The sequence below is a fragment of the Strongylocentrotus purpuratus genome, unplaced genomic scaffold (genome assembly GCF_000002235.5).
Source record: "Strongylocentrotus purpuratus isolate Spur 01 unplaced genomic scaffold, Spur_5.0 spur5_scaffold_12, whole genome shotgun sequence".
NCBI classification, from domain to species: domain Eukaryota; kingdom Metazoa; phylum Echinodermata; class Echinoidea; order Camarodonta; family Strongylocentrotidae; genus Strongylocentrotus; species Strongylocentrotus purpuratus.
In genome coordinates, this window is record NW_022145597.1 from 553,825 (window position 1) to 698,003 (window position 144,179).

General features: G+C 36.7%; 6 protein-coding genes and 1 long non-coding RNA gene across 11 annotated transcripts in view; 2 read left to right on the plus strand and 5 right to left on the minus strand.

Moving 5' to 3' along the window:
• Positions 1-3,150: 3,150 nt before the first annotated feature.
• Positions 3,151-42,199, minus strand: LOC753648 (UDP-glucuronic acid decarboxylase 1). Its single transcript, XM_030981539.1, is given in 14 exon segments — positions 3,151-5,889; positions 6,870-6,973; positions 7,802-7,859; positions 8,457-8,517; positions 9,020-9,183; positions 11,798-11,919; positions 14,646-14,810; positions 18,969-19,034; positions 19,037-19,148; positions 20,145-20,205; positions 20,767-20,810; positions 28,387-28,438; positions 30,390-30,426; positions 41,766-42,199. Coding segments are annotated over 14 exon segments (1,434 nt in total). The 5' UTR covers positions 42,040-42,199; the 3' UTR covers positions 3,151-5,775.
• A 7,278-nt stretch (positions 42,200-49,477) lies between these two features.
• LOC578261 (armadillo repeat-containing protein 3) lies at positions 49,478-68,612 on the minus strand. 4 transcript variants are annotated; one of them, XM_030981540.1, is made up of 19 exons: positions 68,549-68,612; positions 67,220-67,283; positions 66,761-66,878; positions 65,950-66,075; positions 64,874-64,942; positions 63,919-64,120; positions 63,149-63,317; positions 62,374-62,557; positions 61,648-61,800; positions 60,868-61,153; positions 60,524-60,596; positions 59,732-59,868; positions 57,900-58,068; positions 56,978-57,078; positions 55,724-55,819; positions 54,808-55,020; positions 53,290-53,452; positions 52,455-52,550; positions 49,478-51,503 (listed from the first exon to the last, which is right to left on the minus strand). In XM_030981540.1, the coding sequence occupies exons 2-19, from the start codon at positions 67,265-67,267 to the stop codon at positions 51,393-51,395; spliced, it is 2,514 nt and encodes an 837-aa protein (XP_030837400.1). In that variant the 5' UTR covers positions 67,268-67,283; positions 68,549-68,612; the 3' UTR covers positions 49,478-51,392. The 4 variants fall into 4 exon arrangements, with proteins under 4 accessions (XP_030837400.1, XP_030837401.1, XP_030837402.1 ...); XM_030981541.1 differs by having other exon boundaries at positions 68,545-68,587; XM_030981542.1 differs by having other exon boundaries at positions 68,558-68,576.
• Positions 68,613-68,764: 152 nt separating this feature from the next.
• Positions 68,765-71,362, plus strand: LOC589209 (succinate dehydrogenase assembly factor 2, mitochondrial). 2 transcript variants are annotated; one of them, XM_788858.5, is made up of 4 exons: positions 68,765-68,876; positions 69,269-69,432; positions 70,023-70,132; positions 70,899-71,358. In XM_788858.5, exons 1-4 carry the CDS (start codon positions 68,805-68,807, stop codon positions 71,027-71,029), a joined length of 477 nt encoding a protein of 158 aa, XP_793951.1. In that variant the 5' UTR covers positions 68,765-68,804; the 3' UTR covers positions 71,030-71,358. The 2 variants fall into 2 exon arrangements, with proteins under 2 accessions (XP_793951.1, XP_011667538.1); XM_011669236.2 differs by having other exon boundaries at positions 68,777-68,880; positions 69,270-69,432; positions 70,899-71,362.
• Positions 71,363-74,839: 3,477 nt separating this feature from the next.
• Positions 74,840-82,195, minus strand: LOC589229 (dehydrogenase/reductase SDR family member 12). The gene is made up of 9 exons (XM_788879.5): positions 82,069-82,195; positions 80,796-80,969; positions 79,812-79,945; positions 79,245-79,327; positions 78,678-78,773; positions 78,077-78,220; positions 77,577-77,684; positions 76,302-76,530; positions 74,840-75,445 (listed from the first exon to the last, which is right to left on the minus strand). The coding sequence occupies exons 2-9, from the start codon at positions 80,927-80,929 to the stop codon at positions 75,330-75,332; spliced, it is 1,044 nt and encodes a 347-aa protein (XP_793972.3). The 5' UTR covers positions 80,930-80,969; positions 82,069-82,195; the 3' UTR covers positions 74,840-75,329.
• Positions 82,196-93,050: 10,855 nt separating this feature from the next.
• On the minus strand, positions 93,051-101,237 carry LOC577204 (divergent protein kinase domain 2A). The gene is made up of 7 exons (XM_030981545.1): positions 101,126-101,237; positions 100,157-100,334; positions 98,296-98,787; positions 97,487-97,627; positions 95,791-95,950; positions 94,912-95,058; positions 93,051-93,229 (listed from the first exon to the last, which is right to left on the minus strand). Exons 2-7 carry the CDS (start codon positions 100,313-100,315, stop codon positions 93,051-93,053), a joined length of 1,278 nt encoding a protein of 425 aa, XP_030837405.1. The 5' UTR covers positions 100,316-100,334; positions 101,126-101,237.
• A 13,776-nt stretch (positions 101,238-115,013) lies between these two features.
• LOC115922541 lies at positions 115,014-118,707 on the minus strand. The gene is made up of 2 exons (XR_004063472.1): positions 117,532-118,707; positions 115,014-115,529 (listed from the first exon to the last, which is right to left on the minus strand). It is a non-coding gene; the product is annotated as an uncharacterized LOC115922541 (long non-coding RNA).
• A 16,461-nt stretch (positions 118,708-135,168) lies between these two features.
• The window catches only part of LOC587910 (peripheral plasma membrane protein CASK), a gene marked incomplete at its 3' end in the record, with an annotated part of 55,426 nt that continues 46,415 nt past the window's right edge, over positions 135,169-144,179 (plus strand). The window contains exon 1 of the mRNA XM_030982506.1: positions 135,169-135,311. Coding sequence (XP_030838366.1) covers positions 135,169-135,311 — 143 coding nt within the window. The remainder of the gene's footprint in view (positions 135,312-144,179) is intronic.

The following is a 144,179-nucleotide window of genomic DNA, read 5'->3' on the forward strand; positions in this document are numbered from 1 at the left end:
CTCTCTTGCTTGTTCACCATTATCTTTCTATCTTTCTCTTTCCATCTCTCTTGCTTGTTCACCACTATCTTTCTATCTTTCTCTTTCCATCTCTCTTGCTTGTTCACCACTATCTTTCTATCTTTCTCTATCCATCTCTCTTGCTTGTTCACCACCATCTTTCTATCTTTCTCTATCCATCTCTCTTGCTTGTTCACCATTCTCTTTCTATCTTTCTCTTTCCATCTCTCTTGCTTGTTCACCATTCTCTTTCTATCTTTCTCTATCCATCTCTCTTGCTTGTTCACCACCATCTTTATATCTTTCTCTTTCCATCTCTCTTGCTTGTTCACCATTCTCTTTCTATCTTTCTCTTTCCATCTCTCTTGCTTGTTCACCACTATCTTTCTATCTTTCTCTTTCCATCTCTCTTGCTTGTTCACCACTATCTTTCTCTTTCCATCTCTCTTGCTTGTTCACCATATCTTTCTATCTTTCTCTTTCCATCTCTCTTGCTTGTTCACCACTATCTTTCTATCTTTCTCTATCCATCTCTCTTGCTTGTTCACCACTATCTTTCTATCTTTCTCTTTCCATCTCTCTTGCTTGTTCACCACTATCTTTCTATCTTTCTCTTTCCATCTCTCTTGCTTGTTCACCACTATCTTTCTATCTTTCTCTATCCATCTCTCTTGCTTGTTCACCACTATCTTTCTATCTTTCTCTTTCCATCTCTCTTGCTTGTTCACCACTATCTTTCTATCTTTCTCTTTCCATCTCTCTTGCTTGTTCACCACTATCTTTCTATCTTTCTCTATCCATCTCTCTTGCTTGTTCACCACTATCTTTCTATCTTTCTCTATCCATCTCTCTTGCTTGTTCACCACTATCTTTCTATCTTTCTCTTTCCATCTCTCTTGCTTGTTCACCATTCTCTTTCTATCTTTCTCTTTCCATCTCTCTTGCTTGTTCACCACTATCTTTCTATCTTTCTCTATCCATCTCTCTTGCTTGTTCACCATTCTCTTTCTATCTTTCTCTTTCCATCTCTCTTGCTTGTTCACCACTATCTTTCTATCTTTCTCTTTCCATCTCTCTTGCTTGTTCACCACTATCTTTCTATCTTTCTCTATCCATCTCTCTTGCTTGTTCACCATTCTCTTTCTATCTTTCTCTTTCCATCTCTCTTGCTTGTTCACCATTCTCTTTCCATCTCTCTTGCTTGTTCACCACTATCTTTCTATCTTTCTCTATCCATCTCTCTTGCTTGTTCACCATTCTCTTTCTATCTTTCTCGTTCCATCTCTCTTGCTTGTTCACCATTCTCTTTCCATCTCTCTTGCTTGTTCACCACTATCTTTCTATCTTTCTCTATCCATCTCTCTTGCTTGTTCACCACTCTCTTTCTATCTTTCTCTTTCCATCTCTCTTGCTTGTTCACCATTCTCTTTCTATCTTTCTCTTTCCATCTCTCTTGCTTGTTCACCACTATCTTTCTCTTTCCATCTCTCTTGCTTGTTCACCACTATCTTTCTATCTTTCTCTATCCATCTCTCTTGCTTGTTCACCATTATCTTTCTATCTTTCTCTTTCCATCTCTCTTGCTTGTTCACCACTATCTTTCTATCTTTCTCTATCCATCTCTCTTGCTTGTTCACCATTCTCTTTCTATCTTTCTCTTTCCATCTCTCTTGCTTGTTCACCACTATCTTTCTCTTTCCATCTCTCTTGCTTGTTCACCACTATCTTTCTATCTTTCTCTATCCATCTCTCTTGCTTGTTCACCATTATCTTTCTATCTTTCTCTTTCCATCTCTCTTGCTTGTTCACCACTATCTTTCTATCTTTCTCTTTCCATCTCTCTTGCTTGTTCACCACTATCTTTCTATCTTTCTCTATCCATCTCTCTTGCTTGTTCACCACCATCTTTCTATCTTTCTCTATCCATCTCTCTTGCTTGTTCACCATTCTCTTTCTATCTTTCTCTTTCCATCTCTCTTGCTTGTTCACCATTCTCTTTCTATCTTTCTCTTTCCATCTCTCTTGCTTGTTCACCATTCTCTTTCTATCTTTCTCTATCCATCTCTCTTGCTTGTTCACCACTATCTTTCTATCTTTCTCTTTCCATCTCTCTTGCTTGTTCACCACTATCTTTCTCTTTCCATCTCTCTTGCTTGTTCACCACTATCTTTCTATTTTTCTCTTTCCATCTCTCTTGCTTGTTCACCACTATCTTTCTATCTTTCTATTTTTCTCTTTCCATCTCTCTTGCTTGTTCACCACTATCTTTCTATCTTTCTATCTTTCTCTTTCCATCTCTCTTGCTTGTTCACCACTATCTTTCTATCTTTCTCTTTCCATCTCTCTTGCTTGTTCACCACTATCTTTCTATCTTTCTCTATCCATCTCTCTTGCTTGTTCACCACTATCTTTCTATCTTTCTCTATCCATCTCTCTTGCTTGTTCACCATTCTCTTTCTATCTTTTTCTATCCATCTCTCTTGCTTGTTCACCACCATCTTTCTATCTTTCTCTATCCATCTCTCTTGCTTGTTCACCACTATCTTTCTATCTTTCTCTTTCCATCTCTCTTGCTTGTTCACCACTATCTTTCTATCTTTCTCTATCCATCTCTCTTGCTTGTTCACCACTATCTTTCTATCTTTCTCTATCCATCTCTCTTGCTTGTTCACCACTATCTTTCTATCTTTCTCTATCCATCTCTCTTGCTTGTTCACCATTCTCTTTCTATCTTTCTCTATCCATCTCTCTTGCTTGTTCACCATTCTCTTTCTATCTTTCTCTTTCCATCTCTCTTGCTTGTTCACCATTCTCTTTCTATCTTTCTCTATCCATCTCTCTTGCTTGTTCACCATTCTCTTTCTATCTTTCTCTATCCATCTCTCTTGCTTGTTCACCATTCTCTTTCTATCTTTCTCTATCCATCTCTCTTGCTTGTTCACCATTCTCTTTCTATCTTTCTCTTTCCATCTCTCTTGCTTGTTCACCACTATCTTTCTATTTTTCTCTTTCCATCTCTCTTGCTTGTTCACCACTATCTTTCTATCTTTCTATTTTTCTCTTTCCATCTCTCTTGCTTGTTCACCACTATCTTTCTATCTTTCTCTTTTCTGCTTTATGGATTTGATAAGTGACACTGAGCACAAACAATAATTTTCTTCTTTTTTTAATTTCAGGATCTTTCTTCATTTATCAAATTTTGTACAATCAAGATTCAGCAATTCATGTATTACATTTTTAACAATTAAAAACAAAGAATGCATCAATGATGTGAAAAGTAAAAATGTAACCACATTATTTCTAGTGCAACACACCATGCTAGTGAGAATAAAAAAGCAAACATTCCCTGTTGTAAGGCACCACAAACCAATCCGATGCAATTGAAGATTGAATTTTGTGGAATAAGTCCCAATCCCCATACCTCCATCTTGCTTTATGTCTCGTTGGAAAGGAGTACAAATGATCTTCATAGATGAAGCCTTCCCCGACCCTCCCAACGTTTTTCTTCTTTGAGAATAAAGTGACTGAAAAAAAAATGATACTTTTATATATTAACTACACATGTAATTGTAGCTGCTTTACTGATGATGAAAACCATGTACATTTGAATATTAAATCCTCCACACAAAAATGAAGATAAATTGAAATTTCCTTGCAAATAAGGCAGAATCATAGAATATACAAAAAAATGCAAAATAAAAAAAATAACCATAAATAACTACAAATTAAGGGAACTAAAAATAGATATTTTTGCTTGAAAGAATGGGGATGTGGCACATTATTTCAAAACGTCGATCATTTCAGATTCCATTTTTTTCACATCACTTAAGACAATTTCTGAGTACATCCTTTTCACATATACATAATACAAAAGTAACAATAGATGAGAAACTATTTTTTAGCCAACTGGCTAGTAACTAAAATTAGAAATACACAAAATATCATCTATCCCTTTATAAGAGATATTTTAACAAAAGAAGTTTGAGATTTCAATAAAAAATAAATAAGTCGGCACATCATTTCAATAAAATAAGCATGCAAATAGGTTTGTCTGTGTGTGTGTTTATTGGAGGAGGGTGGGTACACAAACATCCTTCACGAGGTTATACCAAGAAAGATACTCGTCCTCTTCAAAATATCTAAAAAGGTGTCCAGTAATCTTCTTCATTTCATTACATTAAATGTTGCCCTACTATTCAAAAGCTGCTACAGATATGGCGCGGTAAACCATCACCAAAAAAAAGCCACTGTTTTTTTCCACATGTAAAATGAGTGGTAACTGCCCGCAACAAAGGACTTGCGCATATATTCACTGAGCTCTGTGCTGTGAGATACAGAAAGTGAAGCGCAATACGCTCTAATAACATCATGAAAAAACACCACAGTTTTGCTACATACATCATGTTTGAACAAGCCTTTACATATACGGTACTCATAACCAGTAGAGTGTTAAAGGGACTTGGTAACATTGTTCAGATAAGAGTACCACTTAAGTTGTACATGAACTATGGCAGGCCATTCATGCTACTAGTTCCTCTAAACATCCTGGCATTGTTTTCTCAAGGGATGTACCAATCATGGTCACAAATTGACAGCATTTACATTTTTTGATAGTTCATTATTGGAGGAAAATCTAAAGATCATAATTGAGAGACCAATGGTGAGACTAACCAGTGGCATGAATGACATGCCATAGTTCAGGTCCAACTTCAGTCCATCTTAGTCTTTGTGAAACAACCCCAACTCTATCAACCCTGATGATTTCAATTTTTTATTCTTTTTTGTGTCAACTTGATTGCACTTGACTAGTAATCCCAAGATGACTTGGCATGTAGCCAAGTCAGCAAAATGCACTGGGACATGATACTAAAAAGGGCACTCATGCACACTTGGCACTGAACATAGAAATACTACGGTTAAATGATACAAGTTCTTACATTAATTATCAGCTTGATATTTAAAAATAAAGTTGTTGAAATGGTAAGTACATACCACCTAATGTGGCTGAATAAATAGAGTTCAACGTAAATTTAAAAATTCACAAGCAAGTTTTTTTATAAGAAAATCCATTAAAGAGTTTATCTGAATTATAAAGAATATACAAGTTCTTACATTAATCATCAACTAGATATTTCAAAAATAAATCTAACATTTTACAAGCGGTTTAATAGTATAGCAAAGCGACTCATAATATTTTTAGGTCATCACTGTTGTTATGACTAACCCCGCCCTCCTCTTCTAATGCATTTAGATTATGAATGAAAGAAATATACCTACAGTCCCTGTTTGTTTCATATTCTGTACTTGAGTAAACTGATGCCGCAAAATACCTCAATCATACCGCCATCCCCATCCAAACCTGACGCCAGACGGACCAATTCTGAACCATCAATGATGATATAACTTTTTGCTCAGCTGGTAGTCAGTCTGGTGTTGGTCTTGTTACTATGACTGAGGTTTAACATACTTGGATTAAATGGAAACCAACATCCAAAATGGAGTCCTTTAAATAGATTCAGAGAATAGGTCTGCCACAGTTGAAAAAGCATTCCAGAGATGCTATGTACAAAGTAGGTCCATGGTTATGAGCCACAGGCTTGTTACCTTAATGGAACCAAGGGATATCACTACATATGTCTACCCTGTGGGTTAACCGATTTCAAAGCACATGCTTTCTCTTTGTTAAGTAATTTTGAGAGGTTAATCTGACAGAGCAACAGGAAAGGTGTAGGAGAGGGCCTTCCAGATGTTCATTACGTCTTGGTGATAACGCATTTACTCGCTTCCTGGTATTGGTATGTGTGCATTAGGATGGAACGTTCCCTTAGTGGCATTCAGCTCATTCCTGAAGTACTGTATTGTCTTCTCCAGTCCATCATCCAGCAGAATCTGGTCAAAATGAAAAGGACAACAAAAGAGTTTTTTACAGGATGACTTTAAAGACCGTCAATACTACTGGGCCAGAGGGGATTAGACCACACAGAGAGGACACTGACAGGTGGCTATCTCATTAACTCAGCTCTCAACTAACATAAGAAAAAGAGGATCATGGGGGACCAACAGGCACCAATTGGGGAAGTTTTCTATATAGAGGGAGCAAGTAGCTACAAGTAGGACAGTGGGGCTTTAAAACAGTTTATTGCTGATGTCCCTTTTAAGATGCTTTTCCCTAGTTAGTGTCCTTATATTGCACATTATCTGTTGTCCATCTCACTCTCCCTCTCCTCCCTCCCTATATACTCCTGGATGTAACCATTAATCATTATGATCATTGCCATTATGACCACTGCTGTACCAAAAGATAAGACCAACCAAAGAGTTGTTTGTAGGATGACTTTCAAATTGTTTATTGCTTCTTTACATTTAAAGATAAAATTGAGTTCTGGTAAAAAAAAAAAAATTAATTCTCACAGAATCAAACGAAACTAACACTGAATGTTCAAGAGTACAAATAAATGTCATTTGCCAAACAATTTTGGTAGAAGATGCATACTGGCTGAGTAATGAGCATAGAAAGATTAGGAAATCAAGGTTAGTAGCCCCCAACACCAATTGTGTAGTCCCATATACATCTTTATGTGTACAGTGCATGTTACTTTACCAAGACTTGGCCAAAATTATGTGTATCCCAATCAGTCATATCGGGAGGAGAGACCTGAGGGTTACAGTGATTAAGCTTACATTTCCCCTCCAAAGCACAGGTGATGCTAAATATCAAACAAATATTCCAAGCATTTAGTTCAAAAGTATAGTGGAAATAATTTATGTGAGGAGGGACTGGCACCAATTGAATGTTCATAAATAATTCATAGAAGGGATATAATAAATAATGATAATAATAAAAATATTGGAATAATTAGAGTGCTTACCTTTGGTTCCCAGTTTAATAATGTCCTCGCCTTGGTAATATCAGGTTTTCTCTTTTGAGGATCATCTTCAGCAGCTTGGACATGTGAGATTACACTACCTCCTCCTGCATGGGTAACAAAACAAATGTATACAAAACATAGAAGTCAGTAATAGTTACGATAATAATGAGAAGAAGAAGAAGAAGAAGAAAAAGTAGGAGAAAAAAGAGGAAGAAGGAGAGGGAGGGAGATTAGAAGAAGTAGAAGGAGGAGAAAAAGAGGAAGAAGAAGAAGAAAAAGAAGAAGAAGTATAAAAAGAAGCAGAAGTAGGATAGGAAGAAAAAGAGGAAGAAGGGGAAGGATAAGAAGAAGTAGAAGAGAAAGAAGGAGAGAAAGAGGAAGAAGACGAAGAAGAAAAAGAAGAAGGAGGAGAAGGAGAACAAGAACAAGAACAAGAACAAGAAAAACTGGACAAGAGAAATGACCAGGGTCATTCCATCATTCTTTGCACAAATCTTCCATCTGCTAAGAGTCAAAAGGGTACTCACTCATTTCCTGCCACTTTGGGACCAGTTTCTGAAACCTGTCACAGGTCTATTAAAGTTCATGGACTTCCCATAGAAACATGTGTGTTCATTCTTTAACAAGTTTCAATGCAATGACCAAGAAGTATAATTATGACAGTTTCAACAAAACGCTCCCTGGCTCTCAATAGCCAATAGGCCATTTTCGTACTGTAATCAAATTGAATGTACCAATATTTATTAAGTGCTTCATGACAAATTATTCTATTCACCTGTTACAAATAATTGTATTTCAATAGTCAGAATTTGAATTTCCTGCATTTCATGTTGTTGGGTAGGACAAGCCATAGTGTTTGTCCTAGGTAGCAACAAGACTATTGAAATACAATTATAACATTATTAAAATGGTCTATTCTTTTGAAATCTTACCTATTTTCTTTTTTATTATTTCAGCAAACTCAAGAATTGTATGCTCCTCAGGATTGCCCTGTAAATGAAATTAAAATAAATTAGATTCATCATAATCATTACTCATAATAATAATAATAATAATAATGATGATGATAATAATAATAATAATTGGATTCATATAGCGCCTGTTTTCAGATGTTTTTTCAAGGCATTACAGACAAAAATGGAAATGCAATAAAAAAATAAAAAAAATAAAAAATTCCAGGGAGGAGGGGGTCTGAATGACTTAACAGTTATTAGACTTTCTATAGTATTTCACAAACAAAAATGCAGTTGCTTTACACATGTGAAGCCCTATGGCACAATGAAATTCAGCAAAATAAATATTGAGAAGTTTGACAGAGAGTGCAGGGTCATGTGAACCTTGTGGGTATTCTTCCACAAAGATCAAGATGAAAACTTTTTTTGTGTCTTCTATAAACTATCATGGCTATTGAATGTTTCATGGGAGCATTCTCTTCAAGTTGACATTTCTTTTATTCAGTCACCCTAATCAGTCACCCTAGGGTACATCAAAATCAATGATCCCAAGAAGATATTTTGATACAAAGTTTTAGGCACCAAAAACTCAAACATATGAAAGAGATCCTATACTAAATACATGTATACTTACTATATTTACTGGTGATGAAACATTGCTATTCATGAGCGAAATAAGACCAGTCACAAGATCACTGCAAGAAGATAAAAGATAAGGGGGTGGAAATATTAAAGGTCAGGTTTTGTCAGATGTCTTTGAATTTACATTTGACAACTGAATTATTCATAGCCCTTGTAAATTTGATATTTTTAAGGTTTTTGGTATTTCAAGAAGGAAAGATGGACTGGTTGAATTAGAGCAAGAAACTTCATAAATAGGACAAGTTCAGTGATGGGATTTAATCATTTTGCAACAATTTACATAACGTTCTGGTTTCTAGTTTACGGTATTCCAATTTTCAGTTCAATCGCATTACAATCAGCTTAATGAATCATGTCTGATCAAAAAAACTTCTTTTTTTAACAACTTAATTTTTTCAAAAGAATCTTAACAGATGTTACACAGTTCTGTTACACAGTTTTGCTACCGTATTCAGTTCTCTAGAAAATGACCCCATCCAATGAAACTGAAAGAGAGCAACATGATCAACATGTCTGCATACACAATGGGAAGAGCACTAGCTTGATCATCATTACCTGACGTATTGGAAGGAGCGCGTTTGTAGTCCTTTTCCAAATATCGTGATTGGTTCATTTTGGAGAGCTTGTAGAATGAAGTTACTCACAACCCGCCCGTCGTTCATGTGCATGCGAGGTCCAAAGGTGTTGAAAATCCTGGCAACTCGGACTTCAACTTTATCCTGGGAAAAAATGAAGATTGGTTGGAATATCACAATTGTGAAGTTTACAGAGAATTAATGGAAACATTATTTAAAGAAGGAGATCCCTCTCTATCTTACTCACTCACTCAATCCTTCCTTTTCTCTCTCTCTCTCTCTCTCTCTCTCTCTTCCATCTCTCTATCTTTCTCCCTTCTTTTCTCTTTCATTATCTTGATAGACATGACACTTGCCTACCTGTTTTTCCAGTTTATCTGATCTACAATGTATGTCGCGCTGTAAATCATTCCATCTCCCTTTTAAAATTGCTTACATACTGTACCACTGAGGGCCTGGAGGCATCAATTTTGTCATCATTCAATAATATTTCATTCAACTGCTTTGGCCCAAGTTTAATTTCATTCATTGTATTATTACTCTATGCGTTGTATCATGAATTAACAAAGGGTAACACGTATCAGTGCATTAAACCTAAATACCAACTGTATTCCATTACTGGTATTATATCTCTCTATTTCATCCTATCTATACAAAATTCAAGCCTTCAAGGCAAGAGATACGGTACATTAAAAGGCTGAGGGTTTTTTAGAGAGACGATTGAGTTCTGAACTTCTGGTAAAGGTGAAAAATAATTTATAGGCTTTATGAACATCTTTTATGTAACTTTGGGAGAACATCATGTAGCTATTCAAAGGCCCTTGTATTCAAAATATGATGATCGAGAAACAGGTGAAAAGTTTGATCCAGACATTTGGGTGTAGTCTCATATACCCATTCAGTGTAAAGTGCATTAAGATTGAGTCAATAATCTTTTCATTTTAATGATTACAAAATCTCTCAGTATATACTGTACATCTATAAATCACTCCATAATCGACCATGCCTCACTGCTTCCAGCAAATTTCTTTTCACAATGCAATATCATGACCTGCACTCAACTTGATATTTTAAAGCCCTAGTAGAGATTTATATAAGGATGCTTTTTCATCGTACCTGTTATCAGTATGAAAATATCACTTTTTTTCTGTTCTCATTGCCGGTCATTTCACCAACTTATGATTTCAAATCATATAATTAATGAAGGCAAAGTAAAGGATGGTACTTTACTGCAGGGTTACATACATGTAGGTGTACTTAACGAAGCATACTGCACTTTACACAGTTTTGTGTATATTATTACACACACACAGTTCTCTATGCAAGCCTACTTGTTTTTATTCTCAATGGCCATTCATTGAGTACGGAAACAAAACAAGAAATGAGGGGGTAAACCACAACATATGTGAACAAACAACGATGCATCATACACTTCTGAAAGCATCTGGTATCAGGGAAATGAACATATGGCAGACACTGCATCTGTTTCGCACACGCATAGCACATGATTTCAGCCACTCTCTTGCCTTAATTCATCATAATTTTTTGATCTGATCATAAAAACCTATAAACCTGGTAAATCTAGAAACTGCATCGTGTGAGTCACAAGAAGGAAGCCCAGATTCTACCATAAACATTGTCGCAATCAGTACATGAAGAATTAGTCTAAGTTACTCATATTGAACCAGATTATTTCTTTAATTTGAACATTGATCAATAAACCTTGTAGAGCTGAACACTAAACAGTTTTCCTGATTCATGTCAAATTTTGCTCTACCTAAGTGTGGAATGTATTTGATGATAAATGTAAGGTTTGGTCTTCATTCCAAATGAATGCACTACTATGAAAGCCACTCCTACACACCATTCAACCTTAACTGGGCCAAGGTGACTTGCTTTCTGAAAAAGGGCAGTGCTCTGTCACATGAAATCACATTTGATGAACAATCTTTCAAATTCAAGATGTTATCACACCATTATATCATATTTCAGCAATTATACACGATTTTTCAGATATTGATGCTTGAGCTCGGGTTTGTATTGACTCACACTGTATACCTGTTTTGCGTATGCATAGCACATGGTTTCTGCAACGCCCTTGCGCTCATCACAGATTGAATATAAATCTGCTCATAAAAATGTATAACCTTGATAATGCTAATATCAATGTTCAATTTTAAAATAAAGTTTCTTCAAAGTATCAATGCACACTTTTGATACTTAATCCTGTATAGAACTAAGAGCACTATATCTGCTTTTCGTATACAACATGGTTTCAGCAACCTTCTTTTCCTCATCACAAATTTATAAATCTGATCGTGACAAAGTTATACACCTGATAATTCCAGTATCAATTCACACTTTTGAAACTTAATCCTTCATAGAACTATTAAAGGGATTGTTTAACAATGCATGGCCCTACGTGTTATCAGTGTCTGTGATATGGTGTAATATTGAAGCCCTACAAAAATTGCGCTTTAAAATGATCAAGAAGTGCCTCAAAAAAGTAAAAACCTTTGAGTGAACAGTTTTACCATACTCGTTGTCCCCAATAGACTGTAGTGTTATGAAAACCGTTTGGCAAACGCAAAATTTGATATCGATTTTCAATCTAAATATCTTGAAAACCAGACAGGCGATCGGCTTGTAAAACTCATGGGGTTCCTGACTGACCTAAAGGTTTATAATTATCATTGCAGCATGAGCTAAATCAAGGATTTAAGACAAAATTACTGGATCCCATTAAAGAGCACTCTACCTGTTTTTCGTATGCGTAGCACATGGTTTCAGCGACCCTCTTGCCCTCATCATAGCACGCCCTAGGACCGATGGGGTTCACATGACCCCAGTACTCCTCCTTCTGGGGGTGCTCCTCTGGATCTGGCAAACAATACATCGAAAGAACATTTACAAAATAACTATAGACAAATATGAGATGGGGGCCATTTCTTGAAGAAATTAAAACTTTGTAGTTAATCAACAAATAGAGAAAAAGATCTATATTAGTCAGATTGCTATCAAAGAAAATGTTTGAGATGATCATTATTTCTATAATTCTTGTATTTATTGGTATTTTCAATGTTACAGTTTGTATGTAACTGTACAGACTGGACAATTAAGTTACATATATAATGTGATACCCAAGTCACACAGCAGAGACCGACACCAGATTGACAATAGACTCAACAAAGTCATTTCATTTTACCAAATGGCCTAAAATTTGTTGCTTATATTGGTTCGATACAAATTGGTTTGGCAATGTGACAATGTAAAGCACTTTAATAGAAACATAGTATTATGCACTACCGTACAACAAATGTGAATATTATTATCATTATTGATAGAGATCCAGCTTTCAAAAGGTCCATGAAATAAATGACTTTGGACTGCTTGAGGTAAGAGTCAAAATCTTACTCCTCCTCCTCCTCCTCACCATCACAATATTATCATCATCATTTTAATCATCAACATCATCACCATCAATTTAATCATTATCATAATTTAATCATCAACATTATCACCAAAAGTATCACCATCAATGTTATCATTTAAATCATCACCATTATCACCATAGATATCATTATTATCATCATTTTAATAATCAACATTATCACCATAGATATCATTATCATGATAATCATCATTTTAATCATCATCATTATCGCCATAGATATCATTATCATCATTTTAATCATCAACATTATCACCATAGATATCATTTTAATCATCAACATTATCACCATAGATATTATTATCACCATAGATATCATTATCATCATTTTAATAATCATCATTATCACCATAAATATCATTATCATCATTTTAATCATCAACATTATCACCATAGATATCATTTTAATCATCAACATTATCACCATAGATATCATTTTAATCATCAACATTATCACCATAGATATCATTATCATCATTTTAATCATCAACATTATCACCATAGATATCATTTTAATCATCAACATTATCACCATAGATATCATTTTAATCATCAACATTATCACCATAGATATCATTTTAATCATCAACATTGTCACCATAGATATCATTATCATCATCATTTTAATCATCAACATTATCACCATAGATATCATTATCATCATCATTTTAATCATCAACATTATCACCAGATATCATTTTAATCATCAACATTATCACCATAGATATCATTATCATCATTTTAATCATCATCATTATCACCATAAATATCATTATCATCATTTTAATCATCAACATTATCACCATAGATATCATTTTAATCATCAACATTATCACCATAGATATCATTTTAATCATCAACATTATCACCATAGATATCATTATCATCATTTTAATCATCAACATTATCACCATAGATATCATTATCATCATCATTTTAATCATCAACATTATCACCATAGATATCATTATCATCATCATTTTAATCATCAACATTATCACCATAGATATCATTATCATCATCATTTTAATCATCAACATTATCACCATAGATATCATTATCATCATCATTTTAATCATCAACATTATCACCATAGATATCATTATCATCATCATTTTAATCATAATAATAATAATAATAGTGGCTACTTGTATAGCGCACAGGTCCACCTTTCGGTGCTCATGGCGCTTAGAAAAGAGTACATGTAACAGGCATAAGAAAGAGAAAACAATAAACCGAAAAACAAATTCGGAATTCTCCTAGACATAGTAAATTAAAATATTGCAATAATTACAACGAAAGAAACAAATAGGTTTTTAGTTGTAATTTGAATGTTTCTGTCGATGACAGTTGACGTAATTTTAGAGGGAGCTTATTCCACAGTTTTGGACCCATGGCTGAGAAAGCCCGTTCCCCCCAAGCATGTTTTATTCTGGGTGTATTAAGTAATAGTGTGTCTGATGAGGAGCGAAGACTTCGTGTGGGGTTGTATTTTGAAACAGAGTTGCTCAGGTATGCAGGGGAAGAAAGAGAGTAAACTGAATGATGTACAAGTAACATAATTTTAAAAATAATCCTTTTTTCAACTGGCAACCAATGGAGAGAACGGAGAATTGGTGATATGGAATCAGATTTCTTAGTGAATGTTAATAGGCGGGCTGCAGAATTTTGAAGTCGTTGCAGTTTTGTGACATCTTTTTTTGGAAGGTTACAGAACAATGAATTTGCAAAATCTAAACGAGAAGAAATTAAAGCATGAATTAAGATCTCAGCCGCAGGTTTAGATAAACACTTTCTTATGAAACTTAGATTACGTAATTGGTACCTTACATAATCATCAACATTATCACCATAGATATCATTATCATCATCATTTTAATCATCAACATTATCACCATAGATATCATTATCATCATCATTTTAATCATCAACATTATCACCATAGATATCATTATCATCATCATTTTAATCATCAACATTATCACCATAGATTTCATTATCATCATCATTTTAATCATCACCATTATCACCATCAATATCATCATTTTAATCATCAACATCATCACCGTCACCACAATCATCATCCTTATCCCCCTTAACTTCATCCCATCATCCTCATCTTAATTGAAACTCTCTGAGAGGAACTCAAACTTACCTCCATAGACTTCTGATGTTGATGCCAGTAAGAGCCTTGCTCGAACCCTCTTGGCTAGGCCCAGCATGTTGAGCGTTCCTAAGGAGCTGGTTTTGATTGTCTTGATAGGGTTATACATGTAGTGTGGTGGGGAGGCAGGGCAGGCCAAGTGGTACACTTGATCGACTGTATTCAGGAAAGTGGGAGAAAATACAAAATTCATTGGACTAGAAGAATACATCAAACAGAAAAAAATTAATAAAAAAAATTTGGGGGCTACTTTTCAAGCTTGCTTGCATGAAAATAACACTCTTTAATTCGTTTTGCATCGAACTCTATGCAAATTTTTGGGGCTCTTTTTTTACTTTCGGGGGCTCTTTTTGGGCATTTTGGGGGCTAATTCGCCCCGACGCCCCACCCCCATGTATTTTTTTTCCCCTGACACCAAACATTTTGAAAACATACAACAATTTGTTATCATCGTCGTTATCATCATTATAAATACATTTGCTAATGGGCAATAGATTTGGCAGATTCTAAATGTACTTATGCATTATGTTTTTACCATGGATACAAACTTATTTTTGGGGTGGACTTTCCCTTTAAAGATATAATCTTCATGAGAATTGATTGTAAAATCCAATCAGTCATAATGCATGTAAATGTACAACAAATGAATTGTAGCTATATACAAAATATATGTTCATGAGGTGATTGGTATACTTTGATATACAAAAAAACATTGATCTACAATTGCCACACTCAACCCAGGTGATGTAAATGGGTACCTGGCAAGAATTAATACCTTGAAATGCTAGAGCGCCGCAATAGCAGCAGTGCTAAAGCCAGGGTAATAATTGTAAGCGCCAGGAGTGTCAAGTCTGACAGACATGACCGCTATACAAGAACCCACTATTATTATTATTATTATTATTATTGTCCACATTTTTCTCATGATTTACTTAAGATCATTGGCTCAACAATCACTTATCATTATACCCAGGTCATTTCAAACATGACTCCAAAGGATACAAAGCAAATTCCTTGATGCAAGTCTAGCTACCATGTATCAGTGCTAACCAGCAATATATGGGGTTATACTTATACTGGTATGAACTGTCTAGTGTCAACACAAGGTCAATAGGCAGACACAACATCTTTTTTCACATCTTTTTTGTTTTACCCAGTTCTAACCTATTCATTATTTTCTATGGATATATTTTATTAATAAAGAAAGAATGAAAAATGGCAAAAACAACATTTTTGACCCGATTCAAGGTGTTCAATAATGCATGTAACACAGATAAAGGGCTATCCAGGAACGTAATAAATCATAAAAAATAATTTGTGGAATTTGCAAAGAAGAGCACTTTACTACTAGTTGGGAGCCTTTTTGTTGTCAGAAGACTGTGTGTAATAATGAATATCCTGCCCACACATAGTACCATACATGTATGCTCTGAATGTATGTAAATAAAAACCTATCTTTTCCAAACTATTTGCCATTGTTACATCAATCGACCCCACGTGAGAGAATAATGACATACCAAGTTTTCTTTTCATATCTTATTCCCTATCCTTCTCTCCTCTTCAATTCATCCTTGGAACACAATGCATACAAAACATCACTTATCATTAAACAGACCAAGGATGTATTCATAGGATTTTGTAAAGCCAGTATCAAGAACATCAAAAAGTACCACAAAAAACTTTTTTCTTCTTTTTTTGTGGGGATTTCTTTTAAAACAAATTTAATGTTTGTTCTTTGATTTTATTATCAAGGTTCACTATGAAAGATCCCATATTACATGTACCCTGTATGTAGTAAACAAACCCCTTTACCCTAAAATTCAATAAATTTGGGCTTTACCCAGGCTTTTAACAATCTGAGGCGCAATGGCTCACTGGTGTGAGCAGTGGTCTCATATCAGGAAAGTCTGAAACCATTCACATGTACACTGTATGTTGATGCACTAGTGCCCTTTGGTATGGCATAAATCCATCAGTCCCCTGGTTGCTTTCTCAGTTCTCACAAGCATTTTAATGCTTTTTTTTTTGCAATTAAGTAAACAAGCCATTATCAATATTAAACAGTTACATGCTTAAGGCAAATGTAGAGCAGAATCTTCCACTGAGGGCCTATGCATTTGTTCAAAATCCACTACTGAAATACTTCAAAAATCAGAGCCACACTATGCACTCTAGTCTATAGTATGTGTTTTGACACTAACACCTGTAGGAAAGCATACATTCATTTGCAACCTGCAACCAAAATTTCCCAGAATTTCCTGAACTGAACCATCATGTAATTATCTTGAACATCGTGTATGCACTCATGTAATCTTCATTTTCCATGGATCAAAACCCTGACCAGATTACTGCATTGTTTGGAGTGTGACAAAAGTTGGCTATGGCACTCCCCTGGTTGTTCCATTGGTCGAACAAGGCCCATAAATAGTTAAAATGCACCTTTTGGTTGGTGAGATGGTTGATGGTTTTAGTTCTGACTACTAAAAAGTTTGTTCAGATATGCCATGTTAAACCTGCTTTTTAAAAAAAAATCATTTAAACAGGAACATACTTCAGACTTTCAATGCTGGGATGGAAAAAAAACCTATGAACACAGTCCTATAAACACACTGTTGGTCAACAAGTTTGTTACAAACAAACACAAGTTGAGAGAAAACACAGTAATGAGTGAAGGTTAAATTCATCGGCTATCCGCATGAAGGTTGTAAGAGATCTACAGTGCGTCCTAGAAAAAACAAAACCGAGAATTATTGATGTTTTATCATAACTTAATCACAATTATAATTGATAAATGACACATATTTGTAAAGCTTAGATCCTCTTCTTGCATTTGATGCAACTCATATAATGCATATTTCACGCATGAGTGATTAAAATGAATTTGAAGAGAGGAAGCCAAAAAGTCATTTGGTTATGATAAAACATCGATAATTCTCGGTTTTGTTTTTTCTAGGACGCACTGTAGATCTCTAACAACCTTCATGCGGATAGCCGATGAATTTAACCTTCACTCATTACTGTGTTTTCTCTCAACTTGTGTTTGTTTGTAACAAACTTGTTGACCAACAGTGTGTTTATAGGACTGTGTTTATAGGTTTTTTTTCCATCCCAGCATTGAAAGTCTGAAGTACGTTTCTGTTTAAATGAATTTTTTTTATATGTATAGTCCATGGCAGTAACAACCTTCTTGCAGGCAGCTGAGGACATGGCCTCAGAGGAAAACAAGGTCAAGGTTCGCAACTGTTTGTAAAATTGATTGATTGACCCAACAAACTTTGCTCTACATCTCAATGAACCTGCAAGGGCAGGCAATCAAAATAAACACTCATGATGAGCTTTCTTTCTTTACCACTAATATGTTAAAGTTGAGTTCTGGTCATGCGGTTGCATTGTGAAAGAAATGATGTGGAGTCGATCAGAAAAGGTTGATCATGTAGCATATAAGTATTTGTGTGTACAGGTATTGCAAGGTTCTGGAATCATCAAAATGATAATAAATTTGGCCAAGTCTTGGTAAGTTACAAGCATTGTACACAGAAAGATGTATATGGGACTACACGAACATGTGGCGTAAAAATCTGTCCCGATTTTTACGATGTTACATGCCATATTTAGCATATGAAGGCATTTGAAGATCCATGCTTTTCAGGGAGCATGTTTTATCTGATGTTCTTCCACACTTGCATAATAACAATGATAATGCTCACAAATTTTTTTTCACCTCTTCCCAGAACTCAACCTTCTCTTTAAGGCTTTGTTTGATTTTCTTCTTCTGCACTAAATTTAATTTAATTCTATTTGGAAAGAAAGTGACTCAAAGTAATTCTGAATTGTAAATTGTGCAGCAGGTGGATTGTTTAGGTAAGGAAAATATAATCAAACTAACAATAGCTGACTGGAAAATATATTCACTGAAAATGTATGAAACGTTCTGTGCCAGGATGACAAACTGATTTTCTTATGATTTTTCGATGCTCGTTACTCAGGTAGTGTACACTTTCTACCAAAATCATTTAGCAGTTGGTTATCAGTACACGCTCACATTACCCAGCCCAATTATACATTTTTTGTACGACAAGACTTTCCGGTAGAGCATAACCCTGAGTTTGCGTTTGAAACGATGCTCAAACATGCATTTCACTATATTTATACAATCTTTCTTTATACCATGTTTAGACGAGATCAAAATTATTATTCATATTTATTGTATAGCTACAGTAAGCGTTTTTCGGTATACAGGTGTAGATATACGAATAATTTGGTAGTGTGCAAGGGAAGGGGAGGGGAGGGGAGAGGGGCGGAGGTCAATCTTACCTTCAATCATGAGAGAATTGACCACATCATGGTTGATCAGCTCAAAGTTAGGATGGCCAATCCATGCTCAATATTTCTTTTCCGACCTGTGAAGAAGTTATCCACCACCGTGATCTCATGACCTTGAAGCATCAGACGGTCAGCCAGATGAGAGCCAACGAAACCAGCTCCACCCGTAATCTAAGACAGGATAGTGAGTAGAATGAAAACTGTTTAGAGCTTGTGATCAAATATCAAGAGCTGTAGGCAATGTCAAAAATAGAACAATACAGGTTTTTTCAAATTCCTTTCATCCTACAATGTATATCATGTCATATATTTAGCTCAGCTTGTAGGAGATACCAGCGGATGTACATGTATGATGCTTGAGGGAGACTGGTGCCATTAATACAAGCAAGGCTGGTGGAAATATTATAAAATATTATGTTGAAGCTTTTAAAAAGTTATCTAGTGAATGATGGACACCTCAATTTTATCAGAAATATGAAAGCTTTATCTTGTTCATACTGACACAAGACCAATGACTGACCGAAAGAGGATTACATTACCACAAAGGGCTAAAAAATAAGGCATATCGGACAGTGTAGAATAGGTCTGAAGTCAGTGCATGGGGTAATCAAGGCATGAGGCAAGTCACACCAAACGTCTTTATTTTTTGTTGTCAATATTTAACATTCAGTATGAAAGAAGCCTCTAATATTCCAAGATTGTGCAAATTTGATTTGCACTGCAACAATACATGGCAACATTTGCTCTAAAAGGTCACTTCAAATAAAGAATGATTTTAGTCGCACCGAAGTTTACCAAGCATGGTAATACAGACATTTACAGAGTACAAATGCTTCTAAACAGACAAAATGCCGGAACATCCTAATTGTTTAATAGACACATTGAATAGAAAACATCCAATAAACTTGTGCAAACACTTTGATCAGGTTAGTCTGGCATTGGGGGAGTACAATGATCAGTTTGACATTCAAGTAGGTTGATAATATGAGTAGCAGGTCTTCTACGGAAATAATTTATGACCAAAGTTCAGATGCATTCATAGATGGGATTGGATCCTCCCCATTTTGCTACCCTTCATGTTCCCAAACATCAGCCCAAATCAAGTTTAAAATGTTGTAAATCATATTAAAGTAGGAGAAAGTTTTCTCCTTATGGGTTACAACTTACTAAAATTCTCATTCTTGTACTCTCTGGTAGATAGGCAACTTCTGGATATTTTCTTATTGTTCTGTAGGAAGAAAAAAAATGAAATTACAAAGTATTGTTTTTATTCAGAAATGAAGTAAAAGAATCAGAATACAACAGGAACTTAACAATTATTGAAGTGTGGTATCACAAAATATCACAATAGGTCAAAATCTATAACTGGTTATCAAAATTTTGCTGTAAAATCCACCTGTCATAGTCTTTTGACAGGTAAATAAAGCTTCACTTTATAGCTGTAATTAAATAATGGGTTTTTAAGACTTAAAACGAAATATAGTTATCAAAATCCCCCCATCTCCCCCCCCCCCCCAAAAAAAAAAAAAAAAAAAAATTGCCTGAGTTACTTCAACTGTTTCTCACTAGCTCAGAGTGTTTATGTCCAATAATCAACATTTCATTTCTGAAGTCATTCATTTTTAATTTCAGCATGAAAAGAATTACCAGCAAATTTGTATGTACAAAATGCGTAAATTGTACTTTTAATTACCAGTAACATTATTTGTTACATGCACTTTATCATAATACAAGTTCTATGTGTATTATACCATGCATACAAAAAGGAAGAAAAGGTGCTTTGACTTACTGTTTTTCTATGGCATCTAGTCTTTGTTCAAACGGCTGAATAGCCTGCATACATGTAGAAAGAAAGAAAGATGATATATATAACAGAGATATGTCAACAAGAAATTGGAATTCTGCAATATTCAAGTCATTGCAATACAATTAGGGAAAAAAATTATTATTATACAACATAATTCCTCCATGTATTCACTAAACTCATGTTATAAAATACGAAATGTAAAGCATTAGCATACTGCACTTTACATCACCATTTTCTTTCCTAATGGACCAGGCGCGGATCCAGGATTTTCCAATAGGGGGGGGGGCCGGAAATTCGAAATTCGCGCAGACCATTATTTAAACTTACCAATACTGACAAGGTCATATTAGAAGCACTGTACTTTAATAGTGTACTGGTACCTACAAGCGGGCACAATTATTTTGGAAGGGGACATGCTCACGTCACATCTCTTGTCCGATATCAACATTCCCCGTTTTCAAGTTATGCTCGGGCGCAATTTTATTGACATTTCCATCAGTGGGGGCTGAAGCCTCTTGCCCCAATATCTATTTCCTGGTTTAATAATTTGGCGAGTGAGCGGAAATTTGAGCTTATGTATGTTGTGAAAAGTGTTAATTGTGACCAAAATATACGAGATAAGATATAACAAATGCATATTGGTAATTTTTAAATTTTCGGGGAAAGAGAGGCTGCAACCCCATCCCGCATTAACTGCAGGTGTTTTGAAATCAAATCAGACTCCCAAAAAAGTATTAACCAAAAACGCACGAATCCTGTTTCAAAAATCAAAAAAATGTCAGCTCAGGGGTGATAGTGAGCACTAAAAAAAAATAGGTTTTTTTGTTTTCCCCTCAACCACGCCCCCCTTGAGCAAAAAAAAAAAAAGGCGATTCGCGGGGAAAAAACGGCATCTAACAACATTCCCCCCTTTCGAGTAAGAAAATTGGGAGAAAAAAATAGGGCAAAATAGGGAAGAATAGAGAAAATAAGGGGGAATCGGGAAAATCAGGATAAAAAGGGAAGAAAAAAAAATCTGGTAAAAAAAAACCGATTTAAATCGGTTTTTATCAGCCTGCAGCTTCAGAGGGGGGCACATCACCCTCAGACTCCCTCTAGGAGTATTAACCGAATCGCACGAATCCAGGTAAAAAAAAAATCAGCTTCAGAGCTAGAGAGGAACCCCCCCCCCCCCCACATACACACACACACACACAGACAACCCCTGTGCGCGCAAGCGTGAAATTAACGCTGGCGCTAATGCGTAAGCAGGGGCGGCAGAGCTATTTCCAATGTGGAAAGCACCAACAAAAAAGGGCACCTACAAAGCGAAATCTCAAAGCAAAAATATACATTTTTTTAGACATTGGTATATACAGGTGTACCCTTTCATTGTGATTCCATTACCAGGGACAATTTCAATATTTGTTTTTTTTTATATATCATACAAGATATTGCTTAAGCATCACACTTTCGGCTGGGTGTGATTGTCTGAATATTCATTTGCGAGCGAGCAAAGCGAGCGAGAAAAATGTAAGATCTGTGAGGTCGCAGAGTGAAAAATTACATCTTATAAAGAGGAAAAAACCAAATCATTATGGGGTTATAAGCATCACGGACGACTGAAAAAACATTTGTTTTAAAGTGACATACAACCTGTATCATCTATAAATGCGAGCGGGCAAGCGACCTTTAGGGGAAATTACTCTTAGTCGTTTTAAATTAGGTGCAAGACTAATGATGAGCAGGTTAGGGGCACGTGCCCCCCCCCCCCCCCCCCCCCCCCCCCCCCCCCCCCCCCGTGCCTACGTGCGAAAGGGATAAAGACACTTACATGTATTAGAAAAGAGAAGGAGCATGAGTCAAGGTACAAAGAGTAATTATCAAGGTTCAAACGGGGCACTTCTTACACCTGAAAGGAGGCACTCACCAGAAATGAGATAGGGCACTTATGGGTATGGGAAATGGGCATTTGTAGACGGAAAAGGGGCATCCATCAGAAATTGATTTATCAGAGGTGAAAAGGGGCATTTATGAAAAGGGGATAGGTCCCTTATTAGAAAGGAAAAGGGGCACGATTCAAAATAAAAGGGCAGTTAGCAAAGGTGAAAATGGGCACCCATCATAGATGAAAAGAGTACTTATCAGGAGGGGAAGGGGTACTTTTCAAAGTAAAACGAGCATCTCTCAGATTTGAATAGGGGCAATTATCGAAGGTGAAGAGTGCACTGAAGTGAAAAGAATTAACTTCTCATATATGAAAATGGTCATTTACCAGAGATGAAAAGGGACACTTTTTATTTCTTAAGGGCCTCATTTTTCTAAATAGCCCTTATCAGATAGGAAAGGGGGCACATGTGTTGATGAAATGTGCGCTTATCTGAGTTAAAAAGGGAAGGGGCACTTCTTTACAAAGTAAAAGTGGCCCTTTGGGGGGGGGGTAATTGAAGAGTGGGGCGAACTTTGCCCCCTACCCCTGCCACCTGGCCCATCATCTGAAAATCCAAAATGATGTTGTAGGGGCCGGGCGCGGCTTTATCATGAGTGCTTTTATGTGAACCTCTTTTTTATAAATATATTATGCTGGATTCCGACCCAGATTGCACACTCTAAAATGATAGTATGACCATCCCAATACGCTTGTAGTTCACGTATGCACCCCTTCCTCCTAATCCGTCGTTACCGTCACTGCCATTTACATATGGCTGGCCGGCATATTTTTTATTTATACGCTAGCGAGGGGAATTTCTCAATTAATTCCAAAGAAACCGCTCGCGAAAAGTCTAGCCTAGATCGGAGAGCTCGCTAGTGCTATACGCTAGTGTGAATTTACATCCAGGAGAAAGTTTGCTTAAAACACTTGAACGGTTATGGAAACTGTTTGTGTTTCTAATCTCCAAATATATTATTCTGCATCAAATATAAAACATTGATTTCTACTGTGATATGTAAAAGCACGAACTTACGTTAATACATACACATATTTTTTTTTGTAACCAAGAAGGTGCACCATGGTAATACATTTTAACAAACATATCAACATGTTACCTAGACAACTCATCACCATAGCCATTGTAAAACCATATATTAATGATACATGTAAAATATAGATTGAAGCAATTCTCGTCAGTTGGCTGTATCCTGAGTGTGATTTATAAAATGGATTTTGAGTAACATTTGCATCTACCTGTAGTTGAAGAATAGATACAACATCAATTAAGTTGGAGTTCAATTGGAAGGAAGTAACGAGGAATATTAAAGCAAGGGAGACTGGGAGATGAGGAATGCAGACAGTTAGAAATTGAGAGATTACTCGCAAGTAGCCTTGCATTAATGAATCCTTTATATAATGTTGTCTTGAGAGAAGTAGACGATTTTTTTTTAAATTGGAGATTAGTGCAAGTATTAGATATATTGGAAATAGAATTAATGAGAAAGTTATTTTTTCAAAATCAATACATGGGGGGGGGGGCACCATCAAAATAGGGCACTTTCTGGAATATAAGGTGCACCTACAAAGGGAAACATCAAAATGTAAATCTACCATATTAAGACATTGATAGACGTACGCGTTACGCATGTCACACACACAAAAATGAGAAGAAAAGAAAGAATAATGTTTTTAAAAAAGAAGATAGAGGAAAAGGAGAGAGACCGAGAGAGGGAGAGAGAGAAAGAAAGAAAGAAAAAAGGAAGAACATGAACACTTAGGCCTACATATTACATTTCCGACTGAGTTGGCTCGACATGTGCTTAAGTAGTCTGCGGACGAAAGTACAACAATACGAAAACAGAAGTTATATGAAATTGTCTTTAAGAGAGAAAGAGAGGTTAAATTCTAAAATGAAATGAAAGGGGCTATGTGACTCTCAAGGAGGAAATTACAATTTCTATCGCTCATGACGACTATTTGGAATTTCCTAAAAAAATTTAAAGTTCAAGAACTTCAAGAGCTCCGCCTCATGCAAGACTCCTGGCAACAGCAAATTATTTACACAATTTCTTGCTGTCTGCTGCCTCGAGATCACTGGAGCGAAGAAAGGTAACATATAGCAAGAATCCCTATTCAGTGAAGGATTTATCCCTTTTATTATTAAAGACTCCCAACAAAGGCTCTCCCCCTGCAAAATTGGAGAGAGTTTTATGTAGTTTAAGCTTCTAACAACCACGCCCGTGGACCTTTTATTATTTACACAAAGGTAAAAGTGTATAGCAAAATCCCTATTCAGTGAAGGATTCATCCTTTTTATGCAGATGCTTCTTCTACCATTCTTGACCAGAAGTGTGTTTCAAACTCAATGATATGGGCATCATCCCATTGAATGTTGTGTCCAGTGTTACGGGTTTGTTTTGCTACTTGCTGCCTAATCTGAGGGCTCTGTTGTGCTCTTTAAAAAGAGGACACAATAGGGGCAGCGCAATTTAAATATCAAGGAATGTATTAGAGTTTATTTCTAAAATGAAATGAAAGGGATATTTGACTTTCAAGAGCAATAAAAACTCTAATCCATCCCTTGGAATTTAAATTGCACTGCCCCATTCAGTGTGCCATTTTCAAAGAGCACAAAAAGGCTTCAGATTGAAGATTCCATCTCATAAAATTGTCTATAAGAGAGAAAGAGAGTTTATTTCGAGAGAAAAAATGAAATGAAAGGGCTATTTGACAAGAGCCCTTTCATTTCATTTTAGAAATAACCTCTCTTCCTTTCTTATAGATAATTTTCTCTCTTGAAAGTCAATAACCCTTTCATTTCATTTTAGAAATAACCTCTTTTTTTCTCCTAAAGACAATTTCTCTCTTGAAAAGGCTCTGCCAGGCCCCTCAAGCTCTGCCATGTTGTATGGATCCATTAGAAAGCAAAATAAGCCCACTCAATAATTAATATATATTAAAATGTCATAGCGATTCATCCAAATAAGAAATACACGTAAGAGGCATTTTGAAAGTTTTAAGAAAATTCCTTCAAATTCCAGGATATTGGATGTTATTTTTCAGGAAACTCTATTTAAACGAGTTGAAGCACTGGCGTTTCTGTTTTTTTAAAACTGTAACAATTCTCCTTGGATCAGATATAGACTAAGAACAAGCCTCATTATCTTCAGTATACAAGTGTCATTTCGGACCTTACAGCTTTCATAGAAATCGCTTCTGGACCGTCAAAGAAAAAGTTTGAGAACCCCTGGTCTACGCATTATACACATTAAGGCTGCGACAGGTAGTCGAATGCTCGAGTACCCGCACGGTTGACAACTACTCGGGTACGATTTCTTGTACCCGAATATTCGGCCGCAAAAAAAAAAAAAAATTTTAAAATTTTAAAAAAATAAATAAAAATGTCCAGGCCCACGCTTACCCATGCCAGGGAGAGCGGCGTCCGCTGGCATGGTACAGTCGGTAAAAATGTTTCCCAACTCAAGCACTGTCAAACTCACCTTTCAGAAACTGGGACCAAATGTCCAGATTTCTGTTTGGACTTGGAGGAAAATGGATTATTCTCCAATCTTTGGTTTTTAAAACAGCATTGTTTACTGTTATTATTCTTATTAAATCGGCACCTTCAACTGCAACTCAAAGTAAAGTTGCATGCGTTTTCAGCGAGGGACCTGAGAAACTGCTGAGTGGTATGGTAGTGGCAAAAAATTTAAAAAAATCCAAAAATTAAAAAATTCAAAAAAAATCAAAAAAATTCAAAAAAAATTCAAAAAAATTATAAAAAAATTATAAAAAAACATGGCGTCCGAATATTCGAGTATTCGCCTGTGAACCTGGGAGTGTACTCGGGTACCTCATTACACTGTTTTGCACAGCCCTAATACACATCAGGACCAACTTGACAACTTGACAAAAATTTGAGGGGGGTTCGACCCCCCCCCCCCCCCCCTGCGTACGTGCCTGCATGTGCATCCCTTCCTCCTTATTCCCTTATCCATCGTTACCGTCACTACCATTTTAGTAGGGCCAGCCCCCTCCTTTTAACGACTCCCAAGCCATCAAGAATGACCCCATAATTTATAGATTACCATTCTGCCGTTCTTTGGGGGGCCGGGCGCGGCCTTTTCGGAAGTGTTTCTACACTAACCTTTTCATGCACTACGGCTTAACATAAACAAGCATGCTAAGATTGAAAAGAAGCATAATTTCGACTCAGTTTCGCATAACCTAAAAATAAGAATACGGCCAGTCACCCCTCCCCCCCCCCTCCCCTCAATGCATCCGCCTTTACGCACCCCCCCCCCCTCTTCCCCTTGTCTTTCCCTTATTCGTCGTTACTGTCACTAATGTTTAGTGCCATTTCGTTGTCTTTCTTTCTCCCCGGCTCCTCTCTTCTTTTTCTTTCCTCTTTTTTGAACTCTCTCTCTTTTCTTTACTTTTTTGTTCTCTTTTCTTTTATCTTCTCCTTTTTTTCTCCCCCCCCTTTTTTTTTTTCTTCTTCTTTTTTCCTTCTCGTTTCGGCCCACCCCTGGATCCGCCACTGTGGTTTACTGCCACATATTTGAACAAGGCTTGAATCCTAATGGGGGCCACTCAAATTTTACGGTGCCACTAGCAAATTAAAGATCTTTTCCTCCACTGAAGTCCAAATAGGAGTATCTGAGTAACTCTTCCTTTCTCAGTTTCCAAGTGCATGAAATCAGACAAGGTCTATTTCACTGATTGTTTGCCATTGTGATCAAGGGGACCTACATAAATATTTGCCCTTCAAGCTATTTGTAACCAAGAGTGTGTGTGTGGAAAGATCTTCAAACTGTGGACTTCAATTAAAGGTCATTGTATACTGAAGCACTTGAATGAAAAAAAACACTTTGCTCAAAAAGGAAGGGTAGGGGTGAAATCTTTGTCTACGTATCACCCCACTCTTGCTATTTTGACATGGATCAATCAGTTATAAACTTTAAAGGGCAACCAAAACCCTTCAGTTGTATGAAGGCAGAAAAATAAATAAATGAACAGAACAGCAAAAGTTTAAAACAAATAGGTTCATCAATGAGAAAGTTATGAATGTTTGAAACGTGAAATCACCAAGTCTATAGTTGTGAAACTCAAAGTGGCAGTATGGTCGGAGGATCATGACCTAGTCTCGGATAACTCTCCCGGTTTGTCATGTACAAAAATATCTGTAATTTCTGTTTTTCTGTAAGTGGCCTTTCCCTACATGTTATATATCAAATATCACATCAATTTCACTGTCAATATCACATATATTCACTTTCAAATTGAGAATTTCCCTTGTGCCATTATATTTTAACCTCAGCTTGCAGCCTTGGTGTAATATAACAATACTCAGGGAAATTCTTAATTGTTGATTCACATATTTTGCTATTTTGAGCGGTGGAACATCAAATAACAATATCAACATTATTATATTTGGTTGCTGATAAAGAATAATATATTGTCCATGTGGCCTTGTTATGCCAATTGGATTATTCTACATTTCCATAAAAATGTCATTCAGATGACATATTGCACAATTTTTATTCCTTGAAATCACCAATTATTCATGCACTTTTTTCACCTTTTTGTGCCACAATATTTTCGCTTATGCTACAGTGTTTAGAACCGATGAACTACAATGAAGTCTTAAATGTATTATACCGGTAATGTTTTTATCAGATTTCACTGACCTTTCTAACTGCACTTTCCACATCCATATCAGCTGCACCAAGTTTAAATAATCTGTACATCAAATAAAAACAATAGAGGTAAATTGCAGGAATTAGACAAGCATTGTAACAAAGATCCATTTACGTTTTTTTACAATAAAATCAAACCAACTTCCAAGCCTTCCTTTATTGACAATTGAAGTAATAAGTTCATATGTATCATATCTGTTTGATATATTTTAAGTTATTTTGTCCCCTATGTTACCAAAGACATGTACAATTTACTTTAATCTTATCATTGCATTAGATTAATAGCCCTACTAGAGATGAGATCAGACTAAAACACGAATATTGATGAAAGAATACAAAATTGTGGTTTTCTGCGTAGAACAGTAAACCCAAATATGGCATTCTTTCATCAATATTCATCTTCAAACACATTTGTTTTGAAAATCCTTGCCGAAGTGTATGTTAAATAACAACCCCTTTCACACCATTGCACAATTGGAGTTAACTTTTGCCCCCCCCCCCCCAAAAAAAAAAAAAAAAAAATTGGGTAAACTTTGGGCTCCCAACGCTTTAAGAAACCTTTGCCAAATCTGTATAAACGTTCCTCATGAAAAATCTACTTGTAATTAGGGTAAAAGAGATGATTGAAATGAAATATGTAGTTCCATTTACAGACAAAGCAATAGCATTGAGGTGGCCTTAAAGAAGAATGGAACCCCCCAAAAAGCTCATAATCTTATTCAAAATTGTTAGCCAGTCAAATATATCTTGAAATTACTAGCAAGCAAAACAATCTCTCTAAAGTAAACAGTTTCCTTGCTATCCATTTCTCCCACAGAAGCTGCCATTTTGAGAAAAAAAAACAGTGATGTACACTGTAGTATGAACAGGGTCATTAACACATTCCTACATGTACAGTATGTATAGAAAACATGTTAGAATGCTCTTTCCCTTGTAATGTGAACAGGGTTATTTACATATTCCTACATGTACAGTATGTATAGAAAACATGTTAGAATGCTCTTTCCCTTGTAATGTGAACAGGGTTATTTACATATTCCTACATGTACAGTATGTATAGAAAACATGTTAGAATGCTCTTTCCCTTGTAATATGAACAGGGTCATTAACACATTCCTACATGTACAGTATGTATAGAAAACATGTTAGAATGCTCTTTCCCTTGTAATATGAACAGGGTCATTAACACATTCCTACATGTACAGTATGTATAGAAAACATGTTAGAATGCTCTTCCCCTTGTAATATGAACAGGGTTATATACATATTCCATACCTGCCAACATTTGAAAATAAGAAATCGCATTTGCAGCAGCAGCCTAGCTGGCAATACGCGGTAAATCTGTACCAAAAAGCGAATAAAATTCGCTGCTCGATCATGCAGCCCATTCATACAGGGGAGATTGTGAGCACTAAAAAAAAAGATTTTTGGTTTTCCCCTCTACCATGCCCCCCCCCCCCCCCTTGAGTAAAATAAAAAGAGGATTCGCGGGGGGGAAATGGCATCTAACAACATTCCCCCCTTTCGAGTACGAAAATTGGGGGAAAAAATAAGGCAAAATAGGGGAGAATAGAGAAAATATGGGGGAAATCAGGATAAAATAGGGAAGGAAAAAAATCTTAATCTTTAATCTTTAATCGGGAAGAAGAAGAAGAAAAAATCAGGAAAAAATTTGGATTTTTTTTTTTTTTAAATCGGGAAACCAATTTAAATCGGGTTTTTATCAGGCCTGCATTCAACGCACACAATACATGAACTCTCACATCGAGGCACAGGTTAAAACAAGCTTAATTTGGCTTTGGCGCAAAAAAAAAATAAATGAAATTGTGAAAAAGCAGAGTATTCCAGATTTTCGGGTCCTAGAAATCAAGAAAAACGTAATATCCTGGATTTGTTTGTAAGGGTTGGCAGGTATGATATTTGTATGTAAAGAAAATGCCCTTTCCCTTTTAATATGAACAGGGCCAGTAGAAAATTGAGCTACGTGTACTTACGCTTCGTTCTCTTCTCTATGACCTTGACCCCAGACACCTGTACAAGTGAAATAAAAGACAATTGAAAAAATTGTTATTGGCTGGCTAATTGGCTATATGCCAAAATCAAATGTGTGGCAAGTAAATACAATTTCTAATAACAAACAGAGGACACAGTGGCGCATTGCAAAAACCCATTACAAACTCAAATTCTGCCAATATCCATAAGAACATCAATAATTGTTCAACAAGCATATAAGTAGGATACATGTACATATATAACAATAAATAAATGTAACATTTATAAGGATAATCGAATGATTAACTCACATGTAACTCAATTGCCCACTATGCACGTGCACCACTTGTGACTTCTCTGCAGTAATGTCTTCTCCAGTAATGTGAAAGCTGTCACCTCCTACAACCAAACCCATACCCAGGTCATTGTCCAGCGTGCACTCAAGCCATTGCAAGAGAGGCCTGAGTGCATACTGAACAATAGCCTGCACCAAACCCAGGTCTAGCCACAGGAGGCAACAAATCTCACATTACTACATATATATTATTATGTACATACATAATACATATGAATCATTGGGGACATAAACTCTTACATGTACTGTACATGTCTAGAAGCCATACAAGCATGATGTATTAAAAACAACTTTACATGTATTACTAGAATACTATACTAACATCATGCAATGCTTACAAACACTTACAAAAGCAGGAAATATGTCCCAATTGACATACAATGTAGACAGCAAAGGGAAAAGTTCACAAGGCTTCAGCTAACCAAAGACCAAGGAGAACTTCACACTGAAGGTAAGTTTAAAAACACCCACATTGACAATTACAATGTACATGTATGTGATACCAGCAGTTATACAGGTAGGTGGGTGTGGCTTCTTAGAATTCATTCAACCCAACTTTTACTATTCACAGGGACAGTGTGTAAATAAAACTAAACAAATTATTGTCCGTTTCATACTTGACTAAATCTGACCCAAGACCTGTAGACTCTAGACCCTCCTGGATTTCAAGGGGTAAGAGAGCTTGGAGAAGGAGGGGTGATGCATGGGTTGCACCCTTCTTCTGTGTACCCAGCAGCTGTGAAAGGGGGTAAGTCTGGTCCTATTGTTATCCACTATTTAATTATATCAGGTGAAAAGAAGAGGAACTCCACCCTTAAGTACATCCTAGTCTATTCCTCAGCCCAACCAGGCCAGGGAGCTGCATACAACAGTATAGAAAGATCTAGGTTCATCGACACAGTAGGCCTGTCTTCATCAAGTCGAGTTTGCCAAATAACCTGCTGTTTTCAGACTCGGATACTATCCCAAAGCTCAAAATTGCGTTTTCACCAGGCCGATACGCTCATCACAAACTACATGTAGCTCGGCCGGGCGCAAATTAGCCTGCTATCTACCAAATAACAGGACATCTTGGAAACAAGACCAAGATTTCTCGGGATATTTTCTTGACAAAATATCCCTCTAATTGCAACTGCGGGCTGATGAAGACGTAAATTAACTGGTTAATTTGCAATCGGGATAGTTAAAATAGCAGGTTATTTGGTAAACTTAAGCCAATGATGACAGGCCTACTATAAACTCAACAATAGGCTTGTGGTTTTAAACATTGAGGGTAAATGTGTGTGTAGTTTTAAAGGAGAATGTGGATGTGCTTGTGGTTTTGGAACTTTGGAATCAAATTAAAGATGAAAGTAAATCAAGTCCAGGATGCTTTGTTGATTTGGTGAATTTATTTTTCATTATTCATTTTTTAGTTTTTTTTCCTTTTTTTGGTCCATGGCTAGGGCTCTGGATAAGACTGTTTATACAAGCAATATATTTCTGCAGCTTAGACATGTTTTATTTTGTTCTTGGCTCATTATCATGATTTTTTTTCTTCCATCTTTTGTATTCCCCCTTATATTTTTTTTTTTTTTTTTTTAAGGGGGGGGGGGGTTATCATAGAGTGTTCTATGACTGTAATGACTAAAACTTAACAAATGCTATCAATGTGCTCTCAGCCAATCAAATGTCACATTTTCAGTAAATGGGGCCAGTCACCACGAAATGAGTCCAGTGTAGCATTAGGCTCAATCGTAGTAATAGCGATGTATAGTGTGTATGTACTGAAAATTGACCCACCTACCACATTTAAGATTTTTCCAAAAATCGACTTATTATTTCTTTGTTTGTTGAAAGTTTCATTGAAATTGAATGATGGGAAGTGTGTTGTTGCTATGTTGTTGTTGACCAGACTATAATATGTTACGCATCATTAACTTTACACCTAATTATCTAAAAACTGGGTAATCCCATTGTTATAAAGTCCAATTAGGTTTTTGTTCATATTTAGGTGGTCTGTTATCAACAGACCACCTATTGATTTCGTCAGAATTTTCTTTCTTCTTTATTATTATTATTTCTTTATTTTTATTTATTTCTTCACTTTTTTGTGTGTCGGATAACGTAAGATTGGTTATGTCAATTTCTTTTAATTTTGGCATAGGCATAAGTCATTGTAATGAGACGTGACAGGAACATTTTCAAGGTCATTAGGTTATCGTGACGTCATCCAGGCGCCATTTTGTGAAATCACGTTATCCATCATATCTTCATGATGCATCAGCAAAGGTCATTCATATTCATATCACATATACTTAAGGTCAAGGGTCAACAGGTCATGAAATCAAAGGTCACATAAAGGTCATGACGCGCGCGTATGTGCGCGTCAAAATTTAAAATTGCTCAATATCACTAAACTATTAAACGAGAGTACGAATCAGGTCATTTTAAGCATTTCAAAATTTTCCGTCCGTAAGTGTCCCCCGCGCGCGGTGTGCGCGCTCACAGCGCGCGGAAAAGGTCAAATTCAAAATGTTTACATGATTTGGATTCCTCTTAACGTAATTGACAATTTACATTAATTTCAGTCACTCTTCATATTTCATAAGGCCGTGAGCGTGCGTCAAAGTTCAAAATCCGCGCGTACTGCTATGGGCGATATAATGCAAATTTGATCAAAAACATGCCATTTTAAAAATCGAAATAGCTCTTCAGATAGTCCATTGACCCCCAATTTTTATATCATGGTTGGAGAAAGCGTGAGTTGGAGATATGATTTCATACCACCCTGACTCGTACAAAGTGAAATAAAGTCATCATATTGGCATCTAAACTCAAACAAATGTATTTTGTTGATGACGTCATTTTTGTCTTTGTTTATTTGAGATTATCTCACTTATCGGTGATCGATCTTCTCCCAGATTTTAATATCTTGTAGCTGAGATAATTCTCTATCAGAAATATGTCACTTATTTTTCATTTAGATGACGTCATCATAGTGAAATATTCGATTAAAGGCGACAATGCATAATTTGTCATATTTGCGTGTTATGTCTATTAAAGGGAGGTTACTTTTTTCTAAACATGAATCTGCTTTTCAATGTGTTTTGACCAGTGTCTCGGTTATTATTCAACAGTTTTCTCCCAAATTTTAGTATGTTGTAGCTGAGACTATTTGCTATCTAAATATTTCCTCATTTTTTCAATCAGATGTCATGATCATGCTCATGCTCATCATCATCATCATCATCATCAATGTCACCATCATCATCATCATCATGGTCTGAAGATGATCATCTTCAACATCATCATGATCATGATCATTATCATCATCATCATTAACATCATCGTTTTTATCATCATATAACATTATCATTATCATCATCATCATCACCTTTACTATCATGAACATCATCATGATCATCATTGTTTACATGTCTATATAACTTCTCCCATTCTCAAATCTATCATAAGACTTAGACAGACCACCTTATTCGTCTTCGTGACGAATTAATTCTGGATATAATTTTAATGTGTGACCCCTTAATTTAAAGCTTACTTAATGTAGATTCATATAATACTTAAAAACAGGAATAAAATTTTTGACCAACTGGACTCATTTCGTGGTGACAGGCCCCAAATGATAATAGTTGTTGAAACTTATTATTGAGTACAAGTTTTATGAAACAGGGCCCTGTTCTATTTCTTATCAATATGACGATTCCAAAACCTTCTAATACTTCGGGTTGAGTCTGCTTTCTTTGCAGTATACACCTTAAAACCAACCTATCCCATTTCCCTTTCGAAGGTTTCTTCAAGTTAAACGCATGACGAGTACTCACGTTAAACTTAGCATACATTGCTCAGGTTTCAGGGGTGATAGTGAGCACTAAAAAAAAAAAGTTTTTTTGTTTTCCCCTCAACCACGCCCCCCTTGAGTAAAAAAAAAGAAGAGGATTCGCAGGGAAAAAATGGCATCTAACAACATTCCCCCCTTTCGAGTAAGAAAATTGGGGGGAAAATAGGGAAGAATAGAGAAAATAAGGGGGAAATCAGGAAAGTCAGGATAAAATAGGAAAGAAAAAAAAAAATCTGGTAAAAAATATTTTAAATTTTTTTTTTTTTTAATCTTATTTTTTTATTTTTTTTTTTTAAATCAGGAAGAAAAAAAAAGATCGGGAAAAAATCTAAGAGTACTGCATACCTGCCAGCATTTGAAAATAAGAATTAGGAATTGTTAGCACAGTATGCCTTCGAAAATAAGAAATCACACTTGCATCGACTGTGTAACTGGCGATACGTGGCAAATCTATACAAAAAAAAACGAATACAAATTCACTACATGATCATGCAGCAATTTAAAGCATGCAATACATGAACTCCCAAATCGTGGCATATGATAAAACAAGCTTAATTAGGCTTTAGCACCCCCCCCCCCCCCCCCCCCCAAAAAAAAAAAAAAAAAAAAATTGGATTATTCCGAATTTTCAGGTCCTAAAACTCCAGAAAATCTGTATATTCCGGATTATTCGGAAGGGTTGGCAGGTATGGTACTGTACATGTACTACAGATGCACTACTACTACTACTACTACTAATGATAATTGAATTATGCCTTGTTTCCCTAGGATTATTACTGTTCTACCCAAGCATCCTGCAATCAGATTGTTACCCCAGCTTAAAAAGGAAACCAAAACCTTCATACTAAGTTACTTTTATTGTAAAGTTTAAGATATTTGAAAAATATCAGTGAAAATTTGAACAAAATCGGGCAAGGAATAAGGAAGTTAGAGCATTTTGAAATGACTAGTCACTAGAGGGCGGTATTCAATTTGATGACATCATCTGTGAACAACTCTCCATGCCTTTTGTACATAAAATTTCACAATTTTTTTGTTTTCTTCGTATTTATTTGTGTTCTTGATCCGACTTCATAACATGTGAAGTAGAATATCATTTTGCATTCTATATCTTGCTTTCAGGGGAGTACATTACCTCAATCACAAGAAAGAAGGAAAAACATGAAATTTGATGTACAAAAGGCATGGAGAGTTGTCCACAGATGATGTCATCAAATTGAATACCGCCCTCTAGTGACTAGTCATTTCATAAAGCTCTTACTTCCTTATTCCTTGCCCGATTTTGTTCAAATTTTCACTGATATTTTTCAAATATCTTAAACTTTACAATAAAAGTAACTTAGTATGAAGGTTTTGGTTTCCTTTAAAGAATAAATTATATAAATATAGAATGAAGTTATTTTCAAGTACTGATAAGTATATTTATATTTAATAGACTAACTGCAACATAAATTGTACGAACATACATTTAGTGAGCCAGTATCACTTTAATCAATGTACACACAATGATAACAAGAAAATAATTGATTTTTTTCTGGTTTGCTTTATTGTTCCTATATGTACCTGTACATACACTGTACAATGTATAAATTATAGATTAGTTATTCACGCCACATAATATCCTACTTTCTGACAGCATGTAGTTTCACACAAGCCCTATTCTCCTACATGTACATGTAGATAATTGGACCAGGAATCATTGAATGGTGTATGTAAACCTACATGTAATGTACAATGTATATTCTGCTGTCCCTTCTCAATGCTGATGAGGATCAAGACTTAAAGGAAACCAAAACCTTCATACTAAGTTACTTTTATTGTAAAGTTTAAGATATTTGAAAAATATCAGTGAAAATTTGAACAAAATCGGGCAAGGAATAAGGAAGTAAGAGCTTTTTGAAATTACTAGTCACTAGAGGGCGGTATTCAATTTGATGACATCATCTGTGGACAACTCTCCATGCCTTTTGTACATCAAATTTCATGTTTTTCCTTCTTTCTTGTGATTGAGATAATGAACTCCCCTGAAAGCAGAATGCAAAATGATATTCTACTTCACATTTTATGAAGTCGGATCAAGAACACAAATAAATACGAAGAAAACAAAAAAATTGTGAAATTTTATGTACAAAAGGCATGGAGAGTTGTTCACAGATGATGTCATCAAATTGAATACCGCCCTCTAGTGACTAGTCATTTTAAAAAGCTCTAACTTTCTTTAATTTTCTTATTCCTTGCCCGATTTTGTTCAAATTTTCACTGATTTTATTCAAATCTTTTAAACTTTACAATAAAAGTAACTTAGTATGAAGGTTTTGGTTTCCTTTAAAGCCACTCTGAAGTGTTGGGAGCCCAACAATTTTCATGGCAAAATTTTAAATTGTCACTTAACAAACAATTCTGCATGGATTTTCAAAATAAATGTGTTTGAAGACGAATATTGATGAAAGAATACATAATAAGGGTTTTCTGCGTACAGTGTACAACACTAAACCTAAATTTGGCGGCGCTACATGTACATGTAGTTCACAAGTATGCCCATACTCTGGCGCCAGCAGCTTATGCGGCTAGCTACCAGATTCACCTCATTACGGTCACTCACTTCACTCTACAGTCTCTACTCCATGAGGGAGGATTCCAGCCAGGCGCCATTTTGAAAAGCGGTCATTGAAAAGCAATGTAGATAAAAAATGCGCTGCACAAGGAAACATAAGTGTACAGTGCCAGGAATCAAACCTACAACCTTTGCATCTCCCACCACTCTACCTTCCATTCTTTGACCCCGTTCTCACTCACTTTGAAAGTGGTCTTAGTTAGACCGCTCCAGAGGAACGGGTCTTGAGGAACGGTTTGCGAGCATTCACACTCCGAGCAGTTTTTTATGGCTCAAACCGCTCCCCGAGTCAAAGTGGTCTTGTTGCTATGGCAGCTCAGGTCAGCAGGTCAATTTTTTCGCGCGCGGAATACAAACCGAATGTACCGTACTACATGTTTCGCACGGAACGTCACTAGCTCACTTCCGGTCAAAGTACGCTTCGTTCACATTGCCAATAGAACGGTCCAAACCGCTCTTAATAAGACCCGTTCCTGAAGACCACCTCCCGAGGTGGTCTAAGAGCGGTCCAGAAGTCCACTTCCTGGACCACTTTGACCGTTCTCACTCACCTAAGAACTGCTCCTGAGGAACGGGTCTTAGTTAGACCGCTCCAACGAAGTGAATGAGAACGGGGTCTTTGAGAGGGAACCAATCCCCAGAAAATATGTTTCTCTAAATATTTGAGGTTCCATACCCACACACAGGCCGTAGAATACCAAGACTTGCCATCAAAAGATACCCCTGGGGGTGCTTCACAAAGATCCTAACTCAAACTTAACTCTAAGTTAGACTTGCACATTATGGAGAGCCATTTGTAGCCTTGAAATAAAATATATTCAAAGGCATAAATTCAAGTATTTTAGACTTTTTATCGATTCCACATCAAGAACATGAAATATCCTTGATAATAGGAAATATGAATGATTTGAATCACCTTTTCATGCCTTTTCAAATAACTTTTACATTAAATTTTACGAATTATTTTCATAAATGCAAATGGCTTTCCATAATTGTTAAGTCCAACTTAGAGATAAGTTCAACTTAGGATCTTTGTGAAACACCCCCTGGTCATTATGAGTTCTCAATTCAAAACCCTAACTGTGGGCTCATTAATGCATTCACACTAAAAAAGAGAAATGAATTGAGAACCCCTATGAAAGGAGCTAGTGTGAAACCCAAAATATATCAGCTTCAACATTATTAAAAGAGTTTTAAAAAAAATATATTACCCCCCCCCCCCCCTCCCCAAAAAAAAAAAAAGGTTTTTTAAAAAAATTGTCAGTAGTACAATGTTGTACACTCAAATGTACTCAAACATGGCCTGAAAATACTGAGATTCTATGCAGGCCTTCATATACACCTATGCAGGCGTATGGTACATGTAATTTTTTATCTCAAAACACATTGAGCAAGAAAAGTCCTCACAAGACTTTCTACAAAGAGTTCAAACGGTTTGTGTTTCTGTGTTTGTTAAAGTACTTGTAAAGTTGTAATGTACATGGTCTTTATTGTATTAGCTAATTCATCTTATTTGTTAATTCTATTTACTTTCCTTTAGTGGGGTACATGTAGTTTAAAACCATCCTGAACGGACTCAGCCCATCCCTTTTTAAAATAAAATCCTCTCCTTCACCCCTTTTCTTCAAAAACAAATACAAGGGAGTTCAATTGTCCATGGGAGAATACCAGGATACTATCAATAAAAGAGTACAACTCACAGGAGGGGGGGGGGGGGAGGGGGGTAGGGGTTCCATGACTTTCATTAACTTCCATGCCAATAAAGAGCTACGGTAAGTACATCGTAGCCTCATCATCATTACCATCATGAAGAGGACCTAAATGTAAGTCACCTGAAGGCCTTGTACACTATCACTTGGCTCAAGCTCTCAAAATAAACCCAAAGTGAGTTCTCTTCAGACTACCCAAATTAAATAACACAAAATAACAAAATATAGCAGAAGATAAGACACTCTATTTAGTTTTAAATCCTGTGCAGATCATTTGACCCGCTGACCTTTGCTACCCCAGCAACAGGAGCGATCTAGCTTGTTCGTGCTATACCACAGCAATAGGGACTTTTATATTCGCACGAAGACAATGGGGATTGCTACGGTCGACGTCCTTTTAATGCACTGCCTTGAATGGACGTCACATGTTTCAGTCCACGCAAATCTAAAAGTCCCTAACAAGAGCAGTCTAGCTCGTGAGTGTGAACATAAACGAAGCGTACCTCTGGAACGATCCTAGATCGATCTAGGAAGTGAATGAGAACGGGGTCTATATACATGTATGAGAGAATCTTGGAGCCCTTAAAGGGTCAACCAATACAAACCCATCCTAATCTAAATCTGTCATAATCCCTTTATTGTATTTATTTTAAGTATACCATACAGTTCTTACAACACCTTCCTGCACGCTTTACAGGTTTTGAGAGGAAGAAAAATTTGAACTCAATTGTTCCTACATGTAGGAACTCTTATTTCACCCAACACAGTACAAGACTAATACTACAATGTACAGTGTAGACCCCGTACATTTCACTTTTATACAATTATCATAAAACGATAGTATTTAAATAGTAGTACTAGTAGTAGTATAAAGCTCACTAAATGTTTCTAAGTAAACAAATTAACCTACACATCAGTACTGTTTTCTATTGCTACTACAGGTATGCACAACTGTATCCTTTCTGCTCCACTGGGTAGCATTCAAGAAAGTCGCCTTTCTTTCTGCTCATGTGTTTATTTGTAATTCATTAAACCCAACACTGTTCACAGGTTGAACGATAGTGCTGTAGCCGAACCGCCGAACCGAACGGAAGTTCGCCGAACATGGCACTTCCGAACCGAACCGAACACAAAGTCCTGATTCGGATGTTCGGCAGAAAAATGTCTACGTTTTTGCAAGCTAATAAACTTTATATTTACTTTTTTCCCATTTTCCGCCTTTCTGATTTATGCCTATCCAGTGGTGGGCGCGACTTCACTGGCGCCATTTAAATCCCAAATCCTGACCACGCGGTGGCAAGCCATAAAGCCATAAACACGAATACATGTGCGTGATCAAAACGTGATTAAAGTTCAGCTCAAACCCATTCAACAACAAAAATTATATTTTAATTGTAACAATATCGTACAAATTTTACAATATAAATAATGGAATAAATATATATCATAGTATGTTTTTTATTTATTTAGGAAAAATAGAGATTTTATATTTTTCCTATTAAAAATAAAAACTTAAAAAACAGTTATTAACGAGCCTGATTTGCTATTCAAGATGGCAGCTTTCTTGACTCTAGCATTAGACAACAACCGTCTCAGAAAATCTTTCAAAAATATCATTTATTGACAAATTGAAAACATGATTCTTTTCAAATTGAAAATAAAACATGATTCAAGACGGAAATAAGAATGTAAAGTAGTATCTTTTCTTCACAAATATTTACGAGCAGTTTTTTAATGTGAAATTCGTGCTGGTCGGAAGCAGGGTTTTTCATCAGGATTGGGCAGAAGTCCTCCGTGCTGGTCGGGCCTGGCCAGCCAGTCGGCCGGCCCAGTGCTGACCGCCGTGGCTATAACACTGCTTGCTATTACAGTGTATATTACCGAACCCCGACCCGAACCAAGTTCGGACGAACAAATCATTTACAATAAATGACATAACATTAAAAAAAAGGAGAAACTGTGGAATAACTTGACGAGAAGAAAAAGAAAAACATTTCAAGAACCAAGGCATTAAAACGATAGGTTTTGTATTAATTTGTAGGCACTAAAATATAAATATTCAATGTATTATATGAGTTTGTAATGATTTAACAGCCTCATGACACAAAAAAGCATTTACAATAAATGACATAACACATAAAACATTCAAGAACCAAGGCATTAAAACGATAGGTTTATTGCACGAGCTACGAGTTCGTAATCACAGTTTTTCCTTCATAATCATTTTGCCTTGCTCGTAGACTAGAAGAAATGAGATTTAGATGACGTCATACGCAACCCGGCTGCAAGATTTTCTTCATGGATGTCGATCTTGACCCATAATTTCCTGAAAAGGGACCATTAAACGGATTCAAGTAGTCAAGTTGGTAAGTGGAACCGAAGTTGTTAAGCATGTAGCTAATTTTGGACTATAGAGTCTAAATGCATCGGATAGACTATGCATCCGGTAAAATATCAAAATTACTAATTAGGGATTAAGTTTGGCCAAGTTTTGTGTAATGTTTCTTTACACAAATGCGTGAACACTCAAGCGTATAGGGCTGTTCTGTCTTTAAAGAGAGAGCCGACCCTACCCAAATCAGAGGCTAACGAACGAAAGAGACAGAAAAATTCGGTCTAGTCTATACCCAAATCAGACAGAAAGTTCGGTCTAGGCCTAGACAATAGTTAGATGATTAGAGGTCTATATTCCAGTAAATAAGTAAACAAAGAAGACAACGTGTCTCATTTACCAAAATAATAGTCTACTTCCTTAATAATAATTAACTTTTCTACACAGACTAGAGGTCTACCAACGTTGAGTTGATAATGCATTGATATGATTTTTAAGCCATTGTTAAATTTTAAAAATGAGCTTACCGAGAATGATGCACAGCAGACCGACAATCACAAAGATCACCCTAAAACGTTTCCAAATAGTCATGACTGATGCCCAGTTCATTATTGGTCTTCTTCTAAACCACAAATTAGTCCTTGTCTTGCCGCCGTGTGAATATGGAGGCGATTCAGAAAGGCCTTTGCCTGATTTGGAAGTGCCCAACTGATCGTGTGAACTATGCGGCCTAGTCCCATGCGAGTGACGTGTTGAGCTGCCAGACCCCCGTGAGTCGTCAGGAGCGGTGGTGCCGGGCATGCCAAGGGGCTTTGTAGCTCACCTAAGGAACGGCAAACAGGGATAACCGGTCATACGTCATCTAATCAATTCAGCAAACAATCGTGTCGTTCAAAGTCCATTTTAGATATCCTTTTACCTCCATCTTTTAGAAGCAACCTATTACTGAATCAATTCTACATGTATTTGATTATGTGCTTCGTCGGAGTAGGAGTAGAAGTCGGCCACCACCACATAGTTAATGCACACGTAGAATGGGTACGCTCCAATTACGCCCACGGTGCACGCACGGTACGGCCACGGCCACATGCATAGCACAGCTGTCGATTGTCGGCTACAGCCGGTACATGGCTCGTCACATCAAATTCAAACATTGCGTGCGCGTTCTCACTTACGAACGTATACGCAAATAATGATGTCGTGTCGTAGGTCGCTAGCCACACAAAACACGGGCTGATATGAGGGTCGCTATTCATAATATGAAATGAGGGTCGCTATTCATAATAGGAGTAGAGGGTCGCTATTCATTGTACATGGTATTACATTTAATTAATAATCATTATTGCCAATTTTTATATTGCATTGAGGTGCCGTGTAGATGTTTTACTTAAAATTGCACACTTGTTTATTATATGTATTTTATAATAATTTATAATATAACAAATTTAATACCAATTGAATTTGACTGGATATATATAGATCTATATATATATATTTTTTTTTTTTTTTTTTTTTTTTTTTAATACGGATAATGCATTATACCACCACTCAATTTGGGTTTACTGTCTCTCTAGCTCTTTCTTTCAAAATCTTTCTCAATTTTAATTGTTGGACAATACGTTGATGTCAGTTGATATATGATTATTGGTCCTGTGAAGTGCTATGTACCTTTTAATTATGTTTAAATGTGATTGCTCTTGAGTGTTTTTGTTTTTCTTCTTTTCATGTTTATGTATTTAAAGTGTCAATTTATACAGTTTTATTGTACAAAGTATATATACAAACTATATTGTGAACCATTTATATGCCTACCTTTTTTACTGTATGAAATCCAACTTATGGTTGCAATAAATGAATGATTTAATAATTATAATACAAAATGAGTGTCGCTATCCTTTTCATCCCTGGTGCATACCTCATCTTTAAAGGTGTAAGAAGTGCCCCATTTTCACCTCTGATAATTAACATTATCTTTTTCTTTTCTAATAAAACATTATTAGTGTCTTAACCCTTTCCATAAGTGTCCCCTTTTCATCTCATCATCAAACGTGCCCCTAGTTTCAAGAGACTAAGAGCGATTTCCCCCAATGCTCGCTCGAAACGCTCGCTCGTAGTTATAGGTGTTGAAATTATGTAACTTATCAAAGGTCTTTTCAGTCTTCCGTTATGAGAATGTGCTTATAACTCCATCAGGATTAGGTTTTTCCTCTTTATAAGGTGTCATTTTTCGCGCTGCGACCTCACAAATCTTAAAGATTTTCCTCGCTCGCTTTGCTCCCTCGCAAATAAATTTTCAGACCATCACACCCAACTGCAAAGTTTGATGCTTAAGCAATACGGAAACGAATATTGAAATCATCCCCAATAATGTGATCACAATATAAGGGTATATACCCATGTCTAAAAAATTGTATATTCTCGCTTTGAGCTTTCTCCTTGAAGGTGCCCTTTTTTTCTCCAGAAAGTGCCCTTTTTGTCGGTCGCTAGGCCGCCTCTGGGCAAAACGTTATGTTTAATTGATGTACAGATAAAATAACTCGAACTACGTGATAGAGTACATTTTCCTCTTTCTGTAGCTGCTTTTTTATTCCTCTGTTTGAACTTTTAACACAACCGTCATTTCGTGAAAACACAAATTACGTAGAACGCTTTGATTTTGTTTTCACGAAGTGACGGCTCGTATATAGCCGAGCGCGTATATGGGATTTTTATTGTGTGAAGCAATTTCATGATAATCAACAATGGCAGTAGTGAAGTATGGTACATGTCAGGCGCGGATCCCGGATTTTCCAATAAGGGGGGGGGGGGGGGGGGGGGGGGGGGCGGAAATTTGAAAATTGCGCAGACCGTTTTTCAACTCAACATACCAATACTGACAAGGTCATATTAGAAGCACCATACCGGTAATTTTGTTTGACATTTTCATCGGTGGGGGGGGGGGGGGGCTGAAGCATCTTGCCCGAAAAGGTAATTTTCTGGATTCACAATTTGGCTAGTGAGCGAAGAGAGCGAGCAAAAATTTGAGGATAATATGTATTTTGTGAAAGTGTTATTTATCACCAAAATATACGAAAAAATTCATATTCGGGCAGCTCGCTGTTCCCCTCCCCCCCCCCCCCCCCCCCATTACGCGCGAAGCGCAGAAGCTTTAATGTTTCATGAAATTATTAGAGAAAGAAGAGGATTCGTTGTACCATTCTCGACTCCTAATCCTTGTCTGAATTTAGTTCCTCCCCCCCCCCCTGCTCTCCCCCCCCCTCCCGCGTGAAGCGCGGACGTTTTGACTTTTCATTAATTGATATTAGAAAAGAAAAAAGATTTGTTGTACCATTCTCGACTCTTATTCCTTGTCTGAATTCAGTTTTCCCCCTCCCGCGCGAAGCGCTGAAGTATTGACCTTTCATAGTTTAATGAAATTATTAGAGAAAGAAGATAATTCGTTGTTCCATTCTCGACCCTCAATCCTTCTCTGAATTCAGATTCCCCCCTCCAGCGCAAAGCGCAGAAGCTTAACGTTTCATTAAATTATTAGACAAAGAAGACGATTCGTTGTACCGTTCTCGATTCTTAATCATTGTGTGAATTCAGTTTCCATACCCCCCCCCCTCCCGCGCGAATCGCGGAAGCTTTGACGTTTCATTAAATCATTAGAGAAAGAGTACCGTTCTCGACTCTTAATCCTTGTCTGAATTGAGTTCCTCCCCCCCCCCCCCTCTCTCTCTCTCTCGCGCGTAGCGCAGAAGCTTTGACGATTCATTGAATTATTAGAGAAAGAAGATGATTTTTGTACCATTCTCGACTCTTATTCCTTGTCTGAATTCAGTTTTCCCCCTCCCGCGCGAAGCGCGGAAGCTTTGACCTTTCATAGTTTAATGAAATTATTAGAGAAAGAAGATAATGCGTTGTACCGTTCTCGATTCCTAATCATTGTCTGAATTCAGTTTCTATACCCCCTCCCGCGCAAAGCGCGGAAGCTTTGACGTTTCATTAAATCCTTAAAGAAAGAGTACCGTTCTCGACTCTTAATCCTTGTCTGAATTGAGTTCCCCCCCCTCTCTTGCGTGAAGCGCAAAAGCTTAACGTTTCATTAAATTATTAGAGAAAGAAGACGATTCGTTGTACCGTTCTCGGTTGTTAATCATTGTCTGAATTCAGTTTTCTCCCTCCGCGCGAAGCGCGGAAGCTTTGACGTTTCATTGAATTATTAGAGAAAAAAGATGATTCGTTGTCCCATTCTCGATTCTTGATCCTTGTTTGAATTCATTTTCCTCCTTCCGCGCGAGGCGCGGAAGCTTTGACCTTTCATAGTTTAATGAAATTATTAGAGAAAGAAGATAATTCGTTGTTCCATTCCGACTCTTAATCCTTCTCTGAATTAAGTTTCCCCCTCCAGCGCAAAGCGCAGAAGCTTAACGTTTCATTAAATTATTAAAGAAAGAAGATGATTTGTTGTACCGTATTAGACTTGTCAAAAAATGTTTCTTTGTCTGCTCCTTTTTTCGTCCTATGTCCTCTTACTGCCCCTACCGCCCCTAGCTGCGCATGCTTTAAAGGGGAAAATGAAACAATCATGATTGTGAGAGCATACAATAATTATTAGGTCAGTAGAAATGAAAGGGGAAAAAAAGATCTATTTATACACCAACCATGAAATAATCGCGACCGGGAGCGTCATATCTTAGTTTTGTGTTATCGGGCGAGGGCCGGGGCGTAGCGACCAAGCGAGATTTTGCAATGTAGAATGCTGAAATTATGCATTCTAGAAAATCCTTTAGTCCAACATGTACGTTCTTTCCGCTACATGTATATTTCTTTCTAGCTATATATCTAAATTCCCGGGGGGACGTGTCCCTCTATCGGGCCCAGGATCGCCGCCGCTGTCCATTATCACTACCAACATGAGTTCAAATATAAGCACAAGCAAGTTGGTATGAGCTGAATCCAAATGAAGGGCAAAATAAGAGTTGTGAAGCGGCCCTACCGTTAATTTAAAATTTGACTCTTTATAGAGTCTATTTGAAAGACATCCAAAATATTGTGCCCTTTTCAATTTTTATCAAAAAGCAGGGGCTGTTTGTAACGTTTAACTTTGAGTCCGTGGCTCGAGATTTTATGCAGCCGGCCCGGCCCCCTCTATTCAATAACGTTTCCCAAGCCTTCTGGAATGACCCCAAATCTCCCGATTACAGTTTTTCCCTTATTCGTCGTTACTGTTACTTAGCGCCGTTTCCTTGTCTTTCCCCCTTTCTCACCCGACTTTTCTCTTCCCCTTCCCACCCCCCCCCCCCCCACCCACTCAGTGTTATCTAGCTAGGGTACGCGCATCATGACTATGTTCCCTCTCTTAGTTTGAAAGCACCCCTTTATCTTCGGTGTGTAAAGTCAGTGCGGGCCGGACTTGTGTGTATTACAGGCCGGACTTTGTTGTGTGAAAAGTAACCCTTTATCGGAAATTTGAGGAACACAAAATCGGTCCCTCCGACCCCGGAGTGGGAGTGAGGTTGGGGGGGGGGGGTATATCTTCTTCTTTTTTTCTTTCTCTCTCTCTTCTTTCTTTTCTCTTCTCTTTTCTTTTCTCTTCTCCTTTCTTTTCTCTTCTTCTTTTTTTTTTCTTCTCTTCTCCTTTCTTTTTTTCTCTTTTTTTTTGCGCCGCCAATGGGGGGGGGGGGGGGGGGGGGGGCCGCGGCCGTTTCCCCCCTGGATCCGCCACTGCATGTGGAAAGATCTTTTGCAATACGTCTAGAGGATAAACTCATGACAATTGACAATTTGTCATGAATCATTGTTTTTAAGCTTACCATTATAATTATGCATCTGGCTCGAATTTTGCTTAGGTATTTGGTAATGGATGATTTACATGGTAAACATGAACTTGTGTCCTATTCATTCAAGTCTAATGGTCTAATGTTTTCTGACTGTTTTCAAGACAATATCTTTCTTGTCGATCATAGTCCTATGTAGCTTGATATCTCATGGATCTTGAGGGAAAAGCATTCCAAGCAACGATTTCTGAATTGTAGCGACAATCGTTCGCCTTTGCTGCTCTTCAATAATACAATGACAAGCAGTATTAATTAATTTTCAAGGACTCATGATAAATTCGTTCATACTTGATAATCCTGATTATAACCGACTTGTTTTAGTCATTGACATTACTTTTGAAATTATTTTGTATTATTCGTTTTTTAAATATCATATTCCTTTCTTTTGTTGATGTTTTGTTTCTATTTATCAAGCTTTTCCCTTTCATAAATAAGGCAACATTGGGGTTTAATGTATATACAGTTGTGTTTTGATATGTTTGCCTTTGTATCAGGGCTCAAATTAATTTTTTGTCCACGGGGGCTCTTCCCAAAAAAAAAAGAGCCCCCGTGAGCCTTCTCACGGCGAGGCGATTTTTTGTTGTTGCTATTTTGAACCCCCGTTAGTGATGATTTCCTGGCATCTACTGACATCTAATACTGTGTAGGTCTGGACACATGATTTTGGACACATGATTTTGTATGTTTGTTTGTTGATTTTTGTTTGTTTTCTAGCATGCTTCAACAAAGTTTTGTGTGTTTTTTTTTTTTTACTAATCATAATTATGTTACGTCAGGATATTATTTCAATCAGTGTGAATTTGAATTAGATTTTTCTTTTTTAGATAACAAATTAATAGATTAAAGGAACACCGAATTTCCCCCATCATTGGTAATTTCTTGCCATAACTTTAATTGCCCGTTGCATGATTGGATGTTTTGCCCCCCCCCCCCCCTCAACCAAGGTCCATACATCGAGATTACTAAATACAATTCTAAGAAAGAAAGGAAGAAAGAAAGACTCGTTAAAAAAGAATGATAACATTCTTCAACTTTGCCGATTATTTTTTTTGTTTTTTAACTCACAAATCCATAAAAGGGAAAGAAAAAAAATCTTCATCTTCAAATCGAAGATTTTTTTTTTCTCACTTTGCTACCAATTACAAACAGCTCTCAAAATTCTTAGAAAGAAAATAAGGGAGGGGGAAGAAACGAAGTAAGTACAAAATCTCTTTGCCGACAGGCACTTTAATTGCTGACAATTGAGGCTTATAATTACGGACTTTAAAGAAAGCCTGAAAGGTCCCGGGAAAGGTAGAAAGAATGAAAGGGGAAAAAAATCTTCAACTGTACATGTATATGTCGACAAGGCTCATCAAATTCCTTCCCGTGAATATGCAAACACATGCAAGGCTGATTCACATCCCATCGCACACTATATAGATTATATCAATAAAGTGCCACACCTTCGAGCCCATAACATTTGATCTTTCAGCTATAAATGACATCTTTTTCATTGAACAAAAGATTGTCAAAAACTGCACCCGTCGAGTTGACCTCCAACCCCGAACCCCGTCAAATAGTTTCCTAAATCACGTTAATTATCATTTCACCCCATCTAGCCTAAGTACCAAAAATTAAATCAAAACGAAATATAACTGTATCACAGAACTGTATCAAATTTCCCCTAAAAACCCGACCAATTCAAGACTAAAATTTGTCAGGAGTAAGAAACTGGTGTATATATGGACAGAATTAAGTGACAGAATTTCGTAACTAGGCCACTTTCCACTTTTTAAACAAGTGATATATTGCTTGCTAACAATGTTCACGTTCATGTTCATCTTTCATTAATAAATTAACTACACGAAGTTTTCCTCGTATTCTTTTGTTATTATCATTATATTTTATTATTATTATCCTTATTATATAAAGCCAACTGACTGTAGATCGCATGGTTCACGATTAGCGTCCCACCACCATACTAATGTCCTTTGGCAAGACATCAATCTATATTTGCTGCTCTCCACCCAGGTAAATCATGGGTAACCGGTACGAAAAGAAAAATGCTTTAGCGCCTAAAGCTCACCTACAGCACTTTATAAATGGACCTATTATTATTTCATTATTACTATTATGATAATCATTATCATTATTATTATTATTATTATTACCATAATAACCATTACTACGATTGGTATTATTATTATTATCATGATCTAAATTATCATTAACAAGTTCATTATTATCAACATAATCACCACTTTTTTCAATTAGTGTTATTATTAAAATCTGCCAATCAACAAATATTTAAACACAAAACACATCCTAACATAAAGAGGGTGCAGGGCCCGAGCAAAGTTAACTATAATGGCTATAAACAAATTCTTGGTACGAAACACTTAAAATGTTACCATGAAAACACATGAACAGGTGTATTAACTATCGTACAATATACTTTATTATTTGTCAAGGTGCATACATATATACAAATATAGAAATATTATAATAACATCTCTTTGGAGATAAAAGAAATCTGATTCAGCTTCAATCAAACAAAAGTGCCTAAAAGAATATCACAGCTAAATTAAGGTGATCTAGCATAGAGCACTTCATATTTCTGTATCTTAAAAACACAAAGGAAAGTGAGAGTACTCTTTCTTTTTTCACCCAACTACCTTTTCATCCCACTTGCCATTAATTAACACATAATATCAAAAAAATTTGCCATGACATTTTCCAAAGGTGGTTTACTGCATAATGTGTGAATGAAGCTTAAGAAGTTAAAGTTGCAAAGCTGCTCAAGCATGGGTATATAGAGGGCAGCCCACGGACATACGCACTAGTGTCCCTTTGTTATGTAGTGATTGCAAAGTTGCCTACTTCAGGAATGACTTTACACCCACGCATGAACATCTTTAAGTAAAGATCATTTTCACACACAATAGAAGGCATATTATTCTTTACTTACAAGAAAACAAACATTTCAAGGGAGCAAATTGTTGATACAGTGTGTGGCTGGAATAACTTTTGATAAAGGAGAGGAAAATAACAAAAGGTTTATTTGATTTTCTTATTCTTGATGAAAAAACATGAATATAACCAATGAAGACAGACTGAATGCTTGCTATATTTTGCAAACACAAAATGAATTCAAACCGGTCATTAAAGCATCGGACGGATGGGTTTTGTAAAATGCGAGTATGTAAGGCATAAACTGTTTCACAAGTACATTAAAAATTGCATAACATGAAATAGAGGACGGACAAATGTTAGTCTGCATGAAGTATTCTATATGCCAATTAAAACATAGCATAGTCTGCATATATATTATCATAGATACTTAGAAAAATTGTGTAGAAGACAGATAAGAGTTAGAAAGACAATGTCTGTTTAGCACAGATTGGTAATATACATGGTTTACAATGTTGGGTAGGTATTCACTGTACATGTACCGGGTAGTAATTGAAATAAATGATGACGTTGATGATCATCCTAACACAGCATATCATATACAGTATATCCAGAATATTTCCAGAATTTTGAGCCATATAATATTAAGATTTATACACTTCAACAGTAAATTCAGTTTTACTTACAGGTATATTGTATGAACTAATTGTCTAGTTTTACTCTTTTTTAAATATATGAACATACATTTTATATGTATATATATGAACATACTGAAGAACAAATAACCTAAACTCGTTCATCATCATTAGAGGCAGTTTCAATCACCCAATGTTTGAGATTGCTTTTTTAAATTAGAGGACATGGTCTTTTCTTCTTATTCAAAGTGGGCTTGGGTATTGTGAAGTTCAATTTCATGGAACAACATACATGTATCACAATTAGAGCATAAACGCATAAATCTTATAGGATGGTGAACCATGCATGAAGGCTTTTGATGTTTACTTTATCGTTTCAAATACATGTATAACAGTAATTGAGTGCATTAGTTGAGTGTGAATGCATCAGTTTCCCAGGGTGATAGACAAGGTAAAAAATTTAGAAAGAAGGCCTAAGACGTTTACATTATAGTTTCAATCATTCTGCATCATTGAAGTCTGAACACATCGGTCTTCTATAATTGTGGACCATGAATGAATCCCTTTGACCTTTACTTTATCGTTTCAAATGTTTTGATAACCAACTATATCATTTGAGCGTGAATGCATCAGTCTCAGGTTGATAAACCAAAACAGGATTAAAATAAAAGTCCTTTGCCGTTTGCATTATCGTTTTCAAATCTTCTGGTAATTAGCTGCATCATTGGAGTCTGAACACATCAGTCTCAGGTTGATAAACCAAAACAGGATTAAAATAAAGTCCTTTGACGTGTGCATTATCATTTCAAATCTTCTGGTAATTAACTGCATCATTAGAGTCTGAACGCATCAGTCTTCCCGGTTGATGGACAAGATCAACGATGTAGGCCTTAGGAGGAAACTTGGGGTTCTCTTGCTGTGGGCAAAAAGGAGGAAAAAAAACAGTCAAATAAAAATAAACAGCCCAATAAAAATAAACAGCCCAATAAAAATAATAATGATATTGATATTCCATTCTTGTATGGCGCGTATCACATTATAACACCCCTATGCACTTCCAAAGAGCTTTAGAATTACCCCGGCTTCAGGAGGGCGTTTCATCAACATTTGTTCGCCGACAACTGTCAGCGCTGAATAAATTTGACCAGTCAGAGGCCTTTAAAACAGTCGGTGACAATAAAATTGTGGGTGAAAATTATATTAGTCGGTGAAAACCACCTACTAATTGTTTCATGAAACACCCCCATGGTCAGGCAGCTGTTATCAGTGCACAGTGCATTTCAAGGAATAATCTTACCATGCACCCATTTACTTCACCTGGGTCGAGTGTGGCAAATGTAGATTAAGGTCTTGCCAAAGGACGTTAGAGCTGTGGCAGGGATTTCAAACCCCGTACCTTGTGGTTCACAGTCCAAAAACATAATCATTGGACCACAACACCTCTACAATATATACAGCATATGTTCATTCATTCGTTCGCTTATTCATTTCCTTTTCATAAAAACACAGCAAAAGCAAATAAACATACTGAGGCAGGGAATGTTCTGTTTATACGATAACTTCAAATGAAATAGGAGCACAAAAGGAAAAGCCCATAGTGGCCTTGTTTAAAAAAAGTTCCCTTGAATATTATAATTTATATTACTGAGTATATATTAGTTAAAGATATCACATTGGATAGTGATACACACAATATAAAGACAAACAATTACAAAAAATGTGTGAAATGATGTTAACTTGGAGGGGGCAAAACAGTTTGGAAGGTAAATTCAACGGTACTCAGAATACAAGGTCAGTTTCATTTGTTTTTTAAACATTGAACTGTTTTTATATAATGTGAACAAGCCTTTAATATCATGTAACTTACCGAGTCCTCTTCATCTGTGAGCATAACCTCATTCCATGCTCTGTTATAATTGCCTCTCACTAACGAGCATGACACACCAATCCGATCAGCAAGGGCCTGCATAAAGACAAAAACACAAGATAGAAATCAGAAACTCAGTATAGAAACTCAATATCTACTTTTCTAAATCTTCCTTAGGAGCTCCTATGCTCTTCCATCTCTCTCTCTCACTCTCTTTCTCTCACACTCTCTTCCATCCCCCCCCCCCCTCTCTCTCTCTCCTTCTCACTCTCTCTCTCTCCCTCACTCTCCCTCTCTCTCTCACACACACTTTCTCTCTCTATCTCTCTCGCTCACCCTCTCTCTCCTTCTCACTCTCACTCTCTCTCTATCTCCTTCTTACTCTCCCTCTCTCTATCTCTTTCTCTCTGTCTCTCTCTTTCTCTCTATCTTTCTCTCTCTCTCTCATGCTCTCTCTCTCACTCTCTCATTCTCTGTCTCTTTCATAATACTTCTCTCCTTCTCATCATATTTTTACACCAGCTTTTAATCTGCTTCTATTTTTAGTCAGCACCTCCTTCCATCCAACATCTTTCAAAACTAAATTGATATTTCCAAGAGTTGAAATCATTGTTACAAACAAGAATGATCTAAAGCAGAGTATCATGTTTTGTTGATAAAGTGATTATAAAGAAATATGGATATCCATTTCTTACAACAAAGTCATTCTAACAATCAATCTGACTTTACTAGACAACAGGTGGAAAAAGTAGCCATTGTGATGTGAGCCAAGAGCAAGAGCTTTTCAAAGCTGGTTGAAATCTTGATAGCACTATTAGTTTCCTTTGTTACTCACCTTAAAGAGCAGAGCCCTATGGCAGTGGATCCCCCTATCGATCCTACCAATAGGGATGATGTTACTCTTTAGTTCATATTTGAGTTGACTCAGACTCAGTTCATAGCTGAAGTTTGCCATCTCACCCTTCTCGATAGGACCACCCATCTTATTGCTGACATATCTGGGAAAGTACAGAAAGGAGATAAGGTTGTCTTTTATGTCTTTATGCACTGCCCTACTGTACAACTCTAGACAAGGAGGTACCAATGGTAGCTTTATCAGCAAAACTTAGGGGCACAAGACTTTCTGAACTGCGCAAGACATAATAGTTGGTGATGTCAGTGAATTAAAAGTTCTTATTTGACATATATCTGAATGAAAGTTTAGGTAATATAAAGTCTAATCAGGGCAATACATGTATTAACCTGCACCTTGCCCTATCAATGTGGTTTTACTTCTATGTGACTTTCAAATAGTACAAGGTTTTCCATTCAGACGCATCCATGCCAGCTAGTACCAGTACACTTCAAGTTTCAAGTTTTATTTATCTTTCTTTCATAACACACTTTACAAATATGACATGAATATAACAAGTTTACAGAATATGGCGTTACAAAAGAAAGATGAGTTGACCTTGGTTGAAAGCAAGGCTTGTGGATTTAAGGTCCCTCATGAGTAGCTTATGAATATGTCCTAAAAGAACAAAACTCGTCAGATAAGAATAATGCATACATTTAAGTGCTGACAAACTAAACTAACAACTGATAAAATATAAACATAAATAAGTATAATAAAATCTACTGACTACTAAATAAATGGCTATAAACAAGAGAAACAGGAAAATACAACGAGCAACAGGACTGAAACACAGACAAAAACAAAAAAAGATGAATAGATGTGAGAGATGGGAGTAGAATTATGCTGACCTATATAGTAATTAATTTTCTTAAATATTGATCACAACTATAAATCTAGACGATATCGACTCAAATATAGTAACTTCAGTTTGCGCTTAAATACATAAATACTGACTGATTGCGCTATTCTTGGTTCAATCAAGCATCAAGCCTTTTAGGGTACTATATTGATAAATCTCAATTGCAATCTGAGCCTGAAAATAATGAAACCATGTTCCTTAAGTTCTGCTATCATTTGGGGCTACTGGGAGGTTCTATGAGTAAAGCTGAATTATCCATATTATGAAATGCAGCTAGGCTCCTTGTAATGTAGTTGTTTCACTTGCAGCATAATAAACATATATTTTGGTATGAGCAATGAGTATGCACATAAATCTTGACAAACAGAATGAACATGTAGTGTGGAAATAACAAGTATTAAATAATTCCTATGAATATATACCTCAGACCCAAAAAATTCGACAGATTTTCATTGATGCATTATACGAGTCTATCTCTGAAGCGCTTAGAGACATCAGAGATGTACAGGGCGCTATATAAAAGCGGAATTTTATTATTATTATTATTCTGTTGCTTATAGGAGGAGGAAAGAGTAGCATTACCAGATGAATATACTCACTGTGCGATTGTGATGACTTGTTCCCTGGTGGTAGGTAGACAGCTGACATCATTCAACATATCACTCATATAACTCTCAAAGATAGGATCAGCTGGAGCTTCATACTGGGGTGGCTGCTGGGATAGTAATGCTTGCTGCTCTGCTAATCTCTCAGCTTCTAGTCTCTCACGAAGCTCTCTCTCCTCACGCTCCTTCTTGCTCTCTCTCTTCGCTCTGAAACAAAGAGAAGTTAGGATCGTTAGCGTAAAGATTAATACTCAAATCCCTAGGGCAGGGCTCAGCATTAAAGGGGGTTCACGGCCAAAAGCAAATGACCCTCTCAAAACTTGTTCAAGATTTTGATCTGATATTAGACTTTAAAAAATTATTAAATAATTCAAATATATTCACAACCAGGTACCATGGTTAATAGTACATTTAATTAAGCTGGACTGCATGCACTTCTTATAGCCAACAATGCCTAAGCGATACCCGTTAATCCCCCATAGTCCCTTATTGAGAGCTGATTTAATGAGATAACCACCTGCCACTGACCACACAGGGAGGTCTAATACCTCCTGGCCAAACTAGTGCAGATAGGCTTTAACCTTTATTGATGTCAATTTACTGACTAATGACTTTAATTATCTGAATTTTCATTTTTACAAATGAATAAACAAATTCAACTATATTCACAATCATATTTAAGGTTGATAATTATAGCAATAATAATAATTGTAATAATAATAATTGTAATAATAATAATTTTAATAACGATAAAAATATTAATAATGATAATAATAACCACAATAATAATAACAATAATGATAATATGTCCATTCATATAATGCAGCTACTTTGTACATATGCTCTATAATGCCTGAAACAAAGTATATTACTACCCGAGCTAGTGCAGCTGAGCTGCCGTGATACATACCCTTTGACAGATGACTTTGATGATCTGATATTTGACTTGGATTCCTGTTTGACGTCTAGTTCTGATGGGATGGTAGGTGCAGGAGTGACAGGTGGGCTAGACAGACAGACAGACAGAAAAACAAATGCTCAGTGAGTGAGTGTAGCATGCACTAATATATATATATATATATATATATATATATAATGTGATGTGATATACATACTGTCTGTTGAGAGCCAGAAGATTTGCGCATGGGAAGATGGAGGGAATTCATTCAAATTGTAAAACCATCGAGACGAATACTGGTATCGTGCTCATGAAATTTATGTAATCAGTATTCATTTATGCACCGACAGTATATTTATCTGATACACAGGTGGAAGTATTCTTCTCAAGAGGCGAACAAAAGGTATTCATGAAGCACCTCCATCACTTTGGCAGTGATTATTCTAAAATGCACAAGTGGGAGGTATTGAGTAAAAGAGGGGTTTTTTGTGGTCATGCATTCCAAAGCTATTCACGAACTGGTTTATTAACTGGTTTATTAATTTAGATGTTTGGGTTCTCAGCAGAAGATATGGGATATATATGCATGTGTTTGTGTGTGTAAGATACAAACATGAATATATGTATATTCTACGATTTGATTTTGGTAAATAGAGGCATTCTTGAGTAATAGCTATTACCAGAATCTACTAACACACATCTGATATATAAACAGTAATGATAAAACACAGTTCTCATAAAAAATAATATACACCTACATGGTACATTGTCATATGTATGTGCAAGTAATGCTGTATTCTTCTGGATACTTCTCAACATTCCAGTGCTTTCGGTATCATGATTTACAAACCAGAATATACTAAATCTACTATTTATATAGCTACTTTTACTCATTTTGAATGGACCTTAACTTTCTTTCCTTACAGCTGATCAGTATAGTATACATGAATGTCCATGCTTAACCTATCAACAAAATATCAAAATTATAAGCCTTTTCTTGTTTGTCTTCTCTAAACTATGAGTGTAGCAATGATTTAATTGCTTTTCAAATTCATAAGAGACTACAACTTTACTATAAAGTATCACAAACATGTATGTGCTATATACCATTTCAGATTTTTTTAAATCACATAAAGCATGCAATATATTTCACTTGTGACTGACAAATATGTAATACATCATGACATATATAGCTAATTTATAAATGTTTGTATATTTTCTTGATATTATAGATTGCTAGAGGCAGGAAACATGCAGTCCGTATACCTCTTAGATGCTCCACAGTTGACAAGGAGGATTGGTTTCTTCTGGTTCACTTCTTGTTCACTCAGCTCCTCTAACGTGGCAAACTTGGATTCTGGACGGATCTGGGGACGAGATCAACCAATCAATCATCTGTTAACTTATTTATTTACTATTTATTTATGAATTTAATTCTGATATTCAGACAGGGTGACTCATTAGCACCAATAATGGTGGTCTTCCATGAGGCCCTGCTAAACATAATAATAATAATAATAATAATTTACTTATCATCAGTCAATGAGATACAAAGCCCCTACACAATCCTCGTCCATTATCTAAGGCTATTATTAAAACAGCAACATCTACAGGTCTGCACTTTTACTACAACTAGTAATCACTGGTCACTACAGGACTTGTTCAACACCAATTTGACTATAGCCAGCATTAAAGCATTAGGGGGGGGGGGGGGAGATGGTTCAAATGAGCAACAAGTCGGCATTTGCTTGCCAGATGGCTTATAAGGATAAAAAGACAAGAAATTATTTTAAGCCAAGTTGTTAAAGCCTCTGTAAAGTGTTGGGAGCCCCCAAAATTTGATTTCAAATTTCACCTTAATTGTATAGTGACGTGAAAGAGGGTGAGTATTGATGAAAGAATACAAAACTGAGGTTTTCTGCGTACAACACGAAACACAAATATGGTATTCTGTCATCATTATTTCGTCTTCAAACGTGTTTGAAAATCCTTGCAAAAGTGTGTGTGAAATGACTTTTTTAAAATGATTTTTTGCCATATTATGTTTGACAAATTTTGGGCTCTCAACACTTTAGAGGGGCTTTAAACAATACACCAGAGGATAGAGCATTCTAGAGCTTCTGCTTTACATCAAATATTGAAACCCTCTATAAATTGTGATGAGATTTAAAAACAAATGCTTGTTTACCTTGCCAGCATCATAGAAGCCATCGCAGATGATATCATTAGGACCCAGGAAACCCATCAGACTGTACTTTGCTGGTAGCATGCTATCCAGTAGTCTCTCAAGGGCCACGTCACTGAAGCCATTCTTTCTAGTCGTAGACTGTTGGATCTCCTTCAGGGTGTCCAAGCCACTGAAAAGAAGATGAGAGATAGAGATGGATCATAAGAGAAACAGTCAGAACCTGGGAAAGGGTACAGTTTGGGAATCACAAATGATATCATTAGTTCCGAGGAGGACACATCAGACTGTTGATAGTATGCTGTCCAGTGACCTCTCCAAAGCTAACATCACTGAAACTATTTTTGCCGGTAGACTGTTGGATCTCCTTCAGGGTGTCCAAGCCACTAACAAAAACAGAAGAGAGATAGACATGGATCATAAGAGAAACAGTCAGAAGCTTGGAAAGCTAGGGCACAGTTTGGGAATCACAAATGATTTGTTCCAAGGAAACCCATCAGGCTGTTGGTAGAATGCGGTCCAGTAACCTCTCCAAAGCTACATCACTGAAACCATTTTTTTCTGGTCGTAGACTGGTCAATCTCCTGAGGGTGTCCAAGCCAAAAAGTAAGGAAGAGGAATATAGGTCAGTACAGCACATACCGCCTGTTGAGAGCCAGAAAGGCTTTCTTCACCAACATCATTATGAGCAGGACCAATTTAATTTCAACAAACAATCAAGAAGAAAAGATATCACCATTCTTTCTAATGGTAGACTACTGAGTCTCCTAAAAGGTGTCCAGGCCACAAAAAGGGTAAGAACTTGATAAGGCCATGACGTCATCCTATTCTGATGGATGGGTTACAATTGCAGAGTGGGCAAGTCTTCTTGATCAATTGGATGTAAGAAAGACTAGAATTTATTTTGTATGTGTGTATGATGTAATTATGCATGATTAATGTTGACATTACAAACCAACCCATTGCAGAATCATAAAATACATACATGTACATGTGTAGAAGCAGATACAGGGGCATAACTTTGAACTGAATTCATTTAATAAATAATATTAAGTGTTATACAAATGTTGTTAATTATTATTATTATTATTATACATTTTAAGTTACATATTACATTTCCACTGTACTTGTGTGAAACAATCTTATGACGATTGCTCCATGGTCAATTGCTTCACGGTCAATTTTTATCATGATCAAATTCCTAATATCTACACCTAATCTTCCTAATCCTAAACCTAACCTAAAACCGAAATCACAACCGTTTATTGTTTATCTTTGAGGAATACAACCTGAATCAATTAACGCAGTAATAATGGTGGTCCTCCAATGTACATAAAAGCCTATATAACTTCTATAAGGTCACTGTACTGTACTTTGTTTTCTGCAGTAAACACAAGCGTATTACAGGATGGCACAAATATGTGGTTTATGGTACCTGGGGGGTGTTTCACAAAGATCCTAAGTTGAACTTATCTCTAAGTTGGACTTAACAATTATGGAAAGCCAATAGCATCTATAAAAATATTTTGCCAAAGTTATTTTAAAAGGCATAAAATGTTGATTCAAAATCATTCATATTATCAAGGAGATTTCATGTTCTTGATGTTGAATTTATAAAAAGTCTAAAATACTTGAATCTTTGCTTGTGAATATATTTTATTTTAAGGCCACAAATGGCTCTCCATATTTGTTAAGTCCAACTTAGAGTTAAGTTTGACTTAGGATCTTTGTGAAGCACCCCCAGGACAACTATGGTCCAATACCAAAGTGGTATACTTTCCCCTTAAATGAAAAATGGTGAACATTGATTAAATGGAATCAACTGGTAAACTTACCCCAGCTTGCAGAGTTCTGTAGCAACGACCGGATCACTAGCACAGACAACCAGGGCCCAGGAGGCAGCTCTTCTTACATCATCATTACTTGACTGAAGAAGCTTCAGCAGAGGACCCAACCCACCTAGACCTCTCAACTGAAACAGGATGAATAGAGTGAACACAGCCGAGATGTGTTAAAACACAGTGAAGTAACATGTGAACACAAAGATGTGATTCACGTGAACACAAACTAGACCTCTCAACTGAAACAAGATGAACAGAGTGAACACAGCCGAGATGTATTAAAACACAGTGAAGTAACATGTGAACACAAAGATGTGATTCATGTGAACACAAACTAGCATGTAAATAGTGATAATATTTAGGGTTCACCTTTATATAGTGAACACCTAGACCTCTCAACTGAAACAAAATTAATAGAGTGAACACAGTCAAGTTGTATTATAATACAGTGCTACTCAAAAATGGTTTGCAGTAGCCACATCAGACTTGGAACAACATCCCTTTTTTCATAAGGGGAATTCCCTGTCTTGCCACCTTCAAAAGATCCCTCAAAACTCACCTTCTCCCCCTGTGATCTACGTGATCTACTTCCTTCGAGACTGTACAATATTTTCATATATTTGTATTTGTACGCGCTATGCTACTTATTGTTTATAGTGCTTCTAAATATTCTATATCATTATTATTATTAGTGTTGTTGTTGTTGTTGTTGTTGTTGTTGTTGTTGTTGTTGTTATTATTATTATTATTATTATTAGTATTATTTGGTGAGACTGTTCTTCTTACCTGGTTCCTTGACTCTGTATCACAGACGAAGGCAGCTAGGGACATGGCTGCTTTGGTTTGCACATTAGCATTGCTAGATATCAAAAAGAAGACAAAATGTTGATTACTTTAAATACTTTGAAACCAAACCTTTTGATTGCAATGAATAAATACATGAATACATCATTGAATAAATAAATTAATGAAAGTAAGATTTATGGTATATTAAAAACTTTGGTGTCAATAATGGATACTATGGGAAAAAATATATATGTGTTTTTCATTGCGTTTATTTGAAAATGGAAACCTCAGAACACAGACTTGTTCAAAAGAGAAAGAAAGCCACCACACGTATGTATCCTGACCTGGAGTGCAGGGGTGTCAGAAGAGCTCCAACGATTCCTCGGGTCTGAATGTCATCTCTCAAGATCTCGTCCGTCGCCATGTTGGTCAGGACCTGAGCTGCATTGGCTTGGGCGCCCTCTCTTGATGAGTTCAAGAGACCAATCAGAGGCTCGATGCCATTGCGTTCGGCAAGCTCCACACAGTTTTGGACGGTAGCTGATGTGAGATTGGCCAGAGCGAGGGAGCTGTTCTCAGCGACGTCTCCATTTTCACTGCCGAGCAGTTTGACAAGAGGGGCTATGCCATCTAAAATGGATGAAATTGAAAAGTGGATTCTTTTATATTTTGTTCTTGATGTAGCTTTGTCCACATATAACTTCAAAATAAAACAATATTTGAATTAAAACGTTCTGTTGTGCCAAGATTGCATGACTTCAGACCATCTGTCGATTCTTGAAAAGCACATAAAAAGTGAATGATTGAATATACAGGTAACATACAAACTATTACTACAAAAATTAAACCATACCGAATGTTGAAATCATCTGTACCCCTACCCTATTTCTCTGTCTTAATTCATGCATGTTTTTTTGTCAGTTATATATCATATCTAGAGCCTCTTAATCTTTTAATGGGCCCATCAATTAATCATTCATTCAATGCAATAATGTCTAATTTAGGTTCAATTTCTCACCAACGTCATTATTAGTCACAACACTCTTACATTCATGTCATCGCAACATTACAGATACACAACAACCTCACGCTATACCACATCGGAGTCTGTCTATTAAACCTACCATATTCAGCAATGGTCTGTCTACAGAGGGCGCTCTCTGCCATGATGGCGAGGGCCTGTGCTGTAGCTGCTTGGACCGGTGCACTATCAACCTCTAGCAGACATACCAACGTCTTCTCTCCCTCCTGCTCATGAAAAATCTTGCAATTCTCGGCTGCAATAAGGGATGAGAAAATGCCACTTCTGAATTTGCTGCTCATTGGATGATGGAACTCTACACATCACATTATAGTTTTGTTTAGAATATAGCTGTATTGGATACAAGGGTATATCCCATGAGTCGATCAGCATATTTCAAAAGAAGTACATGTGTTTTATTCAAGCTGAACAAAGTAGGTAAAAAGTAAACATGTTTGATAGCATTCACATAGTAAATAGTTCAAAAACTATAGCACATTGTTATCAATTTCAATTTTGTTTGTCTATTTGTAAAAATGAAATCATCAACTAGATACCCTAATTAATACTTGAAATGCATTCACGTCTTTTTTTACATGTCCTATCTTTGGATTTCTCTCAATTTCAACGAATCAAAATGAATGGAAATAAGTCACCCTAAAAACTTCATGGCTTCATTTATCACAAGGTTTACAGCTAGTAGGTAACATCTAGGTTTAGATTCTGTCCAAGGATTGTTAAAGAACTTTTTGCTTCAATTCAAACAACTCAAGGAATATTCTCAGATTCAAGTAATTTTGAGAAGTTTTTGAAAATGTTGGTTGCTTACGATTCCTTGCAGCTCTTGCTATGGCCTTGGAAGCATTCTCCTGCACCTCAGGCTTCTCAGACTCAGCAGCAAAGGCCAGTAGCTTCTGAAGACCACCCGTGGTCTGGATCAGTTCCATGCTCTCTATGTCTTCCAAACAGTTAGAAAGAACATTCAGGGCATGCACATGGAGGTCTTCAAATTCCTGATCAGAGAAGAATTTGGAAAATAAAAATACAGCATATATCTCAATGGTGCATAATAGCTTAGACCTGCATACGGAAAATGGATTAATGCAACTACCTCACCACAGAACATCTGCCAGATTTTGTTCATCATTCATGACAATTAAGTTGCAATTCAAATCATTAGGGGTGAATTTTACTCCATGTCATTGATCCCTTGCCCTTATATCTAGTGGTTGAAATGTTGACATCTTCATTTCATAAACACCCTCTTTCAGTTCTCAAGTAATCTTATTTCAACATAAAACAGGGTGATAATTCACAAATTTAATAGTCAAATTGAAATAAATTTCTATGAATGATTGCGATTATCAAAGGATCAATTTGCTTGAAGTGTCCTTTTTTAATAGGCCTATTTCATTTTTATTTTAGACATTTTACGTGTTTACAAAGCATGCATACAAGACACTCAGAGGAACAATCAATAATTTATAAATTATCTCCTTTTTTGAAGATATATACACCATTCCAATAATAATCTACACTGGACTTGTATAATTTATAGCACTGAATTTTAATCAAAACATTTATCACTTCTCCTTCCATCATACCTTTGTGCCCACAAAGTCAACAAGTCTTTCCAATCCCTCTAGTTCTCTGAGTGCTTCCCTGTTCTCAGCATCTTGGGTAGATAAGGTCAGACTCTGTAAGGCTAGCTCCTGAATCACTGGGTAGTCGGACTTCAGCAGCTCTAGCAGAGGCTCTAAGCCACGTGCATCTCTGAAGGAATACAGAAGAGAAGAGAAGGAAATGAAGTCTTTGTCTCTGTTTACATGTCTACAAATCATAACAAATATGCTTCTTTTCCTCTCATTCACTACATTAATCAGGTCTGAGAAAAACATTGAAAACAAAATGTTGTGACAGTATATTAACTCTTCTATTGTGTTGAGTTTACAAATAATATGTATCACAGATAGAATTTTGTATGTTAAGCTTTTAATGATTGTTCCAGTTTTCATAGTTCATCTTATATCATGCTATTTACAACTCAGGAATCTGTTTTCAATTTCACGAGAGATTGTATATATACATATATGTTATAGAAATTTGATTGTTTAAAAACCAACTTCAGAACAAAGTATGAAAGTGGTATATACATGTAGCTCATCTCTTTATTCGTCCATTCCGGCTTTTCCCTATAAATATATCCGTCAGGCAAGTGTACTCTGGAATTTCATGTACATTCTTGTTTTACTTTATTAAAAAAAGGAAGACTGGTGCTGTTTCAAATACTGTTATTCTTGGCACTTGGTCTTTTACAAGGTAGAACAGTCTGGAAAATGAGACAGTGTTGTTTCATTCAGTGCACCCATGTTACCTGATGGCTGCTCTGCTCTGATAGTCCTGTAGCAAGAGAGAAACAGCTTCCACAGTGTTCTTGGTGACGTCAGGATCAGGATCAGAGAGCAGAGCTATCAGTGGGTCCAGACCCCCCAGTTCCATGATTTGGACCTTGCTAGAGTACTCATTAGCCATGTTAGCCAGACACAGACTGGAGAATTCATGGACCAGAGTGTCCTCTGTAAAGCAAAGTTTATGATATGATATTGTTACAGGCACAATGGCTCAGTGGTAGAGAAGTTCTTTGCCAAGTGGAGGGATCAAATAAAAAGAAGAATGAGAAGAAGTGGTCTTGGATTCAGGAGGTCCAAGTCAATGCGCTAGTACCCTTTGGTAAGGCATTCATCCTTAACAAGTCTTCCGGGGAGGACTTAAAGCCGTCAACCCCTGGTCGCTCACTTACAAGCATACATTTGCTCCCTTAGGAGTCAGTTAAAACAAACCAACCCGATTTTTTTTGTTGGACCTTAGCCATGTTGACTAGACACAACCTTGTTAAGCAGCGTATCCTCTGTAAAAGAAAAAGATTTGAATAATTTGATATGTTTGGATACGCTTTTATTCAAATGTTAAAGTACAATCTAACAGTGTTGAGAAAGCAAGAAATGATGTGGTACAGACAGGGGTAGAATTTTAACTCTTTTTTTATCTTTCACTCATAAATGAATTAATAACAATTAAAATACCAGACTTGATGGATTCAGGAGGAGGTTAATCCAGTGGTACTATTTTTAAAGGGCAAAAAAGAGAAGATGAGAACACAATGTTGACAAATTGATAAGAGTCTACCCACTAAGAAAACAACACATCTGATGTGTTGTTTTCTTTTCTTTTTGTAAGTAAAAAAGAGAAGAAAGTATGAAAAAGTTAGAAGTGTCTAAATCAGTTACATATCCTTTTAACAATACAATTTTTAGATCAATTGATCTTACCTTCAGGAGCTAATAACTTGATAAGATTTGGGATGCAGTCACTCTTCCTCAGCAGTCTCCTCACCTCATCTGTAAGAAAAGCCACGGAAAAACAACTATCAAACTACAAGCATGAATAAATTATACACTCATATATTTAATACATATCAATTCTAAATAAAATTTTGTCATGACCATATACATTTGAAAATTATTACCTAAATTCTAGAGAAATTATCATAATTTGTACTACTGATATCATATAATCTGAGCTTCAAATTTTTAGATGGATTTTAAACATGATATAGCATTATTGTCTTCCAATCAATTCCCATCAACTGCATCATCATTTATTAAAATCAGCATTTTCCCTCTTACAAGGTGTTACTGACTTTTGTGCCATGATGACCCCTACTTCTTCTTGCCTGAGGCATCCTCTTCATTTTATACCAAACCTTACTGGTGTCTTTTTTTCACCATATCTTTTCATGAAATCTTCATATAATCTTCCTCTCCCTCATATGCCATCCACTTCCAGATCCCAAGTTCTTGGTTCTTGGTTAATATTTTTTTATACTGTGCAAGTATATCATTACTTTCAAAAGATATTATTCATACAACTGGACGATTGATAATACTAAGAAGAAAAAACAAGATAAAATATATATCATATCGTTTTTAAAGAGATATATTGCTGAGAAGACAAATAGTTTACATTCAATATGCTTAAAGGGATCCGGTAACTTTGTCTCAGATTCTGAAACACAATGATAATCATAAACTTTTAGGTCAGTCAGGAACCCCATGACTTTTACAAGTCGATCGCCTGACTGATTATCAAGATATTTATGATTGGAATTACAAATTTTGACTGATAACACTACAGTCTATTGGGGAAAACGAGTATGGTATAACCGGTTACTCAAAGATTTTTACTTTTTTGAGGCACTTCTTGATCATTTTGAAGCGCAATTTTTTTTTAGGGTTTCAATATTACACCATATCACAGATACTGATAACACATAGGGCCGTGCATCTCAGATTTAATATTGTTAAACAATGCCTTTAAAAAAAGAAAAAACAGAAGTTGAACGTACTGTGAGCTGACATGACCCCAAGGGTCATGATGGCATTTCTTCTGACGACCTTCTCCTCTGATGCAATCAGCTTGAGGAGGTGTTCACCTGCTCCAAGCTCAAGAAGCATTCCACGGTTTTCATCACCTGTGAGGAGGAGGAGGAGGAGGAGCATATGATAACAATGAATGTAACAATGATGGATTGTATGTACCGTACATGCCCTAGAAACAATTGTTCTGTGGTCAATTTCCAGCAGTAGTCACAATTGTTAAATACAACCCCTGGACTACCTGCTAGTGCTACATTTCTAACTTTACCCCATTCAAACCCAATTGTATACCAGGGCCGGTATTCAACAAAATATCGCTCATAGCCAATGCTGGATGACACAGTGATAGTAAAAACTACAAAATATATACATTTAAAAATAATCACCTCTTTGCTGAAACATATGATATCTGACAAAACATCTACACATACATTTAAACTGAATAAATACAAACAGCATCTGAAATGACAAACAAACCTATACAAAATTATAGAGCTAAATCTAATATGTTCATAAAACTGTACGGTGCTATGATATGGGAGGCATAGGATGTCTTTTTTTCCCCTCTTGTTGTACATACCTTCACAATATCATCAAAATAAGAAAAGAAGCCTTTTTTCTTGTGAAAATACATGTATATAAACACTTTTAGGCAGTTTCAAAAATTATTTTAATTCCCATCATTCTGAATTACACATGTGTAGTACACAAGGTTGAAGCCTCACACTTATGATACCCGAACATTTAACAAATTGAATGACTAATCTGACCATTTCTTACATTTTTCAGCAAATTTGTAGAGAGCTTCACAACCCTTGACAAGTATTTCTTCCTCTGGACTCTCTAACATAAGAACCACTGTAGCTGCTTTCTTGCTCTCCACGGCCAAAGTATCAAACTGTAAAAAACAAATGGAATAAGAAGTTTCTATTATACAAACATTGCTTTAATCATCTCCACAACAAAAAAAGTTGGCTTGAGCTTGGAATATGGTTGAAAAATTATGTTATTCACTTGTACATTTCTCCAGGAAGCGTCAGGGAATAGAGAGGGAAAGAGAAATAGAGAAAGTGGAAACAAACAAAAACAAATACATTCTCGTACCCACTACCCCCATGCAGATTTTTTTTTTTTTGCAGAATAGATATTGATTTGCATCTTTCTTATGATTTATAATAATAATTTGTTTTTGTAATGCAGCATGATTTCAGTAAATTAACATATACAACATTTTCTTACCACATCCTTTGGCGGCGCTTCCGTTTCTTTCTTGGTTTTCTTGCCCATGTTGCTGTATAATTACCTGAGTTTTACAGAGAAAGCAATGAGGAAACAAGAATTTACATTCCAATGTTGACCTTTCAGCAAATCAAACTTCATTGGTACAACGGATTAAATTATTATATACCATCATCATCAATTCATAATGTGAATTAGACTTTAGAGCCTAGATGTACTTGCATGAATTTAATGAGGATCTGAAATTAAAGTCGCTTACTTCAAGCAGGCGCACACGCCCGCCTGAAACCCACTTGTATTGTGCAGCGGTTTGCTGAGCAACCTGTGACAAAAGTCAGAAGGGGCGCTGTTCCGAGAATTAGGATCGTCCGCATAAACGGGGATATCCTCGTAAAAGAGGACAAATTGTGTCCTAAAAAATATAGATCACCTACATTTTTGTGGACGTTTTTTTCTTTGGTGCTCTGCGGATGGAGAGTTCCCGATCCGCGCACTGGCAAAGCGAAAAAGCGGATTCTGCTGAATAAAATACCCCCAGCTCACCGTCTACTTTTATGGGTTGTCCATCTTTCAGAGGATTATTGGTCATAACGTGAAAGGCTCTGTACAAAGTCAATGTGAAATAAATCAAGAAAATAATCGTGCAATCCGTTTTTTCGCATCGCGAAGCGCGGTTCGGAAATATAAAACGTCCACAAAAATGTGGACGCGTCTATCCGCGTTTACAGAGACGTTCCCTTTTTATGCGGACGATCGGACCAGCGCCCCTACTGACTAAGTAATGTCTTTGATTCTATTTTTAGGAAAAAATACTCCAAACCAATTCCAAAAAGATGAGAAAATTTCAAAATTGACATTCATCAGGTAAGAAAGATAACGACTTTTAGGCCTAACTTTAGATTCTAGATCTAAATCATGACCATTCATTTTATTTGAACAATTGTGGAAGATTGATATAATTTTTAGAGTGTAATAGTCTAGTAAGCTATCTCCAGGCCGGAGCTACGACTTACGGGTTCAAAGTTTGGTCACGATCACACTCACAGTCACAGTTGTGAACAAGCGGCGATTTTGTTTAGACCCTACCCCTTCATAAAAAAGTTCATGACCTTAATTTCCGACACGTAAATGAACGTGCGGGACCACACTGAGACAAGTTGCTTCAATTTCTACAGGTCACAGAGAATCCTCTTCTGCCAGTCAGATTCGTGATAAATGCCACACACACTAAACCATCACACTAAATAAATATCAAAATACATAGTACAATGAAAATTAATCATGAAAGGGTATTGCAAAGTTATCGTTGAATGAAAATAAAATACCTACTCAAATCACCTCAACGAAAAAAAATATTGTTTTCAGCTGTTGCTATGTTATTTTTCATGATCTAAACATAATTTTCTTCATTGGTAGTATTATAAAAATCAATTATTATTCATTTTTTCCCGAAATAAATTAAATATTTCTTTGTATTTTTAAGAACAGAAAAAAGAATGTTATTATATACTTTTTAGCCGTACTTTCTATCTTTTTAGAAACAGTTTTATCGAACCATTTTCTCCCATAATGCATTTTTGTGAAAATGGCATCTTACGTAAGTCGTCTGCTTGGACCGTCTCTTCGAGTTTTTGCCAAGTTTGAGAAAAACTCTGGGGTATGTATGCAAAATTATACTCATTTAATAAACATTTTGTCTTTCAGATAACACAAGTATCACTTATATAACAAAGTTCTTCGTTTTTTATGACAAATCGTCAAGCTGTCTTGTAAGATCAACTTACATCGGTCCCATGTACTTGTAATAATGTTGGTAAAGTTGTGTAGGCCTATAACAAAATGGGCGCCATTTAATTTCTTGATTGTTATTCAGTTTCAGGTTATTACAATCTTAATTGATATTGATTTTGAGTTTTTGAATTCATGTTATTATATGTAGTTTCCCTAGATTTTTAAATATCCTGATATTTATTTTATCTAGACAAGATCGAGACCTAACACTTTTTCTTTTTCTTATTCTTTTTATTTGTTTTCCTTTTTTTTCTTAAGGTATTAAGAGGGAGTGCTTGCCTTCTTTCACATCAACCTCCTCAAGGCGAACCCCCCATTCCGGAATGGAAGCAGCCGCAGAATGAATCTATGGAGCTGAAAAGAGCAAGACTCGTTTATCAGAGCCGCAAAAGGGGAATGCTGGAAAATGGAATTATTTTAAGGTACTTTTCCATCACATTTATTGATAACGTGTACTTCTTGATGGAACAAACGACTGCAAGTTTCAACACATCTGTATATAATGATGATGATGATGATGATGACATGCAGTCACAGTGATGATGATTAAATCCGTTCTTTCCACATGGCTTCCTTGGCCCAACTCTCTTGGCTCTTTTATAGTTTCCATTGCCAATAATGGCAATATATCAATTGCCTGGAATATTCCTAGTTCTGCCTCCCTCACCCCATCTCTCTCTCTCTCTCTCTCTCTCTCTCTCTCTCTCTCTCTCTCTCTCTCTCTCTCTCTCTCTCTCTCCTCTCTACCCTGTCTCACCCTCTCTCTAGTTTTAATTTCCCCCACATATATTAATTGTAATGTACTTTACATACATCTAGGCCTTTATCAAAGTTTTTCATATCGGTGAAATAAACAAATTGTAAGAGTTCAAATTAGACTTATTCACTACTAGTATTTGTTATAATTACTATTTGTCATTTTCATCAGTTTATATACCTTGAATACCAAGGTATATAAACTAATGAAAATGACGAAATGTTTTAATCTTTGTTTTATCTCCTCGTTTTACAGCACATTTGCCGGACGTTATTTAGAAGGCTTTGATGAAGAGCAACTGGATCAATATGATAACCTGATTAATAAGCCAGATAATGACTGGGATCTCTTCTACTGGGTTGTACGTAAGTCACATGAATAAGGATTTTAATGATTTGTAAATTGGCAACCAACACATCTTTTTGACACAGAAGATATTTCTTTGAATCATAGAATTGTATATATACATTAATTATGTTTTCAAATCTGGTTCATATAATCCTTATTGTTTTCATAGTGATCAAAGTTTATTGAAAAGAGTATAGTCTTTTGTGACTGTTGGTCAACAATTACATGTACATGTATGTTTCTACCCAGGATACATTACAGAGTGCTGTGAAGAGGCTTATATTGACTGACAAAGATATTTATTCTGTTGATGTTCCTTTTTATTTTCATATACTATACACAGACAGTCCTTCAAAGTTCTTTCAAGAGAGTATGAACTATGATTAGGCCTACTTGTTTTTATATCCACAAAGTTCCATATATTACACAATGTCCCTAAGCATCCCTTTTGTGTCTTTAAGAAGCTAATTTTACTTTTGTTGATATTGTACCATCGGCAATGGCTTTTAAAGCTTTGTAGGATGACTTCAAGTAAATGTATTAATGTATCTCCTTCTTGATATGACATTCTTAACTAGAAATGATGATTTATCCCTGGACAAAAATCAAGGAAAGTATTTGTATTAGCTATAAGTAGTGATACATTCTGTCATAAAAATAACCTATAGTTTTTGGAATGATTCTCGATCTCATGCTAAACTCGTACAGTGCCTTGAAGAGGCTACTTTTAGCTGGCAAAGTAAACAACTTATTTTGATATTCCCATCATTAACTATCCCACAGAGCACAAACCAACACCCGAGGAGTACGATCATGGAGTCATGGATCTACTGAAGACGTTTGCTAAGAATCCTGACATGGAATCACGTATCAGACAGCCTGACCTTGCAGAGACTGAGCAGAGACATATGTAAAAACCAACCAGGGCTCAAGACCTATGTCGCCTATCTTACGAAGTTAATTGTTTGAGCAGAGACATACGTGAAATCAACTGGGGATGGGGCACAAGTATTGGACTATTTTTTGTAAAGTTGAACAAGACTAGATAAAACTAACCGTCTACTGGCTTCGGTCAACTATTAGAACAAACAGGATTGCCACAGACAACTTTTGTTCCACTTACACTCTACGTGTATAATGTACTAGTCCAGGGTTTTGATCCATAGATTAAAGGTAAAGATCAGTTATGGTTATACGATTGCATTGTGAAAGAAACGTTGTGGAATCGATCAGAAAAGGTTGATCATCTAGCATATACATTGTATAAGTATTGGTGTATACTGCAAGGTTCTGGAATCATCAAAATGATAAGAAATTTGGCCCAGTCTTGGTAAAGTTACAAGCACTGTACACAGACAGATGTATATGAGACTATGCGACACGTGCATGACACGTGCACAATATCTATCAGGTCCAAATAGATATAATAATTTACAAAATATATCAATTAGTAGGCAGTTCCCCGGCAAATTTGTATCATCACGTATTAGTCAAAACATATTCTTTCACATGATTGGTAATAAGAGCTTCCATTTCATTTTTTTAGAGGGGGGCATTTCCAAAACTGGTCTTTACCTTTAATAATACAGGGGGATAGCAGGCACTTTTAATACTGCCTGTTAAGAACCAGGAGGGCATTAACTTTAACTGTTTTACATACTTTCTGGCCCTCAGCAGGCATACATGAAATCAACCAGGGATGGAGACCTAGCTAGAATTTGACTATTTAGTAGAGAATAAAATTGATCCTACATTCAGTCTATGAGGCTTAACAGTAGAAGAGAGATTGGTGAGGGTTGTACATGTGTGTGGATATCAAATTCATGTTGTGCTCTCTTTTCCCAGCAATCTAATGTCATACTCCCATTTTTGGGGAAATAATTATGCATTATCAAGTTTTAACTAAATCTTTGTTCGCTCCTACCTTCAAAAAAGAAAGGCATATAGCAAGGTTTTGTGAAGTGTAAGCCTACTTGCAATCATGTTGATATTGATTACAATTCTTAACCCGATTGCTTCGGTCTTATTTCTTTGAAAGACTCGTCCATCAATGAGGTTTCAAACGTTCAACCATATATTAACATGCAAGATGTGCTCATTAACATGTACCTCAATTTAGTTGAATGAAGTGAAACAAATGCTCATAGATCTCACAAGCTCTTTGATTGTTTCATTAGGTTTTCATTAGACTTGTGCCTTGTTTTGTTTGGGAAATATTTGAGACCCTGCTTATAACATAGACCTACTAAGAATGGACTTTCAACGAAGCATGGACCTATATGCTTACAACCACCTCCATTTTAAAAGGTGTCCCACTATTGCGTGCTTGGATATTCATATATTGTAATTATTTACCCATGTATGCTGAATCTTGTTTTGAAAGTGGAAACTAAATGGAATCAAATTAAAATGGAAAAAAAATGAAAAAAAGATGACACATCCGTTTTATTTTAGGTTGTTAAACCAGAAAGCAGAAAGAATTACATGCATCTTTTAGCGGTTAGTCACCACATTTTTGACTGGGAAATATCAGTTTTGTTTACCCAGATACAACCTAAAGGTTATTAATCTTGGATTTGTCTTGTGCTGTGCATGTAAGATATATTACTTGTAAATGTAAATAAATATAAGAGTTATCCAAAATACCGCTGTCTTTTGATGTCATCTTTGTGTTCCTTGCCATGCTATTTCATTCTGACATGTATCTTTTTTTTTGGTGAGGGGCAGTGCCTGAATGCATCAGTTAATTCCAACTTAACACATTATCTTTACCCTTTATTTTCTTCAAATGTCTAAATACATTAGTAACTACATTTATCAGACCTTTTATCTCCATATAAGTACTGAAAGTACAGACTTATTCCAAAAAAATATTGACAGATATTTATTTGTTAGAATATGCTTTTATCCTTTCACTTACACACCAGTATATATGTTATTTTTTTCCAAGAAATTCTTGGTGAAAGAATCTTGTATGTGACAAAGCAGTAATGCCCCATGGGTACGAATGGGTCAATTCAGACTTCTATATCCCTACAAAAAAAAATCAGTGTATGGTACAACAAAAGTTCATTACATCATATAAATCTTTATTTTCCATCTTTTTTATTTCATTTTATTACATGAAATACATTACATAATACAGCACATACATGTTTACAAACCAAATTAGTATTACACAGTTACAAGTCAGTTTCAAAGAATTAGCAGCATGAATACACATACGAAATGAAATGTACATCTACTTCATTTTTGCACCGATCAAGAGATTCAAAATTGCATTCATCAGACAATATTCTTTAACTTTTAAAACAAATTATCTTGGGTATGATTGTTTATTTGCAAGTAACATTTTAAGCCGAGTTGGAGTATATCGGACTAAATCTGAAAAACAAGATATTTGAGAGAATACAAATGATGAATTATATTGGCAAATGATAAACGATTATAAATGACTGTTATATCATTTTCTTAAATAACCGATCTAATTGTTCATAACATTAAGAATAGATGAACAAGGAAGTGACCGATTTCAATATGCAATGTACATGTAGTACAAATATTGATTTCGAACAGGTCTATTACTGTGAGAAAAAAATAACTATCCTAAAAGGTTGTTTAAATCAAACATCACATACATCGTGGTGTAGGTTACATTTATGTACACACCACAATAATTAATTTCACAGAATATTTATTTCACTCTTTCATTCAAAGCAAATTTCATACCGAAACCTACTATTAAGGAAAAAAGCAGAAACGCTGGATAACTGAACGTGTCATGTTTGGTTACTGCATGTCATTATTGAATGAGGCAGGAACTTTGTTTGCAAATCGCCATGTCCTATATCTCAATGACCTAGCTCAGTAACTACTACAATCGTATTGCACTAATTTTCAATAATTTTTTTACCATTATCAAAAAACATCAGTTTACGGTTACGGGCATCATCATTTTAATTTACGAGTCAACAAACCATCGAACTCTAGATGTCAGTGGTTTACGCGAAATCAGTCAAAAATGTAGGACAGGTAATCCCATAAAGGGTTGACCATTCCGTATGTCATCCTGTCTCATTGGGCCCATTTACATTCATAATTTCTGCATATCTCTGGAGTTAGGACAGTAAAATGTAATAAAACATGTATAAATGTAAAACTGTCTTAAAAGTATCAGAAAACTATAGCTTTTGTGCGATTATAGAAAGACTGAAAAATCGAGGAATGACAAAATGCAAAAAGAGGTATTTTACCCCCATACTTTCAAAAATGGAACATTAATTGTCGTTTAGAAATCAGGCACACTGTTAAACCCTTGGTTTGAATCTACATCTTTTTTATTGAAATAATTAAAGGGAAATCCTACCCAAATAGACAACTACTCTAAAAAAAAAAAGCAGAAAAATCAGAGAAGCAAACCGATGAAAGTTTTAATTAAATGACTAAATATAAGAAAGTTATGAATTTTGAAAGTTATAATCACTATACGTATGGACACTTCAAATTAGCTGAAAGGGTAATGTCAATGTGATGTAGTGCCAGGCTACTTTCCCATCTGTTCCATCATATAAAATGACTTTAAAAATTCATCACTCATGAGGGTCTATTCTTTTTAGAGGACCTATGCTAATATAATATCTATAATATATTTGTGAGTAGCGGCCCAAGGGAGAAGGAACTTAACAGAAAAACATAAATTAATTTTATTTTTGTACACGGCAAATGGGAGAGTTGTCCACGTCCTACGTCACAATCCACTAACCAAACTATCGATTTGAGATTTGCATAGACTTAGTGATCTCATATTTCAAACAGTCATAACTTGCTGACTATTGTTCTGATTCATTTCAAACAAGGGTTGGATTGCCCTTTGAAGTAGACATTGATATAAATGAAATATATATCATATACATGAATGAAAGCTCATGATCTTAAGAAATTGAAAAGTTTCCCAGGAGAGAAACGGTGAACTGGTAGGTAGGATGACGAAAGCCTTTATGACATCAATTGCCATATGCCCTCAGGGTGACCATATGGTAGCAATACTCCCCAGGGAGTGGAGATGTTGCGCACTGTGCATATGAATTCGATGACCAGGGTGATAATACTATCAGTATAGCGCTTAGATACAGTATTTCGAATTAAGCGCTATATAAATCCTGATTTTTAATCGTATTCATGTCCTGACCATGGCACTTTTACGCTGTCACAAGCTTATTCTTTGCTGAACTTTGCAGACATGTCTTCTAGTATCGTCATGAGTTTCTCTTCATCTCCAGCTGATGATTTGGTCCATGCCAGAGGAAGATGCTTCGACTGAGGTTTGCGATCTGAAACCAAGAAAACATAAAATATATATGAAAATAGGACCTCAAAGGAAAGGGCAGGAACATTCTCTATCAATTAACAGAGTAAACAAAGAAAAGAAGTAAGGTTAACATAAATTGAGTGCATGACAGAGAGAAATAGAGAAGAGAGGAGAAAAATACTTCACTGACAAATACAAACAGTAGATGTGACAAGACAAATCAATTTGACTGAAGAAACAGAATGATAGTGTTGACAAGAGAAAAAATATGAGAAAAAGATATGTCAGTATGGGCCACAATACCAAGATATAGAATTCTGGATACATTCAAAAGAAGATATTCACATGTAGGCCTGTTATCACCATGACCAGTACAGCAAGACTCATTAACAGTAGACGAGAAGATTGAGAGGGAGAGGCAATGGAAGAGAGAGAGAGAGAGACATACAGAGACAGGAAGAGAAAGCACAAAAGAGAAATAAAGATAGAAAATAAAAGAGAACAAACACAAAACAAATAGAGAAATAGGGAAGGAAGGAAGGTAAAAGAAAGACAAATGAATAATACACCAGGCGAGTGTTTCACATAGACTAAGATCAAATTTAGGTTGGAATTAACTATGGCAGGCCATTCATGCCACTAGTTCCTCTAACCATTCCCGGCATTGGTTTCTCAAGGGTTGTATAAATCATGGTCAAAAATCCACACAATTTTTAAATATTGTATAGTTCATTATTGAAGAAGAAAATATTATCTAAAGATCATAACAGTGAGAGCAAACAGTGGCATGAATGACCTACCATAGTTAATTCCAACTTAAAGTCGATTTTAGTCTTTGTGAAACACTCCCCACAATCATCATAACCGCTATGACTTACCCAAGTAAAAGCCTCCACTCTCTGCATCCAACGGAGCCTTAGCCAGGCACAACCAAATGACCGTGTCTGCTCCCTGCTCTGGGGATCTCAGTTTATCCTTAAACCTTGCATGGAAGTCTGGCATGGAGTTCTGTACAGCCGGTGTATCAGCCCAGCCTGGATGCATCGTGAAGAACTTGATCTCGGGGTACTTCTTGGCCCACTGCTCCGTCATGATCACTTGCTGACGCTGTGAGTCATTTTTAAAATATGACAAAATTAAAGAAAAGGAGAAAAGAGTGATAGGCACCAGTGGCAGAAAATAGAAGCAAAAGATATGAAAATCACACGAAACAACACTTTCATTCATGATTACCAATAAATTATCTCTTTTAACAAAATTATTGCATTCTTTGGTCATTTGATCCACAATCAAACAAAACAGTACAAATCAAAAATTAGATTAAATCTATCAAAATAAAATTTGTTGATAATGTTAGGAGTTTTAATAAGTTCAAAGATAAAGACGAGTTCTGGACATGCAATAGGATCGTAAAAGAAACCGCCTGGAAGCAATTTAGAAATGTTGATTATGAAGTACATACATGTAGGAATTGGTGCATACTGTGAGGTTTGGGAATCATCAAATAGAAAAGAAATTGATTCAATCTTGATGAAAACCAGAAGTACTCCATGCCAAATTGGGTATATGGGACTACACAAAAGTGGGATGACTTTTTGGTCCCAACACATCAGCTAGTTCTTGTCTTCATATTTTTTTAGTATGAAGCCATTCAAAGGGCAATCCTATTCAGGGGACATTTCTATCAAGACTTCATCAAAAACTGACATAAAAAGATTTTGAAGGCTCACAATTTTTAAAATAATAATAATAATAATAATAATAATAATCATTTAAAGTCCACTCCAATTTTATTAAGTTAAACCGGAAATGGAAATTCTTTTTGCCCAATTGATCATGAGCCCGGCAGCCACTAAACAGCGCTAGATCGACGTTGCTATATCCCTTATTGTTGAACGCCAAACAATTAACCCACGACCTCCTGGTTGTGAGGCGGACGCTCTATTGACTGAGCCAACACACCGGTTTTTTCCCTCTATAACTGAATTCAACAGTCTCTTTAAGCCAGGTCAATTACTTGCCAAAAACTTTTGATAATGTGCTTCTTTTTTTAAAGAGACTGTTCAACTTGTAACCCCGCATTCTTGGGTCGATGAAGAAAAAAATATGATGACAATTTTTTTTCTTGCAGGAGACAAAGATTCTGAGCTTACTTTTTGGTTTGCATACGACATCGTTCCGTCAAAGGTGGCCGTCTTCTCACTTTGTAAGTTATTCAGATCAAGCTTCTGTGTGTACATTCCACCTGAAGATACTGTTATCTGTGAAGAGGGTCAATTGTGAATATTAGGGGAATTCAATAAGAACCTTTTGTCTGTTTGGAGTAAACAGCTACAATTGTACCCAGTATAATAAATAAAACAAGTAATATAATAATAATAATGATAATTATAATAATAATGATAATAATAATAATAATAATAATGATATGTCTTGTTTACCCAGGGTAGCCTCATCAGTATTCATACAGTTCTACCTGAGGACCCTACAATCATACCATTACCCCTGCTTTAACCGAGCTACCATGAAAAAGTGCTCAATCATTCGAGGAATTTCTTCCTACCGGGTACCCATTTACCTCACCTGGGTGGAATATGGCAAATATAGATTAATGTCTTGCCAATGGACAATAGTACCGTGGCACTTTACGTACCACTCTCGAATTCTCTGCTTTCTGTAGAACAGGTATGAGATGTGATGTGAGGATGTACGTCCCTAGGGCATTTGTAGCAAAGTTGAACTCATACCCAGCGGAGGTCATCTCACGTTCATTCACCATGCAACCAGCATTGTTTACCTAGAGTGGAATAAGAATATTGATGACATTTATGGGCTGGTATTCATGTAAACTCATAGAAGTGAGACAAGGCTCATTGAAAACCTAAAATGTGCATGGTCAAATATTACAATTATACAGTGAGGCATACCTCTGTATCCTCTCTAGATCGACAATGGCTGAGAATAACTCTTAGTGACATTATGAGATAATGATGTATACAATGTTTTTATAACTCACTTTACTTTTTTTAATACACGATGTTGTCGGTCTAAGCCTGTTCATCAATCCAGGATTCTTCCATGGTTACTGCTATTTGTGAAGGGAGGAGATTGTGTGCTAACATGAGACAACAGACAACACCTAGACCGGCTCATACAGAAGGCTTGCATTCTTTGACCAGTGACTATCAAGTCTATTCTTAAACACGTTGACGAGTTGGCTATACAAAGTATGTGACAATCAACCAGTAACTCACCAGAACATGTAATTCCTTTCCACTTTCTGCAAACTCCTTGGCAAAGTCTGATACTCTCTGTGAGTCTGACATATCAACAATGTGAAGAAACACTTTCTGGAAAGACCAATTAAAAAAGAACGTCTTATTAGCAATATATATAATATCTGTTAACTTTTTAACACAAAACATTTTGCATGTAATAATAATATTGATAATAATTATCTTGTATATACAATTAGAAAGATAACACAATGAGTAAAAAAATTAATCTATATCTCTATGAATCAATTTATATAGTGATTGCTGGGTTGTTTATTCCTTGCCTCTCCTGAGAAAGAAACCTCAAAATTATGATTTTTCTATTTCAAAAAACAAATTAGTCTAATTCTGCTGAGAGGGGATGGTTATTATTTCCCTCTGATTTCTTAATTACTTGTTTGTTCTAATTGTGTCTGTCTATTTTTAATGACTTATTTTCCTGAAAATCCATTAAAAGTGTCGCATTAATTACCACCCAAGAGTATGTTTTCTTTGAAATGTATATTTTATCTCCCAGTATTATGAATACTTCTTTGTATAACGTACCTGATTTCCTGTAGTAGTTTCAATCTCTTTCTTTGCTTCCTCTCCTCTCGTCTGATTCCTACAAATCATATGTACTGTGCCACCTGGAAAAAAAGAAAAAGAAAGACAATGAAGGTGTGGCTTTATGGAGTCTTCACTACAGGACAGCCAAAAAAATCCAAAAACATTCTCAACTTTGTCTAATCAACTATTCATGAAACCTTGTGCAACAATGGGGTCAACGTACAACAGAAACCCAAATTATGTATTCTTTTATCAATATTTGTCCTCAAACACATCTTTTAGGGGGAATCTTTGCAGAAGTGTGTCTTAAATGACATCCTATTTCACATTATGATACAATTCAAGTGAAATTTTGCCCTCAAATTTTTGGCGAATTTGGAGCTCCCAACACTTTAGAGGGGATTTAAGCTGTATTTGTGTTTATGGCCTGTATGCCTTGCTTAGAATCACATATTCCTTCTATTTAAGTGCTCAAACATCAGTGGATTTGGGGTGTGATTTAATGTATTCTAATGACATACAAATCACTCTCTTCAAAGATGTGGTTCCCTTTCTTTAAGTTACCTCTTTGTGCCACTGCTAGAGCGGCACTCTTGCCGATACCACTGTTAGCACCAGTGATGAGGAATGCTTGGCTAGAAACATCAACATCCAATGCTGCCTTGTCAAACGACTTTGCTGCGTGCTCATAGCCACTCCTGAATATATCATAAATAGTAAAATAATAAAAATGAAAGAGAAAGGGATTATTACATTTGGATAAATCAATTTAGTTGTGAGTTCTATTTTTGCTTTGTATCTGGTAGAAGTAATGTGCCTAGATCTAATCATAATTACTTTTCAATTCCATATTTTTCAGAGAAGTACTAAACAAAATCTAGGAAGTATTTGAATTTGGATGATTTAGTGTGGACTGGACCATACTGTATTTACCATACTGTTAACTTTGGCAAATTTTTTGTTTGTTTTTTTGCAGCGATAAATTTTGTGAGTTGCAACATTTTATCGTGATGATTAATTCACTGAATGGCATGAAACTTTTGCATATCAGCACATAATGCTTGATTCATGAATGAAAAGCATTGCTTGAGTCATGAAATAGACCAGTCTGTAGTTAGCACATAGTCAAAATGACCTAAAAATTTCCACTCATTTTGTACTCGTAACATTAGGAACCAGAGCACTATAACACTGAGTTCCCAGGACATATATTTATTCAGATGGTCATATCTCAGCCAATACTTAACATATTCAATTGGTTTTCAACATTCAGACATTATTTTTGATGCTCTTTTGGAAAATACAGAATAAATTGGGAAATTCTAAAAATAGATTTTTATGATGTACTCTATTGCCTTTGCTAAAAGCCATAAGGATGCTCTGGCTGGCAGATAAAGAACAAACATTACAATACTAGTTGTTTAAGATCAATTAATCTACTAATGTTTACACTAGAGCTTAAAAAGTCAGGAGGTTGGCCTCCATTGACCAATGTAAATTCCAGCTGACCATTAATATCTACATGTAGTGAACCTCAGAATAACTTACTTGCAGAATTCTCGAAGTCCCTTGACTATGAACACACTGTTCCTATAGATACTCATGATGGAACCAAACGGCCAGAAACATCCAATCAAAACACCAAATACGCACAGGAATAGGACAGTCTTTGGTAGGTGCATCAAAGCAGATCTTCTGCTTTCTTCCGTTATCTTCAGAGGACTATAAGGAATACATCAATTGAGAAGAAGAACAAAAATATTTATATCAATGATGGTAACAAGATAATGAAAATGAATGCAACTGTGTTTCCACTAGTTATATCTCCAGTTCAGTTTATTAAATATACCTGTTACAGTACAGTGTACACTAAAGATCTACATTTTTACGTAGTTAGTATGGTAAATTATTCTTTGGTTGTACGGGGTATGCAGGAGTACTAATAGCTAATTTGGTTGGCTGCAATCAGAATGAAAAAATTTAAAATTCTGATGTGTTCGACCCGGTGCATTGAAGAGTACTAGAGTACTAGATCTAGGTGACCCATAACTGCCTGTTGAAAGGCAAATACTTGATACTTGATGGAGTAATCCCTTAAGCAGCTCGCACAAGGAGCTATACTGTTAGTGTTAGTATACACTGGGATGGTAAAAAGTATTGAGTATCTAGACTACAGCTACCTATACAGCTAGTCCGTCTCCCAGATGGAGAAAATTCCACTTGCAAACAACAAGAACTGCATCTGAATTGATCAACTTGCCAAAACTCACTTTGACTTCTTCTTCAAAGACTTTTCGGCGCTAGTGTAGCAAGGTATCCAAAATATAGCCTACTAAAACAGACCCCAAATTTCAGACCCCTAACCCTAACCCTAACCCTAACCCTAACCCTAACCCTAACCCTAGACAAACACGAAATTTGGGGTCTAAAATTTGAGGTCTGTTTTAGTAGGCTATATTTTGGATACCTTGCTACACTAGCGCCGACTTTTCATTGTCTTGTGGCGACCAATTATCTTAAACTCATTATAAATGTCGTAGACTAGACGCTCATAGACCCTAACAGAGATCACAACCAGTTAATAATTAATAGCAGCCAAGCCAAGGAAAACGAATTGGAACTTCGCCCGAGCTATAATACCGCACCAGTCCCAGTTCGGCTTTACATTTAGAGAACACGCTACGACTGTAAAATCTGTACGCAGTCTGTAATTCATAACAACTCACCGAGTCTAACTCATAATATTCTGCTACAATTCTCTCAATCTTAATTACTGCTAACCATAACAAAAGATATAAAAATACAGATTATACTCCAATACCTTTATGAACCAGAAACACAGCAACCGGTCACTCCACTGTTTGTTGAACTCGTAGTCGTATGAATATGTTCACACTGCACTTTTCAAATTACACAACATTATCAGCTGTTCATGACGTCACAGCAGGCGCTCTCGTTGTATAAGAATGACGTCATGATAACTTTCATCCAATGAAAATATGTAATTCGATCAAGTTCCTCGCCAAATATGAATTTGTAAACGGTCGCACTTGACACTTGGTGAGGTAATCCCTGAAGCAGATTTTCCAAGCTATACTGGGATTAGACCGAAAGCTTCAGTCTCTATAATCGTCGGTTGTTTCACTGAGACTACGTCTGGCTCCACTAGACCTCCGGTTATAGAGACTGAACGACTGCCTATGCCAGCCTGTGTTGAACTTATTCCGCTAGATTTTAGCCGCTAGGCCCCTCCCACAAACTTGCCACGGCCGTATTGTTATGCCCCCAAAATCCCCCAAAATGTCATTTTACCTCGTTCATTTCCAATTTTAAATTAGGCCTAGGCTATAATACATCGGTTCCACTTACTAACTTGATTGATATAATCCGTTTAATGGTCCCTTTTAAGGAAATTATCGGTCAAAATCGACATCCATGTTGAAAATCTTGCAAGCCGTGTTAAACTCTCGCTGCCGTCCATCTCGGTAGCCTCTAATCGGGCACATCTACAAGGAGGTCAATGAATATGCATATCAGTGACGTCTTGTCAAGTCATGAATATTGATGTTCTTGACTGCGCGCGTACGATCGTACGTACGTACGTGCAGAATTGGGGTCATGACTGTTCAATGAAGGTAATACGTGCAACACAAATCAGGGCAAAATCTTACCATTATACAGTTGTATTGTCCGTGATTATGAGGTAGAAGTGTTTGAGTGTTAAGTAAATTTATTTAGTGTGGATTTTGATACATTTTTGATACAGTTTACACAAAATTGGCGATTCTTTTGGTCGTTTTTTAATTTTAACTCCAAAAAACAAGTGACCAACTCGGTCGTCGGCTAAACCACCTAGCCCTGCCTGTAGATGTGCCCGCCTACCTCTACAGTCATGTGCCCGATCGAGATAGATCGAGTTAGTGTAATAAAATAGTATTCTATATTCAATATCCGAGAGTTCACGGATGTAACATTAAAGCTCCCTTATATATGAGTTTCACAAATATCAATTTATCTTCTTTTCATTGATTTTCGTTGGATTTTACGTGTTTTAAGTTATCAAACATGCACCTCCCTGTAGATGTGCCCGCCTCGAGCCCGCTACATGTGCCCGAGATGTGTAGTGAGGCATACAACCAGTGTTGTATATTGAATTTCCGACATGTCATGAATATAATAAAGCTCCTAAGATACAAACGAGTTTCATAAATATCAATTTATCTTCTTTTCATTGATTTTCGTTTGATTTTACGTGTTTTAAGTTATCAAAACATGCACCTCCCTGTAGATGTGCCCGCCTCCCGCTACATGTGCCCGAGATAGGGGAAATGTAGTGAGGCATACAACTAGTGTTGTATATTGAATTTCCGTCATGTCATGGATATAATAAAGCTTCCTAAGATACAATTGAGTTTCACAAATATCAATTTATCTTCTTTTCATGGATTTTCTTTGGATTCTACGTGTTTTACGTTGTCCAACAACCACCTCCCTGTAGATGTGCCCGCCTCCCGCTACATGTGCCCGAGATAATGGTGTAGCCAGACATTATAATATATATTATATCTATGCGTATCTTTCTTGCTCTCGACGTGGCGACTCCACCAAACATACCCCTTCTTTCTTACTCACCCCCTTTCTCTCAGGCTCTTACCCCCCCCCCCCCCCTCTCTCTCTCTCTCTCTTTCATCCCCTGTTTCTTTTGTTTTCTTTTTCTCTTTTTGTTTTCTTCTTCCTTTTTCCTTTTTTTCTTCTTTTCTTTCTTTTCCTTTCTTTCCTCTCCTCCCTCTTTTTCTCTCTCCTTTCTTTTCCTTTTTTTTCCTTTCTTTTCCTTTCTCTCCTTTCTTTTCCTTTTCCTATTTTCTTTTCTTTTCTTTCCCTCTCTTTCTTCCCCTCCCCCTTATCTCTTTTTTCCCGACGGCAGCGCAATTTTACCGACAATATCCTGACAGGTGGGGGGGGGGGGGGTTGTCGCACCCCCACACTCCCCTCTTTGGAGACGCCCCTGCTCGTATGCACTGTTTCGTTCTTGAAACACTGTTATATTATATTTACACAAACAAATTACCTTACAGAAAACATTAACATACCCAAAGAAAGTAGTCCGTCAAATGAATCATTATCAAACAAATAAATTACTCAAAAGTATACTGAGTAATAATCAACAATCATATTAAAGGATACTGATTTTAAATACAGGCCTCTACACTGTTAAACAAAGTTAAAAGGTAGGTGTTACCAAGCGCGGATCAAGGGAGGGCCGAGCCCCCCAGCCAAAAAAAAAAAAAAAGGAGAGAGCGAGAAGGAAAAGAAGGGAAAGGGAAAGAGAGAAAGGGAAAAAAGAAGAGGAAGAAGAAAAGAAAAGAGGGAAGAAGGAGATCGGGGGGGGGGGACTTGCCTTCCAGGCTGTTGCCCCCCCCCCCCCCCCAATCAAAAAATAAAAGAGAAGGAAGGAAAGGGAAAGAAAAAAGGAAAAGAGGAGATAAAGGGAATTAGGAAAAAAGAGGAAGAAGAAAAGAAAAGAAGGGGGATATCAGTTGCAATTTTCCCGCCAACAAGTTGTGGATAGGGGGGAAGGCCCTTGCCCCCCCCCCCCCCCCCCCCGTCCCTGCTAAAAAAAGAGAAAAGGAATGAAAAGGAAAAGAGGAGAGCTAAAAGGGAACAAAAAAGAGGAAGAAGAAAGGGAGAAAAGAAGGGGAGATCAGTTGCGGTTAATCCCGCCAACAACGTGTGGAGCGGGTGGGGGTCAAAATGACCTTGCCACCCACCCCCAGCAAATCTAAAAGAGAGAGAGGGAAGGAAGGGAAGGGAAAGGGAGAAAGGAGAGAAAGCAAAAGAAGAAAAAAAGAGAATGAAGAAAGGTATGGGATATCAGTTGCAATTCCAACAAGGTGTAGATCGGGGGGCATATGGAAACGTTGTATCATCCGCTCAATCTGACTTGCGTGCATAGAACAAATAAGCATTTTTCAATGAAAAAGTGAAGTTTTCTAAAATGTGCGTTACTTCCGAGCATTGGGGCGCCCGGAATTCACTCGGGTAACATTTCATAAAGTAAAATATAAAAAGACCATATGCAAATTTTCTGTACTTTTGTCGGAAAAAATACATTTATCCAGCACAATGTCGTCCCTTTTTGCGTTGGAGAAGAGCAAATAGCGAGTTTCAATCACACTTTGGCCGCTCTCGCAAGCTCTCACTCCTTTCACTGTGGTCAAGCGACTTTGGGGCAAGCGGTTAATGAAAATACTAATCGTTAGCTTTCTTCTGGTATTAAACTTGTTTTGATTGATTGTGTAATTTTGTCGGAATAAAGGAAACAAAAAGGCTCGACCAATAACTTTTCAGTGTCTGAATTGACCTTTTGACCTTGAATTTCCTTGATGCAAGCGCACTAATGACATCATCTTCGCTAAATCGGCGTCTTTTATCGTAAAATGCAACACTTTCACAATGTTTATACATCTTTTTTTAACTATCAGGAAGATTTAACATATTTTTTCTGATATCACTGAAGTTTTGGGTGTTATTTAATGAGTAATTTTAAAATAAGAGCCATTTTACTGTTTTATTTTACTGGATCATATCATTTAAGTCGCAGGGTAGAAAAATGCATTTTCCAACCGCGCCAAATTTAATTTACGTTTCGACATTCTGTTAAATGGGTTCGTGTTGTTAAGAATCCACTGCTTTCTGCTCCAACAAACGTCCACATGCGGAGTCGTTTATCAACTAAATTATTCAAATGTATGGAAGCTTCCTAGCTTCCCAGGTGTTTGTGTTGCTGTTGAAGCATTTCATTCACCTGCTATCATTCTTTGTACTCCAATTGCCAGAACGCAAATTTCATTTTGGTTTTATAGTTTCATCGGAGTCGTTTATTAACTATATGTATTCAAATGTATGAATGCTTCCTCCCCAGGTGTTTGTGGTGTTTATGCATTTCATTCACCTGTTATTATTCTTTGTACTCCAATGGTTAGAATACAAAATGCACTTTGGTTTTATAGTTTCATGCAATAAGTAAGTCAATAAAAGAGTATGTTCTGCACAATAAAAACAATGTGTGTCCCTATTGTACAATGTAATGTGTCCCCTCATTTTGTAATAGTTAATTTACCCATTCACATAATGGAACTACCTGCCCGATGAAGCCCGTGGCCTGTGACCCCTGAGCACTCAACACCGTGTGGGAGTCAGTTTGTGATCAACTTCTTTTATGAGACAAAAACAAGCAAACGTTTCCATATGGGGGGGGGGGGGGGGGGCTTTGGGGAAATAAAATTCAAACGTGGTTTATTTCTAATTCCATAACGGTTGTTTACAAATAATGGTGAAATGACATCCTTTACATTCATGTCGGAAATTCAATTCACAACAGTAGTTGTATGCCTATTTTCTACACTCCCCCTATATCGGGCACATGCATGTAGCGGGAGGCGGGCACATCTACAGGGAGGTGGTTATTTGACAACGTAAAACACGTAGAATCCAAAGAAAATCCATGAAAAGAAGATAAATTGATATTTGTGAAACTCAATTGTATCTTAGGAAGCTTTATTATATCCATGACACGACGGAAATTCAATATACAACACTAGTTGTATGCCTCACTACATTTCCCCTATCTCGGGCACATGTAGCGGGAGGCGGGCACATCTACAGGGAGGTGCATGTTTTGATAACTTAAAACACGTAGAATCCAACGAAAATCAATGAAAAGAAGATAAATTGATATTTATGAAACTCATTTGTATCTTAGGAAGCTTTATTATATTAATGACATGTCGGAAATTCAATATAGGCTACAACACTAAGTTGTATGCCTTACTACATATCCCCTATCTCGGGCACAAAGGCGGGCACATCTACAGGGAGGTGCATGTTTTGATAACTTAAAACACGTAGAATCCAACGAAAATCAATGAAAAGAAGATAAATTGATATTTATGAAACTCATTTGTATCTTAGGAAGTTTTATTATATTCATGACATGTCGGAAATTCAATATAGGCTACAACACTAAGTTGTATGCCTTACTACACATCCCCTATCTCGGGCACATGTAGCGGGAGGCGGGCACATCTACAGGGAGGTGGTTGTTTGACAACGTAAAACACGTAGAATCCAAAGAAAATCCATGAAAAGAAGATAAATTGATATTTGTGAAACTCAATTGTATCTTAGGAAGCGTTATTATATCCATGACACGACGGAAATTCAATATACAACACTAGTTGTATGCCTCACTACATTTCCCCTATCTCGGGCACATGTAGCGGGAGGCGGGCACATCTACAGGGAGGTGCATGTTTTGATAACTTAAAACACGTAGAATCCAACGAAAATCAATGAAAAGAAGATAAATTGATATTTATGAAACTCATTTGTATCTTAGGAAGCTTTATTATATTCATGACATGTCGGAAATTCAATATAGGCTACAACACTAAGTTGTATGCCTTACTACACATCCCCTATCTCGGGCACATGTAGCGGGTCGAGGCGGGCACATCTACAGGGAGGTGGTTGTTTGACAACGTAAAACACGTAGAATCCAAAGAAAATCCATGAAAAGAAGATAAATTGATATTTGTGAAACTCAATTGTATCTTAGGAAGCGTTATTATATCCATGACACGACGGAAATTCAATATACAACACTAGTTGTATGCCTCACTACATTTCCCCTATCCGAGTCGGGCACATGTAGCGGGAGGCGGGCACATCTACAGGGAGGTGCATATTGATAACTTAAAACACGTAGAATCCAACGAAAATCAATGAAAAGAAGATAAATTGATATTTATGAAACTCATTTGTATCTTAGGAAGCTTTATTATATTCATGACATGTCGGAAATTCAATATAGGCTACAACACTAAGTTGTATGCCTTACTACATATCCCCTATCTCGGGCACAAAGGCGGGCACATCTACAGGGAGGTGATATAATTGACAATGTTAAACACGTATACCTCAAAGAAAATCAATGCAAAGATGTTGAATTGATAGTTGTAAACTCATATATAAGGGAGCTTTAATGTTACATCCGTTAACTCTCGGATATTGAATATAGAATACTATTTTATTACACAACTCGATCCCTATCTCGATCGGGCACATATAGGCGAGCACATCTACAGGGAGGTGGTTTAGCCGACGACCGAGTTGGTCACGTGTTTTATGTAGTTAAAAAACGACCAAAAGAATCGCCATTTTTGTATAAACTGTATCAAAAATGTATCAAAATCCACACTAAATAAATTTACTTAACACTCAAACCAGGGAGGTGTTTAAACACTTCTACCTCATAATCACGGACAATACAACTGTATAATGGTAAGATTTTGCCCTGATTTGGCTGAACCACCGTGTTGCACGTATTACCTTCATTGTACAGTCATGACCCCAATTCTGCACGTACGTACGTACGATCGTACGCGCGCAGTCAAGAACATCAATATTCATGAATTGACACGACGTCACTGATATGCATATTCATTGACCTCCTTGTAGATGTGCCCGATTAGAGGCTACCGTCAATCTCATCCCTTCTAGTCTACGCCGAAGGCAAAATGATTATGAAGGAAAAACTGTGATAACGCCATTACGAACGTGTAGAAGAAGAAGAAGAAGACGGCAGCGAAAAGCTAGATCCGCCCCTGTCTTTTGATCTTTTGATCGGCCATGATTCAACATCTGAAATGGGAGAGCCTGGAGAGGAGAAGAAATGCTGCAAGCCTCCACCTCATGTACAAGATCCAAAACGACACAGTAGCCATCAATGCACACCATTACACAGCACCCATGATTGCCAGCAACACACGACAGTATCACTCAAAGAAGTTGCTGGCTGTCCGATCCCGCACCCAGCTCTACCAGAACTCATTTTTCCCTCGGACAGTAACTGCATGGAATGCACTTTTAAAGATCACCCTTGACGCTACTTCACTGGAGGGCTTCAAGGGAGCGCTTCCACCCAGCATCTAGACCAATAACTAGATAGTTTATTCCTCAGCACTACATCCTGACTTATGGATTCTGCTGAGTATCGTCGTAGAAGTAGTCTAGAAGTAATGACCATCTGGGCTAAAAGTCATTTGGTCTAATCTACAATTAGTCTCCTAATCATTTGTGCTCATTCAAGAATACAGTCAAAGAAAGGAGAAGACACAAACAAAGTTTATATTCGTAACTACAAAACTTTAATCTCAAGGTATTTCATCAAATGGTGGGAAAATTACATTTCTATCAATATAATTGCACAATATCCTCAAGTTCATAACAAAAAACAAAGCCTTTGTGAGGAGATTAGAGGGGAATGTGCATCCATGTTTATAAAAAACAAAATTTTCCATGAAAATTATAAATCATCTGCTGGGATCAAGACGGGCGTTATTAAAGTATATGGCCAAAATTTACAAAGGAGGTTTAAATCTTACCATGGTTTAAATCCTCATTTACATACCCCATGGTCTGAAATTATCATAATTCATCACATACACATTCAGAGGTCCACTATCAGATGTGTGCAAGGCAAGGTACGCTTATCTTGCGCTAATTTTAGTCCATGGGTTATGTAAATGAAGATTTAAACAACCATGGGTTAAATTTAAACCTCCTTTGTGAATTTGGGCCTATGAGTTAACACTATGAACATCATGGACAAAGAAAGCGGACAAAATATACAGTTCCTCAGGTAGATAAAGGAACATCCCTTCACTGCTATTATGTAAAAATGTGTAGAACAGGTGTCACATGCATATATACCTGTTCTACACATTTTTTTTACATAATAGCAATGAAGGGATGTTCCTTTATCTACCTGAGAAACTGTATATTTTGTCCGCTTTCTTTGTCCGTGATGTTCATAGTGTAATGCCCTTCTAACTCTCAACAAACAATCCATACTGATATTGATTTGTATTATTCCATAGCAATTTGGAAAATAAACACACAGAAATCTCTTAAGAAGATGCGAAAATACAATGAAATGCACTTATCAAATGTAACACTAATATATAGGAGTTGTATGAAACTGAGCTGTCAGAAGGAACAAGCCCATAAATCTATTTCAGATACTATCATTGCACACTACTCTTTTATCATGATATACTAATCTCGAATCTAGAATCAATATAACTTAGGATGATTATTCAGAACTAAAACAGATCATATTTGTATGTTTCCACTCACATGTTGCTGATAACAGATGTAGAATGTACTACTGCATTTTCAAATGGAATCATAAACATCTGATATGGCATTAAATCCTCGATCACTATTCATCAAGTTTGTCAGAAAACCCTCAACACTGATGGTCCAATGGTTGCTTATATTCGCTTCTTTAGCAGTCAGGTTATAAAAGAAAAATCATCACAAACAGTGTGCTATCAAAAGAATAATGCAAAAATAATAATAGCAGCTGCACTGCATTTTTCTGTTCTATACAATAGTGAAATAATACTGATATTATAGAAAATTATTATTATTTTATTGGAAATACTTGATAACAATCATGTGCATGTAATATATTATCACAATTTAAGTGGCTTGACATTATTTAAAGCAAATATTTATATATGGCATTGATAATGCATTTTAATTTGTCAACATTCATTATACATGAAAAGGTAAGGCACATAAGTAATTGAGTTTAATACAACATTAAAGACAATATCCGAACTGGAAAATGAAATGGATGAATAGCGTATAATACACAGATTACAATAATATCAATTCTATGCCATTTTAGTATCAGCTCTCTGGAAACTCAAATTCTAAAGCTTTGAAAATCAGAAGTTGTTGACCTAACGTAAGCAAAATCAGACAGAACCCATGATAGCATAACAAAAACTTGTATGAGTACATACATGAATATACATAAATAAGCAATTAAGCATTCTTTGAAAGTATCCACTCCAGATTATTCTTATCATAAAAATTAGAATGTACCAGAAGGATTGCATACATGATGTGAGGGCAAGTACTCAACATATTTAGCAACTTGTTTGCCAAATTAACTCTTTATTTGCCACCTTTGTATACATCATGGGATATACAGTCCAACCTGCTTTAGTGACCACCTGTCTACAAAGACCACATTTGTTGTTTCCCTTGAAAACGGTTTCTCATTGAAACATGTACTAAAGTGGCCTGTACATAAAGACCACTTTTATGTCTCCCTTGTGTGGTCTTTATAGACAGGTTTCACTGTATATACCAAAAATGTTAAGATTATTCAACTGTTTCCAGTGCAAGATTAATCTATACCAGTGATAAATGGGTTGTCTGTGGCTAATCAACACCAAAAATTTGCCATTTTGCTAAGCCATTGTGTTTCACAAAGCGAATCCTTCCATAAATTGGTGCATGTTGTTATGTGCAAAATTGCATGTGTGGCAAAAGGGCAACCGTTCAGGGCATGGTAGAAAGCAAACTAGGTGTTAATAAGTAACAGAATTAATCCCTAACAGGGGTCGTAAACATAACATCAATAAAAATTGCAAACTATCAGCATATCAACAAGGCTATAGAGTATACCTTTGAGTTGTTTAAGGCTAAGCAAGGTTTCATAATGGGCAAGTGGAAAACAAAATATTAAACTAAAATACCAAACTAAATGGGCACAACTTATTATTTTTTTATCAACTTTTTTTTAAGGCACATGACCAACAAGGCTGTAAAATTCACCTCATTCTTCCTATAGTTTGTGTGTTGCCATGAATTGTATCCACCTCATTGAAGCAATTTGAGTTGGATCATATCAATTTATATACAAAAAATCAGTCATAAAAATTAATACATTTCATTGCACATTGATTACAAATTCTACAATTTTGATAGTACTGATCAGAAAATTACAAATATCAATGAAAATAACAATATTGATATAAATGATTGACAGATTAAACTGTTAAATCAAAATATGTTTTCCTAATATACACTGTACAATGACAAAATAAAACACAGTTTGTGATATCAGCTCCATGAAATTCTAATTGTACAAGATTGAGGCTTACATTTACCATAGAAAAAAAAGATATATACACGAAGGCAGAAGATTATGAATCTAGGCAATATTTATTGTGTAACTTATCCATTTATTTATCCTAAAATTGAAAAAATTCTTCCTGTAACCATTATCTCATGGTGGTGATACCAAAAGAACCATTTCTCAATGGTCATTTCAAGAGATTTTTCATTTATTGATGATATGGATATATGGATGTACGGGACACACTGCAAGGAATCACCCATCAAATAAATAGATAAAAAGAGCAAATCAACTTTGGATTGATACGAACGTTCATTTCCACCATACACTTTAAAAAGTGTGTAAATATACAACTAATAGATAAGCACACTACAATATTTGTAGCTAAAATGAAAAATGATTGCCTCACAAAATAATAATTGGATAAAAACTGCACTTTGACCTTTGACCCCTTGTCCTGGATGACAACATGAAGAGAAAATCAGTGGCGTCAAAACTGGACGGGAAATTACTTGCTGGTGGTTCATAACAAAAACAACATATTTCTCAAATATTCAAAACTACATGTAGCTCTTTTTCTTTGGTTTAGGCTGAATGTAAAACTAATGTAAACACAGAAAATCTGTGAGCATGACATTTTCATGAATTATGCAAAAATGATAACAACAGTAACAATAACTATTTCTCATATAGCACATTTTACACTCCTCTCAGTGTGGGCAGCATTCCGGCCAGTCAGCTGGGGCTACGTTCCGGCCCGTCAGCTGGGACAGCATTCCGGCCAGTCAGCTTACACATGTAGGTTATGTTATGAGCTTCATTAGGGTTTCCTTGAGCTCCTTCACGACAAGATATCGTCCATCTCTCTTGCTGGGGCTGCGACACTCCGCGATCTGACCTTTGACCTTTGCTCTCATGTAAGATGAGAGGTCAGAGGGTATGCTGTGGAGAAGGCCTCCGTCACCATGAGGGGAATCTTTGCCTGAGTGGACATGGAAGAATCAAAAGGAAATTTGTGACATGTTTGTAAGGAAATAATAGAAAGTGTTCCTTAGTACCTTATACAGTCAAACCTGCTTTAGTGACCACCTGTCTACAAAGACCACATTTTTTGTTTCCCTTGAAAATGGTTTCTCATTGAAACATGTACTAAAGGAACCTGTCTACAAAGACCACTTTTTGTGTTTCCCTTGAGCGGTCGCTATAGCCAGGTTTGACTGTATCTGTAAAGCGCTTAGATACTGTATTTCATATAAAGCGGGAAATAAATTCAAATTATTATTAGTACATTGCAGTTTTAAACGGAAAAGACCAATAATAAAAGTCACACACACACATTCCAAATTCACAATCTGAAAACAATCTTTTTTGAAAAATATGACGGTAACTAAATTTTGTAGCTGATCTCTTAACAGTGAAATTCAAAGAAAATCACAAACATGTCAACTAATGTATCACTAGAAACTGGTAAGCTAACAGATGGCCATCGTACAAGTTTAGGTCAACTACATAACGGGTGATTTATAAAAATACAAATACAACCACCTCCATAGCAGCTGGGAAATACGAGAAATTCGCCGGGAAAATAACGATGTTTTAATGACGTCACTATATGGACAAATACTGCCCAAGCAGACGACATCCCATAAAGAATGAACATAATTGCTAAGCTATTATTTGTCAAATTATAATGAGTTTGGCGTACATAAAATGTAATGGCATGTTGAACCATTCAAAAGGGGATATGACCCGATTCTGATAACTAAAATATTTTGATTGTAAATACACAGGATAGGGATTAATTAACAATCAAAGAAACCAGACTTTTAAATTGAAAAACCCCCGGAATGATATTTAGGACGGCATTTGTTCCCTCTTGAAACGCCAAACATACCGCGATGTGTGCAGCTGAATATACAATGGCGTCTTATTTTGTTTACAAGCGACAGATTCCTTTATTTTTTTTATCGCTGCATTTGTCATCAAAATAAAAACATGCGCGGGTTAAGAGTGAGGCAATAGATTATACATTTAGCCTGACGGTAGTGAAGTAAGAGAAAGAACTCAAGAGAAGATGAAAACACAGGCACTGAAAATGTGTGAGATGTCATGGGACATCGTCTGCTTGTGCAGATCATGTCCATACTGTGATCTCACACATCTCAGCAGCGTTCGGAGAGCTCTGCAGGTGCTTTATGCCGGGGCTGTGATTTAAGCGTTTTGTAACTTATAATAATCATTACTTTGAATGTTTACAAGCATTGAATTTTGATAACCTTGTTGAATCAAAGTTTCAACTTTGCAATAATGAAAATAAAGTTAGTTTTTAAAATCAATGAATATCTACTTTAAATATGAGTAGAATCATTGTATGTTATTATGTACATGAACCTCTACGGTAAAATCTAGCACATATTTCATTTGATCACATTACAACATAATAAGTCTTACAAACAGATTTTCTGACTCAGATAACTTTACAAAATGAAAAGGCAGGTATTTCAGAAGTGTGTTCAGATTTAGCAAATCTTACATAACCAATAGCCCTTGGCACATTGCACAGTAATTATGATCACTGTAGTAATGATTGCATAGATCTGTGTTCAGATTGTTCACTATACATATCTGTGTAGAAGTGTGTCAGATTGAGCAAATCTTACTTACCGAAAAGCCCTTGGCACACTGCGTAGTAGTTATGATCGCTGTAGTAATGATTGCATAGATCTGTATGTGAGAACATGATGCATTCTCTCCTGCTCCCACAGCCCTCATGTTCTGATTGATGCTTCACATCCCAACCAGGATTAGCATCTGAGAGAAAAAGGAAAGAAGATGATCAAACTGTTGGCATTTATATTAAACGCCCTCTTTCAGGAGCTACAGCCTGGTAATCATCACTTAAACTCATTAAAGTCACACAGACTGCTTTATAAAAGTACCGGTAATGCAATTCATTCTACAGTCAGAGGTCCAATACTAGACGCGCGCAAGGTACGCTTAATTTGCGCTAATTTTAATCTATGGGATAAATTTAAACCTCCTTTGTGAATTTGAGCCATGAAAGTCAAACAGACTGCTTTATTAAAGTAATATTATTCATTCTACCGGGTATAAATTTAATACTCCTGGATAAAGTGTTTCAAATAATATGCATATAATGCTTGTGCATGAGTTCTTTATATGATCTATCCACACTCAAGTTGAGGTTATGAACATTTATTGTAGGCTTTGTATGATAGATGCTCACAGCCTCAACAACAGAATGGAAACATGCATCATTTGGTCAGAGATAATAACAAAACTAATCTTGAAATGAATTCTTTTACATAAAAAACAAAAATTCAAAAGATAATTGATTCATATAATATCCTTTCTTTCCAAAACAAATTACAATGACATTCCTATATTAATGAAACTTGTCCTTGCATTTAAAATCAGCACAAGCCTTACTCTTGCTTTTTTCATTATCATTATCATCCTCGCCACTGTCAGTGTCATTGTCACTATGATCATCTTCATCATAATTTCACATCTTTGCCTCACCTTCTTTTATCTTCTTTCTATCCACTACAATGATGTTCTCTGCATCTATCACAAGAACCTCTCCGTTGTCGTTGACAGCTAGGTTATCTTCTGAGACATCGGTGAGATACAGGGCAAACTCATCCCGATTCTCAGAGAGCTGCTCGGCTATCTTCAACGCCTGTATGGAAGTAGTAAGGTTACAATGTACATGTTATTCATTGACAGCTACGTTATCTTCTGAGACATCGGTGAGATACAAAGCAAACTCATCCCGGTTCTCAGAGAGCTGCTCTGCTATCTTCAAAGCCTGTATGGTAGTGGTAAGGTTACAATGTACATGTTATTCATTGGAGGCTAGGTTATCTTCTGAGACATCAGTGAGATACAAGGCAAACTCATCCCGATTCTCAGATAGCTGCTCCGCTATCTTCAACGCCTGTATGGGAATGGTCAAGTTATAATGTTACAATGTTACTCAGGGTCCGAAACTAAACACTCCATCCACTTATCCATCAAATATAGTACTACAGACGAAATTTGTTATAATGAGGTATTTGGGCCATGTCAATTACCTTGTTATATCAGGAATCTTGTTATATCAGGGTAAAATACAAAAGAATATAAAGAGCTGGGACCAGCAAAATCACCTTGTTATAACAGATACCTCGTTATATCAGAGCTCTTTATAACAATGTTCCACTGTATAGCATACTATGTACAATGTACATTCATTGCCCACCTATCCCTCATTCCCTGCACTGGCTTTCCATCAACAAACACATTAAATTCAAAGTTCTTCTTAGTTTCAAAATCTGAAAGAGATTAGTACCTTCAGGTATCTCAAATACCTTATATGCATCATTGATAAAGGAGCAACTTCCATCAATCTTACATCTTTTTTTCACACTCATTTTTGTCTCCTGCATTCCCACCCATACTAGCTACATATGGTCAAGTGAGGTCAACGCACATGTACACTGGGTGACCAACTGAACAGAATGATCTTCAATGATCTTCCACAACTTTTGAATCTTTTAAACCCATGTTAAAAACTAGTCTGTTTGTAATGCAATTTTTACCTTTTCCTAGGCCTACTCCAAAAGTTTTATGCTGGTGCTGTATCTATTCTGCCATATACAGCAAAATGAGATTAGTGTAGCCAATAAATTCAAGTCTGTCCAGTATTTGAAATCATTTTAAACATTTCAAATACTGGTACATGTTCATGTTTTGAAGGTATAGACCAGTTTTGGAAACGCCCCCCTCTCAAAAAATGAAATGGAAGCTCTTATTACTAATCATGTGAAAGAATATGTTTTGACTAATATGTGATGATACAAATTTTGCTGCGAAACCGCCCACTAATTGATATTGGGTAAATATCTATCCGGACTGGATAGATTATCGCGCATGTGTCGCATAGTCCCATATACATCTTTCCGTGTACAGTGCTTGTAACTTTACCAAGACTAGGCCAAATTTCTTATCATTTTGATGATTCCAGAACCTTGCAGTACACACCAATACTTATATGCTAGATGATCAACCTTTTCTGATCGATTCCACAACGTTTCTTTCACAATGCAATGGCATGACCAGAACTACAGTCTTTTTACCTTTAAGGCCATAACTGATGATTTTTGTTGATTTTACAAACATTAAAAGTGGATCCAAATGGAACAGTTTCTAACAGGTTAAACAATGGGTGACCTACCTGGACGGCTAAAGCAGCTCTGACGCCAAACTTGAATTTATAGAAATAGCTTAATGAATGTCCACTGTACTCCTGCACAGTAAATCTTCCACATGCTCCCATGTACGCTGGGAATGGCCAACCCTTCCTGTTTGGAAAAGCCTGAAGAAAACAAAGGGAAGAGAAAAGGAATCAGTGTCTTAAAGCCCATCAGTACTAGTGCACAGAAGGGATTAGACAACCCTGCAAGGTCACTGGACAGGTGGTTATCTCATCAACTCAGCTCTCAATTAACATAAAAAAGAGGGTCATGGGGGACCAATGGTCATAGAGGGCGCAAGTAGCTATAAGTAGTACAGTGGGGCTTTAATTGACTGTTACAGGTGTCAAATTGAAGAAGTCAGAACAATTGACTCAACTCTGAAGTATAGATTCATAGGTTATGGGTTTGAGCTTTGGCTTCTGTTCTTCAATGTGTTAGCATTGTGCACACCTGTAAAAAGTGGTGACAAGTTAAAATCTGCACAAATGTTATGCCAGTGAAAGAGATAGAGACATCCTGAATGCTATATATACATTTAGAATATTGCTTGTTTTCATCACTCTTCTCACTTAACTTCCTAATACATTATTAATGTTGATGTAAAAAAAAAAAAATCTTTCTTTTAGGAGTTAGAAGAAGAAATAAGGCAATTGCAATGTTTATGAGTAAAATTCAATGAAACTTATGTAATACCTTCCTCATCGCCTTCAGAGGTGGAAGCAATAATGTTAAGTTGTTGAATTCTGAGACCAAGAAAAGGGTTGAAAAATAGATAGATTGATCTCACCTGCAAAATGAGTGGCTCTGGGTTAAAGGCAATGGTTGTAGCCAACATTAGCTTATGATCTCTAGCCAATGATTTATCAAACTGTCTTTCTCCAAACGTATCCCATATCCTATCTAGAAGCCTTCTTGACGGACATCTCACAATATCCGATAGTCCCATGACATCCTTCTCCTCCAACCGCTCTGCGTACATGATATCAGAGAGTTTTGACTTGTAGATCTGCTGCGAGACGTCACAACCTCTAAGGCCACTTTCCGCATTTGTACAGAGGTCCTTGTCAAACTGGTTGTGCTCAGAGTTGTGTCCAAGCTTTTTCATGACGACAGGTTTCTGGTCGAGGTAGGTGGCAAAGTAGACGTTCTTGACGTTGACGTAATCAAAGAGACGAATGGAGGAGTAGGAATGGAAACGGTAGTCGCCACGACTGAAACGCTTGCAGAGGCTCGTTCCAAAGCAGGCCGGACACTTGGTAGCCTCTGTAAAGTATTCATTCTGCAGAGATGGAAAGAGTAGGCTTATTTATCAAAGGATGAAGTAGTATTGTAATATTGTAATGTCTTGTGACAACACCTACCAAGGACCTAAATTGACTTGAGACTCGACAGACTCTAGACTCAATTTGATTCAGGACTCAAAGCCTTGCTTCTCAACTTGGAACAAGAATCAACATTTAGGGACTCCCATATCAGACTTTAATAAAATATTAGACACAAACCATACTAGCATCAAACGGTTTTTGTTGATTGATGAGAAGATCATAACTTTTAAAAAGTAGTCAAAAGGTTGGAAAAAGCTCCACATGCAACTTTCATACACCCACATAAATTTGGGTTGTACAGAAATTAATTCTCAGTGAACTTTAATGAAGACCTTCAGGGCTTGTTCCGGCCTAGACCAAAAGCTTCAGTCTCTCTAATCGTCGGTTGTTCCACTGAGACTACGTCTGGCTCCACTAGAATATGGGGAATGTCAACAAATGTCAGTTTTATTAAAGAAATGACCCATATCAGACAGTTATTTCTGTCTAGTTCCGCCCTTGATATCAAATAATTTTAATTAAATCTCTTTATTTTTGTAACCATTTGAATAGCACATAGGTTTTGACCTTTTTGGGATGATTTCATGTCATCTAATACCTTGTTCACATAGGAGGATGCAATAAACTCACAAATGCTGCAACAAATTTGAGCAAAATAAAATTATGTAAGAATAGGGCACTTCACATTTCTGGCTCTTAGTCTTATAGCATGTGGAGATGTTGTGGTACAGTGGTTCATTCACTTGACTCTCAATCTAAGGGTGGAGGGTTCAAATCCCGGCCCAGCACTAACGTCCTTTGGCAAGACATTAATCCACATTTGCAACTCTCCACCCAGGTGTTAAATGGGTACCCTGTAGGATGCAAACTTTAATATAGTATGCTCAGCATTGTGAGCGTCTGTTAAATGACGCCTGGCTAGAATGCTCCCCGGGGAGTGGAGAATGTGCATACATTGTGTGAGGGCAAGCCTGAATCCAATGACCGGGGTAATAATATATATATATATACATGTAGGTGCTTAGAGACATCATCGATGTATTAAGCGCTATATAAACGTGAAATATCATCATCATTATATAAATTCACGATTTTATTCCGATGAGGTAGAACCATACACAAAGAGCTAGTAATTATCTCTACTACCCTCTCTGCTATACCTTAATTGAACTTAATATTACCCCAAAAATGGCACAGAGCCATGTCAAATTACAAACTTTTCATCCACAAATATTACGAAATATTATGCCTTTGGTGTTCCGTACACATTTTTTTGGTGCCACCATATTTTGCCAAGCTGTACCTAAACTCTTTTTGATTTACCTCAAGGTGATTGGCTGTGAAGTGAAGGTAGAGCTGATAATAAACAAAGAGACACATCGATGAAAGAACAACGAGCCAGATTAATTGTTGGGTTGTTGAGATGCAAAAGCGATTTGTGAACTGATTGAAGTATCGCCTCATAGTGGCCATCTTAGCCATTTGTGAGGAACAGAGGAACCTATGGAGTATGGAGGAGAAATTAAGAAAATGAGCAACAAATTATCAAGTAAATAAACTCATTTCATAGATATTAAAGTATTTGTAGCACAAGGAAAAAAAAATTTTAAAGGGGATCTTGTTTGTTCCAAGGATCAGGATAGTTTGCTTTCAAGAAAAGCAGAAAACAGAATTAAGATTCTGAATTCTAATGACTAGTCTAGATCTAGAATCTAATAAGAAAAAAATAAAGTTTTTGAGTACTGGGTCTGAGTAATATTATTAGACCTAGAATAGAAGTCTACTCATATCTATTTATTGCTGTTTAAATTAAAATCTAAAGAAACAAACTTGTGTAACAGAAGGATGTGGTGTACAAATTATGGTGGTAAACTTAGCACTCACAAAAATTTAGTCAAAAAGGTGATGAATTTAATCAATGGGACAAGAATAAAACAATTTCTGTGTATTTTATAGATCTAACCAGACTCGTCTCTAGACTCTAGATCTAACCAGACTCGTCTCTAGACTCTAGGTCTAAGTCTAATTCTAGCACAACATGAGTAACGTAATAGAAATACAATACAAGTAATTTCTGACATGATTAACCTCAATTCACTCTTTGATCTTTGAAACAGGCAATTGCTTGGTAACACTACACAAAAAACCACACGTCGGACTGAACAAAATTCTGACATTCAATACGGTCTATTTATTCTATCCGCCGAAAATGAATTTAAATAACTTTTTAGCATAACATGTACAGATAACATATGCAGTATATTTATACATGATTTTTGATAAGCTAAATACCTTTAAACTGTCGTTTCTAACGGCCAGGATTGTAATTCCGCCCTCTCTTCCTTTGTACTTTGTAATGTTGTAACTATTCCCCGCCTTCCTTGATGTTTGAACAATTTGTTTACCTTCTTGATGAATCATAGCTAGCACATAATTATGCAAGTCAAGTCTCACGGGAGGGGGCAAGGGGGCACCGGGGGTAGTAGGCAGTGGCGGTTTTAGTCAGGAGGTAGGGTGTAGGGGGCTGGACGCGGACGCTCGGCAGTGGCTGATCCAGGGGGGCCGCCCCCCCCCCCCCCACAGAGCAAAAAAAATTAAAAAATGGGCCCCCTCCCCTGAGAAATCCTGGATCCGCGCCTGGCGCTAGCGCTCGGTCGGGGTGGGGGAGCAGGCGCTTAGCCAGGGGGCGGTGGGGGCGTTCGCCCCCCACAAACAAATTATTAAAAAAAAAAACATGCAGTCCAAAAGAGGGGAGAGAGAGGGGGGGGGGGGGGGGGGGAGAGAAGAGAAAATAATAAGAGGACGTATCCGTAGGCAGAAAAAGGAACAGACAAAGAAACTTTATTGAAAACTCAGACAATGCTTAAGAGTCGAGAACGGTACAACAAATCGTCTTCTTTCTCTAATAATTTAATGAAACGTCAAAGCTTCCGCGCTTTGCGCGGGGGACCCCCCCCCCCCTATCCCTGCATCAACAACGCTCTGTATGTGATTCGCATGCTCATTAACCCCCCCCCCCCCCCCCCCCCCCAAAAAAAAAACAAAAAAAAAAAAAAACGACAATAATTAAAAAAAATCCTAGCTACGCGCTTGTGGGGGAGGGGGTAAGTGTCGTTACTGTGGGTTATTTCATTGGTTAGCGTTAGTGGCAATCAGCAATTTTCGACTACTATATCATCAACAAATCTGGGCCAGCGTTTCGCAACCTTTGTATAGTCATGGCACACTGGTTTTACATCACCCATTCACACTAATCCAAAATTTCAGTCTTATTCATTGTTTTGTAGCCCTTCTTCTCTTTTTCCTTTTGAGTACAGACCTCTTTACAGAGTAGTATCGTACTATACTGGGGGTGTGCAGGTGGACCACTACACCGGGGTTTTTCCTTCATTTGCAGTTTCATTTTGCAAAACTCTGGTACTCGCCAATTAGTGCCATGTATTCATGTGAATCTAAAATCTATTTTAAAAATACATTTTAATATGGTAAAAATGTTATTTTGTAATCAAAACACACAAATATAATTATAAACTCACCTCGATACACGAATCGAGGGTATTGCTTCTAAATTTTCCGAGCAAGTGAGTAATTTCGTTCACTGTTGCCCATAAAGTTGGTATAAAAACTTTTTCTTACCTCTTTTCATGAATTGAGTAGTGACAATATATGATTTTTTCTTGATGGGTAAAGTTGATATCTTCTCAGAGATGTATGAATCACTCTTTTAAAGAGTCGTTGATCTGTAATGTTATGAGAAGATCTTTCCAGATTAAATAATACTCTCAACATCATTTCATGAAAATAAGTAAGAATAGTTTATTCAAACTTTATGAGCAACAGTGTACAAAAGATATGTACCGTGGACTTTGCTGTCAAATATGGAGGTATTGAAGGCATTTCTATTGCCTGAAATCATCCCGTTTTTACTAATGTTGTTAGCGAGTGTAGCGAGCGAAGAAAAGGACATTTTATTATCAGTTTCAAATTATATCTACTGATTAAAAGACATAGCGGTTTCTGCTTCATCTATTTGATTATCAAGACCACGGATGGAGTCAGATTTCAAGGAGGGGGGGGGGGGGGGGGGGGGAGAAAACCCTAGTCATGCTTTTGCATGATAACAATGTAGCCGAGATTGTAAACGTTATTTAATTAGTAACCCTGAAACGTAAATAGAACAAATCTAGGCCGATACCTCCTACCAATAGATCAAGTCCTATAGATCAAGAAATTCCGACAGAAGACAAACACATCCATTCATCCGTTTCCTTTGATTTTGAACACTTGCCAAACCTCGTTTTTTGTTCCTGGCCCGGGTGTCTACGTTCCTGTCTCCTTCCCCCTAACAATTCTCTTCCTTTTTTTCTTTATTACTACAACTTCATTGCCACCCTTGAAATGGTGTATGGAAGTCAAAGTTATTCTGTCCATGGTGCTAAGGCAGGGGAAATGGAGAGGAAGAGAGGATGGAGGGAGAAAGAGAGGGAGAGAGAGTGTAGCATATCAATGCAGAAGTTTGAAGTCGGTGAAAATGATGTAGTATGTCGGTCGGCCGGCAATTTTTTTTCCCCCTACGAACTGTGACTTTTTTATCGGAAAAAAGAAACATTAAAAAAAAAATCAGACAATGATTACAAGTCGATACAACGAATCGTCTTCTTTCTCTAATAATTCAATGAAACATCAAAGCTTCCGCGCTTCGCGCGGGAGGGAGAAACTAAATTCAGACAAGGATTAAAAATGAGTAGAGAACGGTACAACGATCGTCTTCTTTCTCTCTAATAATTTAATGAAACGTGAAAGCTTCCGCGCTTCGCACGGGAGGGGAAAAATGAATTCAGACAAGGATTAGGAGTCGAAAACAGGAACGAATATTCTTCTTTCTCTAATGATTTAATGAAACGTCAAAGCTTCCGCACTTCGCGCGGGAAGGGGAAAAACTGAATTCAGACAAGGATTAACAGTCGAGAACGCACTACGAATCGTCTTCTTTCTCTAATAATTAAATGAAACGTCATGGCTTCTGCGCTTCGTGCGGGAGGGGCGAAACAAGGAGTAAGATTCGGGAACCGTACAACGAGTATTCTTTTTCTATTAATTTAATGTAGTGTCAAAGCTTCCGCGCTTCGCACGGGAGGGGGAAACTGAAAAATAACTTAGTTCCTGGCCCCGGGTATAGGGTGAAATATGTAGACATTGGGACATTGGCATTAATATATGTGTTGGTAATTGGTGGCTAGTTTTGTCGGTAATTGGTGGCCTCTACACCCCCCCCCCCCCACTTAACAGGTCTAGCGACGCCCCTGATAACAACACAGTTTATACACTCGAGATAACTTTTGCAAGTACTACTGGTAAAGTACCAGACCACCGTCTTTGTGTGTTGTGCAGCAACGAAGCATATACAACGTCTCGCGACGTGACAGATCACTTTTCCTAAGGCTTCTCACCAATCAGAAGGCCTCATTTTTTCCAGGAAGTACTGGTGGACATTTAATGCGCCAAATGTGGTTCTCAAATTGCAAATGCTTCCTTCTCACCAGACCCATCCCCGCTTGGTCGCTCCGCTCTCTCGCCGCTGGCGCCTCGCTCCATCTTTTTTTGGATATATATTTTCACCTTATGCGATTTCATCCGGTAAGACATTCCTGGATCCGCCACTGAGTATAGTAGTTTTTCATGTCTTTATCAAATTAATGTCAAAGTTTGTCATCTTTAACCAATTAGATTTGTAAATTTGATGGAACAAAATCAATAATAATAATAATAATAATAATAATAATAATCTTTTAAAGTCCACTCCAAATTGGAAATTCTTTTTGCCCAATTATTGATCGTGAGCCCGACAGCCACTAAGAAGCGCTAGATCCACGTTGCTCTATTCCTTATTGTTGAACGCCAAACAAGGTAGCAGCAACTCCCGTCTTTTAACGTCTTTTGGTATGACGCGGCCGGGGTTCGAACCCACGACCATGTATTCAAGTCTAAGTTTTCAGTTGTCAATATTAATAGACTTAATGCTGTTGGAATGCCTGTTCGTGCTGTAAATTAATTTTAATATGCATCTGTGTATACGCATGTTTCCGTCGTTGTCTGTCTGTCCCTCTTTCTCTCTCCTCCTATTCTTCTTCTTCTTCTTCACTTCATTTTCCTTCTTCTCCTTCTCCTTCTTTAGCTTCTTTTCCTTCTTCTTTTTTTCTTCTTTTCTTCTTCTTTTTCTATTGTACATTTCTTTTTCTTCTTCTTCTTCTTCTTCTTCTTCTTCTTCTTCTTCTTCTTCTTCTTCTTCTTCTTCTTCTCATTCTCCTCCTCTTCGTCTTATTTTTTCTTCTTCATATCCATCTCGTTCTCTTTAAAGCTGGCCTCTGTCGCCCCGAAATTTCCCCATGAAGCTTTCGACGAAAAGCTGCATTTACCATAAAAGCCACTTCAGAAAGAATTAAAGTGCTAATCCATTATAATTTGAATATGTTATCCTAGTCAAAAGGGAACATTCCATACTGATATCAAATTGTTTTTGATTACAAAATAAGATGATCAAGTCAGTGAAAGTTAAGCAATTTTGAGCAATTTTATTATTTTTAATTGTTTTTTGCTCAAGCTTTCACTGACTTGTTTCTCTAATTGTTCTGCTTTTATTAAAACCAACTTAATATTAGGGTAGAATTCCCATTTAATTGCTGGATTTGATAACAAAATTTCATTCAAGAGGTCATGAATAATCAATAAGATGAGTAGGCCTACTAAAAATCTAGAGCAGAGTTATAATAATTCTTAATAGTGAGAAGAGTGATATCATTCTGTCACAGTAAATTGTAAAAAGTGATGTTTAATGCATGGATACGTCTAATTATGTCGGACAACGTGGATATTCTTATCATGTTGATATGTACGATACATTTGCTCTCAGTGGTGGAATAGCGTATTTCAAAATGGGGGTGCACCAACAAAAAAGGGCACTTTCTTAGAAAAAGGGGCACCGTGGTACAAAAGGTAACCTCAAGCCGATAATCCCATTTTTGGATATTGGTTTATACTTCTCCATTGTAATTAAAACATTATCAGGGATGATTTTCAACATACAGTTTTGTGTGATTTTCTGAAATTCATTCGCGAACGAGCGTGCACAAATTAAAAAAATATATTAGGGCAGAAATCTATCCTGTTTCGGATGAGATGAGGCATGATAAAAGTATAAAAATCATCTTGTCAGAACATGTATGGTAATGAATGACATGTGGTCATACACATGTAGTTGCCTTTAGTTTGAAAATGTTCACAATTTTTAAGTGACACTGGGAAATACAGGGGGAAATGGATAAAAGGGGCTGTTATATATTATAGAAAGATAATTTGACACTATGTCTTGTCTTATTTCAGTTGTAATGCTTTTCATGACAGAGGGCGCACGTAAAAAAACAAATTGACCTGCCTAGCCTGGGTCTAAATCTCCGAAGGTGGACGGATTGTCTTTTTAGCAGCGGAAAGAAACACACTTATTTTGGATATTATTAGATTCTGGAATATCTGGATAAACTCTTGGTATCGTAGTCCATCGTAGGTATAATAATTTGGAAATACCGTCATTCTGATCAAATATTCAAGCCATTTCGAGGACGATCGACACACCTTTTTCTGTCGAGCATTACAAGGGCCGTGTATTGTGAGCTGAGCTAGCTAGCTGAGCCGCGGTACGGTATTCCTGTGTAGCCGAGCGGCTATATCGTGCACCTGCTGCCGTAAAACGGTTTGTTTGGTGCGATCCCCTATAGCCTAGCCTGTGCAGACTGCACGTACTGCACTGCAAACTCATCATTGACGACTGGGACTTGATTGATAATACACTTCTGCTTCCCTATATTGGACATTACAGCGGATCAACCGAGAATTCATTGAAGTATTTCCTCAGTTCAGTGAGGCACCTAGTCAGAGGACTGGAGGATTTGCTGAATATAATCTATAAATATTAAATTTGAGAGGGATTTTCCAGTTCAACACGGACGGACTGACATCAACCTCAACATGGCAGATGAAGATTTACTCTTTGATGATGTGTATGAGCTCTGTGAGATCATTGGAAAGTAAGTCATGAAACTAATAATAATAATAATCATAATAATAATATTTCGCTCTTATTACTATATTTGAAATCCTTAACATTTTTTCTTTAGCTTGTGTCTTTTGAGATTTTATATTACAAAATTTACATGTGTAGAGTAAACGTTCTTGAGTTTTGTCATGTTCGATCATGTTGCTTTTACATGTAGATCTAGTAGATCTATTTGTACAACATGCAATTTGAATTAAATGATGCCAATTTATTCTGATATTTTTATCTTTGCCCAAAGTCTCGTCGACAACATTTGTCGTAAAACTAAAAGCAGGCAGTAGACCTATGGAGTATGGTATTTACACTGTAGGCTTATGATCTTGAGATATTAAATTAGTGCACATAAATTTACGATCTATAGCACACATGTAGCTACAATGTACATGTGTACTCATCTACTCTGGTACTCGGCAAAGTCCACTTCTGGATTTGACGCTGAGGTGAGGTGAAGAAACTTGTGTGAATGTGAAAATAGTTGGTAGTCTAGTTGTAATTAGGCCTACAGTGTAGAGTCTAGTGTACTAAATACAATTATATACATTCTACATGTATATTGGTCGACATGGCAGTGATTGAATGAGTGTGAGATGAGTCCTTAAAAAGTTCTCTTCTCATATAAAGCATGTTGAATGCTTGACTGGGTAATCTGTGGTCATGACCTCGGAATCAGATGGCCATTTTGTTATCAGAGTTGGATCTACATGTACATGTATGTAGCATCAACAAGTTTACATGTATTTTATACATCTTTCAGTGCTTAAATTAATCCAAGGCCATGGCCATGGATGCCCCTTTGATTGGCCTCAATGCCCCTCTCATTGGCCTTGGAGATTTTTTGTGCCCTTTCCAATTCTTCCTATTTGTGCTGTAATATACATGTACATGTAGGAATGTGCCCTATAGAAAAGTGGCCTTGCCCTAAAAATACTGAAATTTATGGCCTGATCTTTATGACAAATATGTTGGACAATATTCTAGAGTATGAATGTGTATGATGGTTATTGCTACATGTACATGTATCTGATGCTTATTTTATGTAAACTCCAACAGCAGCTGTGACAGATTAAATTTTTTAAATGTCCAGACACACAACCCGCCCCCACCCCAAACCCTCCTGACACATGTACATGCCAGCATAAAAATACATTTCTGTAGACTCTGTACTGTGTAGGCAGTAGGGCTGCGACGAGTAGCGAATGCTTTAGTACCCGCACGGTTGACAACTACTCGAATACGATTTCTCGTACTCGATTATTCAGCCGCAAAAAAAAAAAAAAAAAAAAAAAATCCCGGTCACCTAGCACTGTCCAGGCCGACGCTTACCCGTGCCAGGGAGAGGGACGGCCGCTTGCTTGGTACCGTTGGTAAAAATGTTTCTTAACTCAAGCACTGCCAAACTCACCACTCAGACACTGGGACCAAATGTCCGGATTTCTGTTTGGACTTGGAGGAAAATGGATTATTCTGCCATCTTTGGTTTTTAAAACAGCATTGTTTACTGTTAGTATTATTATTAAATTGACGCCTTCAACACAAAGTAAAATTGCAAGCGTTTTCGGCGATGGACTTGGGATACTGCTCCAGTGGTATGGTGGTGGCAAAAAAAAAAAAAAAAAAAAATCCACAAAGATAAAACAAATCTAAAAAAAAACAAAAAAACATGGTGTCCGAATATTCGAATATTCGAGTATTCGCTTACAAGTAAGCCTGGGAGTGTACTCGGGTACCTCATTACACTTTTGTGCACAGCCTTAGTAGACAGGAACTACAGGTTTACTTTTTTTCATTGTTTTATACATGTATGTATACATTTAATGTATTTTATAATGATTATTTATTTATTTTTAGTAAAACTCTTTTATCGTAATATTAGTTTATCAGAGCTCTTTTTGAAGCGGTGTCAGTACTAATTAAATTATTCTCTGCTCCTGATATTGTTTTTGTTTCTTTATAAAAATCAGCAACAAAGTCCACCCACAAACATGTACACACTGGGATGTAAAGGCCTACTTGTTGTACATGTAGCATACTGGCATTGTTTGTACATGTATTTTACAACAAACATTTTAAATAGGGCTTACACTGTACACTGTACCTGGGCTTACAAATGTCTGTACTATGTAATTGTACACTGTAATTGAAGTCTTTTCAGCACATTATTGCAAGAGGCTTATTGAAAGACTTATCTGTAATCAGAGACCTACTGAGTGCAATCATTATTTGAGAAGGCTAAAAGCAAACAATGGTTTGACCTTTCACTTACAGACAATGCTGTACAATGGAAGTAAACTCTGATACTTTAATCCATCCAGTACACCTGAGTACAGGTTAAGATGTCTTATCTACAGTATGTCTTGGTGTACAATTGACGTATATTTTACATTGTGTAGAGTTGACATTGTAGGGAGTCTAGGGACCTCCCCCCCCCCCAAAAAAAAAAAATTAAAAGGAAGAGAGCAAAGAGCAATATGCAACAATAACTGGACATTTACATGTAGTTAAAGACCATTTTATCCGAACTGAAAAATAAAATTGATGAACTACATATTGTACATGTACATATCAACGGGAAGCTTATAAATATAAGCCATAAATTACAATAAAATAAGCCACAGATTACAATAATATCAATTACAGTATGCCATTTTAGTGTCTGTCAGAGGAGTATCAGCTCTCTGAATACCCAAAATCTAAAGCTTTGAGAAACGCAAGATGTCGACTGGATGACATCATCTTAAAATACATGTACATTGTACATGTACATGTATGTGGAGTATGCATACTGTACTCACAATGACTTTGCATTAATTAAGCACCGCTCATCGCCTGTGTGTAGTTGAACCAATGGCAATGGGTCCACATGTTAAGTCTTACTGTATTTTGGCAAATTTGACCTCTGTTGACCTGTAAATTGGAGGGGTGCGGAAAATGAAGTTTTAATTTGCTTTTGTGCAATAATGAAAGGGTAAATACTTTTTATTTCTTCTACATTCATTCAGTTTTCCATTTATATCCTGTTGTTTTTTCATCGGATAGGGTCTTTAAATGCCTAAAGTACATGAACCTTTTTTTATTGTGGTTGTTTTAAATTCAATACATTTATGGCAAAGGAAATTGTTTGTTGTAGTAAAGTGTCTAGAAGCAATTAAAAAAACGAATGTCAATGTTCAAGTACACTGTAGACCTGTACTGTACATTTGTAATTTGTAAACATTACATGGGACAGTAAATTATTCTGACACTTAAGTTCTAGATAATATTCATGCTGTGGGATTTATATCAATGTAAAAGGAAACATTTACATGTACAGTACATGGCCACAGAGCTTTGTAACTTAAACTAAGCATTTACAGGAACAATTCTTGCAAAATATTTCTCTAAAAATGGTTGAGTCTTGCAACTTCCCCAAACCTACGGTCTTCAATGTAGGTTGCCCTAATTATTATTATTAGCTACAGTATTGAAGGAAATGACCTGCCTGAGTCCATTCCGGAGAAGTGTATTGACCCCTGAGGCTAGACAGGTGAATACTCATCTTTGGAAACCTGGTGCAGTTAGAGAGTATAGCGAAATATGGCTGTGCTCTCCTCTGATATCTAGATTTTTCTTTAATTCTATCTTTTTCAAAACTTCAAACCTCACTTTATACATTTTGAATAGTTTTATTTGGAGAATGGGAAATAGAAAGTTTAGAAAATTAGTACTCCCAAAAAACTTTCATACAATTTTGAAGTTTTCAATCCGTGGTCTGGTACATGTTTGAGATATTAAAGGTAATACAAAGTTTTGGTAAGGGTCATGAATTCGGCTCAAATGAACATATTTGAAGCGCGATCCTACAATATACAGAGATCGTTGTCGCGATTGAAATCGAGTCTATAGTTATGAATTTGTAAATAATAAACTCTTTATGTTGTATAGCTCCCTCTCAAGGTCAATATATTAATTAAGCTATAAAACAATGTTTCTCTACTAAAATCGACCCAGATAAAGAGTTTATTATTTACAATTTCATAACTTAAGACTCAATTTCAACCGCGACAATGATCACTGAATATTGTAGGATCGCATAGGCTTCCAATATGTTCATTTGAACCAAATTCATGACCCTATACCAAAACTTTGTAATACCTTTAAGGAACCAAACTGGAATTACTTCCGACACATGAGAAATCTTTCACCTGACATATTCTGCAGTCCCATGCATAGCCATCCATGTTGTCTTGAATGAACCAGTGAACCTAGGAATAGCTGCTTGCTTGCTTACTCTGCTTGCTCAGTCATGAGCTTGGAACATCATCTGCTCCCGGATCAGGATGAATCACCAATTACCAAAGTCCCGCTTTCTCAACTCATTCATTTCCTTCGTTCCTAACCAAGTGTACATTTAATCTTGTTTGATAGTGTATGATTTGTCCAGGCTCCTAGATTAACTACAATGGTTTGTTTTGAGGCTATTCTGTTTCCTATTTCACCTACCAGTATGAAACCAAACATTCTGGGATATTTTGCTTCAAACTACAATAAAAAAGAGTAGACACATGTAAATAACTTATATTTTTATTTATATTTTATTTTTGCAAAATAATAAAATATCCAAATGTAACTGATAAAATTTTGAGTCTTGAAAAGGGTGTCTTGATATCATTTAAGGAGCAAGAACAAATGAAAGTACAGTGTGCATGTACATGTAGGCGAGAAGATGTACAGTACAGTACAGTATTTCTGAGCAGACAGCATTGTACATACATGTACATGTACATGGTTCTAATTGACTCTGCACAATTTGTCCCTCATTAAAAATGAGAAGAATACGAGAGGATATTTAACAAAGGTAAAAAGGGGGGGGGGGGGTAGAAAAAAAAAACCCTTGAGATGGGAAATAGTAGAAGAGAAGAATGGGGTTTGGGCTCGCATTGATGCATGTACAGTTTGTACAATGCCATAAGAAAATCACTGAAGCACATACCCCTAGGCCCTTCCCTCCCTACCTTTCTATTTTGCCAATGAAAACAAGTTGCCTACTGCAGGTGGGCAGGTATTGATGTTAGATGTTATGAGCTTGAGTTACCTTGCAAAAGCTCTTCCATGTATGATGTACAGTATGTACATGTATGATGTAGCCAGGAACACAGTATGTGCATAATGTAGGCTCAATGCCACTCAAGTCACTAGACTCTCCAATACGTGATGAACTGGAAGTATATTTCTCTGAAGTATACGCATACAATGTACTAAATTTCTATAATAAACGTAGGCCAACAATGTACATCTTACCAGGGTTGGCACGTTGTAAACACTGTATTTTTAAAAGTGTTAAAAAAAGCATTTTAAATCACCCGTTTTTTAAAACATTAAAAACATGATGTGTGTGTTAGTTTTAAATGCATTTGTTTCTCAATGTGTTATCCACCACGTGTCTCTTCTCTTGGGTCTTTAAACAAAAAATATGAGTGAAGGATTGAAGTGAGCGACAGTCCAAGAGGATGAAGCCCCCAAAATATGTTCGTCTCCGTCGCCTTCTTTACAACTAAAACTTTTTTTTTTACTAAACTAACATTTTCAATCTTTATGACTAAATATTGGTTTGATGGGCTGTTGTTCTTTAAAATTTCAAGTCTTCAAAAGTTCAAACCCTTGAATTATGCACATGCTGCAGTTTAGGCAACACAAAGATTGTAATTACAAACTTGAATTTTCCATCTCCTTATGAGGATACATGTACATGTACATTTATATCAGTTGTCAATATCAAGATTATTCTACTCATCTACTATAAATAAACGTCCATGATTACCTACAAGCAAATTGCAATATTATGTTTATGGTTCAACACGTTACTCCCATTGGGATTACACTTTGTATAAATCAGCAACTACAGGTATACATTTACAATGTACATGTCAGCCTGTAATGCAAAATGCACGTTTAGATTGCGGGTATGATACAGAATTATTTCTGCTCAACTCCCTGACCAGAAGGATGTGAGCGAATACACTGTTGTTCATGAACGTACAGTATGAGTCAAAATAAACTAACCCCCCTAACGCGTGTAACGTTTGCAATACGTTAATTATATATTTAACGTTTGTAGGCGTTACCCGTTAGACGTTAGCGTTACCCGTTAGTTTTGTTAGTTTTGTTAGTTTTGTTAGTTTTGTTAGATGATGTTCTAAAATTGACCGAACGAAGGAACGATATATGCGCTTCAAGAAAATGATGCCTAAAATATCTGAAACATCGTAATTATCATCTCAAAATACGAGCACGAGTATGTTCAAAATTAAATACGATGAAACAATGCCAAACTAATTTGAAACATCCTTATTATCGTCTCAAAATTAGGGAATGAAGTTACGATATGTGCTTCGAGATAATGATGCCTAAAATATCTGAAACATCGTAATTATCTTCTAAAATTGACCGAAAGGAGGAACGATATATGCGCTTCAATAAAACGATGCCTAAAATATCTGAAACATCGTACTTATCATCTCAAAATACGAGCACGAGTATATTCAAAATTATTTACGATAAAACAATGCCAAACTAATCTGAAACATCCTAATTATCTTCTCAAAATTAGCGAACGAAGTTACGATATGTGCTTCGAGAAAATGATGCCTAAAATATCTGTAACATCGTAATTATCTTCTAAAATTGACTGAACGAAGGAACAATATGCACTTCAAGAAAATGATGCCTAAAATATCTGAAACATCGTAATTATCATCTGAAGATACGAGTATATTCAAAAGTATTTACGATAAAACAAAGCCAAACTAATCTGAACATCCTAATAACCTTCTCAAAATTTAGTAGCGAACGAATTAACGATATGCGCTTCGAGAAATTGATGCCTAAAATGTCTGAAACCATGCCCCAAACGTCGAGTCTACCCTTTATCCTATTAAGTCCCTGCTTACTCGGGCTTCAGGACATCACTTTCACAGGTCATTCCTTTACCTCTCCTCCAAGTAAATCTAATTATCTCTAATCCTCTTAACTAGCGAGGGACAATTATCTATTACGTAATCACCTTGACTACAATACCTTTAATCACGAGTGTGCCAGATTAACTGCGTTTGTCTCAGTGTGTGTGTACTAGAACTTGTACTATAAATTGAAAAGGATATAGATCGCGGGAGAGAGAGAAGCGGAAACAATAGAATATCGCTGATGTTACAGGCTTTTATAACAAAAAGTAAGCCGACAGACCGAAAGAAATGAATGAAGAAAATGAAAACCAATATCACTGGCACTTGAAAAAATGAAAGAGACATTAAATCGCGGGAGAGAAAGAAGCGAAAACAATCAAATATTGATGATGTTACAGGCTTTCATGGCAAAAAGTAAGCCTACGCAACGACAGAAATGATTGAAGAAAATGAATGCCAATATCATCGGCGCTTGAGAAAATAAAACAATTAATGAGTTGCGGGAGAGAGACAGAAGCGAATTCAATTAAATATCGCTGATGTTATAGGCTTTTATGACAAGTTAGTAAACGGAACGAAACAAATTATTGAAGCAAATGAATGCCAATATCACCCCGGCGCTTGACAAAGTAAAAGAGAGATAGATCGCAGGGGAGGGAGAAGCTAAATCAATTATACATCGCTGATGTTACAGGCTTTCGACGGAACGACCAAAATGATTGAAGAAAATGAATGCCAATATCAACAGGCGCTTGACAAAATAGATCGCAGAGAAGAGAGAAGCGAAATCAATTATATATCACTGATGTTACAGGCTTTTACGACAAAAAGTAAGTCGACGGAACGAAAAAAAAATGATTGAAGAAAATGAATACCAATATCATGGTTATCACCAGGCGCTTGAGAAAATAAAAGAGAGATACATGTAGATCGAAGGGGAGAGAAGCGAATCAATTATATATCGCCGATGTTACAGGCTTTCATGGCAAAGAGTAAGTCGACGGAACGAAAGAAATGTATGAAGAAAATGAATGTCAATATCATCGGCGCTTGAGAAGGAAAAAAAAAAGATATAGATCGCGGGAGAGAAATAAGCGAAAACAAATAAATATCGCTGATCTTACAGGCTTGCATGACAAAGAGTAAGCCTACGGAATGAAAGAAATGAATGAAGAAAATGAATTCCAATATCACCAGGCGCTTGGCAAAATAAAAGAGAGATAGATCGCAGGGAAGAGAGAAGTGAATTCAATTATACTAAATATCGCTGATGTTACTGGCTTTTATGACAAAAAGTAAGTCGACGGAACGAAAGAAATGAATGAAAAAAATAATTCCAATATCACCAGGACATTGACAAAATACAAGAGAGATAGCTCGAAGGGGAGGGAGAAGCTAAATCAATTATACATCGCTGATGTTACAGGCTTTTACGACAAAAAGTAAGTCGACGGAACGAAAACAATGATTGAAGAAAATGAATGCCAATATCACCAGGCGCTTGACAAAATAGATCGCAGAGAAGAGAGAAGCGAAATCAATTATATATCACTGATGTTACAGGCTTTTACGACAAAAAGTAAGTCGACGGAAAATAAAAAAATTGATTGAAGAAAATGAATACCAATATCACGGTTATCACCAGGCGCTTGAGAAAATAAAAGAGAGATAGATCGAAGGGGAGAGAAGCGAATCAATTATATATCGCCGATGTATACAGGCTTTTATGGCAAAGAGTAAGCCTACGCAGTGACAAAAATGATTGAAAAAAATGAATACCAATATCACAGAACTACACGTGCACTACACTGTGAAGATCACTCCCTGGCCCTTGGCTCATGAATATAACTGTCAGATCCTGAATAGGGGCTATGATAGGATTAAGGCGATTAGCAGGTAATCCCTTATAAGGGATTACGAACAACCCTGTAAATGTGATGTCCCTACTTTTTAAGGGGATGTTTGAGTCATGCATCGTAATTATCATTTAAAAAAACAAGCACGTATAAAATTATATTCAAAGTGATTTACGATAGAACAATGCCATATCAATCTGAATTTCTGAAACATTGTAATTATCTTCTAAAATTTACCGAAGTCTGGATATGCGCTTCAAGAAAATGATGCCTATAGTATCTGAAATACTTATCAACTCAAAATACGAGCATGGAATTAAAAAAAAAAAAATCGACAAAATAATGTCAAACTTATCTTAAATTAAGCTGATATGATAACTTATGCAGACGGACGATAACTGACTTCAAATCCAGGTACTATTCCATCAATAAGGTCAAAATAATGAAGCAATTATGTCATCATGAGCGCGAGATTTTGCAAACGTAAGACACGTGAAAAAGCATTGTAGTCATCCCGATTTATCATTGAACGGTTGCTCGCCCTAAATCAAAGCCATTTTATTCGATGCCAATTATGCCCATTGTTAGCTCAAAATTGTTGAGTTTTTACAGGGCTACGGTCTCGCAAGGTGAACATCAGAAGCAAAATCTCATTTTCTGCCAATTTCATAGCAGGACAAAGAGGAAGAAAAACGCGATGAATAGTATAAAAGATAGGGATCCAATTTATCCGGATAGGTACTGCTTTATAAATTTGTTCCCCCTGCTTTTGATTAACCTGCCACACATTTATAATCCCATATAGGAGAACAATGCAATGCATGTATCTGAGCAGCGTCTCTACTGCTACCATCGCATGTCAATCATGAACAGTGGCCTAGCTCTTTTGTTCCATTTTGCAGTACATAATAATTAGTAGCCCCCTGCTGCCAATGACGAGAAACACCTCTATTTTCTCCATGCCTTTAAATATTTAATTTGTAGTGTGTCTTTTTTTATCTTTTGCATCCAGGACATGGCACAGAAAACATGCCTTCAGGAACGGTTGCATGAATTTATTTTTACAGAAATATGCATGTTGTTGATTTATGTTCATTATTTTCTTATTGGTTGCTATTTTTGGTACTAACAACGTCGTTTATAATACTAATTTAACAGTTTTCAAACATTCAACGTTTTATTTTGACATCGTTTTTCTTCTTCTTGCCCTGCATTAGAGTAATATGTTGAACATCATTTATGTTTCACTATGACTTGTTTTCTTTGAAACTCTTTACTATCTAGTCTTTCCGACTTTATTTTAAAATCTTTTGTTGTTTTTCATTATTGACTTTCTTAAGAAATAACTAATTTGTATTACTCGCTTTCTACATTTTCATTCTTATAAAATCATGTTTCGTTCCCCATTAACATATCTTAAAGCGGTAGTTCAGTTTTGGGGTGTATGGGGAAGGATTTGGACTATTCTCAGGACTTGGTGTCTAGTTTTTCTTTGCAACTCGTTACTAATTCAGTCTTTCCAACATTATTTTAATATTTAAGATATTTTGTTTTTCACTATTGATTTCCTAAAAAAATGACTACTTTGTATTACAACCCCCCCCCCCCCACCCCTTACAGTAAATGCACCTGACCTCATCGAGTCCTCAGAAGAGACGTATTTTTGGTTCTTGGAATTCAATTTAATTCCTTCCGATTCTTCAATTTGTCATTTGGTAATAACGCGATCTGACAATTGACATACTTGAATTACTTGATTGATAAAATTGTTTAGTAGGATGACCAAGTACTTACTTTATGCACTTGCCAACATCAGGCACATCATTTTGTGTATAAAGTGCCTCATCACTTTCTACCAACCTGTATCGTAGATTGATCCGTGAGACTAGGTAGTAAATGTTGGAAAGAGGAAGACATGATATATGAAATAATAAAGGGAAAAAGATGGCCACGAGGAGAATGCCTTTTTATCTTCTAATTAGATCATTACGTGGCTGGAGAACCATCTCTGTGCAATACAATCTGAATTACCGGGAGCTTCGAACGTGCTCTTGATATTGCATAGCAGTGAGCCAGTTTTGTTTGTTTATTTATTTAAATACGGTGATTAAAAAAAACATGCTTTCAGCTTAGCATAGCTATTTTTAGCATGGAAGTCCCTACATGGTATATTAAAGTACATAAAAGTTACCAAGAAGTAGGTCCTAGCAGTCTTCAAGTTCCAAGTCCCTGGTCCTAGGGTGGAAACCTAAATCAATGGAAACTTCCTCCCTGCCTGTGTACTCTTACATTGCGTAAAATGCACTTTCTCTGTCATCAAGCATGGTTTGTAGTAGGTCCATGCATCAAGTCTCTCAGCAAGAAATTGAGATTAGAATCCAGTCGTTGACTGATATACTTATGTCAGCAAGATAAGAGATAAATTTGTTTCTCTGGGGACTTGGTGGTTGAAGGCTGGTGGAATGTGACAGCTATAGGGCCACGCGAGCGCGAGCACATACTAGTAAATCAAGTTTAGGGGTGAATATAGTAGCGATCTTTTGTTTTTCTTCCAGTCTCTCTCTACTCCGCCCCCTTTATCTCTTCACTATCTTCCCTCCTTCTTTCACTCTCCCTCCCCATCTCTCTCTCTCTCTCTTCTTTCTCTCTATATACCCCGTCTCCCCTCATCTCTTCCTCTCCCTCTCTCTCCCGTCCTTTCAACTTTTCTCATATTCATTCCTTTCCTTAAAATCTCACAGCATGCGCGTCATTTTCTCTGACACAACAGCCATATTTGTCCATATTAATACAAGTTCATAACCCAAACAACTTTGAAATCATCTTTTTATGAAGTTATGCGATAAAGGTTATAATTGAAGAGGTGAAAATTGGGCTCTTCTTAAAACTACAAAAGGCGGCACTCATCAGGAATGAAAAAGCACTTACGATAATGGGAAATGGGCATTAGTTGAAAGAAAAGGGGCACCAATCATATCGTCCTTGTTTTCACGAAGTGACGGTAGTGAAAAAAATCGTAACGCAAAGTGAATGCAATTTTTTTTCACTACCGTCACTTCGTGAAAACAGCGACGATATTTTGATAGGGGCATTTTCCGGAGGTGAAGGGGGCCCTTATCTGAAGTAAAAATGATTAACTTCTCGTACCTGAAAAGGGGCATTTACGAGAAGGGAAGTGCTTTTTTTATAAATTGAGGTAGCTATTATTATAAGGGGCATTTATGAAATTATAAGGTGCGCTTGTCCGAGTTAAAAGGGGGTAGTTATTAAAAGGGGAAGGGTCACTTCTACAACAAAGGAAAGAGGGCACTTGTCAAAGTAAAAGGGACACTTTGTGGGTACTTGAAAAACGGGGGGGGGGGGCACTGTACCGCTAGCTAAACGTAACACAAAAACAGTTTGCCATTCATTCTATTCATTCTCAGCTTGCTACTCTTTCTCTTTTTTTAATGGAGGTATAGTTATCAATAGAAAAAGGAGCATTTGTGAAAATACCAGGAGCGCTTATCCGAGTTAAAAAGGGGTAGTTATTAAAGGGGAAGGGGCACTTTTCTATGGAAAAGGGGCCCTTTTGAGGTACTTGAAAATGTGGGGGGGGGGGCACTGTACCGCTAGCTAAAAGTAACACAAATACAGTTGGCCATTCACTTATTCTATTCATTTCCGGCCTGCTACTGCTCCCTATAGCCAGTGGCTTAGATCCTTACGTAATACCTATTGTTCAAGGGGGATCCCCTCGAACATAGGATCCCCCTGAACAATAGACATTAGGCCTTGTAGCTAGGACAACGCCCTTTGCCCCCGCCGAGTGTCAATAGCAGGCCACATTCAGAGTAAGCTTTTTTTGTATGTGACAGGAAGTTTGCTATTAAGCCTTGACCGTAGCTCTCCATACAAGCATTACTATAGTGTTGGAATATATTCCGACGGCTATTGATACGAATATACATACAGGAACATAATTTGAAATTGTATATGCGTACAACTGCTTGTCTTTACATTTTCATTTCATAGGGAAAATAGAGGGGACTGATGAAATGATACATTTAGATAGAAAGGGAGAGAGGATATACAGTACGAGAGATGATGAAAATAGAGGAAAGCAGTGTCGCCGGGATGCGTTATTTTTTTATGCGGCACAGATTGGGGCTTTTTTTTAAAAAGGGGTCTTGATTTACAGACTAATACTGGTCGTGTGCGTACTAAACAGTAAAGGTAGTAGAGGTCTGTTTTTAATACTGTTACATTTAATCCACTACCGCATGGAAAATCATTACATCAACAATTAAAATCAAATTGGAAAACTGAAGAGGAGGCAGCACGTCAATAAGGAGAACATCACAATAATGAGTCAATAAAACTAACTTAAACGAAGAGGAGTGTTATCTAAACACATAGTTCGCGATGGATATACAAACTTCTTCGCAGCGCTAATATAATGCTAGCTAACATGACTAGTCTCACCTAAGTGCAGACACTATTCAGAAGGGAAAGAACGTACTTCCCATAGGTTTAACACGCGCCATACCCCAATCTGTGCCGCATAAAAAAAATAACGCCGCCGGGATAGGGGGGGGGGGGGGGGGGGGGGAAGCAAAAAAAGAAAATAGGCAACATTTGTGGTTACCTCTTTATTTTTATTTTTTATTTTTTTTGGCAGGGCTCGGGGCCAATTAGATACATATATATATACATCTAGCTAGGTTTACGAAAGGTCCTTGGTTTACGGTCAGCTGGGATGACGATCGTAGTCTGTAAATTTACAGCAGAAAAATCGGTGTTGTGACAAAATTAAAATTGGAATTTACATTGCATGTACCTTAAAGTGAAGATAGGGATGTAAGTTTGTATACCTAGTGTTTTTTTATTTTTACTTTTCCCTTTTGTTGATTTATTTTTATTCAATACATCATTGTAATTATTTTTTCCCATTTCCTATAAATTACCTTCTATCTTTACGTCTCCCGATTTCTTTTTTTCTTGAAATCGATTTTTTTTCCCCCTCTCTTTTCCATCACCTACTTCATCTGCACCCACTAATTTTGTTATTCCATCTCTTATAAATGATGATTTAAAAAAAAAAAAAAAATTATTAAAAAATTCTCAATAATTTATAAATAATAAAACCTAACTTTTATAATATCTATTTTTCGGAATTTCATTGAAATTGGGGTGGGTGTGCATCTAAAACAAAAGAGAGAAGGTCATAGATCATTAGAGAGTGGGAGGGAGAAAAACTGAGTGAGAGAGGAATTGGAGAGAAAAAGGATGCAAGAAATGATGGATGTTGAAAGATGAGGTGTTGAAATTATAATTTTATCTTTTTGTAAATATATATGAGAAGTTAAAATATTTCTTAAATCCTTTTTAAATGGTCCGTATGTTCCAATACACATGGCATAGCTCTTTAACAACGACATTAAATAATTACAGATTTATTATGACATTTCCCCCCCCCCCCCCCCAAGTATGTCCCGAGTGGCGCTCTCAGAACAAAGGCGCGTAACAAAGTTAAATACATGAATATACGCGGTGTTTTGGAACTTTGGTGTTGATTGACATGACGCCTCATTTTAGATAGACAATCAGCCTATACAGTGCGTCCCAGAAAACACGAAACCGAGAATTGCCAATGTTTTATCATAACTTAATCACAATTAACATTAATAAATGAAACATTTGTAGATCAGTGTAGGTCCACGATTAGAGAGAGAGAGATAACAAAACAAAAAATTGGGGGGGGGGGGGGGGGACAAACATCCATAGAGAGAGAGAGGAAGATAAGAAAGGAGACATTGGTGATTCGAGATAGGTTATCAAGAGAGAGAGAGATTAAAGGTGTAGTACCCAAATTACTGCCCACCTACCTGACCCATGCCCTGACCAGGGCAAGGAAGTGGTTGAATTGTTATGTTCCTTCTAATGATGTCGCTTGAATCCACATTGTCTTTGAAGAAATGATTCACCTACCTGAATAAATGTATACTGCGTCACTTCATCATCAGCCCATCACATCATCATCACCATCATCATGTTAGTATCAACATCATCATTATTTTTAAATGCGCAAATCTGATTTGTTGAATGAAACGCTTACAAAAAAGATATTAAAATAAAGCGTCTTTACTTACAATCGATTGCAACTATTTGTGCTACTTGGCCCAGCTCTATTATCATCACCATCGCTTTTCTTTATCATCATCGCGGCGAATATGCCAACTGTCACATATTCATGAGCTAGAAAAAATATTTATCTCCGTAACATACAACTGCTTTTCAGGACTAATAGTTTGTATTGGATATTGCTACATTGATAGCAAACTATTCATAATTGCATGCATATCATTATATTGGTATTGTATATGGGATATAATGTACAAACTGTACATCCAAATGAAGACTAAAGGATGACGAGGATGGTGTGCGATTCTGGTGAGGAACCAAAGGAGAAGAGGGCATAGACTGTAAAATTTATACAGAACTTGGTGGAAACAGGTAGGTAATTGATATTGTTCTCGAAGTATTCATCATAAAAATACATTCACTACTAATCGTAGTCGTAAATATTGGCTTGATTGAGGCAGTGAGGGATCTTAGCCTTGGTTATCACACCCCTAGGAATCACGGGCGGTTCGTGGCTTGACGTTTCTTGGTTGGAGTGGCAGGTAGTGTCTTGGTGCAGGGGGAGGATAATGATTAATTGTCTGCAAGAGGTAACTTGTGGAAACACTTACGTATGATTGGGCGGGCGGGGGGATTGGGGTAGCAGTAGTGTCTCAGGATAATGATCAATTATATGCTACCGGTAGCTTGTGAAAAAAACTTACTTACTTTATTGATTGCAAGACAATAAAGCCATAAACACCCTCGTATATATATATATATATATATATACATATTTTACAGATAAGAGAAATTAAAAACGAAAAACAAACATGTGGGTTATAAAGGGCCATAGATCATTGTGGAAGTAGACTACCGGTACTAGTATTCCTCACTTCATACCTAATTTATGCATAGTTTTATTAGTTAAAAACAAAACGGGATTTTAAATCAGAACAAAGCATGCATAAAAAAGTAGTAGAGCCTACAAACACCAGTCATTTTTCAGAAAATCCGTTGTGAAAAACAAGGAAAGAACTCGAAATAGCATTAATTATTTTTGAGACTGAATATCATCATAATAATCAAGTGACAAAGAAACAAGATAAAATGAACACCAGCAAGCTAAACTGAAAACACGAGCAATGCTCGAAATGCGTCTGAAAAGCATGCAGGGCAACAAAATAAAAACATGTCAAACTATAACTGCAACAACAATTATAACAACACCAACAACAGCGAGGCCGTAGCGCTGACGGTCTACACCGCCATAGATCTCCCGTTCCGCCCACGTCAATTTGCCTATTACGCTCGGCTAGCTCCTCCCCTTCTCTAAAGCAGTCGCTATGCGGAAGTAGCGTTCCGCTAGCTACTGTGCGACGTGCTGGTAAAAAAAAGTGTGACATAAAAAGACAGATATTGGAGGCATTTCCGCTGAAAAATTAACCAGGTTTTGAGGGATATATCTCGGGAATGAAGCAATTGTAAGTCATGAAAATTGACATATATCATTTGGATGGACATTTCTGAATTTTTGTGTTTAAAAATAGTGAATTCACAGGAAAATCGCTAAGTTAAAAAGATCGTTCTTCGTGATTGTATTCGACCACGTTGTGAGCAAGTTTCCCACGCTGCTATACACTGCTCTCTAAATATTCTTTGATATTGCCGACTTGTTGTAGCTTCTTGTAAAGAGACGTACGTCTCTGCGAAATTTACCAGACCCTGTTTGCTTTCAACTGTAATGTTTGGGACATTCCTGGCGCACTCGAAAAATTCCATACCCGTTAATGAACTTCCTAACGGGTATGGGACATTTAACGGCAAGGGGACATTTAACGGCAAGGGGACATTTAACGGCAAGGAGACATTTAACGGCAAGGGGACATTTAACGGCAAGGGGACATTTAACGGCAACTACAGAACCGACCCGTTAGTAACGCGTTATTTATAACGTTAGCGTTAAACGCGTTAAATCGTATAGTTTATTTTGACTCATACTGTACAGTTGTAGGTCTACAAGATACAGTGTACATTAATGCCCTTCTGTCTCCAAAGTCCAAACAGACATCGATCAACCACAAATACACAAGCGCATACTGAAGGTTACACTGTATTGAGTAGGCAGAGTATATTATACAGAAGCTGTCAGGCAGTCCGGAAATATCATTAATAATCATCATCGTATTACCACGCTACATTTCCTGGAGAGACGGGGGCAGGCAGCATAATCGCTATGAGGGCTGATACAGGCTAGGCTCATTCTAGGGCTGGCTGGCTGGCTGGATGGCAAGCTGCCTGTGGAAGGTGTTAACTAGGGGCACTGCTAAACTCATTTCAAGAGTGTACTGTACCCTGTATGTTGGCCTACAAGCCTGCTATTGTAGATGTAGAAAATAGGCCTTCTGTATATTTACCGGTAGTCATTAACTTCTTCTTCTTCTTCTTGGTTTCCTCCAGGTTTGGAAAACTGCGGAGTTGCATGCAGATTGAGTAAATAGAAAATATTTGTGTAGTTTTCTCTTTATGTTTTGGACTAACCTGGTACCAGGTACAACTCAGTATCAGCTGCAGGGAAAAAATTAATATTTATTTTTTGGGGGCTACTTTTCAACCTTGCCTGCATGGAAATAACATTCTTAAATTTGTTTTGCATTGAACTCTAGATGCATATTTAAGGGGGCTCTTTTCTGATTTTCGGGGGCTCTTTTGGGTATTTCGGGGTCTATTTCGCCCTGAGCCCCCATGTATTTTTTTCACTGGTATCTTGTCTAACACAGCTTCTCTGTTTGGACAACTACAGTCTAAGCTTTAGATTATCCATGAAATACAGACCTTCTTGATCCATACATGTAGGAGCTGTTTTCCTCAAGGTGTCTTATATTTGAATGAAGTGAACTTTTCAAGTGTCAGAGGCAGGGTTGAATAAAAGAAGCAGCATTCCACAACACAATAGATAAAGCACTTTTAAGAATCTCTCGGCATTGTAAGCAATTACTTTGCTTGGATATGCATTCCTGATCTTTCGTAAGCATGATCAGTCATTCGCATCATTTGTAGCTCACATATTGTACTTGCAGGTACATTAAATGTTACATTGTTTCAAAATGGATTGAACTCTTCATCCATGCAACGTTGCAGACAGTGTAGAATAATATATTTTAAAAAGCAAACAGGCCTACAATGTATGCATACTTGTACGTGCATTTATGCACTACATTTTTAAATTCACATTCTCAATTGTTAAAAGCCAAAAGGGGCATGAACTGTATACATGTACATGTACCTGTCCTGGTACCGGGTAAACATGACAAATACAGTAATGCCCTTTCGGGGGGCTGCCTGCCGACTGATTTAAATTCATTAATAATATCCCAAAGTATCATAAAATTGTTAAAACCTAGTGGTTCAAATTCAATATAGGCCTACATGTACATTGTACATGTAACTCATTTGTGCATATGCACAGATAGAAGGCAATGCAACACTTGTAATAATATCATTTGTATGAAAGCGGAAGAATAGGATCCACAGAATGGCGAAAATGAACATCATACATGTACATGTGTTTTATATAAAGTAACCATCTCCTACAAAGCAAGCCTACAATGTTACATGCATCATACATTGTACGTACCCTGTACATTCATGTACAGTATGTATGTGGGCCTTTTTGTACATCATTGTTCTAATTAATTTACCAGTACACAATTGAGCACTACTGTGCATGAATGAATGAGGGGGTGAGGGGATGTATCAAAGCACTCTGGTATAGAAGACAATACATGTGTGTGTGTGTAGCCTACTTGTCAAGTAGTCTGCAGGCTCAGACTCTACCGTAATATGACACCTAAACACAATTTCATAAAGTCTTGGGCTGAGCCTAACTGTCAGTCTGCCTGTGTTAGGAGCAGTGTTAGTACAAAGCCTATGGAGTTCATTGAACCGTGCAGTGTGTATACATGTACATTGTAGTCTCACCATTCAGGCACTCTACAGTAGTACACACAGTGACTATCAGTGATGAGTGTTTGGGCCTGCAAGCTACACTGTACATGTAGAATGAGGGTGAGCGGTGTATGGTGAAGATAGTGCGTCATGATGGTACAGCAGTTCTTTAATAGTCTAGAGAGCGTAGTAGCTATTTCCATCCTATGATTAATGGCTCTCAAATGAATGCCAGATCACTCTTTTATCATTTTGTGCAATTTAATTTGTATGGTCAGTTCATGCAGCTAATGGGATTGGGTTGTTCTATGCTGACTCATTTGTGATCCAGATTCTGGTAGAATATTGTAGTGCTTTTGTATGCATCTATTTAGTATTACTCATAATGTAGGGATATTTTACATATATTTTTTTGCTATATTGCAATCTGCATTAAGGCTTGTTCAGATATGGCAAGGTTAAAGGGGCATGTTCCCCGTATTCCAGAGGGCGTTCTAAATACGTACCCGCTGGCGGACGGTGCTAGCTGCCTATTGACACCAACAGAATACGGCTCTTACGCAGATGGCATGTTCCGAATGCCCGCACAATGCCGATTATCGCATACATGCGCCGAAGTAATACCAATCGCAGTTCGGCTCTAAGATTCTGCTGCTGTTTCCACCCATGGCACTTTCATGACGTCACAATCGGCAGTGATCAGCTGGCTTGGCGATCGAAGGCAGGCCAGGCCGCGCGTACTTTGATTGACAGCTGCATGCAAATTAGAAGCGATCTTCGGAACCAAGATGGCGATGACTAGAGCAGCGATAACTACACTGGCGGGAACGTGCCCCTTTAACTATCGCAAAAAAGTTGCCATGTTTTTTTCTAAAATGTGTAAATGAACCGCAACTGCGCACAATAAAGGAATTGTGCATATTCACTGAACTTCACAGAAATTCTATTTTTGCCCTAAAGAAAGGTTCCAATCATACATGCACCCGGAATATAATTATTGCAAATTCGATTGCATACCAACCCTGTATGAAAACGAATCTGTTCCATCATCAATAACTAAGAAAATGAAATCAAATTGGAGAGGACTTTGCAAGATACATGTACAAGTACATGTATGTGATGACAGTGTTGCCTAAATGTTTTTCACAGATGACAACTTCACAAATGAATTATTAGGGTGGACTTGCCCTTTAAAATTTCTCTTGAATTCATGCGAAATTTGGTGTAGAGACTGTGATGCCAGACTAGGAGGGCCTAGCCCAATTCAATTTCCAATGAACTATCTTCTTTAAAGTTGAGAGATGAGGACAAGAAGAGAATGAACCCGAGGCTGGTATGGTTTTCTTCTCTTCTAATATCAATTGTGACAGGTTGAAATGACAGGTCAAAGGAGAACCTCTCTGCATAGAGCCACAAGGGCATTAACTCTGTGTTTTAGTATATGAGCTGACGCCCTTTTGGCTACAAACGGATGAACTTGTGCTGTATTCATTCCATCACATACATGTAGGATAATGGGGCCTGGATTATGTTGCCATGGTAATTAGTTAATCAGACCAGGCAGGAGAGTGAAGAAGAATGTTGAAGTCTTATTTGTACCACAAGTCCATGCTTGTACTTTGTCTTTGCCAATTTTCATTCTGGCAAGTTTACTGCTTTGGGTACATGTAAATGGGCAATTTCAGGTTAAATGTTCTGGAACCTGTATGCACAATTTGTTTTCTCTCTCTCTGAAATAGGGCTCTAAATTGAGAGGAAAAGCTTGTTTGTGCTCAGAAAGTTTAGTAAAGAAAAAGTGAAGGAAATTTACTAACATCTGTGTCTGGAAAAACAAACAGATAAAATGGAATGAGGGAGGGTGCAGAGGAAAGAGTTTTTTGTGCCTGTTAATGAAATTACGTGTAAGGCCATTAAAAAACATATACATGTTTAGCGTCCCCGCCCGTTTCCTTTTTGGGGGCCGCCTCCTATTTTTTTTTTTTTTTGAATTTTTTTTTTGAAAAAGAAAAAACACATGAAAAACACTGCTAAAATGGATATATTTCTGATTTAAAAAAATGTTGGCAGCCATCTTGAAAAATAGCCCGAACGTCAGGGAAAATGTACCGAGCGGCCGTTTTGAGCAGCCATTTTAATAAAGAAAAAAAAAGGGCCTCCTTCCTATTTTTCAAAAAGACAGGACGCTAAACATGTTTTTTTTTTTTATTTGGCCTATTGTGAGCTCTTGTAAAATTGAATGGGTAATAGTAATACATACATGTACATGTATGAAACATTAAACTCACTGTACTGTAGGCCGGGGACCAGGGCTCCACACCAACTGTTTTCGAAAGGGGCCCAGATTGAATGTTTTAGAGTCTACGAGCCCTATACAAAATTGTCAAAATGTTTGGGGTCCAGACCTAGATTCTATGTGCCCATCATTGTGTCCCAGGCACTTGTTAGTGTTGAGCCCTTCTGTAGTAAATTATATCCTGTACTGTAGTGTCTTGTGCATTTATCTGTTACTTAAATAGTAAATGGACCTAAAAGATAATGTTACATTCAGGGAAAAAAATTAATATTTATTTTTCGGGGGCTACTTTTCAAGCTTGCCTGCATGAATATAACATCCTAAAATTTGTTTTGCATTGAACTCTATGCAAATTTATAGGGGCTCTTTTCTGATTTATGGGGGGCTATTTCGCCCGGAGCCCCCGTTTATTTTTTTCACTAGTTACATTATAAATACAGTTAATAGGCCATGTGCCCTTTAATACAAGGTAAATACATTGTATGATATGTACATGTACATTGTAGATACAGTCAGGTTGCATGATGTACAGTATGGTGGCAGACTGTCTTCTGCCTGCATGGCTGATGGAGCATGCAGTATTAATTGCAGTTCAAAAAGTGATGGCTGTATGGTTAGGTTAACTCATAAAACAAAATGGAAAAAAATATTGGTAAATTTTTGTTTACTTCACCGCAGCTTTGTCCTCTAATTGACCTTTTGTGTCTAGTGCTTGTGGCAAATTGAAATGCACAATATTGAAACCCATACATGTATACCGGTATGTCATACTCTAAATTGTAAAATAAAATAACTACAGACACTACTTTGATATACAGTACACTAATTTACTTTATTTGGTATGGTTAGCTTTGTTGCATGCTGTTCAGTAGGCCTGTACATGTCCATGAATAAAAGAAAAACAAAGATGAAATGCCTGAAAATTTTAGGTACCGGTATATTTTGTTTTGTCTGTAATTTTGGGGAATCAATTGAACAAAATGTAAAGTGCAGGTGGATGCATATTCTAGCCATTTCAAGTATTACCATAGTAATGAATGATAATGGACAGTATGTACATCATAATCCTGTGTTCCTGTAAAGCTCTTGTAGAATACAATGTACATGTACATACATACATACATACATATTGGTATTTATTTAGCCCCTTAACATGAACATGCTCAAGGCGCTTTACATTTTAGAATACAAACATAATATACTCTCCAAGTGCATTACACTCTAAAAAAATTACAATTACAAAGAAAACAAATGAGTTTTTAAATGTTTCTTAAATAATGCGACTGAGGTGCAAGAACGAATGCTTAAAGGGAGACTATTCCAAATAGTGGGACCAGAAAAAAATAATATTTTGTTGACCCTTCTTTAAATTGATTGATTGATTACATACACATGTTCATTTGTACATGTTTTCATCGGCTCAAGTCTGTTAAGACATTGACTCCACCACAATGATGGTTCTAAGGAATTTTTCATCCCAGCCCTTTTTTCTGCTTGTGTTGATAGCTGCTGTAGTATGTTTATGTACATAAGGAACCAGAAATATTCTGTAGATGGCCATGAAGAAGTAAATCTATGTTTCACAGCATGCAAAGGTGCTTGTAGTACTGAGCATCAGAAACAGTGTTCATAATAAAAGCCAAGTAGAATTGAATCTTACAAAGCATGTACTGTACATGTAGTTCATAATAATTTTTGAAATGTAGAGGTGGTTCTAACCTTAAAGGTAATACAAAGTTTTGGGAATTTTTGAAAATTGGGTGGTGGTGATTCTTTTCAATTTTGTTATATTTGGATGCCCCTGTAGATGCAATATAAGCACTAGAAAATTTAGTCCCTAAAACACTTCTGCTTTCGAGAAAAATTTAATGTAAAAATTTACTGGTGCTCCCGGTAAATTTTGATTAATTTCAAATAGCGCCGTACGGCCGTACAATGGTAGCTGCGACCATGAAAAATTCAGAATATGTAGTTGTGATATATAATTTCCAAACAGGAATAGCTAATCGGTCGGTTTTAGTCAAGAAACATTGTCTTATAGCTTAATTAATATCTTGACCTTGAGAGGGAGCTGTACAACATAAAGAGTTTATTATTTATAATTTCATAACTTAAGAATCGATGTCAAACGTGACAACGATCACTGAATATTGTAGGATCGCATATGCTTCCAATATGTTCATTTTACCGGTAACCAAATTCATGACCCCATACCAAAACTTTGTATTACCTTTAATGTTAACTCATTTGTCAATAATCCACACAAATTCATACATGTAGTGGTAAAATTCAACATTGTGTTCTTTACAAAAGTTGATTGAAATGTACAGTGTACATCAGTCACAAGAAATTATTTTGCTTGATATGTTAGGGGTCCACATTGCTATTCAAGAATTCAATATTCTAAATTTAAATTATTAAAGCATATGATAAAAGTGATCTGTGAGTAGAATAGTTGACCCATATATTAGCCCTCTCTGGAATAAGGCCCGTCTGGAACGCAAGTTTGGCTTGGGTTCCATGCTTTGGAGTTGTTACTTTTCATTTTCTTCATACTCGTCCTTAACCATTAGCCCTATCATAATGCCAGATTTAGTGTTTTGAGATTCGAGCTGTATTAAGAGAAATCATTTTTCTAGCTGATTTGTTGAAGTATGAACACAACTAGAGAAAATTTTAATCAGTGCAGTTATTAATGGCAATTAATTACACCAAACCTCGAGTGAGGTCTTCTGTGTATCTGTTTTTTGTAATGATTATGAATCTACAGTACTGGCATTGGCAGATTATGTAGTCTAAATCTATATGCCCCAAGTCCATTTTAGGCCATATTAAAGGAAGTTAGACTTACTGGAGTAAAAACAACAACAGGGCTACAGTATAATATACACATCTTTCATGTATTTTTGAAAAGATCTGATTGAGTGAGCCTACATATTTTAATTGCTTAAAGAGTCTCAATCAAATAAAAAAGAATTCAATTATGATTTTCAATAGAGTTTATGATGGTAGACTATTTTGACTCTCTGGAGTTTGTGTACACAGTCATGAATATTGTGAAGGCTATCTGAATTGAGTTAAATTAAAACCATCCTATGATAGACTGTTTAATAAGCATAGACTAATTAGCAATCAATAGGCACCATGAGTTCACTGATTGCAAAAATTACTCAACACACAGACACTATAGGCGTGTCTGCACTATCTCGAGATTGCCAAATATCCAGCTATTTGAACTATCCCGATCGCAAACTATCCAGCTAATTTGCGTCTTCATTAGAACGAAGTAGCAAATTAGCTGGATAGTTGGTCGGGATAATATCCCAAGATATCTCAGTCTAGTTTGCGGTTTTCCGTGCTTACTCGAGGTCAGTGGTTGTACTAGCGCGCTGAGTGGTATAGATCGCATGTGCGAACCGGAAATCGTTGTGCATGATGGGATCGGGATATTTGACTCCGGACTTCGGTCTAATGAAGACGGTCGCAAACTATCCCGCTAGTTCGGAAATAGTGGGATATTTTGCAAACTAGACCGAGATATCTTGGGATATTATCCCGACCAACTATCCAGCTAATTTGCTACTTCGTTCTAATGAAGACGCAAATAGCTGGATAGTTTGCGATCGGGATAGTTCAAATAGCTGGATATTTGGCAATCTCGAGATAGTGAAGACGGGCCTATTGACACCACACACACCCGCACCCTCTCACTCTCTCTCTCTCGCACACACTCTCTCTCAAACCCTCACATCCACCCACACACTCGATACACACTCACTGTATGACACTGCATGAATCATTTTGATCAAGGTCTTGTAGAATTCACAACTGCTACTGTTGGTCTAGGTGGCAGTTTTGAAAACCCAGGGATGATTTTGGTTCATGGTAGGCTGATTGCAGTGTTCTAGATAATGATTTGTAATACATGTGCTTTATGAGTCATTTCTGTTGCCATGCAAGTGTCCTGTCATGGTTATAACATGGAGTTCTTTTATATATCCATGGTTTACTGAATACTGGTCAGGGAAAAAAATACCGGTACTTTAAGAATTTTGGGGGCTACTTTTCAAGCTTGCTTGCATGAAAATAACACTCTTTATTTTGTTTTGCAGTGAACTCTATGCAATTTTGGGGGGCTCTTTTATGACTTTCAGGGGCTCTTTTATGACTTTCAGGGGCTCTTTTGACATTTCGGGGGCTAATTCGCCCGAGCCCCCGTGCATTTTTTCCCTGAAACTGGTAGGATGTTGAATCTGAAGATGCATGTTCAGTCTTATCTTACATGCACGCGATGCATCAGAACTACATTGTAGAAATTAAAAAATGTAATTCCCTTTTTTTCCAGTGTTATCCATGAATATTATTTAGGGTGTTTTATTTTATTTTATTTTGTGTTAGTATCAACAATGAGAAAACTGATGTTGGATATTTCTATGTAGCTAGGATACCCCTGGTGGTGCTCACATCATCCAATGAACTCCTCTCAACAGGTACATGTACATTGTACATGTACCCATTTAACACCTGGGTAGAGATTGGCAGATGAAATTTCATGTCCTGCTAAAGAACATTAGTGCTGTGCTAGGGCTAGAACCCATCACCTTCCCATCTCCAGAGTCCAGTCAAGTAGCTAGTAGGCCCGTCTTCACTATCTCGAGATTGTCAAATATCCAGCTATTTGAACTATCCCGATCGCAAACTATCCAGCTATTTGCGTCTTCATTAGAACGAAGTAGCAAATTAGCTGGATAGTTGGTCGGGATAATATCCCAAGATATCTCGGTCTAGTTTGCAAAATATCCCACTATTTCCGAACTAGCGGGATAGTTTGCGACCGTCTTCATTAGACCGAAGTCCGGAGTCAAATATCCCGATCCCATCATGCACAACGATTTCCGGTTCGCACATGCGATCTATACCGCTCAGCGCGCTAGTACAACCACTGACCTCGAGTAAGCACGGAAAACCGCAAACTAGACTGAGATATCTTGGGATATTATCCCGACCAACTATCCAGCTAATTTGCTACTTCGTTCTAATGAAGACGCAAATTAGCTGGATAGTTTGCGATCGGGATAGTTCAAATAGCTGGATATTTGGCAATCTCGAGATAGTGCAGACACGCCTAGAGAAGCCACTTGACCACAACGCCACTACCACACCACTACCACAACATACTCAGCAGAGTCTTGTACTCGTATGATTTGTATCTGTGATAGATTTGTATCATTGCTCATAGTGTATGTACGGGTGAACCATGTTCTACTGCAGTAGTAAGAATTATGGCTCCTAGCTATTTCTAGATTTCATGCATTGTCATGTACTGTTTGTCATCTGATCAATTCACTTTCTCCAAGGAGAGACTGTACAGTGTAAAGGGAGTGAAAGTTCTATTGACATTCGAGAAGTTCAAGGGTAGATCAGAGAACCCAAATACTCTCCATATTTGGAATAATCCAACCTCTGACCTCTATTTTTTGCTAGTCTGTGGACGCAGACCTTTCTTTAATACTGTTCTATGAAAGTTCAATTGATGACTGGAATTTATTTGAGCCATTTCTATCAATGGTCGGATTTTGCCATTGTTCGTCAGATGCTATGAGATTACTGTCAACGACCAAAATGTTATTTGTTGCGTTAAACAAAATCCTCAGCAATATTCTCAGGCCAAGATCTTCTACAAAACATGTAGCAGAGAAGGCAAACCCTTAAAATTGAAGCTATGAAATATTTATGAATTACTTATGAAGATTTATGATTTACCCCCCCCCCCCATTTTAATATAGTTCAAAATTACAGACACGTGTATATTTCCTGTGTGTATGAATGGAAGCATGTATGTACATGTAAAGCACATATTTCATATTAATGAAGTGAATACATTTCGGCTGTGCTGGGCCTGAAAACTAAATTTAAACTTTGCTAACACTTGCACATCTGACAGTTTTTCACTTGAAGGTAATACAAAGTTTGGGTATGGGGTCAAGTTCAAGTTCAAGTTCGTTTATTTATTTCATTTTCATAAAAAAACACAGCAAATGCAAATAAACATACAAGTATATATACATACAAGGAATGGTCAGTTATTACAATAGTTTAAAATGAAATTGGAGAACAAAGGAAAAGCCCATGGTGGCTTCGTATAAAAAGTTCCCCAAATATTATAATTCATATCATTTATATTATTGAGCATATATGAGTTCGAGATATCACAAAATACAGCGATAAACACAATGTAAAGACAAAAAAAAATCAAAAACATGTATGAAATAATTTAAAATTGGAGGGGGGCAAAAAGGTCAGTTTCATTTAAAAAAAAAATATTGAACTGTTTTTATATAAGCGGAGGACTTGAAGTAGAGTGTTCCATATGTTGGGCAAAGAATTTCTTACAGATTTTTTAGAAAATGAACTTTTTACTTTCCATAAATGAAATGTGTTGCAAAGCCGAGTATTGTGAGCATGAATTTGGTTATTGATCGTAAATATGGATGATATTCTTTTTGGAAGTATATTTTGAAAAAAATAATTTGGTTCAAATGAATACATTGGAAGCATTTGCGATTTTACAATACATGTATCCAATGATCGTTGAAATCAAGTCTAAAGTGATGAAATTGTAAATAATAAACTCTTTATGTTGTATAGCTCCCTCTCAAGGCTGATATTACTTTAGCTTTAAAACAATGTTTCTTGACTTCAATCGACCGATTTGCTATTTCTGTTTGCAAATTATATATCAGAACTGCATATTCTGAGATTTTCATGGTCACAGCTACCACGGAATGAATGGCCTTGGGCGCTATTTGAAATTATTGAAATTTACTGGGAGCACCAGTAAATTTGGATTATTCAACATTCTCGAAAGCAGAAGTGTTCTAGGGGCTAAATTTTCTAGTGCTTATACATCTACAGGGGCATCCAAATATATTAACATTTTAAAGAATTACTATTCATCCAATTTTCAAAATTGCAATTTAAGACGGACCTAGAATGATGTATTCAAAAGTATCGTGCATGAATCATAGACTAGGGATGCATACTTCAGGCAATATGAAATAAATATTCAACCCTCCCCTGAGGTCAAAATGACGACCATTCACCTGGCTAAGAGAGGAAACTTTCCACAAGAAGGCACCGACCGTGAGGAGCGTTACCAACCAGATCTCCTCTTCATGCACAAGTGGTGGCTACCTGTAGAATTGAAATGCAACCCTAGCCCTCAAGCATAGTAAATTCCTCATTCTTCTTGGTAAATAGTGGTAGGAATATCTTCTCAAGTATAGTAAGACATTATGTGCAATGTCGATCCATATATCAAGACTGAATACAATCAATGCCAGAGCATTGCACATTAAATGCCAATCAGTGTCACAAATTGTTGATACTTCTTACTGTATACAAAATGTGATTTGTTATTAAAGTAAAGGTACATTTACCGTATTTGCCGGCGTATAGGCCGCAGTATTTTTGGAAGAGAAAATATCAAAAAGTCGGGGTGCGGCCTATGCGGCGAAAGAGTAAAAAATGATTTTTTTTTTTTTTTTTTTTTTTTTTTTTTTTTTTTTTAATTTTATTTATGGCGCTATGCCTGGCAATGTCTTCCAGCTCAGTAATCAGTGTGTTGACTCACCACTCGGAAACTACAACAACACTCAAATTTGTCTGTCATCTTTGTTTGAAAGTAATCTTTCTAACAGATCTCAATATGTAGTTTATAATAATAATTCCTCAATTTTTTTTCTATAACAAATGGTGTACCACAAGGTACACCATTGGTACCATAGGTACTCTATTGTGTTTAATTTACATTAATGATCTTACACATTCTTCTAAAAACGACATTGTTACTATTATTTGTGACAAGTTTACAAGCACAAATCAGCGCCTTTAACTGTACTTCGATGTTAAATGAAGGTCCTTCCCCGCGTGGGTTTTCGGCAACAAAACATCAACAACAACCAAAAAAAAAAAAAAAAAAAAAACGATTTTTTTTTTTTTTTTTTTTTTTTTTTTTTTTTTTTTTTTTTTTAATTTTTTTTTTAAATGTCAAAATCGGGGGTGCGGCCTATACGGCGGTGCGGCCTTTACGCCGGTAAATACGGTACTCAGAGTAACATTACAAAGCAAGGATTTCATGTTGTGTCCTTAGATTGGATTAAAGGACTGCATGCGCTAGCCATAAATTGGACGGACAATCTTACTTTCTATTCACAGTTTTATCAAACAGGGTACATTGTACGTACATGTACATGTATAAAGCCAAATCATTTTGTAAAGTATGATTTTGGTTGCATTACTGAAGAAATAGTCTGAAATTTTCAAAGTTGCATCATTTACATTTACATGTAGTTATTCATTCTTAATTCATTATACAAATACACCTGTATATTTAATGTATGGAGTTAATTCCATATGCATTTAATAATGTGCAATGTTCTGGTGATGGTAGCCATAGAGTTGGACCTGCATTCATAACCCTTGAATGGATCACACAAGAAATTTGTACTGATGATGCGGGTAGCTATTCCATTCTTTTCATTATTTTTAGATGAAGAATTACTAATAAGGCTGCGAGGGGCAGTCGAATGCTCGAGTACCCGCACGGTTGACAACTACTCGGGTACAATTTCTCGTACCCGAATATTCGGTCGTAAAAAACAAAAAAAAAACAAAAATTGTCCAGGCCGACCCTTACCCATGCCAGATAGAGGGGCGGCCGCTGGCATGGTACCGTCGGTAAAAATGTTTCCCCAACTCAAGAACTGTCAAACTCACCACTCAGAAACTGGGACCAAATGTCCAGATTTCTGTTTAGACTCGGAGGACAATGGATTATTCTGCCATCTTTTGTTTTTAAAACAGCATTGTTCACTGTTATTATGATTATTAAATCGGCGCCTTCAACCGCAACTCAAAGTAAAATTGCATGCGTTTTCAGCGATACTGGGATACTGCACCAGAGGTATGGTGGTGGCAAAAAAAGAAAAAAAGGAAAAACAAATTATAAAAAATCAAAAAATTCAAAAAAATTCAAAGAAAACATGGCGTCCGAATATTTGAGTATTCGCTTGTAAGCCTGGGAGTGTACTCGGGTACCTCATTACACTGTTGTGCACAGCCTTAATTACTAAAGTAAATGCTTCTCTCCAGACTTTTAGGAATGTAACTATTATTCAAAAGAAGAGAATGAGAAAGAATAGTTAAAAATCATAGAGAGAGATCCTTTTCCAGATAAAGAGAATTTTCTAGTTTCTAAAACCTATCAAGCTAGTGAAGAGAGCAACGAGATCTGAGGAGAATTCTCGGCTTGTGAATTATATACATGTGTAACAAATTATACATACGTAGGTTTCTATTACACACGTAACCTGTAGGCCTACAGTTTAGAACAAATCCAATTGAGAGATTAAAGTCTAAATTTAGCAGTACAAAGGGCAAAGACCCCTGAGATAGCCTAAAACACCACACTCCCTGGGATTGAGATGCACTGTATCTCTGGTATACATTTACATGTAGACCCTTTATTTGATGGTATGAAAAAGTACTTTAGAAAAACTGATATCACTAAAAATGTACTTTTGAAAAACTGATATCACTAAAAATAAAAATTTGATGAAGTATCCGCCTGACCATATACATGTATATGGTAATATATATGGTAATATGATGTAGTATTTCTCAAACTGGGGTTTTGCTAAAGAAAAGTGAATATTGTGGAAATACCCGATTTTAGTTGGAAAAATGAGGCCTGTAACTATAAGAACATTTACTATAAAGACAAATAAATATATTCATGTTAAGATGAGCAGAGTTTGGGGTTCAGGAAGTAATATGTGTTTAAAACCTGGATTCTAGTTGCTTTTCTTTCCTCTTCCTTATGTCTATTTTAAAGTTGTGTTTATACTGATTAAGTACTGTACATACACGTAGAGGCCTGCACGTACGTCAACGATTGACAGGAACTCAAAAACATCAGAACTTCCTTTACTATTAAAGCAATAACGTAAATACACTTGGAACATTCAACATTTTAATACCTATACATACTGTACATGTCTATACATGTAGGCACATACATGTACATACCGTACATGCACAGTAATAGTATAGTCATCAATAGCTTAGCCCAAATTTCCTTTGGGTCCAATATTTGATTGATTGATTTGATTTGATTTGATTTATTTACCAACAGCAATACATTCCATACATTTTATACAATAATTACATATACAGAAAGAGAAACTATTGGTTGGTAAAAGGGGCCAGATAATAGCACATGTGCTAGTCGAGCCTAACCCCTTAAACAGCTAAACAAAGTATTTTGTTACAAATCAGTTTATAGAACGTAACAAAACAAAAAATAATGAATTTACTGTTACAATCGATACTTAGACAAAACAAGAATCAGTACTCAACAATATGTTTATTCTCCTGAAAAAAATGATGTGAAATGCTAATTTGATTTTTTTTTTTAATGAGATGTACAGTATGAGATGTGGGCTTATACAGGTATGTAATGTGCATTTAGAAATGTAGAGTCCCGGTAGTAGATACTGTACATGTAGGTACTACATGTACATGCAAGAAGATTGTAATATCCTCCTTGATACATGTAGGAATGCTGTGCAAGGGAGTGGAATATTGTGAAGGAGAGTGAATGTGTACCCTATAGGCCCCTAGGCTAATAAGCCGGAAATTGAGTAGGTGGTTTTAAAATTAGATTTTAGGAAGTCATCCCTTACAGCTTTCTCTCCGGTGGTTCTACTCATTAATCTGATCATTAGGAATCCTCCATCATTAAAAGACTTGCTATAATTGGAGTTTGTATTTTTGGATCTATTATTTGAGGCATTTTAGGGGAAAAGGGAACAAAGTTTGTTTTTAAAAGTATCATTGTTGGGAGCTTGTGTCTGTGCATGCTTCAAGGCTTCATGCTATTATGTTGGATGCATCAGTAGCTCATACTGTACGATGATTCTTTCCCTAATATATGATTTTGCATTATGATGTTCTTTCAGCCAGTTTCTCCAAGGATAGCATTCCATAACAAGGACTCAGATTACTTTTAAAAAGATTACTGTTGCATTAAGACAAGTTCAATGTGCTTGAGCCTGAAGACACATCGGAAGTCACCTTGTTTTTGCATTGGGAGGCTCTGTCCGATTATCAATTCTTCCAACTTGTCAGGGTCACCAAACTAAAAATACTCAGAAATAAACAATTTATTTATGAACTAGGTTCTCCAGATGGAATCTTTAAATCAATTATAAGCTACAGTAAAGAAAGGTTCAACCTGCTTGTGGCAGAAGACATCTGTGAAACTCACCTCTCCTTTTTGGTTGGGAAGCCCCTAACATCAGACACAATGTTATTTCCCTTTTGACAATGATAACATGTAGGGCCCGTTTATCTCAGATTTAACGTTGTTAAACGATCCTTTTAAAAGGGTAATAACATTATGTCTGATTTGAGGGGCTTCCCAACCAAAAGATGTTATCCTTGATAAAGTACCTTTTAGACAGTTTGTCTTAAAAAATGAAATTTCCTGAACAGCAGAATTCAAGATATATAGTAATGAAAGAAATACTGTCCCATCGGGCAGAAGACTTCTTTAAGAAGTCACCCTCCTTTGCTATGTAAACAGGGTCATTGTGTGTGATTGTGAGGGCCACCCGACCAATTAACACAACTTGACACTTCTACAATGTCTACTTAGAGGTCGCTTGCTGCATGCTACTCTCAGCGAGCATGCTGGGTAAACATGCGGGATGCTAATCTAAATTGCATTGAGAGGCTCTGTCAGATCATCTAGTTATTTCAGGGATACTACATGTATATGTTTAGGTGCACAGGTTATCATTAAAGCTGTAGTCTTCTTATAGTTCTTATTCAAGTCAGTCATGCCATTTAAAGTATTTGAGAAGAAGAAATCTGGAGTGATCTTTATCTTTTACTATACGCTATATAAAGATGATCTCCAGAAAAATGCCATAATGTTTTACATGGTTACTACTGAGCGACACTCAAGAATGAATCAATTCAATTGTAATTCCTGCTGGACAATGTTTTTTTTTTTAATGGCGGGGGGGGGGGGGGGGGGGGGGGGGGGGGCGGGGCTAGCCTCCTTTTGAACCCAATGTGGCATTCTTTAAATACACCCCCTCAAAAAGAAATACAGTAGAAATAAAGTACTGTAGATTGAGCAGCAAAAAGAAATAAAATGATTTAAGGTAATGAAAATTAAGTCTAAACTAATATGAAGCACAGACGGTGACAGTGGCAATGACTGAATTACTCTGGTCCATTGTACATGTACTTTTGATAAAATCTATGATGTTAGAATTATTTATTTTATACTGGGGTATATGAACATATTCATGTCTGAAACACCCACCATAATTTTTCCTTATAAAATTGATATTTTCCAATTAATTTCTGGTATATATTGTTTGTGTACACTCGCATATTATTTACAGATTAGAATGACGACCTTGCTGAAAAGGTTAAAATCATCTTTGAAATAGCCAAAGGAAGTCTAATGGTGGGGCAGATGGCTTTGGTATCCTTTTTGTAGTTTCTAATGTCACATGCAATCTCTATCTTGTCTTCACCCAAGAATATAGAAACCTAAACTAACAACCCGCGTTCACACTTTCAAAGACTAAAGGAATCATGTAGGTACTGTAACGTTTGGAAATTCAATTTCTTTTGTATGAGCGTTGTATAAAGAAACAATGTATACAGTGTATTAGACGCATGTTTGAACATAGTTTCGAATGAAATCTGGATAAAGAATCAGGGTCCTGTTTTAGCCTGAACGTAGTCTCGTAAGAAAATCATATTACTGGGTGGGGCTTATCGTGAGCACGCACTGAAAATCAGCCAGCTGCCGTGTCAATTGACCTCTTCCAAACTAGTTTCTTTATACAGTCAGACCTGCATTAGCAACCACCTGTATAGAAAGACCATCTGTCTACAGAGACCACATTATTGTTTCCCTTGAAAATGTTTTTTCATCGAAACATTTACTAAAGGAACCTGTACATAAAGACCACTTGTCTTGTCTCCCTTAATTGGGCAGTCTTTATAGACAGGTTTCACTGTACATGTTTTTTTTACAAGGTGTTGTTATCAGGTTTTTACACTCCTTTCGCTGTATGAAACATTTCTTTATATTGTTTATATTTTCAATTTTCTTATAAATTCTGTCTCGTCTGAACACGCTATTACTGTCTCGTCTGTGAATGTACGTGTACATGTAACTTATATCTCTATGTAGTAAATATTATTATATCTGCAGTCTAGCCTTTCTCTCTAATGAAATTACGGAGCTAAAGTGTTGTGACGAAAAGAAGAGTAGTTTTCATCAGTTCACCATGGAAATGTTTTCTCAATATAGGATTTTTTGCAATTTAAGGATGGACTGAAATTGGAAGATGCTTGCTGCTGATTATGAAGTCTTAAAGGGACTGGTTAGACTCGGGGAATTTAAAAATGTACTCTATGATTTAAAGCAAGATATTAGGAAAGGAATGTACATGCAGAATGGCAAAAGAATCCACTAATTTCATGCCATGCTGATGCATGTCTGAATTTTTTTTAAAAAGGAGATGGGGATGGGAAAGGAATAAACTAATGGAGAAGGATAAAGAATGTGAATGTGTGGTACTATTGACTATACACTGTATGTTCATGGAGGTAAATGTTTTCTTTTGATAACATGGAGAGCTTCATCTGATCGTTTTTGTAACAAAGACTTTTGACAAATCAAAAAGGCCATTTTGATGCAATTTCAATTTTAATTTCAATTTCATTTATTTCCACAGATTCATAAAAAGACTATAATTACAATCAAATATAAAAGCATTAAAACAAAAGATGAACCTGCAGAGGGGGTGATAAAAAACACAGAGACCTGTTTAAACTTTGACATACAGTAAAGAATGAAGTGATGAGCAACTGACTATATCATTTGGAAGTTCCTTTTTTAAAAGGAAATTCCTTATTGTATATTGTACATGAATATCCCACTGACCCCCTGTATTGGATGTTCTCAAAAATTCAATTTCTGCTGGTGGTACATGTAGATATGAATATATGGTATTTGCATCTTTATGAGGTTGTATCCTTCTGTCAACCGCAAATCACTTTCCCCCTCCGCAGCTTCTGTTTGCCACTAGATTGTCTAATTAATTGCTTTGTGTGCGCACCATGCATACATCAATAGAAACAAATCAATTTCATTATTCCACTGTCATTTATAATATTACTATGAACTTAATGGCAAGCTTCATAATAGCCTGCAATTTGAGACTTTTTGTTGATGGTGGTGCTGCAGTGGTGTAGTCTGTAGATGGTAATATTAGAGTAATGATCACCATTTCATCAAAGATTTAAGGGTGCATGTTTATGTCTGTGTATTTAGTTTGGATATCTTTTTAACTGCTGTACATGTAATGTCTGTTTTATTAATTGACAAATAAAAAAAGGTAAGAGTTTAATGTTCACACTTATCTTCAAAATTGTTAGAATTAAGTATTTAATACACCAGTTTACAGTTGTATCAGTGCGCATGAGCAGACAGAGGTCAGAGGTTATTGGCCCCAAAATTGGGGCCAATAACCTCTGACCTCTGGTATTTATGCGTAAATTAAGATTGCGCCCATGCAAATGATGATATGCGCGCACAACGCAGCGCGCAGGCAGTGATATCATCATAATTTGCATGGGCGCAATCTTAATTTACGCATAAATACATGACCTCTAGGTCATTGGCTTTGTTTAAAATGGCGCACACAACTGTAAACTGGTGTATTGCCCCCTTTCAATCTCTTACTCTTAGGCCCCCATGTACACATGTACTGTAGGTGTGACCCAACCCAATATCACATCTTATCACGATGAATGCACGTGTACCCTCTCCAGATTGCATAGATACAGAGGTGTACATTTACCTCTGAAAGTCCCTCTCCCGCTACCACTCAAAGTCCAATCTCTGAGGTTCTTATGGAAGATGCATATTCTGACCCAATACTACATAATAATAATAATAATAGTGGGTTCTTGTATGGAGCTCATGTACTGGATTGACTCTTAAATAGAGCATACTGTAGATCCCCCCCCCCCTCCATCCAGCACCCATATCAAAATGTAACCAGAGACTTGGACTGCACACGTTACCCCATGTTTTGGTATGGATCCCAGGAAGTGTTTGTAGGCCCCTGTGTAGAATCCATCAGCAGTGTACTGAGGGAGGGGTGCCCCAGCATCCATCCAACACTGCTGTGAGCATCCCCAACATCCCACACTGTGCTACGAGCATCACAGTACGTACCCCTTCCATCTCCCTCTCCAGCCTGAAGAAGCTACCCCCTTATTGCATTATTACACGTTCAGTCTCAACCTACGCACTCTAGAAGCTCTGCCTGACTGTGCAACACACATTAGTACCTCCTAATGCTATTAGCTGCGTCTACCAGCAACTGTTTGTGGCAAGACATTGGTTTGTTTTCTTCACCGGATTACAAGCATATGGGAAGCTCTAACCAGGGCTGCTTTCACACTTCTAGCATTCACTGTATAACTATATGAGTCTTGTATTGCCATACGATAAAGTAATTAAATATTTCTTTCTGAACATCACATAAAGAAACATATTTTAAAACATCTTTTTGGATCGTTCTTATAATAATAATAATAATAATGATAATAATAGGCATTTTTATAGCGCCGTCCATCTAGACAATTCTATTCCTAGACGGATAAATTAATTATTAGCCCGTCTTTAGCCTAGCTGCCATTACAGGAATTAATTCCTGCCAGGTACCCATTTACCTCACCTGGGTCGAGTGTGGCAAATGTAGATTAATGCCTTGCCATAGGACATTAGTGCCATATCAGGAATTGAACCAGGGCCTTTGAATTTCACTCGACTTCCACACTTATAAACAACAACTTGATAAAGAATCAGGGTCTCGCTCTGTGTGAACGTTGTGTCTTAGCGATGCTTATCCAGAGCACACACTTAGGATTGGCGAGCTAAAATGTCAACTGACCTCGACAAATTAATTTCTTTACACAACGTTTCTTAGTATGT

Coding starts and splice junctions, on each gene's coding strand:
- LOC578261 (XM_030981540.1), bottom strand. CDS start 67,267: ATGGGCAAGAAAACCAAGAAAGAAACGGAAGCGCCGCCAAAGGATGTG. Junction 57,079..57,899: donor GCTTCTATGATGCTGGCAAG/GTAAACAAGCAT, acceptor TCTCGTCCCCAG/ATCCGTCCAGAATCCAAGTT. Junction 51,504..52,454: donor TCACAGATGAAGAGGACTCG/GTAAGTTACATG, acceptor TTTTGCCCACAG/CAAGAGAACCCCAAGTTTCC.
- LOC589209 (XM_011669236.2), top strand. CDS start 68,805: ATGGCATCTTACGTAAGTCGTCTGCTTGGACCGTCTCTTCGAGTTTTT. Junction 68,881..69,269: donor TGAGAAAAACTCTGGGGTAT/GTATGCAAAATT, acceptor TTTTTCTTAAGG/TATTAAGAGGGAGTGCTTGC. Junction 69,433..70,022: donor GAAAATGGAATTATTTTAAG/GTACTTTTCCAT, acceptor CTCGTTTTACAG/CACATTTGCCGGACGTTATT.
- LOC589229 (XM_788879.5), bottom strand. CDS start 80,929: ATGCACCTACCAAAGACTGTCCTATTCCTGTGCGTATTTGGTGTTTTG. Junction 79,946..80,795: donor GGACTTCGAGAATTCTGCAA/GTAAGTTATTCT, acceptor TGATATATTCAG/GAGTGGCTATGAGCACGCAG. Junction 79,328..79,811: donor TCTAGCAGTGGCACAAAGAG/GTAACTTAAAGA, acceptor CTTTTTTTCCAG/GTGGCACAGTACATATGATT.
- LOC577204 (XM_030981545.1), bottom strand. CDS start 100,315: ATGGCTAAGATGGCCACTATGAGGCGATACTTCAATCAGTTCACAAAT. Junction 97,628..98,295: donor CAGAGCCACTCATTTTGCAG/GTGAGATCAATC, acceptor TGTTTTCTTCAG/GCTTTTCCAAACAGGAAGGG. Junction 95,951..97,486: donor GAGCTGCTTTAGCCGTCCAG/GTAGGTCACCCA, acceptor ACTTCCATACAG/GCGTTGAAGATAGCCGAGCA.